At 46.7% G+C, this 144179-nt stretch overlaps 2 protein-coding genes across 3 annotated transcripts; both read left to right on the forward strand.

Moving 5' to 3' along the window:
* The first annotated feature begins 19638 nt into the window (after nucleotides 1–19638).
* Nucleotides 19639–21993, forward strand: LOC141086551 (eukaryotic translation initiation factor 1-like). Its single transcript, XM_073572693.1, has 4 exons — nucleotides 19639–19796; nucleotides 20633–20796; nucleotides 20900–21001; nucleotides 21365–21993. The coding sequence occupies exons 1-4, from the start codon at nucleotides 19766–19768 to the stop codon at nucleotides 21407–21409; spliced, it is 342 nt and encodes a 113-aa protein (XP_073428794.1). The 5' UTR covers nucleotides 19639–19765; the 3' UTR covers nucleotides 21410–21993.
* Nucleotides 21994–25831: 3838 nt separating this feature from the next.
* LOC141086552 (gastrin/cholecystokinin-like peptide) lies at nucleotides 25832–118942 on the forward strand. 2 transcript variants are annotated; one of them, XM_073572695.1, is made up of 3 exons: nucleotides 25832–26140; nucleotides 104553–104765; nucleotides 118698–118942. In XM_073572695.1, the coding sequence occupies exons 1-3, from the start codon at nucleotides 26077–26079 to the stop codon at nucleotides 118802–118804; spliced, it is 384 nt and encodes a 127-aa protein (XP_073428796.1). In that variant the 5' UTR covers nucleotides 25832–26076; the 3' UTR covers nucleotides 118805–118942. The 2 variants fall into 2 exon arrangements, with proteins under 2 accessions (XP_073428796.1, XP_073428795.1); XM_073572694.1 differs by lacking the exon at nucleotides 25832–26140 and adding an exon at nucleotides 99985–100126.
* Nucleotides 118943–144179: the final 25237 nt, after the last annotated feature.

Consider the following 144179-nt stretch of genomic DNA (forward strand, 5'->3'; position numbering starts at 1 on the left):
CTGCAACGGCCAAAACCCAGTGATCGTTGAGCTCGCGGAGACTCTTCACTTATCCCAGAAGGCACTGGGAATATGCAAATGATCTCCTCAAGACTCTTCCCCCTGTAGAGTCTCTGGTCAAAAGCTCTTGTCCACATGTCAGTTGTTAAGTGGACAATCCAAGTAGTGGTGCTGTTCCTGGACACATGATGGTACAAGGTGGAGATACCACACTGAGAGAAATAGTGGCGGCTGCGGACAGCGTACAGAGGGACCAAAGTCTGCACCTGTAGTAGGACAATTATTTTATTTTTTTCAAACCAACAAAATTTCACACAAACCAACTTCAGCAATGTACAGTCATGGCCAAAAGTTTAGAGAATGACACAAATATTATATTTTCACATGATCTGCTTCCCTCTGGTTTTTATCTGTGTTTGTCAGATGTTTTTATCACATACAGAAATATAATTGTAATCATATTATGAGTAACAAAAGGTTATATTGACAGTTAGAATGAGTTAATGCAGCAAGTCAATATTTGCAGTGTTGACCCTTCTTCTTCAGGACCTCAGCAATTCTCCCTGGCATGCTCTCAATCAACTTCTGGATCAAATCCTGACTGATAGCAGTCCATTCTTGCAAAATCAATGCTTTTATTTTGTCTGAATTTGAAGGTTTTTGTTTGTCCACCCGTCTCTTGATGATTGACCACAAGTTCTCAATGGGATTAAGATCTGGGGAGTTTCCAGGCCATGGTCCCAAAATCTCTATGTTTTGTTCCCTGAGCCATTTAGTTATCACCTTTGCTTTATGGCAAGGTGCTCCATCATGTTGAAAAAGGCATTGTTGATCGCCAAACTGCTCTTGGACGGTTGGGAGAAGTTGCTCTCGGAGGACATTCTGGTACCATTCTTTATTCATGGCTATGTTTTTAGGCAAGACTGAGAGAGAGCCCATTCCCTTGCCTGAGAAGCAACCCCACACATGAATGGTTTCAGGATGCTTGACAGCTGGCATGAGACAAGACTGGTGGTAGCGCTCACCTGGTCTTCTCTGAATAAGCCATTTTCCAGATGTCCCAAACAATCGAAAAGGGGATTCATCAGAGAAAATGACTTTACCCCAGTCCTCAGCAGTCCACTCCCTGTACCTCTTGCAGAATATCAGTCTGTCCATGATGTTTTTTCTGGAGACAAGTGGCTTGTTTGCTGCCCTCCTTGAGACCAGGCCTTGCTCCAAGAGTCTCTGCCTCACAGTGCGTGCAGATGCACTCACACCTGCCTGCTGCCATTCCTGAGCAAGCTCTGCACTGCTGGTAGCCCGATCCCGCAGCTGAAACATTTTTAACAGACGGTCCTGGCGCTTGCTGGTCTTTCTTGGGCGCCCTGGAGCCTTTTTGGCGACAAGGGAACCTCTCTCCTTGAAGTTCTTGATGATACGATAGATTGTTGACTGAGGTGCAATCTTTCTAGCTGCGATACTCTTCCGTTAGGCCATTTTTGTGCAGTGCAATGTTGACTGCATGTGTTTCTTTAGAGATTACCATGGTTAACAGAAGAGAAACAATGATGCCAAGCACCAGCCTCCTTTTAAAGTGTCCAGTGGTGTCATTCTTACTTAATCATGACAGATTGATCTCCAGCCCTGTCCTCATTAACACCCACACCTGTATTAATGGAGCAATCACTGAAACGATGTTAGCTGGTCCTTTTAAGGCAGGGCTGCAATGATGTTGAAATGTGTTTTGGGGATAAAGTTTATTTTCTAGGCAAATATTGACTTTGCAAGTAATTGCTGTTAAGCTGATCACTCTTTATAACATTCTGGAGTATATGCAAATTGCCATTAGAAGAAATGAAGCAGTAGACTTTGTTAAAATTAATATTTGTGTCATTCTCAAAACTTTTGGCCATGACTGTATATGACTAGTCAATTTGTAACTACATTTTTATACCTGTAGCAGGACAATTTACGTTTTTATTTCAAACCAACTAAATTTCTCACAAGGCAGGTTCTACAGTATATCTAACAATAATCAATTTTTGGAACAAAAATATTTTGAACTGTACCAGAGCATGTGGTTTTTAAAAACTTTAACCCACCGTACTTTTACACAAAGCACGTTAAACTGCATGGATGATGAATTGAATCCATGAAAAAATTTTGAACATAAATATTTTGAAAATGTAGTTGATGTACTCCTGCACTCAAATTCTTTGCTAAAAGTACAAAGCCAGGAAAAAAATATAAGGAGGGTAATACAGTAATTCTCTTTGGGTGTCGTCTTCTTTCCTCTGGAGGCTGGGGGGGGGGGGACTGCCTTCACCTGCTTCCTGGAGGCCGATTCCCTGGTGTCTTGGCTGTAAGTGACCCGGCTTCAGTTAGTCCCGGAACCCCCGACATGTAAGAATGGGCAACAACCCCCTGCGTCACCTGCACCATCGCCTGCTCCTGCACAGGAGGTGGGGAACCCCAAGGACAGTACGATAGCATGAGGAGCAGGTCATCAGCAAAGGCTGCTGCTATTTCTTCTGTGCCCTTTATTTTGGTACTATTACCTACTGTACAAAGTAGACTGGCGGAGATCGGCGAGCGCTCAACCAAAATGATCAGTTCTGAAAGAAATGAGATATTGGAGAAACCAGGCCTGCTTCGGATTAGAATATACATGCATGTATATACAATTATTTTATAATATTCAACCCAGTTATGCGTACTTCCAGCCTTTTCCTATGGCCCTTTGAAATCTTCCTCATTTCCCGCTGTTAGACCAATTTCTCTCTTTTGCCTCCTGCTGTTGACGCTGCTGCTCTACACAGAAAACCGCACGTGTGGAAATATGGAAATATCCACGTGTAACATAAACCATTAATTATTTTAATGAATTTACAATGACTGATTCATACGTGCAGGAATGACCAGATTGTTTCTGGAAATTGTTAGTTGTCTAAGTACTTATTCAGTTACCATATATGTAACAAGTACCCATGATAGATTCACATGTCTGGTTTTTTTGCATACCAAGCATTCGCAAAAAAAATCAACACATTTCTATGTTTGATCCGAGTAAAGGGTCAAAATTACCCATACAAGTCTCTAAGTCTATAAAAATCACTGACAGCGCACATTGTCATCCGTGTGCTACCCATGATTAGCACTGCCATGAATAGAAGCTTTACAATTTATTTTTTCACAGGAGAAAATCACTAATGACACACTGCTGGTAAAAACTAACACTATGATGAACACTGAAGAACATCAGACACAAAAACAGATCAGCGGTAACGAGCCAGCACCAGAGCGCACTGTTAGGACTCGATCACACGAGCGTATAACTGGGACGAGTGCTAGCTGATGTTTTATCGTACAGCACTCGGACCAATGCTTTACTATGGGGCAGAACAGGTCTGGGGGGGGGGGGGTTCTACAGACTGTGTGTCTTGCTGCAAGTGGCTCCACAAATCGGATAAGCTGCCAGCACCAATTTAAGTCTATGGGTGAGTATAAAACATCGGACTTCACTCGGAAGTCATCTGAATGAAGGCCAATTTACGCGGACACAGACAATGGAGAAGATGGAGAAACTTAAGTTCTTTGTTCTCTGTACCTGTGATCTGATTGGATCAGAGTTTGAGCAAAATGTGATTACCATAATTGATCCGATTCTCTCGGAGTAGAAATCACTTGGGTGGGGTGGCACTGGTCTACGCACGCAAGGTATAACACCACACATTGACAGTGCGCTCTGCTGCTGGCCCGTTACTGTTGATCTGAGCCTGCAACCGAAAGCGCGTTGTCGTGCACAGCGAGCAGGGACTAGCCTGGCCCCTGAAACAAGTATCACTGATGACACATTGTTCAGGGAGGGGGCAGAGGCCTTAGCAGTGTCTGCAGCCTCTGCCCCCTGATGATGCTTGTCTCAGTATCCCAGCATGCACTGGGATTCTCAAACAACGCCTCCCCAAAAAAGGAAGTATTACAAAAAGAGAAGCAGTTAGATAGTGTAGTTAGGGAAGGATAGGACATTTTTCAAGTGTATTAGAAAATAGTATAAATTATTTACAATTATTTATAAAAAAAAAAAAAAAAAAAAGCATTTTTAACATGTAATAGTAACAATGCATAAAAAAAATTCTATGACCCTTGTATCTGTGTAATCGTACTGACCCAAAGAATAAAGCCATCTTATCACTAATACCGCAGGGTGAACGGCATTAAAAAAATAATGCTTGAACTGCTGTTGATTGGCTCATTTTGCCTCCCTCCCAAAAAAATCATAAGTGTCAGTTCACATTTATCCTGCCCTCTATGCTGAGCACTTACATCAGGGTTTATGTGTAAATACCCAAAATGCATGATTCAGACAAAACCTCTGATGGAACCATTCGCAATAATGAGGCAGATGGAGTCACTTTGGGTTCTTTTCTGGGGGTGTCCATCATTTCAGCACACAAAAATGTGGTCGACCATAGTTATGTGCATGACTAAAATGGAAAGTCCAAAGAGACTCCATCTGCCTCATTATTGTGAGTGCTTCTGCTGGAGGTTTCACCCAAAATTTAGACAGAAATCCAATGTAAGTGCTCTGCTTAGAGCACAGGATAAATGTGACCCCAGCCTTACACTGAAAATGATCAAAAAATATCAACCACAAAATGTTACCATGAAAGACTTCAACATAGCCATAAAAAAATAATCCCCCACTCAGGTCCGTCATCTGTCAATGGATAAGTTGAGTATTTCCAGCAGCTTTTTCCATTGCAAAAACAGTGTATTGGCAGAAAAAAAGACTGTAAAATCCGTGCATTTTTGCCATATTTTGATTCCTTTTTCCTTGCATTTTTTTCTCCATTCATTTGGATGGGTGAAAAATGTTGAAAGAGTTGACATACTGCAGAGGGAAAAAACATTTTTTATGATTCTAATCTGCAAGGCGATAATAAGTATGAGATTTCAGAAATCCCATTCACTTTGTTGGTAATGTAAAATGCTGCGTTTTTTACACTGGGCAAATATGTGTGCACAAGCCCTACAACTGGCTGCTTAAATATAAGTTCCTTGTAACATGGAGGAGGGTACTGTGCTGTATTACACATAAAGTAGGCAACCATAGTATCCCCCACATAGTCTAACTCTCCGTACCCCTATACAGTGTTAGTGCCAGCCATGATCTGCTCAGCTCACAAATACCCCATCTCTCAGTGATAGTATCCTCCTCATGCTTACAAAAATGACAGTCTTTGTTGCCTACACAAGAACAGTACCACCCCTGACGAAGCCACAATTGGTGGCGACACGCATCGGGTTTCAGGACGCTCGGGCTCCACTCCACCTCTGATTTGCAACTAGTGCACAACTAATTTGAGGTTGAGCTCTGTCTTCCCTTTATGCGGCTATTTTTAGCCAGTACCATTCTATCTCAACATGCCTGGTGTAGGGATTCGCTCTGGTAGGCAATAGCTGGGCGGCAGTAACGAGGCAACACACAGGCATAAAGTCCAATTTCAGTGGTTTTAATGTCACTCAGTACCCAGCAGCTTAACAAAACATAAGGGAGATAAAACACATACTCCAGCTTGGAGAACCACTGGTCCCAGACTCACCCCTTGCACGGGACGGGCGTAACTAAGCGGCTGCCAGGTCCTGCGGCATCCACCAGGTGCCATTCCCAGGGTTCTTCCAAGTCTTGCTGCGATAGTCCTGCAGCACGGGAATCCTGTATACAAGTTTCAGGCTGAGTCCACACAAGTTCCTGTAGCTTCCAGAAACACTCACACTGTGGCAATCACCAACCTTCATTACATAGGGCCTAACCCCTCCCACCAGTGAGGTAGACATCACATGGGCTGATCACGTGACCCTGACATCATCGCAGGTCCCGTCTTTAAGGAAAAACCCAGCCAAACATTAATCTGTTAGGAGAAACATATCTTCCATCCAGTAAAACACCCTTTACTGTACCACATAACTCCCCCCTATGTTCAACCCTAGAGGGGTGGACACATGACATACAGTGAACTCTGGACATGGCATTTGCATTCCCCTGTAGTCTGCCTGCACAATGTTCTACTGAAAATTTAAAGTTTTGCAGGGACAGGAACCACCTGGTGACTCGGGCATTCCTCTCCTTAGCTTGACTCATCCACGTAAGAGGGGAATGATCGGTCACCAACCAAAATGTTCTCCCCAGCAAATAGTAGGGCAACGATTCCAGTGCCCACTTGATGGCCAGGCACGCTCTCTCCACAATACTGTACCGGGTTTCAGCTGGAGTAAGTTTCTGGCTTAGGAAGCTAACGGGATGCTCTTCCCCATTAACTTCCTGAGACAGCACGGCACCGAGGCCTATCTAAGAAGCATCAGTCTGCACTACGAACTCTTTTTTGAAATTTGGAGTGATCAGAACTGGTGTACCACACAGTACCCCTTTTAATTTTGTAAAGGCCTCCTCTAACTGATCATTTCAGTGGACCATCACAGATTTTTTCCCTTTTAAACAATCTGTTAAAGGCGCGGACAGGGTTGCAAAGTTGGGAATGAATCGCCTGTAATATCCCACCAAACCCAAAAAGGCCTTTACCTGCTTTGTTGTGAGGGGACGGGGCCAGTTCTGAATTGCCTCGACCTTGTTTACTTGGGGCTTGAGAACTCCCCTCCCAATGACATAACCCAAGTAGCGGGCTTCCTCCAACCCTATGAAACACTTCTTTGGGTTGGCAGTTAGCCCTGCTTGTCGCAGGGAGTCTACTACTGCCTGTACTTTTGCTAAGTGGCTTTCCCAATCGGTGCTGAACACAATAATATCATTTAGATAGGCTGAGGCATAGCGGCGATGGGGACGGATAACAATATCCATTAACCGCTGGAACGTAGCTGGAGCGCCATGCAACCCAAAGGGTAACACCTTATACTGGAACAGCCCCTCAGGTGTTATAAACGCTGTCTTTCCCTTCTCCACCTCTGTTAGGGGTACCTGCCAATAACCTTTTGTGAGGTCCAGAGTTGTAAAATACCGTGCTTGCCCAAAGCGCTCTATCAACTCGTCAACCCGGGGCATGGGGTAGGCGTCAAACTTTGAAATGTCATTGAGTTTTCTAAAATCATTACAGAACCTTAGAGACCCATCAGGCTTGGGTATTAGAACTATTGGGCTGGCCCACTCACTCTGAGACTCTTCTATGACCCCTAACTGTAGCATCATTTTTACCTCTTCCGAGATGGCTTGTCACCGGGCCTCAGGCACTCGATATGGCTTTAGTCGGACCTTGGCCTGTGGCTCTGTGACAATGTCATGCTGGATTAGGGAGGTGCGTCCAGGGAGCTCCGAAAAAACATCTGTAACTCCCGGACCTCCTGAACCTGCTTAGGAGACAAAAGTATCTGCAATTTTGACCGCGGGTTGGGCTCCTGCTTTAAGCAAATTAATATGGTAAACCTGTTGTGGCTTTCTCCGACCTGGTTGGTGTACCTTGTAGTCTACTGGTCCCACCTTCTCCATGATCTCGTAGGGTCCCTGCCACCTTGGCGAGAAATTTGCTATCTACGGTAGGCACAAGCACCAAAACTCGATCCCCAGGGCTAAAGGTTCTTACCCGAGCCTCCCAGTTATAGACCCGACTCTGTGACTGTTGTGCTGCCTCCATATGTTCCCGGACCAAAGGTAGGACTGTCTCCATTCTCTCTTGCATTTTTGCAACATGTTCTATCACTCTTTTGTGGGGAGTAGGTTGGTTCTCCCAGGCCTCTTTGGCTATATCTAGTAAGCCCCGTGGATGTCTGCCGTACAAAAGTTCAAAGGGCGAGAACCCCGTAGATGCCTGAGGTACCTCCCGCACTGCAAATAACAAATATGGCAATAACAGATCCCAGTCCTTCCCATCCTTGGAAACTGCCTTTTTTAACATGCTCTTCAGTGTCTTATTGAATCTTTCTACCAGACCATCTGTTTGGGGATGATAGACCGAGGTACGCAACTGTTTAACATTTAACAACCGGCAGAGTTCCTTCATAATTTTTGACATAAAGGGGGTTCCCAGGTCTGTTAAGATCTCTTGCGGAATTCCCACCCATGAAAACATACCCATGAGTTCCTTTGCTATAAGCTTAGCTGATGTGTGGCGCAGAGGAATGGCCTCAGGATATCGGGTAGCATAGTCTAGAACTACAATAATGTGTTGGTGTCCCCTTGCCGACTTATTGAGAGGCCCCACCAGGTCCATGGCCACTCTCTCGAAGGGTACCTCTATAATTGGCAAAGGCACCAAAGGGCTCCGAAAGTGAGGCTGGGGACTGGTTACCTGGCATACTGGACAGGAGCTACAGTACCGTTTAACTTCTTCATGAACCCCTGGCCAGTAAAATCGCTGCAGAATTCGGTCGAGGGTCTTCTTTTGGCCCAAATGTCCCCCCAAGTACATGCGCATGCACTAAATCTATTACCAGCCTTCGATATGTCTGAGGTACCAGTAACTGTTCTACCATTTCCCCACGTATTTTCTCCACTCGGTACAACAAATCCTGATTCAACTCAAAGCGTGGAAACACCGTATCTGCCCCAGGTTGTTGGGGTTCCCCATTGACAAACAGTACATTTTCTCTGGCCCTGGCTAAAGTGAGGTCTCGGAGTTGCGCTGTACCAAAATTATCACCTGATACATTCAAGTCTGACAACTCGGGTCCCAGCGGCAAGTCTTCCACCTCTCCAGCCAATACTTCTATGGGAGAACTCTCCCCCTCCTCCACCGAAGGGAAGGTTATTCCTACCGCCAGCACTTCTTCCTCCGGGCCACCAGGCTCATGCCCCCCTTCTGGAGAATGTAACCTGGTTGCTTCTGGTGCCGGCAGTTGCTCAGTGGACGGGACAACCGACGGCCACAGCACAGAAAACAACGGAAAGTCTGTTCCAATTATCACTTCATAATGTAAATTAGTCACCACCTCCACACTAGTGCGGTGGGATAGTCTTTTAAGTCTCCATGTATACACAACACCCCAATTTTCCGACCCGTATATTGGGGCCTTTCGGGGTGCCCACTGCACACATTGGTTTGGCATAATGGGACTGGCGGTACCAAAAATTGGTGTCCATGGGCTCAGTCAGGTGGGGGCAATCAGCTCTCATATGACCTGGTTCCTGGCACTGCCAGATTATTGGGCTCCTTACTTCCTCAGATAAGTCCTGAGCGGCCTTCCTGGGCTCCGCTCGCCGAACCAGGGGCGGGGACTTAGGGAACCTTCCGGTTACCTTTCGAGGGGTCCCTCCCTGTAACTCTTTGGTAGCCCCATACCTTTCAATGAGGTCTATCATCTGCATGGCATTAGTAGAGGATGCCTGACCGACCCATGTCTGGAGGGAGTGGGGAAAAGCCCTCCAAAATTTATCAGTCACAAAGCGGTCCAGCATGGCCGTGGGGGACAACACCTCAGGCTGCAACCACTTTTGTAACAGGTGCAACAGGTCGTAATACTGGGACCGGGCCGGCTTGGAGGGGGTAAACTCCCACTGGTGTACCCGCTGGGCCCGCACTAACACATTTACCCCAAGACGAGCCAGTATCTCACCCTTGACGACCGTGTAATCCGCCCTTTGCTCGGTGGGTAGGTCCTGATACGCCTTCAAAGGTCCTGGGGTCAGAAACGGAGCGAGGACATCCGCCCAATGGTCCCGGGGTAGCTTCTCTCTCTCAGCGACTCCTTTGAACATCTCCAGATATACCTCAACATCGTCCGATTTCTCCATCTTGGGAATCGCTATACGAACCGCTTTCCGGACCTCATTCCCCGGTCAGCTCCTTTGGTCTGCGCTGCCGTGATATGCTGTATCAACAGCTGATTGGTTTCCTGCTGCTGCAGTCTGCTGTCGCATGGCCTCCTGTTGCTGCTGCCGCATGGCCTCCTGTTGTTGCTGCATAGCCTGCTGCTGCTGTGTAGCCTGCTGCTGGTGTCGCATGGCCTCTATGAGCGTTTTTACCGTGGCCTCCATTTCTGGAAAGTTCCCCGCCTGGGTCTCTGCCACTCGTTTCACCCAGGACATAGGCTGGGGTGCAAATCAAAAATAACAACAGCCTGGCCTCACTGCTTGTGCCCGCATTCAGTCCACCAATTGTAGGGATTCGCTCTGGTAGGCAATAGCTGGGCGGCAGTAACGAGGCAACACACAGGCATAAAGTCCAATTTCAGTGATTTTAATGTCACTCAGTAACCAGCAGCTTAACAAAACATGAGGGAAAGAAAACACATACTCCAGCTTGGAGAACCACTGGTCCCAGACTCACCCCTTGCATGGGACGGGCGTAACTAAGCGGCTGCCAGGTCCTGCGGCATCCGCCAGGTGCCATTCCCAGGGTTCTTCCAAGTCTTGCTGCGATAGTCCTGCAGCACGGGAATCCTGTATACAAGTTTCAGGCTGAGTCCACACAAGTTCCTGTAGCTTCCAGAAACACTCACACTGTGGCAATCACCAACCTCCATTACATAGGGCCTAACCCCTCCCACCAGTGAGGTAGACACCACATGGGCTGATCACGTGACCCTGACATCATCGCAGGTCCCGTCTTTAAGGAAAAACCCGGCCAAACATTAATCTGCTGGGAGAAACATATCGTCCATCCAGTAAAACACCCTTTATTGTACCACACTGGTCAATCGTGACCAGGGAAGTATGTATACCTCTTTGGGATTTTACTAATATCATTGCATTAGTGTGCTATATAAGCAAGATATTGTTTGTGGGCTTTTGTGCATGTTTCTTCACAGGTAAACTATATTATATATTTTTTGATATATGGTCTAAACCATCTCTACCTGTGTGTAGAATACATGCTGTTTTAGTGCTGTTTAACTCATTTACTACCATTTGCCAACATATGTATTCATGGTATCTGCACTTATTTATGCTTATGAGTCAGTTTGTATGCAAAGCTTTTATATTGTGGTATGCTATCTGCAGTTGTGGCCAAAAGTATTGACACCCCTGCAATTTTGTCAGATAATACTCAGTTTCTTCCTGAAAATGATTGCAAACACAAATTCTTTGGTATTATTATCTTCATTTAATTTGTCTTAAATGAAAAAACACAAAAGAGAATGAAACAAAAAGCAAAACATTGATCATTTCACACAAAACTCCAAAAATGGGCCAGACAAAAGTATTGGCACCCTCAGCCTAATACTTGGTTGCACAACCTTTAGCCAAAATAACTGCGACCAACCGCTTCCGGTAACCATCAATGAGTTTCTTACAATGCTCTGCTGGAATTTTAGACCATTCTTCTTTGGCAAACTGCTCCAGGTCCCTGATATTTGAAGGGTGCCTTCTCCAAACTGCCATTTTTAGATCTCTCCACAGGTGTTCTATGGGATTCAGGTCTGGACTCATTGCTGGCCACCTTAGAAGTCTCCAGTGTTTTCTCTCAAACCATTTTCTAGTGCTTTTTGAAGTGTGTTTTGGGTCATTGTCCTGCTAAAAGACCCATGACCTCGGAGGGAGACCCAGCTTTCTCACACTGGGCCCTACATTATGCTGCAAAATTTGTTGGTAGTCTTCAGACTTCATAATGCCATGCACACGGTCAAGCAGTTCAGTGCCAGAGGCAGCAAAGCAACCCCAAAACATCAGGGAACCTCCGCCATGTTTGACTGTAGGGACCGTGTTCTTTTCTTTGACTGCCTCTTTTTCTCCTGTAAACTCTATGTTGATGCCTTTGCCCAAAAAGTTCTACTTTTGTCTCATCTGACCAGAGAACATTCTTCCAAAACATTTTAGGCTTTTTCAGGTAAGTTTTGGCAAACTCCAGCCTGGCTTTTTTATGTCTCGGGGTAAGAAGTGGGGTCTTCCTGGGTCTCCTACCATACAGTCCCTTTTCATTCAGACGCCGACGGATAGTACGGGTTGACACTGTTGTACCCTCGGACTGCAGGGCAGCTTGAACTTGTTTGGATGTTAGTCGAGGTTCTTTATCCAACATCCGCACAATCTTGCGTTGAAATCTCTTGTCAATTTTTCTTTTCCGTCCACATCTAGGGAGGTTAGCCACAGTGCCATGGGCTTTAAACTTCTTGATGACACTGCGCACGGTAAACACAGGAACATTCAGGTCTTTGGAGATGGACTTGTAGCCTTGAGATTGCTCATGCTTTCTCACAATTTGGTTTGTCAAGTCCTCAGACAGTTCTTTGGTCTTCTTTCTTTTCTCCATGCTCAATGTGGTACACACAAGGACACAGGACAGAGGTTGAGTCAACTTTAATCCATGTCAACTGGCTGCAAGTGTGATTTAGTTATTGCCAACACCTGTTAGGTGCCACAGGTAAGTTACAGGTGCTGTTAATTACACAAATTAGAGAAGCATCACATGATTTTTTGAACAGTGCCAATACTTTTGTCCACCCTCTTTTTTATGTTTGGTGTGGAATTATATCCAATTTGGCTTTAGGACAATTCTTTTTGTTTTTTCATTTAAGACAAATTAAATGAAGATAATAATACCAAAGAATTTGTGTTTGCAATCATTTTCAGGAAGAAACTGAGTATTATCTGACAGAATTGCAGGGGTGTCAATACTTTTGGCCACAACTGTACATACACATTTGGTTTTTCATTGAGGCATTTCATGTGGAGTGTGGAGCCATGAGGGTTTGGTTCCATTTTGAGCCTAGATTTTTATGTCACGTGTGACTAATTTTAATGTTTTTAACGATTGGGTGTTTGTTTTTTGTGTCTAAATAAAGATTGTTTTAATTTTTGCTAAATCCTATGTTGGGTGATCCCCAATGTGTGGCCTATTCCTTTCGTCTCTTTCTTTAATCGGAATCAATTTTATATAGGTCTGGTTGGATCCCCTTTTAAGGGCAGTTTCACACGTTCAGATAATTCTGGTACCGGAAAAAACGGTACCGGAGCCATCCGTGCCCGTGTGCATACGGAGGTCATCCGTGTGACATCCGTGTGCTATCCGTATGTCCGTGTGTACCATCAGTGTGCTGTCCGTATCCGTGTTTTTGAAAAATTATTTTCAATGTTAACCCTTTGACTTTTACAAACGCACACAGATCGCACACGGACAGCATCCGTGTGCGGTATGTGTTTACACGGACCCATTGATTTGTATGGGTCCGTGTGATCCGTGCTGTTGCACAAAAACGGACATGTCAGCGTGTTTTGCACACGGACACACGGTCCGTGAAAACACGCTGACATCTGCATAGACACATTCATGAGAATGTGTCTGCGTGTGTCAGTGTCTACGGTACGTGAGAAAACTCACCACACGTACCAGAGACACTGACGTGTGAAACTGCCCTAAGCCAGTGGTGCCCCCATGTGTGTAATTTTGAGTCTCTAACACCTATGATAATTAGTTTGCCAGTTGAGCCTAATTAAAGGAAACCTACTTATCAGGGTGTGTGCACACGCTGCAGATTCTGTTGCGGTTCCGCAGCGGATTTGGCCGCTGCGGATCCGCAGCAGTTTTTGCTGCGGTGTACAGTACCATAAAATCCTATGGATATTAAAAACCGCAGTGCAGACGGTACGGATTTTTCTGCGCAGTTTTCCTGCGGTTTCTAAACCGCAGAAAGAATTGACATGTCAATTCTTTCTGCAGATTCCGCTGCGGTTTGCCATCTCCTCCATTGTGGAGATGAAAAACCGCAGGGCAAAACCGCAGAGCAATCCGCAGGTAAAACCGCAGGTCTTTTGACCTGCAGATTTACCTGTGGATTTTACAAAATCCGCGTGGCCAAATCCGCACCCCAATCCGCAGCGTGGGCACGTACCCTTAATGTTAGGAGTCAGGTTCCTGCGTCTACTGTGCAGGAATCCAGACCCTTACATTCTGCGGTCTCTTGCTCTTTATCTACCGCAGAGGAGATTGCCTTGCAGCAAATCCCTCCAGGGGCTAAGTCCCTCTGTCCTCCTACTGATATGTCAACAAAGCAAGGGTAAATAGCAGCATCATTTGTACTATAACTAAATAGGATGCCTGTATTATGGAGTAAACAAGGGATCAGTTGTTGATATGCATAGCAAAGGGGATGTGGAAACCACAAATTACGACCAAAAGATCCATTAGAAAAACATCTTTATTAAGGAGTCACACAGAACGGGGCGAAATGGGGAGACACATACAAGGGAACAAAGTGCTACAGTGCAACGGACACGTGACCAGCCCTTAGCCAAAGTTTACAATATCAAATTCTACAAAATAAATTGATTCACATCATTCCTATAGCCTAAAGAGGCCTGGCAAGCCGATTATCTTCCTGTTATTACAATGTATTAATTTATGAATATTAATGGGCTACATTATATATGGGCAACCACAAATATTCAGGGCATATCCTCACCACTATAACAAGCCCAAACTATAAGTGCCCAATTGGGAAATAATACAATGACCATATATGAGGTCTAGTATCCACCATGTGTGTAACACATAATCCGCCCGCCAATACACTGGTGGACGGCACAAGGCAGAGGTAATTACCTGCAAAAGGAATGAATGAGAGGCCAGGGCAGTCAACGCGTCACCCCGACGCGCGTTTCGGAGAAAATCTCCTTCGTCAGGGGGCGTGTGTAATCTAAAACCAGTGAGTTTAAATATCGCCAAACCGGAAGTGCCCGTGACGCGGACCGGAAGTGACGCGGGTGCAGTCATGGAAACCGGGAACGCCGGATGGGCATAGCGTCATGCGATAGGGAGGGGCCCAGCAACCTGAGACACTCCCACCGCATAGAGACACCAGTACCATCCGACGCACCGGGAGATGACTCACGCGCGTGCAGTGTCAGCGCCACGTCAGATCCACCGTCACTAATCATGGAAGAGGAGGGGAGAGGAACCAAAATCAGACACAAATCAGGCTGATCAGATGTAGAATTACGTTACATATATTATGCCACCCCGCATCATATTAATGCAAAAACAAATCACAGCCACTTAAAAAGTCAGCTAATATAACATTATGCATAGTCCATGACATAATGTTATACTAGATGTTCACATATAACAATGAAAATCAATCTCCTAATTTCGAACCTTAATGCATAGAAATAATGTGTCAGTAAACAACATGTACATCCATGTACCTATATACCCGCACATAATTGTAAACAACAATGTATACAATGAAAAAATACCTGACGAAGATTTTCTCCGAAACGCGCGTCGGGGTGACGCGTTGACTGCCCAGGCCTCTCATTCATTCCTTTTGCAGGTAATTACCTCTGCCTTGTGCCGTCCACCAGTATGTTGGCGGGCGGATTATGTGTTACACACATGGTGGATACTAGACCTCATATATGGTCATTGTATTATTTCCCAATTGGGCACTTATAGTTTGGGCTTGTTATAGTGGTGAGGATATGCCCTGAATATTTGTGGTTGCCCATATATAATGTAGCCCATTAATATTCATAAATTAATACATTGTAATAACAGGAAGATAATCGGCTTGCCAGGCCTCTTTAGGCTATAGGAATGATGTGAATCAATTTATTTTGTAGAATTTGATATTGTAAATTTTGGCTAAGGGCTGGTCACGTGTCCGTTGCACTGTAGCACTTTGTTCCCTTGTATGTGTCTCCCGATTTCGCCCCGTTCTGTGTGATTCCTTAATAAAGATGTTTTTCTAATGGATCTTTTGGTCGTAATTTGTGGTTTCCACATCCCCTTTGCTTTGTCCTCTGTTGTGAGTTCATTTTCCCCTCCGTCACTGAGGCCTGGTGAACTCCCTATTCTAGTGACGGAAGGTAGTGAGCCTGATTATCAGACACCTGGGACTAATGAAGACGATTGGCTGAGTGGAGTCACTGACTGGATTTAAGGCAGCCTACGCCCTTTCTGCCCTGCGGGTGATTTCTCTGTGGACTCTTGGACACCAGTCTGATTCCTGCTCTCCTAAAGCTAAGTTTTCTGTTTTGCCTTTTTGCATCTAAGATTTGTTTTTCTTGCTTTTTGGATTCTGCCACTCCCTGCTGGAGTGTGCAGTGTTCTGTGAGCTCTGTCTTCTGAAGGTACCTGAGTGCTGATTTAGTTTTGGAAGCTTAGTTGCTTCAGGGCCATTTTTATATCAGCTTGTTGGCTTTTGTCTCTGATAGGGTTTTGGCAGATTGCAGACAGCAGCCTTCCTATCCGTTCCTATCTAGGTAGTTTTTGGGCCCCGTCTTTGCTCAGCCTGTCTTTCTGTCTGTGTAAGTGTTTTCATCTTGCTTCACCGTCATTATATGTGGGGGGCTGCCTATTGCTTTGGGGTCTGCTCTGGGGCAGTTAGATTTCCCCTTTCCTTCTTTAGGCCTATGTATCTCTCCGGCTGTGATTGAGGGGTCTAGGTCATCGTAGGAACCCCCCCACGGCTACTGCTAGTTGTGTTGATAGGTTCAGGGGTCTGCAATCTGATAGTTGCCAACTTCTCTGGTTTTCAGGACTTAGCTAGCATTTCTGTTTTTGCCTCCTACGGTGACTCAATCATAACAGTCCTCCTACTGAGCATGCTCATGAGACGGTTTCCCATTGGAGATCGGGAGTCATGTGCTCGGGTCTTGCTCCAGATCTCATTGGTCCATCTCGGAGATCTGGAAGCTTCTGGAAGGTCCCGGCTGCTATAAAAAGTGCGCATGACCGTTCGGCCATGCGCTAGTATAGACTATACTGCTATGTGTGAATGGTGACAGATGTATGATTCTGGTGACTGACTCATTATGAAACCTCTTCCCTCTGATATTACCCATGTGGTTAGGGAATTAGTTCAGTAGTCTGCGCCAGTCTGTGGCAAGCCTTAGGCCACTGTGCACACCGCACCTCTGCGCTAGCGTCCGACATAGCGCCTGCTTTGTAGCTGTGTTGTCCAGCGGCGGTGTGCTACACCGGGCTGCAGTTGCAGCCCTTCTTGGCGTTCGCAGTAGCGACACCGCACACACGGTAGGTCTAGACGGATGCAGCCCCTCTGTCTTAGTTCCTGCTCCTGTGACCTTATACCGTGTGTGCGTTTACCTGAGGCCTGTGACTCTAACAGGCTCAGCCTTTTGTATGTTTTTGTTGCGGCGCCTCTGTGTGTGAACAGAGCCCGCTCTGCGCACTTCAGGTGAAGTCTAACCCGTGCGCATTATATCACCATATTGCTCGTCTGCCATTACTCTGCAGCGGTTGTAACACCTACTGCATGGTGGACCCCGAGCGGCGAACGCACTTTATTATTATTTTAGTGCGTTCCGCCGTTCCTAACACTTAAGAAGGATGTTCCACATTATTAAGCAGCCACAGCTTTCAAGCATTATGGGAAAGAAAAAGGATCTGACAAAAATCATCAAATAGTGCAATGCCTTGGACAAGGTATGACAACATTTGATACTTCACAAAAAACTTAAGTGTGATTTGCGGCTGATACACATCACAGACGGGTTTGTGTAGATAAAGGCATAATGAGGAAGGTTTCTGCCAGACAAATTCATCAGCCTAAGAGAGCAGCTACTAAAATACCATTACAATGCAGCAAAGAAGTATTTGGAGCGGCTGGTGCCTTTGGAGTCCTTGAACCTCAAAGTGTGTGCCAAACACCCCATTACTAACCCCATAGTCAAAGAAATAAACACACACACAAAGTCCTTTAATTATAAATAGCTCTCCCTGACGATTACCCATTTCTTAGCAAAAAAATAATAATCCGCAGATTCCGCCGTAAATCCAAAATATAGACGGCCCATGACGACCCCTGATCTCAAGCAAGTCTCAGTGTGTTCTGTCGGCCATGGTGAGCAGTCACATTACTTATGTCACTGCTCATCACAGCCTCAGGATGTAGCAGAGTTGGGGATTGTCGTGGGACGTCCATATTATGAATTTACGGCAGACCCGGTGGATTTTTTTTTTTTTGGTTAATAAAAGGGTACATGAGGGTAATCATGAGGGGAGTGATTCGATGTTTGTATGTATGTTTATTTGTTTTGACAACTGGGTTAGTAATGGGGAGTATCTGACAGATGCCTCTCCATTACTAACCCCTAGGCTTGATGTCATCGGACATTACACTGCTAACATCAACCCCAAAACCATTACCCCGATTGCCACAGCACCAGGGCAAGGGAAGAGCCGTAGCTAAGCACCAGAATTGGCACATCTAATGGATTTGCCATTTTTGAGGCGGCTGAGGGTTTCTGCTATTAATATGGGAAGGTGTCATTATTCATTATTAATAGCCCGCAGCTGTCTGTTTAGCCTTTGACGGTTATTAAAAATAGGGAAGACCCAGTGTCATTTTTTTATGGGAGTGTTTCCCCTTTTCTAATAACCAATAAAGGATATGCAGACAGCAGTGAGCTGTTATTAATAGGCTTGGAAGCGCCACAGATATTGGCCTCTTCCCAAAGTAATAACCCCTGCTCACAGCTGTCTGCTTTCCCTCAGCTGGTTAGTAAAAATAGGGGAAGGGGGGCCCAAGCCATTGCTTTTCCATTTGTTTATTTGCTAAAAACAAGTGCAGAAAACTACACAACCAATGCACTGATTATATATCTCCCTGACATATTTCTATCTATATATCAATTCTATTCTGACGGTACAGACTGTGAGGCCCACGTAGTTTTTAGGTGCTGCGGATTTCTCCCTGTGGATTTTGTAAAATGATGCAGATGAGCACTGACGACTAGCCTAACATTGGTCAGAGTGCAATGCAATGTTTTCTCGCACTGCACTCGTCCGATTGCTACGCTAATGTGAGCGAGCCCTAAGGCTTTGTAGCTGTGCATAGACCTACTCTCCGGCCACATAGAGTTTCTTACTGACAACTTTCTTCCATGGTATAAAAAGCAGAAACGTGCCTTCAGGAGCAAAATCATCTTCATGCATTACACTGCACCATCTCATGCTGCAAAGAATACCTCGGAGTCATTGGCTGCTATGGACATAAATGGAGATAAACTCATGGTGTGGCCACCATCTTCCCCTGACCTCAACCCTATAGAGAACCTTTGGAGTATCATCAAGCAAAAGATCTGAGGCCGAGAGGTCGTACACATCAAAACAATAGATCTGGGAGGTTTTCTTGATATCCAAAATGCAAGAAAATCTAAGAAGAATAGCGTTTGCCTAATAATATGGCGTGCGGTGTGCTCAGTGCAGACTTTCAGCTACTGAGATAGGAGACGGCAGTTGGTGCTTATGAGATTCTATGTAGAGAAGGAGCTGTAGGCGACACAGACGTTCTGCTGCCAGACGCCCACTGTTCTGTCAGTTACATGTGCAGTGCTTGCCGCCGTACAGTGGGGGGCGCCACGGTTGTGTGCTTATACACGGTGCCAACCTCAGCAGTCAGGCAGGGGTATCTATAGGGTGCATTATTTAGGGAGAGTAACATCCTGCCTACTCTCTGCCAGACACTGATTTGCCACTTTTGTTCCGGGCATAATTTGTAGTTTTATTATAATAAAGATCATCTTTACTCTCTTTAGCGGTCGTTCATGTTACCCACCCTCATAGCCTCCGTCCTATTTTCACTGTGTTCCTTGCTATTGGCAACTGCTCATTACAGCACTAGGCAATGGCAAGCGTCACGGAGACAACCTCTGCCCTCTAGTAAAATGGCCGCTGCTGCGTCAGCCACGCCCAGCAACGCCACGTCACACAGAAGGTATTATGAAAACAGCGACAAGCATAGGCGGGGCTACGTGCTGACGTCACTGGGCAGTATAAAAGGCGCTGCCGCCGGTTTCCTGCGTACGTGTTACACAAGCTCCTCTGATAGCCGCAGCCTGCGCTCCGTTCTCACCGAGGAAATCTCATCTTATCGTATGTCCGCTATCCAGAACCTCCAATCCTTCGGTGAGTGGCCGTCTCTAATACGGTTGTGTGTTATTAGAGCCGGCGTGACTAACGGACGAGCGATACTGGTGTCCCGACGCGGTTCCCTGGGACTCGCCCGATATCGGCGAGTGACTGTAGCTGTAAAGTCCCATTATTACTGCCCTCTGGTGTCCGGCCTCTGCTAGACTAATACCGCTCTTCCATCCTTCCGAGTAGGACAGCTCCGCCGGTGCCTGGTCGTTAGTCTCGGGCTATAAGGCGGCGACAAGATGGCGGCCGTAGCCTGGGGAGCAGCTATGTCGCAGCTCCTTTATCTGCGTTTTGACGTCACGGGGCGTGGCCGCGCTGGGTACTTAATCTAGCCCCCGCCCCTTTCCTTTGTTTCCCTAAGGCATGACGTCATTTAAAGGGGACGTGCCTAATTCCGGAACTATTTCTCACGGACGCTAATTGCTTCTAGAGAGCAGGCACAGCGCACACATGGGCCTGTATAACACTGCGAGGCCGCAGCAGGACTGTCACAGGCAAAGCGACGGGTATTTACACAGCAGTGGTGGAACTGTCCATGAGTCGGGTGATGTCAGTCATGTCAATCAACTAGGGTGTCTGCAGATCCAGGAAGAAGCCACTGTGTACAGAGATGGCAGTGACCCATGTGAGCTGATCAGTGCTGGGAGATATTGGGTTGTCAGGCTACAGATCTTAAAGGGGATGTTCAGTATCCTAAGCGCTGGAGCTACGGCAATCCAGGATAAGTGCTGTTTGGCTTTGTCCTCAACCCCTTTAGGTAGCTGCCATGGTCAGTGAGAATACATGGCCCGTTCTTAGGATATGCTCGTATATTGTTCTTGCAGACCCCTTTGCTGATGCAAGTAAGGGTAATGACTGGCTCCCGGCGGGCACAGAGGATTCCATCCATATAAGGATTCAGCAGAGAAACGGCAGGAAGACCCTCACTACTGTCCAGGGGATAGCTGATGACTACGACAAGAAGAAACTAGTCAAGGCCTTTAAGAAGGTGAGTGTGTGTGCCAGCGAGGTGCATGACACGGGAGACGTGGCCTGGGCAGTGTGCTGGTGGCCCGGGTGGTGTGCTGATGGTGCGTCCTGCTCTCTTGCAGAAATTTGCTTGCAATGGTACTGTCGTCGAGCATCCAGAATACGGAGAGGTGATCCAGCTTCAGGGAGACCAGCGCAAGAATGCCTGTCAGTTCCTCGTCGAGGTGAGCGAACACTGGGCGGGTGTATGTAAGGGATCAATAATTGGGAGCCTCTTCCCTGTATTGCTCCAGGCTCACTCACTTGTGTGGGGGTTATGAAACGGTAGATCCAAATGCCCCATCTTCATTTCCTCTTGGAGGGAGCACCCACCTTCCAAAAAAAACAGCTGCCACCAGATGTCCATCTCCATGCAATGTGTATGGGCTAAAGGGGGTTTCAATACACACTGATGACCTGTCTGGGATTGGTGGTGGTCTGACACCCAGCATCTGGGGGTGAACTGTGGTGGGAGGTCTGTCACCCACCTCATATTCTGCTGTACTTGTAGTGACGTCTGCCTTCATGTGTCCTGATCCCTCTTCTAGGTTGGCCTTGCCAAAGACGACCAGCTGAAGGTCCATGGTTTTTAGTCTCTGGCTGCAGTGAAGGACTTGCATTTGCAATGAAGATGATGATCACGCCTCTCCCTTGTCACAAGTTTAAGACCTCAGCCTTGTGACTCGTCTCTTTCCATGGACTGTAACAATAAACTTGGGTAACTTGCACTGTCTGTGGGGCAGTCATATTTTGTATTTCTCCCGCCGGGGTTTCCTGTATCAGAGCAATGTCTCGCCCAGTGTGTCAGTTTCTGCCCCTTGGGGGTGTCATGGTGCTCCTGCATCACTGGGTCAGACCCACAAAACATCAGAGCGGGGAGGTGAGATGAGCTGCAGGAATGGGTTATTCAGGTCTGTCTCCTGGGATCGTGAAGCTGGACAAGATGTCTGACAGCAGCTCGGTGTGGTCTGCAGTGCTCATCGGTGAGATATGGAGGGCGCTGATGGCTTAAATTAATGACAAGGGACCTCATGTGGCTCCGCAGTGCAGGGGATGCACTGCTCATTACTGTTGTCGGCACTACATTGTAAAATGGCAGAAAACAAGCGACAAGTCCTGTTATTGTTTTTTTTATTGTATCTAATTTTCTTATTTAAATAAACCTAGTAATAAAAGACTCAGTGACTGATTACTGTATCAGAGTAAAGTAATGAACCATCCAGTCTAACGGGGATAGGGGTTGTAAACTTTAGTTATACCAGACACAGGTGCCAACATATTGGAACAGCACCAATCAGCCGGATTATTGGTTAATTATTGGCCTGGTAGGTATGTGCAGACACAATTGTTCGCCTCCTCATACATATATAATATTTTTTTTTTTTTTTTTTTTTTATAAAAAAAGTTTGCTGATAACTAGAGAAGTCCAGAATCAAACTCTCTACTACAGCTTTCTGTAAAGGTGAGGGAGGTAGGACTAGTCATCTCATTAAGACCAAACCATAACTACTACCGTGGGGGGGTACTCGTGCCAGAACTACTGCCGTGTGTTGCGTGGTGGGGCACTCATCTCGTATCGATCTATACTCTTACACAAGGTGTGGTAATAGCATGTCATGTGACAAATGTACAGCTATGGAAGCTTTATGGCTAGTGACCTTGTCATCTATATGATGACCCATCCAGTACATGGTAGCAATCCACTGGGAAGAGGTTTCTACTGCTGTTTAGCTGGGGGGGGGGGGGGGGGAAACAAGGAATCATCTGTGTGCAGGATAAGTGATCGGTGGGGTCTGATGTCATAGGCTGGTGCTGCAGTTCACATGCGCCACTCTTCCTAACAAGAAGGTGCTCTATTCTGATCTGTGTGGAATGGACCTGGAAAGCTGATGACTTCACATCAATTTCGATGTAAGTGAAGCTTGGGTCGGTGTGGGCGTCTAGCCAGCTAGTGTAGATTGTAGCAAGCAGAGCTTTGAACTTCATAGGAGTACTGTGTAGGCAGTGAATGGGGCCTTCATCAAGCCCCAGCTACCATGGTACCCCATCCCGTGCAATGTCGTATAGAGACCACTTATTCCGGGCTGGTCGACAAGGCTGTGGAGTCAGAGTTAGTTTTGGTCGGAGTCGGTAAAAATGTACGGACTCCAGCTTTAAAAAAAAATGTATTAATATTTCATAATTGAACTTTCATATGAATTTTATAAATGTTACTCAAATATATATGTTCTATCAAACTATGAACAACAGTGATAAGCAGTTCTGCTGGAGATAGAGACATTTCTTACTTCTTGTGTGTCACTGTTCTCCACTGCCCTTATCTAATCTTATACTTGGTTAACCTCATGCTGCCCCAACCCCCCTACTTACAATGTATGAAAGTGAAAATGTGTTGCAAATTCTTAGTAGTAAAGCTCCTCCTCTAGACTAGATCATACTAGGTGTGCGTCTTCCAAGCATCTCACAGCTGCCTGCTACTCAGAAGAGGAAGACTGTAAGAAGTATTATCCTTTCAACAAACTTTGCATCAATTAACTGTGAGTACATGAGGAATAATAACAGTATTACTGACCACTATATCAGTTGTACGATCTGGCAATAATTTTGTACAATTGTTTTTAGGAAAAACAATTGTCAATTGGATTGTGAATGCAGAATTAAAAACCTGAGAGTCAAAGAAGCATCATATTAAATCAGCTGTATTTGAACATTTCACCATCACTCAAGATAGAAAACATTGTCTGTCAGTGTATGACAAATGATCCAGACGAAAACATGCTGTGAAGCCAAGATGAGTGCATATTCAGGCAAAGATAAAAATGCTCCTACCAGAGCTTCTAATCTAAAGAGACATTTACAGCGCTTTCATCCAGAAGTACTGAAAGCAGTGGATGAGAAAGACTGCATCCAAACCAATGAACCAGTGCCCAGCTCTTCCAGCCAAACAAAGGAGCAGAGAACTTTGCAGCCATCAGTTGCAAGATATTTTGTCAGTGACAAAGTTACTGTGACAATGACAGTAGATACATTTAAAAAACAGATCATAGAGCTTGTGTAAAGGATAGTGTGCCTATTTCATTATTTTCACGACCAGCTTTTATGTGTCTGAATGGGGAAATGGCCCGCAAGCTTGGTGTTTCTCTGGAGAGAGAGAGTATTAGAAAATTAGTAATCGAAGAAGCTTTTAAACAAAAGGAAGAACTTAAAAAAACTCTCAAGGGACGCTTTCTGTTTCTTAAAATGGATGCCTGCACACGTCACAGAGTGAACTATTTTGCCATCAATGTCCGATTTGTTTGTGACAAAAATGAAATGGTTACCAAGACATTGGCAGTAAAAGACACCAAAGCTCATCACACCAGTGAGTTTCTCCAGGTCTTGGTGGAAAAGGTTCTGCAAGACTATGAACTTAAAAGAGCAAGTTCTTTCTGTCGTAACTGACAATGCTTCAAATATGATAAGTACTATTAAGCTAATGAATGAGAGTAATGATGGTGACCAGCAGCTAGAAGAACATTCTGGGTCCACAGACACAGAAATGTTTGAAATAGAGGAACACAGTATTGTAACTAAGGAGCAAACTGAAGTTGCTTCAGATGAACAGCAACATGATGGTTTAGATGATCTTGTTGAAACTGTGTCAATATGTTCTTTCATTCATCACATGCGCTGTGTTGTGCATACGCTACAGCTGGCTATAAGAGACAGTCTGCAAGAAGGACATGCTGCTGCACTGATTGGCAAGGTGAGAAAATTGGCTACTGTTGCCAGAACCCCTAAAGTTGACTTAATTTTGAAGAGACGTGCTGGAAAAGGGGCAATTATTGATCAAGCCACACGATGGGGCAGTACTTAATGATTCAGCGCTTGGTTGAACTGAAAACCTTTCTTGTAGACATGGCTAACCCTCAACTGACGCTAAATGAAAGTCCGTGGAATCAGGTGACTGAGCTGGAAAAATTGCTAGAGCACCCATTTACAGTGACTAAAAAATTACAAGCAGAGGACTTAACTCCAGGTATTTTCTTAAAGGAGTGGAAGAAACTGATGTTTCGCCTGTCCCAAAGAGGAGGGTTAATTGCAAGTGGCATTGCTACATCAATGAAACGGAGAGAGGAGCTACTATTACAAAATAACATTCTTTTGGCAGCTGTTTATGTAGACCCAATGCATCGGATTCTTCTAGATGATCAACAGCTAAGTAAAGGAAAAGAAGCTCTGTTTGAAATAGCAGTAAGGATGAAAGGGTTGCAGAACAGTCAGGAGGAACAAGAAGAATTTGGTCGTCCTGCCACATCTTCACCCTCATCATCAACTGATGAAGAATTTAATTTCGAAAAATATTTGGATCACAAGGACCGTGCAAAGCGTTCCCGCATAGAAGAAGAGTCATCCTCATCAAGGAACACAGCCAGTACATTTCAGCAGAATTTTTCATGTGCACTAAAAGAAATTGAGAAATTTGACCGTTCATGAAAAATAACAGTGCAACAAGCGATTCCTCTGTATCCTGACATTGTCAGAGATGTTGCCCGAGTGGTTACTGCTTTGCCACCAACACAAGTTAGTGTAGAGAGGTTGTTCTCTGCTCTCAAAATAATTAGATCAGATTTGAGGGCATCCATGAAGGAGGATCTGACAGAGGCAATACTTTTTCTGAGGACAAATTTATAGATTTCTTATTAACTGCATAAAAGTGTTTATTGCATATTTACTTACAGTTTAGAAAAGTTATTTGCTATATTCTAATTGTAAAATAATGTAGTTTTTGCTCTAAGTGGTCTGATTACTTATATGATGGTGAGAAACTGAATAAGCACGATGTTTAATATTTTACAACAGTAAATTTGTTGTGGCCATTTATGAAGGAGTCGGAGCCTGATAAAATCCAGGAGTCGGAGTTGCAACTGTGGCTTACCGACTCCACAGCCCTGCTGTTCGAGCTTGATATTGCCATCTGGTTACTAGCAGCGACCAGAGCGCCGCTCCCCTTATTGTTAGATTCAGATGCCAGCCGTAGAATGTGAGGCTCCGCTCCTGAGCCCCGTCCACAGACAGCAATCCTGTACAGTTATGGCATACTGAGCCATGTGAAGCAGCTCTCCAGCAGATTCTGTGTTTTAGTGACGGAGTGGCGCCAATAATCCAAGTTCCGCAACCCCAGTACTATTCTCTCCCACCACCGTCCTCTGCTCTTCCAGGCGCTGCTCCAGTCCTGCTCTGCCATCTTGTAACCACAGCTTCAGACTGACTAGAAGTAATGTCACCAGGGCAGACACCGGCATGTCGTCTATACCCTAAGACAATTGAAGCTTTCTTCACAGGTAAGCCCCTATTCATTAAAGGGAAGGTGCCGTGTTTTTTTCATAATGTAAAAAAGAAAATAGTATAAAACTATATTGTCCCCTAAACTTGACTCAGTGGTGTGTATGTTTTTTTTTTTTACTGTATTAATGCCGCCACTGGGGGCTGCCATCTTATCTTTCTGGCCGTGTGATACTGTCTGCTGAGCCGTGTATCTAATCCTATCCTGTGTGATACTGCTGAGCAGTGTATCTAATCCTATCCTGTGTGATACTGACTGCTGAGCCGTGTATCTAATCCTCTCCCGTGTGATACTGTCTGCTGAGCCGTGTATCTAATCCTATCCCGTGTGATACTGTCTGCTGAGCCGTGTATCTAATCCTCTCCCGTGTGATACTGTCTGCTGAGCCGTGTATCTAATCCTATCCCGTGTGATACTGTCTGCTGAGCCGTGTATCTAATCCTATCCCGTGTGATACTGTGCTGAGCTGTGTATCTAATCCTCTCCTGTGTGATACTGACTGCTGAGCCGTGTATCTAATCCTATCCTGTGTGATACTGACTGCTGAGCCGTGTATCTATTCCTATCCTGTGTGATACTGACTGCTGAGCCGTGTATCTATTCCTATCCTGTGTGATACTGACTGCTGAGCCGTGTATCTAATCCTCTCCTGTGTGATACTAACTGCTGAGCTGTGTATCTAATCATCTCATGTGATACTGACAGCTGAGCCGTGTATCTAATCCTATCCTGTGTGATACTGACTGCTGAGCTGTGTATCTAATCCTATCCCGTGTGATACTGACTGCTGAGCCGTGTATCTAATCCTCTCCCGTGTGATACTGTCTGCTGAGCCGTGTATCTAATCCTCTCCCGTGTGATACTGTCTGCTGAGCCGTGTATCTAATCCTCTCCCGTGTGATACTGTCTGCTGAGCCGTGTATCTAATCCTATCCCGTGTGATACTGTGCTGAGCTGTGTATCTAATCCTCTCCTGTGTGATACTGACTGCTGAGCCATGTATCTAATCCTATCCTGTGTGATACTGACTGCTGAGCCGTGTATCTATTCCTATCCTGTGTGATACTGACTGCTGAGCCGTGTATCTATTCCTATCCTGTGTGATACTGACTGCTGAGCCGTGTATCTAATCTGTGTGATACTAACTGCTGAGCTGTGTATCTAATCATCTCGTGATACTGACAGCTCAGCAGTGTATCTAATCCTATCCTGTGTGATACTGACTGCTGAGCTGTGTATCTAATCCTATCCCGTGTGATACTGTGCTGAGCCGTGTATCTAATCCTATCCCGTGTGATACTGTCTGCTGAGCCGTGTATGTAATCCTTTCTTGTGTGATACTGACTGCTGAGCCGTGTATCTAATCCTATCCCGTGTGATAATGCTCTGCTGAAATACTCTGTGCTGCTGTCACCCTGCTGGTTTTATGTGTGATCTATAAGGCAATATTATGTGTGCTCTATATGGTGGTATAATGTGTGATCTATACGGTGGTATAATGTGTGATCTATACAGTGGTATTATGTGTGAACACTATGTCAGTTATCTGAAGAAAGGGGACCCATTCTAGGGTGGTTCTGGCTGAGCACCTGCACACGGGTCAGGGATAATAGATGCAGTCAGGGGAGGGCTGGTGAGGCAGCTGAAGAGAGGGGCCTCATTTTTATCGTTACTGAATGGCTCCATTTCCCCCCATCCTGCTTCCCAGCGTCACCCCGGACTGCGCCTGTCGCCTCACTTTCACACATCGCCAGGACAGGATCTGAGGAGGGGAATGGGGTCTTTGCCTGCAAAGTCTGGGTCAGAACAGGCCATCAATCAGCAGAAATGTTTCCTGGATTTCTGTGGTGCTGTCACCCTGCTCCTCCCCCATATATCTCCCTCTGTGCCCCCCATAGACCAGCACAATGCTCTCCTGAAATACTCTGTGCTGCTGTCACCCTGCTCCTCCCCCATATATCTTCCTCTGTGCCCCCCATAGACCAGCACACTGCTCTCCTAAAATACTCTGTGCTACTGTCACCCTGCTCCCAGAATCCCCTGCTCCCAGAATCCTTGCTGCCTGCCATCCTCAGTGACCGAAGACCCCATTCCCCTCCTCAGATCCTGTCCTGGCGATGTGTGAAAGCGAGGCGACAGGGGCCTGATATATGGTGGAAGGAGCAGGGTGACAGCAGCACACAGTATTTCAGGAGTGCAGTGTGCTGGTCTATGGGGGGCGCCCTGTTCGGTGCCAGGGATTGTACATAGAGCGCTGTCTTTTATACACATGGACGGACCGTCTGCTCCACAGAAATCCAGGAAACATTTCTGCTGATTGGTGGCCTGTTCTGATCCAGACTTTACATGCAAAGACAGTCAGTAACTTTGCAGGCCCCATCAAAATGGCTGCTCACTGTGTTCCTAGATGTCATCCTCTCTTTTCCCTTAGCAAACACCCAGAAGGGGAGGAGAGGAGTGACATCACACCCATGTCAGCAGATTCCGCCCATAATTACTGCAGGGCAGTAATGTGAGCTAGTTGTACACTAGGTCTTTGTGCCAAATTTCAGTAGCTGCTCCCCCTAGTGTTAACAAGTGGAAATGACAAACTTTTTAAAATTATTTTTCATATTTTGCAAAATTAAAAACAAATGATAATATTTTTTAAGAAAATGTAAACATTAATTCTTTACATTTTTTCAATTGCTGAAAAAAATTTTTTTTGCTGGCACCTTCCCTTTAAGATGGGCATTTCGTATGCAAGTTTTAAGGGGGGTTGGCCACTACTTAGACATCCTCTACTCACTTGCTACCTTCCCCCTTATTACATACAAACCGCCTATACTCGGCTGCCGGCGTCTTTCCAGCTATGACTGCACCTGCTCTCCTGGGGCTTGCAGAGTAAGCCCTGCAGCCAATCAGCGGCTGCTTCTCTTGCACTTCCTTCGGACGAAAATGCTCTTCAGAGGAAGTCTGAGAACATCAGCAGCTCCCACTTCTTCTGGGAATCCGTTTTGTCCAAGGAAACTGAGTGAAGCGGCTGCTGATGGGCTTTAGGGCTCACATAGCATAAGAACATCATGCAAGCCCCAGGAGAGTAGGTGCGGTCACAGCTGGAAAGATGGCTTCTGAGGGCAGTTTGTATTTTAATTGGGGGAATATAAAAATAAGGGACAGTCCAAGTAGTGGAAAACCCTTTTAAAGAAGAAAGAACAGGAGTACAATGCACCTAATTCATTGAAGGGTTGCTTCACTACTTTTACTTTGATCTAGCCTAATGATATCAGATTGGTGGGGTTCGGACACCTGGCACCCCCTCCAATCAACTGCTCAGTACTGGTGGGGGCCGGATCTTGGCAGTTGCAGAGCAGCACAGCTCCATTATTCGTGTAGGACAGCACCGGCACTAAGAACAGATGATCGGTGGGGTGCCAGGGGATGAAAACCCACCAATCTGATAACGGTAGAAGTAGAGGAGCAAACCTCGTGAGAAGCGTGTGCATCTTAGCGACTGAGGCGCATCTTCAAACTGCAAACCACAAATGTTACTTATACCAGGGGCTGGAGTAGTTTATGGTGTAATTTACTTCACTTCAGTGGCGTAAAATATGAACCTGCAGGGTGGACTATACCACTTCTCACTCACTGCAAACATAGCATTCATACACTGCTCGTGTACCGCACACGGCCCTGACACACTGCTCGCGTACCGCACACGGCCCTGACACACTGCTCGCGTACCGCACACGGCCCTGACACACTGCTCGCGTACCGCACACGGCCCTGACACACTGCTCGCGTACCGCACACGGCCCTGACACACTGCTCGCGTACCGCACACGGCCCTGACACACTGCTCGCGTACCGCACACGGCCCTGACACACTGCTCGCGTACCGCACACGGCCCTGACACACTGCTCGCGTACCGCACACGGCCCTCACACACTGCTCGCGTACCGCACACGGCCCTCACACACTGCTCGCGTACCGCACACGGCCCTCACACACTGCTCGTGTACCGCACACGGCCCTCACACACTGCTCGTATACCGCACACGGCCCTCACACACTGCTCGTATACCGCACACGGCCCTCACACACTGCTCGTATACCGCACACGGCCCTCACACACTGCTCGTATACCGCACACGGCCCTCACACACTGCTCGTATACCGCACACGGCCCTCACACACTGCTCGTATACCGCACACGGCCCTCACACACTGCTCGTATACCGCTCACGGCCCTCACACACTGCTCGCATACCGCACACGGCCCACACACACTGCTCGCATACCGCACACGGCCCACACACACTGCTCGTATACGGCACACGGCCCTCACACACTGCTCACATATGGCACGTAGCACACACGCACTGCTCGTATACCGCACACGGCCCTCACACACTGCTCGTATACCGCACACGGCCCTCACACACTGCTCGTATACATACCGCACACGGCCCTCACACACTGCTCGTATACATACCGCACACGGCCCTCACACACTGCTCGTATACCGCACACGGCCCTCACACACTGCTCGTATACCGCACACGGCCCTCACACACTGCTCGTATACATACCGCACACGGCCCTCACACACTGCTCGTATACATACCGCACACGGCCCTCACACACTGCTCGTATACATACCGCACACGGCCCTCATACACTTCTCGTATACCGCACACGGCCCTCACACACTGCTCGTATACCGCACACGGCCCTCACACACTGCTTGTATACATACCGCACACGGCCCTCACACACTGCTCGTATACCGCACACGGCCCTCACACACTGCTCGTATACCGCTCACGGCCCTCACACACTGCTCGTATACATACCGCACAAGGCCCGCACAAACACTGCTCGTATACATACCGCACACGGCCCTCACACACTGCTCGTATACATACCGCACACGGCCCTCACACACTTCTCGTATACCGCACACGGCCCTCACACACTGCTCGTATACCGCACACGGCCCTCACACACTGCTTGTATACATACCGCACACGGCCCTCACACACTGCTCGTATACCGCACACGGCCCTCACACACTGCTCGTATACCGCACACGGCCCTCACACACTGCTCATATACATACCGCACACGGCTCTCACACACTGCTCGTATACCGCACACGGCCCTCACACACTGCTCGTATACATACCGCACACGGCCCTCACACACTGCTCGTATACCGCACACGGCCCTCACACACTGCTCGTATACCGCACACGGCCCTCAAACACTGCTCGTATACCGCACACGGCCCTCACACACTGCTCGCATACCGCACACGGCCCACACACACTGCTCGTATACCGCACACGACCCTCACACACTGCTCGTATACATACCGCACACGGCCCTCACACACTGCTCGTATACGGCACACAGCCCTCACACACTGGCTGTACACTGCTCACACACTGCTCGTATATGGTACGCAACATTTATACACTTGCTGTATACCACACACAGCTCACATATGGCACGTAGCACACACGCACTGCTCGTATACCGCACACAGCCCTCACACACTGCTCGTATACCGCACACGGCCCTCACACACTGCTCGTATACCGCACACGGCCCTCACACACTGCTCGTATACCGCACACGGCCCTCACACACTGCTCGTATACATACCGCACACGGCCCTCACACACTGCTCGTATACATACCGCACACGGCCCTCACACACTGCTCGTATACCGCACACGACCCTCACACACTGCTCGTATACATACCGCACACGGCCCTCACACACTGCTCGTATACCGCACACGGCCCTCACACACTGCTCGCATACCGCACACGGCCCACACACACTGCTCGTATACGGCACACGGCCCTCACACACTGGCTGTACACTGCTCACACACTGCTCGTATATGGTACGCAACATTTATACACTTGCTGTATACCACACACAGCTCACATATGGCACGTAGCACACACGCACTGCTCGTATACCGCACACAGCCCTCACACACTGCTCGTATACCGCACACGGCCCTCACACACTGCTCGTATACCGCACACGGCCCTCACACACTGCTCGTATACATACCGCACACGGCCCTCACACACTGCTCGTATACATACCGCACACGGCCCTCACACACTGCTCGTATACCGCACACGACCCTCACACACTGCTCGTATACATACCGCACACGGCCCTCACACACTGCTCGTATACCGCACACGGTCCTCACACACTGCTCGTATACCGCACACGGCCCTCACACACTGCTCGTATACCGCACACGGCCCTCACACACTGCTCGCATGCCGCACACGGCCCACACACACTGCTTGTATACGGCACACAGCCCTCACACACTGGCTGTACACTGCTCACACACTGCTCGTATATGGTACGCAACATTTATACACTTGCTGTATACCACACACAGCTCACATATGGCACGTAGCACACACGCACTGCTCGTATACCGCACACAGCCCTCACACACTGCTCGTATACCGCACACGGCCCTCACACACTGCTCGTATAACGCACACGGCCCTCACACACTGCTCGTATACCGCACACGGCCCTCACACACTGCTCGTATACATACCGCACACGGCCCTCACACACTGCTCGTATACCGCACACGGCCCTCACACACTGCTCGTATACCGCACACGACCCTCACACACTGCTCGTATACCGCACACGGCCCTCACACACTGCTCGTATACATACCGCACACGGCCCTCACACACTGCTCGTATACATACCGCACACGGCCCTCACACACTGCTCGTATACATACCGCACACGGCCCTCACACACTGCTCGTATACATACCGCACACGGCCCTCACACACTGCTCGTATACATACCGCACACGGCCCTCACACACTGCTCGTATACCGCACACGGCCCTCACACACTGCTCGTATACATACCGCACACGGCCCTCACACACTGCTCGTATACCGCACACGACCCTCACACACTGCTCGTATACATACCGCACACGGCCCTCACACACTGCTCGTATACCGCACACGGCCCTCACACACTGCTCGCATACCGCACACGGCCCACACACACTGCTCGTATACGGCACACGGCCCTCACACACTGGCTGTACACTGCTCACACACTGCTCGTATATGGTACGCAACATTTATACACTTGCTGTATACCACACACAGCTCACATATGGCACGTAGCACACACGCACTGCTCGTATACCGCACACAGCCCTCACACACTGCTCGTATACCGCACACGGCCCTCACACACTGCTCGTATACATACCGCACACGGCCCTCACACACTGCTCGTATACATACCGCACACGGCCCTCACACACTGCTCGTATACCGCACACGGCCCTCACACACTGCTCGTATACATACCGCACACGGCCCTCACACACTGCTCGTATACCGCACACGGTCCTCACACACTGCTCGTATACCGCACACGGCCCTCACACACTGCTCGTATACCGCACACGGCCCTCACACACTGCTCGCATGCCGCACACGGCCCACACACACTGCTTGTATACGGCACACAGCCCTCACACACTGGCTGTACACTGCTCACACACTGCTCGTATATGGTACGCAACATTTATACACTTGCTGTATACCACACACAGCTCACATATGGCACGTAGCACACACGCACTGCTCGTATACCGCACACAGCCCTCACACACTGCTCGTATACCGCACACGGCCCTCACACACTGCTCGTATAACGCACACGGCCCTCACACACTGCTCGTATACCGCACACGGCCCTCACACACTGCTCGTATACATACCGCACACGGCCCTCACACACTGCTCGTATACCGCACACGGCCCTCACACACTGCTCGTATACCGCACACGACCCTCACACACTGCTCGTATACCGCACACGACCCTCACACACTGCTCGTATACCGCACACGGCCCTCACACACTGCTCGTATACCGCACACGGCCCTCACACACTGCTCGCATGCCGCACACGGCCCACACACACTGCTTGTATACGGCACACAGCCCTCACACACTGGCTGTACACTGCTCACACACTGCTCGTATATGGTACGCAACATTTATACACTTGCTGTATACCACACACAGCTCACATATGGCACGTAGCACACACGCACTGCTCGTATACCGCACACAGCCCTCACACACTGCTCGTATACCGCACACGGCCCTCACACACTGCTCGTATAACGCACACGGCCCTCACACACTGCTCGTATACCGCACACGGCCCTCACACACTGCTCGTATACATACCGCACACGGCCCTCACACACTGCTCGTATACCGCACACGGCCCTCACACACTGCTCGTATACCGCACACGACCCTCACACACTGCTCGTATACCGCACACGACCCTCACACACTGCTCGTATACCGCACACGGCCCTCACACACTGCTCGTATACATACCGCACACGGCCCTCACACACTGCTCGTATACATACCGCACACGGCCCTCACACACTGCTCGTATACATACCGCACACGGCCCTCACACACTGCTCGTATACATACCGCACACGGCCCTCACACACTGCTCGTATACCGCACACGGCCCTCACACACTGCTCGTATACATACCGCACACGGCCCTCACACACTGCTCGTATACCGCACACGACCCTCACACACTGCTCGTATACATACCGCACACGGCCCTCACACACTGCTCGTATACCGCACACGGCCCTCACACACTGCTCGCATACCGCACACGGCCCACACACACTGCTCGTATACGGCACACGGCCCTCACACACTGGCTGTACACTGCTCACACACTGCTCGTATATGGTACGCAACATTTATACACTTGCTGTATACCACACACAGCTCACATATGGCACATAGCACACACGCACTGCTCGTATACCGCACACAGCCCTCACACACTGCTCGTATACCGCACACGGCCCTCACACACTGCTCGTATACATACCGCACACGGCCCTCACACACTGCTCGTATACATACCGCACACGGCCCTCACACACTGCTCGTATACCGCACACGGCCCTCACACACTGCTCGTATACATACCGCACACGGCCCTCACACACTGCTCGTATACCGCACACGGTCCTCACACACTGCTCGTATACCGCACACGGCCCTCACACACTGCTCGTATACCGCACACGGCCCTCACACACTGCTCGCATGCCGCACACGGCCCACACACACTGCTTGTATACGGCACACAGCCCTCACACACTGGCTGTACACTGCTCACACACTGCTCGTATATGGTACGCAACATTTATACACTTGCTGTATACCACACACAGCTCACATATGGCACGTAGCACACACGCACTGCTCGTATACCGCACACAGCCCTCACACACTGCTCGTATACCGCACACGGCCCTCACACACTGCTCGTATAACGCACACGGCCCTCACACACTGCTCGTATACCGCACACGGCCCTCACACACTGCTCGTATACATACCGCACACGGCCCTCACACACTGCTCGTATACCGCACACGGCCCTCACACACTGCTCGTATACCGCACACGACCCTCACACACTGCTCGTATACCGCACACGGCCCTCACACACTGCTCGTATACATACCGCACACGGCCCTCACACACTGCTCGTATACCGCACACGGCCCTCACACACTGCTCGTATACCGCACACGGCCCTCACACACTGCTCGTATACATACCGCACACGGCCCTCACACACTGCTCGTATACATACCGCACACGGCCCTCACACACTGCTCGTATACATACCGCACACGGCCCTCACACACTGCTCGTATACCGCACACGGCCCTCACACACTGCTCGTATACCGCACACGGCCCTCACACACTGCTCGTATACCGCACACGGCCCTCACACACTGCTCGTATACCGCACACGGCCCACACACACTGCTCGTATACCGCACACGGCCCTCACACACTGCTCGTATACTGCACACGGCCCACACACACTGCTCGTATACCGCACACGGCCCTCACACACTGCTCGTATACCGCACACGGCCCTCACACACTGCTCGTATACCGCACACGCCCCTCACACACTGCTCGTATACATACCGCACACGGCCCTCACACACTGCTCGTATACATACCGCACACGGCCCTCACACACTGCTCGTATACCGCACACGGCCCTCACACACTGCTCGTATACCGCAAACAGTCCTGATACACTGGCCGTACACCGCACATAGCCCTCACACACTGCTCGTATACCGCACACAGTCCTGATACACTGCTCGTATACCGCACATAGCCCTCACACACTGCTCGTATACCGCACACGGCCCTCACACACTGCTCGTATACCGCAAACAGTCCTGATACACTGGCCGTACACCGCACATAGCCCTCACACACTGCTCGTATACCGCACACAGTCCTGATACACTGCTCGTATACCGCACATAGCCCTCACACACTGCTAGTATACGGCACACAGCACTCACACACTGCTAGTATACGGCACACAGCACTCACATGCTGCTAGTATACGGCACACAGCACTCACACACTGCTAGTATACCGCACATAGCCCTCGTATACTGCACACAGTCCTGATTCAAATTCAAAGAAGCTTTATTGGCAGGACTAAATACACATTATAGTAGAAAAAGACAGCAGGATGGCACTTACTGTTCTCTTGAAATGATTCACTTTATTTCATATTGACAAAGCACAGGCAATGGCACGGGAGAGATGTAAATAGACGGACGACAGCCGTTTCGTGCACAATGCACTTCAACAGGTCCTATGCTCAGGCTCAAGGAAACACTAATTTATACCACATGTGTGAACAAAAGAAACTCCACCCTTTACCTGAACGTGTCTTGAAAAAAACCCTAAAATAAAAAATAAAATTAAAAACAAGCATAATTTACATACACCATATGCAATAAAACTAGCAGTCATAGCCGCTTCAGAGAAATACGGACATATAGTTCCAAGACACTAGAATTTAAACTACAAGAAGCGGCAGAAAGAGAAATAAACCTTTTTTGGACAAACAATTCCTTGCAATCATACAAGGACTGTGGCAGAGTACCTCGTGGGTTAAGAGTGTTCAAACCGATGGCACAGTTCCAGGACAATATAAGATTTTCTGAGGAATGGAATAAAATCTTGCTAAAATGTTCACAGGATCTTTTGAGTCTGGTTTTACGACAGAATATGCTTAATTATGAGCAAGTGAAAATGGATCTTAATAAAACTAAAAAAGAAGAGTTAAAAACAAGACTCACAGAACAGCAATGGTTAACCTTTAATAAGAAATTGGATAGCAAACTGGTGGTTTTACAGACGGAAATCAAGCAAAGAAAAAAAGATAAATTTATCCGGGATAAACATGATTTTGACACTAATCAAATTTTTTCATGGAACAAAAATAAAAATTTACAGTCAAATCCTCGTTTCAAGAGAAGAAATTTCAAAAGAGAGAACATAAAACCACGACACAACAAAAGGGATTACTTGACTACTGATTCAGACTCTAGCGCTAATGAGGACATTAATCCGCCTACATGTCCAGGTGATAGGAAAAATATCACAGAGTCTACACCATTCCCTTTAGACGCAGAATCCGCAGAGGAAGGTCCAAGCGGCAATTTACGAAAAAGGAAACAGGTGTCCTGGAAAACATAGAGGAGACTGATTCCATGCAAAATTTGGTCATCAATTTAACAGACCGTGCCTTAGATGTATTGTCTAAGGGTCTTAATTATTGCATTCCTCAGGACTTTAATATGGTTGATTTTCAAATAGATCTTTTCAAAGCACTGAGAAAAATCCATTTGCATAAATCTTTTCTTTATCGCCTCATTGGGGGACACAGATTACCATGGGTGTATGCTGCTGCTGCTAGGAGGCTAACACTATGCAAAAACAAGAAAATTGGCTCCTCCCCGGCAGTATACACCCACCGACAGATACCAAGTACCTCAGTTTGTGCTTAGTGTCTGTAGGAGGTGGACCGGGATCTTCTCAGATCCGAAGTTACTAATTCCTTTCTTTCCTTAGGTGTTTGTCGAACTTTTTAATCCTTTCTCGTTTGTTTTTCAGGTTCTCGGTCGGGAAACAGGGTGTAGTTATCACCCTGATTTCCCATACCAGGCAGCTGAGCGAGCAGTGTGGTGTCATCCACATCGCAACTCTCAGTACCGCAGGCAGGACTTTTCCCCTATCACCATTCAGTGCTATGGGCTGATGACGGGTGGCCGGTCCTTGCCAAAGCAACTCCTCACCCCTCTCCCGGGACAGGGCTGAGAGGAAGACGGCGGCAGCCAGTGAGCTATCCTTCGCTCCCAGCAAGAAAAAGCCATCTTCTGCATGACCCAGCGGCCTGTCTGCTCGCATGGCCCCTGCGGTCATCCTCTTCAGGGACGTCAGGTAAGAGTCTGATCGTTCCCTTCAGCCCTGCATTTCTCTGAGCACCATTTGAATTTCCCGCTCCTCCTTCTCCACTACAAGCCGCGCACCTCACGCTGCAGCTGCTCTCCCCTCTGTGCAGAGGCACACAGCGGTCCCACATGGGGCGGTCTCCTGAGTTATCTGCGGGGACTTTATTTTATCACAGGAGGGGTTTTCACAGCCTTGTGGCGCAGGCTCACCTCTATGTACCGGCGCCGTGGCCATTTCAGTTTACAGTTCCAGGCGGGGGAGGAAACCGCGTCACTTTCACTTTCTCTCCTCCCCGCTCTGGACGCGCTCTTTTCCTCACCCTGATCGCGCTTTTTTTGCGCCCATTCCACCCTATCACAGGACGCCTTTCCTTTTAGAGGCATCAATCTCTTTTATTACCGCGCCCCTCTGCTGCCATTGTCCAATCACGGCCTGGCGCCAAGCTCCGCCCACCGACTTCACTGCCAGTTTCCCGGATAGCCTCTAAAACGGTTCTATCCCTGCCAGATGGGGCATCGCTTAAAGATCCTACGGACAGGCAGATTGAATTTCTGGCTAAATCAATTTTTGAGGCATCCGGTGCCTCCCTTTGTCCTATTTTCGCATCCGCCTGGGTAGCGAAAGTCATATCCGCTTGGGCAGAAATTCTTTGCAGGGGAATCTTGGTGACAGCTCCTCAGGACGAGTTGCCAGATCTGGCAGATCAGATTAACCATGCAGGTAAATACATTTTGGCCGCCTCCTTGGACGCGGTCGGGTGCGTAGCAAGGGCTAATAGCAACATAGTAGCTATACGCCGAGTCCTTTGGCTAAAGTCATGGAATGCGGATACCACTTCAAAAAAGTCCCTTACTAATCTGCCATTCCTCGGTTCTAGGCTCTTTGGAGCCAAGCTGGACCAGCTAATCTCCGATGCCACTGGTGGTAAAAGCACTTCTCTTCCCCTGTCTCGACCAAAACTTTTTTTAATAGAAAGGGTTTTCGGCCGTTTAGGCCTTTTCGTCCCTTCTCTTCCACGGACAGATCTGCCCAGCAAGATCGCTCCTCTGCCACTAGAGAGCGAGAACAGAAAAAACCATCTTACAAGCCCACTCCCCGCTGGAGATCTAGAGGACAATACTCCAGGTCTTCAGACGCCAGTTCCGGCAGGTTTTCCTCCAAGTGATGGGTCACCCCCACCTGGAAGTTCTTCCAGGGTAGGAGGCAGACTTTCCTTTTTCGTGGATGCTTGGCTGTCTGTTGTCGACGACGCTTGGGTCAGAGAAATCGTCGCATCCGGATACAAGATCGAATTTGCTTCCCCCCTGAACAGATGTTTTTTCCTGTCTCGGCCTCCGAGATAGCGGTCCCAGATTCCGGGGTTCCTCCAGGCCATTTCCTCCCTTCTTACCGCCGGAGTGATTGTCCCCGTCCCCCCAAACAAACGGTTTACATGGTTCTACTCAAATCTCTTCGTAGTCCCGAAGAAAGACGGCTCCTTTCGTCCAATTCTGGACCTCAAATTGCTCAATCGCCACGTGAAGATTCTTCATTTCAAAATGGAGTCTCTTCGGTCGGTGATAGCCTCCATGGAACCCGGGGAATTCCTCTGCTCTGTGGACATACGGGACGCCTATCTGCACATTCCGGTTTGTGTTCAACATCAGAAATATCTTCGATTTGCGATTCAGGGAAATCTCTATCAGTTCATGGCTCTTCCCTTCGGCCTAGCTTCCGCTCCCCGTGTTTTCACAAAGGTGATGGCGACCGTCATGGCCATCCTTCGCTCCAGAGGGATCCTCATCATCCCTTATCTGGACAATCTTTTGATCAAGGGCTCGTCCCGTCAGGACTGCCTTCAGAGTCTTCAGATAACCCTGGACACTCTCTGCCACCTCGGTTGGCTAGTCAACAAGGAGAAGTCCATTCTGATCCCCACTCAGCGTCTGACCTTTCTGGGCATGGAATTCGACACGAATGTAGCCCAGGTTTTTCTTCCGAGGGAAAAATTTGCGGCTCTTTCCAAGGGCATCAGAATTCTCAAACGGCCAACTCCCATTCCCATTCGGTTCTGCATGAAGGTTCTGGGGAAGATGGTGGCTTCTATGGAAGCAGTGTCCTTTGCACAATTTCATCTTCGCCCCCTCCAGCTGTCTCTGGTTTCAGCCTGGGACAAGACCACGATGTCCTTGGAGCGTCCCATTCTCCTCGCTCTCAGAGTGAGGCAATCCCTCACTTGGTGGTCACTGCCAGCGTCAGTTCTCCAAGGGAGGTCCTTCCTTCCACCTCAGAGGCAAGTCATCACCACCGATGCCAGCCTTCTAGGATGGGGAGCCGTGTTCCATCAGAAAGCGGCCCAAGGGCGCTGGAATCCACAGGAAGCTCTTCTCCCTATCAGTCTTCTGGAGATCAGAGCAATCTTCCTTGCCCTTCTTCACTGGCAGCCTCTCCTCTCCGGCAAGCCGGTCTGTATTCAGTCGGACAACGCCACGGCTGTGGCATACATAAACTACCAGGGGGGCACGTGCAGCAAGCAAGTAATGTCAGAAGTGGCCAAGATACTCCGCTGGGCAGAACGTTACGTTCCGGCAATCTCCGCCGTTCACATTCCAGGGGTGGAAAATTGGGCAGCCGACTTTCTGAGTCGTCAAGGCCTAGCGTCAGGCGAATGGTCCCTTCATCCCACAGTCTTCAATCAGATATGCCACCGTTGGGGCACCCCGGACGTCGATCTCATGGCATCTCGGATGAACCACAAAGTTCCGCGTTTCGTAGCCAGGTCCAGGGACCCTCTATCCGTCGCATGCGATGCTCTTGTAATTCCGTGGTCCCAGTTCCAACTTCCTTATCTGTTTCCGCCTCTGGCCTTGATCCCACGAATGGTCAAAAAGATAAAATCGGAAGGAGTACCAGTGATTCTAGTCGCTCCAGATTGGCCAAGACGACCTTGGTACGTGGAACTGGTGAACATGCTCGAGGACGTTCCCTGGAAACTTCCAGTCCGTACAGATCTTCTCTCGCAAGGCTCCCTTTACCACAAGAATTCTCAGTCTCTGAGTTTACCGGCATGGCCATTGAGGCCGCGATCCTGAGAGAATCAGGTTTGTCCAACCAGGTGATTCAGACTATGATCAGAGCCATAAAACCAGCCTCTTCCCGTATTTACCATAGGTACTGGAAGGCTTTTTTCCGTTGGTGCGATGATAAAAAAGTCTTTCCAATGTCCTTCTCCATTTCATCTATACTTGGTTTTCTCCAGTCTGGCTTAGATGCGGGGCTGTCCCTCAGTACCCTCAAGGGCCAGGTCTCTGCTCTTTCTATCCTCTTCCAAAGAGAGCTCGCTTCCTTACCGCAGGTCAAAACCTTTCTCCAAGGGGTCGCCCATGTGGCTCCTCATTATTCGCCGATAGACCCGTGGGATCTCAATCTCGTCCTTAGCGCTCTCCAGAAGGCGCCGTTCGAGCCTATCCAGGACATTCCTTTGTCCCTTCTCTCGTGGAAGGTAACCTTTTTGATTGCCATTACATCCATCAGAAGAGTTTCTGAGTTGGCGGCCTTGTCATGTTGTTCCCCTTACCTGATTCTCCATCAGGATAAGGTCGTCCTCAGGCCCGTTCCTTCTTTTCTTTCAAAGGTGGTATCATCTTTCCACATCAATGAGGATATCGTTCTCCCATCTTTTTGTCCTGTTCCTTCTCACCCTCTTGAGAAGTCACTCCACAAACTAGACGTAGTTAGAGCCCTGCGTGTCTATCTCGCCAGGACCTCTTCTTTTCGTCAGTCCGATTCCTTGCTGGTCATCTCTGAAGGTCGCCGGAAAGGGCTTCCGGCATCCAAATCCACGATCGCTCGCTGGATTCGTTCTACCATTTGGAAGCGTACCGACTTCAGGAAAAACGGCCCCCTCCGGGAGTAAGAGCTCACTCCACCCGGGCTGTGGCGGCTTCGTGGGCAGTTCGTCACCAGGCTTCGGCCTTGCAAATTTGCAGGGCCGCAACCTGGTCGTCCTTGCACACCTTTGCGAGGTTCTACAGGGTTCATACCCAGGCCTCGTCTGATGCAGTTGTTGGTAGGAAGGTTCTGCAGGCGGCGGTGGCTCACCGGCCGACCTAAGCCTTTCTGGTTCTTTCGTTCCTTATTGCTATTCCCGCCCTTGGGACTGCTTTGGAACGTCCCATGGTAATCTGTGTCCCCCAATAAGGCGATAAAGAAAGATGGATTTTTTGTTCTTACCGTAAAATCTCTTTCTTGGAGCCTTCATTGGGGAACACAGCACCCTCCCTGTTTAAGTTGTACCGTGTTGGGCTTTGAGCTCCTTGTTGGGTTGGTACATATGTTTAAATGTTTAAAGTTCCGTGGTTTCTCCTACTGCTTTCTCACCAACTGAGGTACTTGGTATCTGTCATTGGGTGTATATTGCCAGGGAGGAGCCAATTTTCTTGTTTTTGCATAGTTTCAGCCTCCTAGCAGCAGCATACACCCATGGTAATCTGTGTCCCCCAATGAAGGCTCCAAGAAAGAGATTTTACGGTAAGAACCAAAAATCCATCTTTCATCTAATAATGCTTCCCCTGAAATCAGTAGTTATCCTGGAGAGATTCCATGCACCATGGGCCCTTTGGGGTTTATGGCTGGACATGGATCACTAGCAGATATTAGAGATGATGCATTAATTCTGATGGATATCGATCCCGTAACTCAGTCTAGTGTAACCACTTCTCATAGTTATGTTCCTTTTTTGAAGGGTGCAGTTCCTTATACATGCCTCCCATTTCCCCTGGAAATGCAATAGATGTGTTTGGAACAAAAGTAGTGAAGGATTTAGAGGCATTAATATATTCAAAACAGACCGCAAATTTAACTTGGGAAGAAAGACAGGCCATTAAAGAAATTCGGGGTTGGTCAGATGTAATCCTGCGTCCAGCGGATAAAGGAGGTAACGTAGTTCTACTCAATAAGGACAGTTATGTTGCTAAGGCGAATAGACAGTTATCCTTCAACTTACTGTGTCCTAGATAGTGATCCCACCAATAAATACAAAGAAGAATTGCGGTCTCTTTTAAGGCATCAGGTTGAGAATAATGTACTTTCAAAACGTAAGAAATTGTTTCCAGAATTTCCGAGAAAGCCTCATTGGTATCATATACCCAAAATACACAAGTCCATTAATAATCCTCCAGGCCGCCCTATAGTGTCTGGGATAGGGTCTCTCACGGAGCCCCTATCCCAGTACATAGACTGGCTTCTGCATCCTCTCCTCAAGGAGATTCCTTCGTACATAAAAGATTCGAAAGATTTTGTGACAGTTCTAAAAGAAATTGATTGGCAGGATAATTTCCGGATGGCATCCATAGATGTGGAAAATTTATACACCAGAATTCCACATAAGGGTGAAGTAGACAGAATCAGACAAGTGCTGTTAAGTTCTGATAGAGATCTGGGAACTATCAGTTTCATCACGGATGGTCTTGATTTCATTCTTACGCATAACGCGTTCCAATTTGATAATGTCTGGTATAGGCAGAGAGAGGGTACAGCGATGGGTACTCCCGTCGCATTTACCCTCGCTAACCTGTTTTGGGCAGTTTTGGAGGAGAAAGTAGTTTATGCGGTCACCAATCCCTTTTTGAAATATATAAAATTATTTATTCGCTATGTGGATGACATTTTCATTGTGTGGGATGGTATAAAAGAGGATTTCAATTTATTTGTGGAGTTTCTTAATTCACATAATAATATGAATATGAAGTTCACTTCGCAATTTGGAGGTTTGGAAATAGATTTTTTGGATGTCAGATTAAAGTTAGCTAATGGAGTTTTATACACAGAAATTTTTCGCAAATCCTAATCCACAAATTCCCTCTTACATTACAATAGTGCACACCCCCATTATGTAAAGAATTCTTTGCCTTATGGTCAATTTTTGAGACTAAAGAAATGTAATAGTCACAATGAAGGTTTTCAGAGACAAGCGAATGAATTGCGTAGCAGATTTAAAAAAAGAGGGTATCCTGATTCTGTTCTAGATTCCGCCTTACAGAGGGTTAATAGTGAACCAGTTATTACCGGGCAGACCAAAAAAGGAAAAGAGAAACGGTTTGTTTTTAGTTTTACATATAATTCTATGGATAGACACATTAGAACAGTCATTAGACAGAACTGGCATCTGCTGGAAAGTGACAGAGACCTTATAGATGTGGTCAGTAGGGGTCCCCTATTTGCGAGTAAAAGAAGTACTAACCTTCGAGATTTATTAGTCAAGAACAGATTCCAAAACAAACGAAATAATTGGTTGGAATCCAGTGCCCCAAAGGGAAATTATATATGTAAAAACCGTTCTTGGTGTCCATTTAAATTAAGTGGTAAATCTATAAAAATGGGACCTGTATTTCACGAAGTCACGGAATTCATTACTTGCAGGACCTCCATTGTTTTGCCCATGTGGTTTTTTCTACATTGGGAAAACTATCCGGCCCCTCTGTGTAAGAGTCAGGGAACATTTCAATTCCATCAGCACAGGAAAGGGTGTCCCTAGACTTATAGAACACATGAGGAAGGTACATGGGGGGGAATGCGGAAGCATTACGGTTTACTGGCATCGAAAGGGTCTCTACACCGCAGCATGGAGGGAGTCATAAAAAACATCTTTTCAAATAGAGGCTAAATGGATCCTCCGTACAAAAGCCACAGGTCCTTTGGGTCTAATTGAAAAAGTGGATATGTCCGTATTTCTCTGAAGCGGCTATGACTGCTAGTTTTATTGCATATGGTGTATGTAAGTTATGCTTGTTTTTAATTTTATTTTTTATTTTAGGGGTTTTTTTAAGACACGTTCAGGTAAAGGGTGGAGTTTTTTTGTTCACACATGTGGTATAAATTAGTGTTTCCTTGAGCCTGAGCATGGGACCTGATGAAGTGCATTGTGCACGAAACGGCTGTCGTCCGTCTTTTTACATCTCTCCCGTGCCGGTGCCTATGCTTTATTAATATGAAATAAAGTGAATCATTTCAAGAGAACGGTGAGTGCCATTCTGCTGTCTTTTTCTACTATGATATTTCATGTTTTTCTCATATGGATAGAGCACCCGTTCAATAAGGGTTACAGGTGTCACACTGATAGCGGTTACAAGCAGCCTTGCGGGCATTTCTTATCCAGGGACAGTGCCGGATGTTTCTTTCTTTCCTTGGATTGATATTTGCTAAATATATGTATTTGCTAAATACACATTAGTTCTGCCAAAGCAAGTGCACAATAGGGATAGGGACTGTAGGGATGTTGGTAGGGGCCCCAACAGTGGATGGGGGCAGATCCAGGGTGGGGGCCATAGAAGTCCATTGCATAGGAAAGGTGGATGGGGGCAGATCCAGGATGAGGGCAGTAAGAGCAATGGATGGTACACACTGGCTATGCACCGCTCAAAGCACTCACACACTGCTCGTATACGGCACACTTCTCGGATACGGCACACAGCAGTCACACACTGCTTGTATATGGAGCACAGTTATGATACACTGGCCGTACACCGCACACAGCACTCACACACTGCTCGTATACAGCACACAGCACTCACACTGCTCGTATACCGCACACAGCACTCACACACTGCTCGTATACCGCACACAGCACTCACACTGCTCGTATCCCGCACACAGCACTCACACACTGCTCGTATACCGCACACAGCACTCACACACTGCTCGTATACCGCACACAGCACTCACACTGCTCGTATACCGCACACAGCACTCACACTGCTCGTATACCGCACACAGCACTCACACTGCTCGTATACCGCACACAGCACTCACACTGCTCGTGTGCCACACACTGCACTGACACACTGCTCGTATATGGCACACAGCACTCACACACTGCTCGTATACTGCACACAGTCCTGACACACTGGCTATACACCGCTCAAAGCACTCATACACTGCTTGTATACGGCACACTTCCCGGATACGGCACACAGCAGTCACACACTGCTCATATATGGAACACTGTCCTGATACACTGGTCGTACACCGCACTCACACACTGCTCGTATACGGCACGCAGCAGTCACGCATTGCTCATATATGGAACACAGTCCTGATACACTGGCCCTACACAGTTCTCTCACACTGCTCGAATACTGCACACAGCCCTCACACACTGCTCGTATACGGCACACAGCCCTCACACACTGCTCGTATACGGCACCCAGCCCTCACACACTGCTCGTACACCGCACCCAGCCCTCACACACTGCTCGTACACCGCACACAGCACTCACACACTGGCCGTACACCGCACACAGTACTCACACAATGGCCATATACCGCACACAGCACTCACACACTGGCCGTATACCGCACACAGCACTCACATACTGGCCGTATACCGCACACAGCACTCACACACTGGCCGTATACCGCACACAGCACTCACACACTGGCCGTATACCACTCACAGCAATCACACACTGCTCGTACACCGCACACAGCACTCACACACTGCTCGTATACGGCACCTAGCCCTCACACACTGCTCGTATACGACACCCAGCCCTCACACACTGCTCGTACACCGCACACAGCACTCACACACTGGCCGTACACCGCACACAGTACTCACACACTGGCCGTATACCGCACACAGCACTCACACACTGGCCGTATACCGCACACAGCACTCACACACTGGCCGTATACCGCACACAGCACTCACACACTGGCCGTATACCGCACACAGCACTCACACACTGGCCGTATACCGCACACAGCACTCACACACTGGCCGTATACCGCACACAGCAATCACACACTGCTCGTACACCGCACACAGCACTCACACACTGCTCGTACACCACACACAGCACTCACACACTGCTCGTACACCACACACAGCACTCACACACTGCTCGTACACCGCACACAGCACTCACACTCTGCTCGTATACCGCACACAGCACTCACACACTGCTCATATACCGCACACAGCACTCATACCCAGGGCTGGCTCCAAGCTTTCGTGCTTCCCGGGCGAAAGAGTGTTAGTGGTCCCTTTTAACACATACCATGATTCGTGATGCACAGATACGGCAGAGTTATATAGGTAAAATACAATGCCAAAGATTTCACTTACTTCTTACATTACATGAGTGATATCTATTGTAAATTCTACAGTACCATACAGCTGAGGGGATTAAAGAAGTTGTCCACTAGTTGGACAACTTCTTCTCATACCCCTTGCTTGGCCACCATAAAATAATAAAGCTTATACTCTCCTCTCATGCTAGCACTGTTCCTGCGATAACGGCACTCGGTTTCCCGGGGCCCCCATGCTGCTGTTGTGATGCTGACGCCCACTGGCGCACTGTCCCCGCCTCCTGTCGAATTGAGCAGGATGAGGAAGTCCTAGATCAGCTGCAGCCTGGACTTCCTCTTCATGTTCGATTTGTCCAAAAGCAGAGACAGTGACGCCAGCGCTAATTGGTCACTTGTAAGAGCAACCGCACTTGAGCCCTGAGAGAGCTAGTGCCGACACCTTGGGAACGGTGAGTATAAGCTTTATTATTTTATGGGGGCCAACATTTTGATCAAGAAAGGATGACCTAGTAGTGGACAACCCCTTTAAGTTGATCTCGGGTCCACAGGTTTCAGGGTTTCAGTACCTGTAGTATTAGAGGTAAGTGGGATATTAATAAATGTAATCTGCCAGTAGAAACTGTCATCAGCAGTGTACCTGTTACAAAAGTCAATTTCCTCCTTTATAGTCTTCCGTACAGTATTATGGGCACCACATAGCCCTTCTTACAGTATTATGAGCACCACCTAGTGCTTCGTACACTATTATGGACACCACATAGTCCTCTATACAGTATAATGGGCACAATATAGAGCTCCATACAGTATCTATAATAATAAATGCGCTAAGCAGCTTCCGGGTTGTAACAACTTCCGTCCAGTTGTAACTGGTGACATCACCGCACACCTCTTGCCATGTTAACCCTCAACACACCACTCCTCCTCAACACACACCTCCTCAACACACACTCCTCTCACCTTTCACCATCTCCACTCACGTCCCCCCCTCTTTCACTCCACATACGACCCTTTCTCTCACTCCGTCTCTCATACTCACGCCGTCATCGCCGCTGCTCCACGATCCCCAACAACTTCTTCCGCCGGCGCCATCCTGGATCCAGACGTTGTCCACGCCGGCGACATGTTCTTGCGGCGATGCCATCTTGAGTATCGTGAAATCCCGCGATACTCAAGATGGCGTCGCCGCAAGAACATGTCGCCGGCGTGGACGACGTCATTTTGGATCCCGACATCGTCCTCGCGAGATTTCGCCGACGCCATTTTGGATCCCGACATCGTCCACGCCGGCGACATGTTCTTGCGGCGACACCATCTTGAGTATCGCGGGATTTCACGATACTCAAGATGGCGTCGCCGCAAGAACATGTCGCTGGCGTGGACAACGTCTGGATCCAGGATGGCGCTGGCGGAAGAAGATGTTGGGGATCGTGGAGCAGCGGCGATGATGGCGTGAGTATGAGAGACGGAGTGAGAGAAAGGGTCGTATGTGGAGTGAAAGAGGGGGGGACGTGAGTGGAGATGGTGAAAGGTGAGAGGAGTGTGTGTTGAGGAGGTGTGTGTGTTGAGGGTTAACATGGCCAGAGGTGTCATATACATGTAGAAAAGCTACTGACCAAAAAAGCAGGGATCACCAAAAAGAAATAATAATTTTTATTGGACAACCATTGACAACACAAATATAAAAACAGTTAAAAGTCATAACACATGACAGATCATACACAAGGCTCCTAATAAAGCCAAATAAGCATCCCCCATAGAACTAAGAAAATAGTTGGGCAATGAATACAAATAGCCTGAAGAGAGCAGTATATATATTAGAAGGTAATCAATAACAGTGATTCAAAATATACATGATTCAATACATACCACTAATAATAACCTGAAAATTATCCATGTATCAATAAGTGTGGACTCAAAACATGTCCAACAATACTGCTGCAGCAATATGAATAAAAATACAAGGACAGGTTAAGGTAAAGCCAAGGTGAATAAGAACAAGTCGTGCCATATGAAAAATAGACACACAAAACATGCTCTACAGAAGATACACAAATAAAATTGCCCAGAATGTCCTAATAACCCTCTTACATATGGGGGAGCTTGTGGAGTGCCCTGCTCGACGCGTGTCGCTACCGCAAGGTAGCTTCGTCAGGGGCTAGAGAGTGTGTGCAATGAAGGTCATATAAATACATACCATAATAAGCTTAATAAGTAGCAGCTGTGAGGTTTAATCTGATCGAGCGCAGTGTGTGAAAGCGCAAGGACGCGCGTCAGGCCAGGGCCGGATATGTAACCCGTGACTCTACACTCCTTCCGGGTACATGCAAGAAAGACGTGGTAACCTAAGCTGCGCATGTGCCAAAGGCGTGGTAGTTATAGCAACCAGAGGACGCTGATGTCGGCGATTATACAACAAAAAATAGTAATCAAGGGACGCACAAATCGGCGATACATAGCAGCTTAGGAAACTTTTATCTCAATTAGGTACATTATATGAGGGCGCGAAAGCGCATATCAAGTCAAGGCCAGATGTATGACCCACTCCTTGCAAATAAATACAGGAGATACGGTGGCACATACTGCGCATGTCCAAAGACATGATAATTATAGTAACCAAAAAACACCAATACCGGCAAATATGCACAAATAGTTAGTGATCATGGTGAACAGAAAAAATCGAAGAGGATCTAATGCAAATATTTAGATCCTGAATATTTAGAATTTGAGACAGTTCCCCATTGCTGCAGTACAAGTGGAAGTACCAATAATGCCGCATATTAATACCCTACATATAAAACGCACGCATAGAATGTAATAGCTGCATTAGTCCTAATCATATTAGTAGAAAAAGGATGAAGGGTGAGTAACGCGCCCTAAAATAGGGACAAAACTATAAACCGCAAGACATAATTGCTTAATTACGACGAGAGAGGCTTGCTCATCATAGTAACCAGACAACGCTGGTAACAGGAATGAGTGACCATGCTGAATACTCAAATCATAAATATGTAAGAAAACTCGCCGTTACTCCAATATAGAAAAGGATAACAGCAGTGGTGCTTGCCGATGTCAAGCACAGAAACGCATACATAGATTACAATTGCCACATTAGTTCTAAACATCTTATTTGGTAACGGCTAAATAACGAGCCCTAAAAATAGGGTCAAAGCTATGACCCACGATGCATAATTGTTTAATTGCAACAAAGGGAGCTTGTTCGTCATAGCAACTAGAAGACACTGATAATTGAAATGCATGACCATGCTGAATACTTAAATCATAGATATTTACGGCGAATCCCCATTACTAAGGTGAAGGAAGTGGAAATAACAAAAGTGCATGCCAATACCTTACACATGAACAAACACATGGATTACAGTCAGATTGAGATGTGCACACTAGTGGACATATTATTTCCCCAGTGAGTCAAATAACGGAATAAAACAGTATAGCTCCTGAATTGATCATACGTAATTCATGGTATGAATCACCCAGTCCTATTTAAGGAAAGGCTCCACATGAATAGCAAAGTCAAAAATACCATTTTATTATCATAATATATAAACAAAATAGCGCAAAGACACAGTCCAAAATTGGAAAAAAAAAAAAAAAATGGCCAGAGGTGTGTCACTATCCTCCCGATGCGATAGCATCGGGCCTTAATCTAGTAACAGTATAATGAGCCCCATATATTGATCCATTCGGGATATAACGGGCCCCATATATTGCTCCATTTAGTTTAAAGAGTGCCATATATTGCTCCATTCAGTATAACAGGCTCCATATATTTCTCCATTCAGTATAATGGGTCCCATATAGTGGTCAATACATTAGAAATAAATAAACAAATCCTCGCCTCTCCCCGCTGCTCCAGTCTTTGCAGTCTCCAGTCATCTGACTCCGCACTGCTCGGCACGGAAGTGGCGTTATCGCATTCTCTGTGCTGAGGTGTCATGGAGCTCAGATGCAAAGGGCGAATGATGGGAGTAGGAGTGTCAGGTGATGGCTCCATCTCCCATCATTGCTTTCAACTGTATCAGCATCCAGGATGTCAAAACATTTCAAAGTACGATATGGTGGGGAGCAAGTGCCAGTGTTGGCTCCGGCCCTCCGACTAAGGGGCCCCATAACACCTGTGTTGTCTGCCGCTATTGGCAGTACGCCACTGAGTGGGCCCCCCTGTTTGTCTAGGGCACCGGTACTGCGTATACTGTACTCAGCACTCACATACTGGCCGTATACTGTGCACAGCACTCACACACAGGCCATATAATAATAATAATCTTTATATAGCGCTAACATATTCTGCAGGGCTTTACAGTTTGCACACATTAACATCACTGTCCCTGATGGGGGCTCACAATCTAAATTCCCTATCAGTATGTCTTTGGAATGTGGGAGGAAACCGGAGTACCCGGAGGAAACCCACGCAAACATGGGGAGAACATACAAACTCCTTGCAGATGTTGTCCTTGGTGGGATTTGAACCCAGGACTCCAGCGCTGCAAGGCTTCAGTGCTATCTACTGAGTCACCGTGCACAGAACTCACACACAGGCCATATACCGTGCACAGAACTCACACACAGGCCATATACCGTGCACAGCACTCGCACACAGGCCATATACCATGCACAGCACTCGCACACAGGCCATATACCGTGCACAGCACACTAATGTCACTAATACATTAGACATACGAGGGGCGATCCAAAAGTAATGATAATCGGTTATTTCTATTGCACACAGAAATTAAAATAAAATGTTTTCTTCTCTCTTAGGCTACTTTCACACATCAGGTTTTCGGCGGATCCGGATCCGGCAAATGTTTCGTAAAACCGGATGTGACGGATCCGGTTTTCTGCCGGATCCGTCTTTTTCTTGACAGACAAAACCGGATCCGTCTCATCCGGTTCATCCGTTTTTCTATCCGTTTTTCGACGGATTACGCCGGATCCGGTTTTTAAAATTGACCCTTGTGGCCTTCCGAACGGGATTGGCTACTGGAAAACTATATATAGCATGTTCCTACAGCCCTTCTTTGACAGGTTGTAGAGGAGAAAGTGCAGGTTGGAGAGAAGAGCAAGTTACTGGCGAAGATGGATGTTGTCATTGGAAATATTTTGAAGAATTTGGCGGATTTTATAGCGGAGGCGAATCGTTTGAGGGTGATTGTTCTGGAGAAGGAGAGAGCGAGACAGCAGCGCATCAGGCATCGTAGACGACGTTTGTGGATCCACCCCATCACAGCCAAGAGAATGACGCGTGGGTCTATTCTACACTCTGCATGGACCTTCGACGAAACCCGGATAAATTTTTTGGATATGTTAGGATGAAAATGGAGAATTTTGATTACTTGGTGGAGCGCATTGCACACCTCATAAGAAAAGCGGACACCTATTGCCGCTTCTCTGTTTCACCCGCAGAGCGTCTGATGGTGACTTTAAGGTAAGCCACATTTATTGGATATGCTCGCATCAGAGCACACTTTCACTGCAATCTTGTTGGTGGTAGTTTTTTATCTCCAAGTGTTATAGGTCAGTTTTGGTATGTAATGCTGTGATTTAAAACTAATTTATTGTTTTTTAATTCCCCACAGATTTCTTGCAACTGGAGAATCCCTTTCGTCACTGCATTTCCAGTACAGACTCGGGATTTCCACCATATCTGGAATTGTGAAGTACACATGCCGTGCACTGTGGGACTCCTTGGCTGAAGAGTTTTTACCAGAGCCCACAACAGAGAGATGGATTGAAATTGCTGACAAGTTTCAACAGATATGTCAGTTTCCAAACTGCTTGGGCGCTGTGGACGGGAAACATATCCGCATTGTAAAGCCAGCTGGATCGGGATCGGAATATTTCAATTACAAGAAATATTTTTCAATTGTCCTCATGGCCATCGCTGACGCGGAATACAAATTTATTGCGGTTGATATTGGGGCCTATGGCCGCTCCAATGACTCTCAAGTTTTCAAACTGTCTGCCATGGGGCGTAAACTGTATGGAAACACCTTCCAGTTCCCACCACCTAGACCGCTGCCGCAAACATCTGGTCCACCTATGCCATTTGTCTGTGTAGGGGATGAAGCCTTCCAGCTGTCAGAACACCTTTTGAAACCGTACTCTAGCAGAGGATTGACAAGACCAAAACGCATTTTTAATTACCGCCTCACAAGAGCAAGAAGAATGGTTGAATGTACCTTTGGTATTCTGACAGCTAAATGGCGGGTCCTATTGCCTGCGATCAACCTCAAGACAGAAACTGTGGACGAGGTGATCAAAGCGTGCGTGGTACTCCACAATTTTGTTATCTGCAAGGAACCCATTTCCATTGAGGACACCTCTGAAGAAACCACCTTGCAAGATTACCATGACATTACCACTAGAAGTTCTGTGACGGTTTCAGTAATGAGGGACAATTTTGCACTATACTTTATGTCACCTCAAGGCAGAGTACACTGGCAGGATGACAGAGTGTGAAAGATTTGTGCCCAACCAAACTTGTGTACCTTCTGTACCAACAGTATATACCTTTGCCAACCAAAGTTGGCTATCTTGTCATGGTCTCTATTTTTAGCTTTAGGCCACAGGTGTGTACCTGGTTGTGTTTTATGCAAAGTATTTCACCTTTTAACAAAAGTTGTGTACATTGTTAGGAAATCACCAACAATAAACACAACTTTTTAGGTGAAATACTTTGCTTCAAACACAACCAGGAACACAACTGTGGCAAAAAGCTAAAATTTACCCACAGTTATATACCTAGTTTTGAATACCATTTCACCTTTTAAATACCCTGTATTTAACCTTTTTCGCCGCAGAAAGAAATGACAGACAACCAGTGTAAAATAATTTAACTTTTATTGAAAAATGTTTTTTTTAGTAAACTTTTTTAAAATTTTAATAAACTTGTTAAAGCTTTGAAACTATAAAACTGAAACCATAAAACTGGTCATTTTTATTTAAATACACACATTATAAATCTGTGTAGTGTGTGGTGGAAATACTGCTGTAGGGGCTGCGGGACACTTCGACACTGGGAGTGTGGAGAGAGGACTGGGATCGTGGTGGGGAAGGAACAGTTAGAGGTGAAGGTGTGGAAAAAACTACAGAATGGGTGGACATGTGGGAAGCAGAAGAGGTGGTGGGTGGTGGAGTGGAGGGTTGGGCAGGGACTGTAGGAGCAGATGATGTTGATGGCAAGTTGTATGGGGAAGGAGTTTGGTACGGGGCAGGTTGCTGGAAGTGGGGAGATGTCTGGTACGGGGCAGGTTGCTGGAAGTGGGGAGATGTCTGGTACGGGGCAGGTTGCTGGAAGTGGGGAGATGTCTGGTACGGGGCAGGTTGCTGGAAGTGGGGAGATGTCTGGTACTGGGGAGGTTGCTGGTACTGGGGAGGTTGCTGGTACTGGGGAGGTTGCTGGTACTGGGGAGGTTGCTGGTGCTGGGGAGGTTGCTGGTGCTGGGGAGGTTGCTGGTGCTGGGGAGGTTGCTGGTGCTGGGGAGGTGGATGGTGCTGGGGAGGTGGATGGTATGTAATAGGAGGGGGAGGATGGAAAGTGGCTGGAGGGGGTGTAGATGTAATAGGAGGGGGAGGATGGAAAGTGGCTGGAGGGGGTGTAGATGTAATAGGAGGGGGAGGATGGAAAGTGGCTGGAGGGGGTGCAGGTGGAGGAACTACTGTGGTGGGAGGAGGAGGTTGGGAGGTAACTTGCTGGAGAGCAGCGTGGCATGAATGCATTACATGCATCTGCTGGGCAGGAGAGAGCGTTTCCATGCGCTCCACAACAGACCTGAAAAAGGTGTGGTTTGGCGAAGATCTTTCTTCTGAATGCATGGTTTGCAGAAGTGTCTTCACCTCCAAAATGCTGGAGTTGATCTGCTGATAGCCTGCGGAGATTTGCTCTGACAAGACTTTTAGACAGTTCTGGAAAGATGCATTCAGATGCAAGAACTCTGGCGCATAAGTCTTTTCCTGACCCCTCTGCCGCCCAGTACCCGCAGGTGTACTAGAGGTGGCAGGGGCAGAAGGGTGGGGTAAAGGGAAAGCGATCTCCTCACCAGCAGCTTCATGTAATGTAGGCGGCCACGATGCTCCTGTGCTGGTGGATGGGACAGATGGGTCGAATGTGTGGGAAGGCTGGGAAGGTGCAGATGTACCGGGGCGGTCGAAGTGTCCCTCGGTGCCGGTCTCCTCAGGGATCGCCTCAGAAGGGTCCAATCGTGCAGGCTCCCGAGTGCTGCTCACCGTGCTGTGGAATAAAGAGAAAAAAAAACAATTAAAATACTGACATGGTATGGCCCTGGCTGGAAAAAAAAAATTTACATCTAACATTTTTTTTCACATGTGGTGTGTAATATTTACCTTCTAGTGACCATTGTTTCCCGGAGGAACGACAGGGCTTCTGCGTACTTGTACTTGCTCCTGCGTCCTCCAGATCCACTCGGGGCCCGCATCTCTTTATTGAACTCCTTCTTGAAACGATCCCTCACAGACCGCCACCGATTCACATCAGTGTTTCCCAAACTCCAGTCCTCATGGTCCCCAGGGGTCATGTTTTCAGGATTTCCATAGTAAATAGAAATCCTGAACACATGATCCGTGGGGACCACGAGGACTGGAGTTCGGGAAACACTGGTTTACATCAAGCAACCGGTACTGTATATACTTACGCTCTTTAATCTGGGCCCGAACATCGAGGTCCTCCCAGCGGCCCACAAGGAGCGAACAGATTTCCTCCCAGAGTCGTCGGGTAACGATAAGGTCAGCGTGGCGGCGGTCAGCCATATTCCAGAGCGGCTCCCTTTCTCTGACGAGATCGATGAGGTGGTCCACATCGAGTCCTCCATCCTCACCGTCAGAGTCGGGAGCACGCTGTGAAGGCTGTTAAAGAAAAAGACAAAAATAACATAATTAGCCTCCACAAAAGAAATGAAATAAAAAGTGCAAAAAAACAAAGCAAAAATATTTATACTTACACGCTGGTGACCGCCGCGTTGCTGTCGCCGACGACCCTGGGAGGCACTGCAAGGACCTCTTGGCCGAGCACCAGATTGGGAAGACTAGAGAAGAAAACAAAAAATGTTATGTCTTTGGATGTAGGCATTTGTTTGCTGTGTGTGGTCTGCAGAACATTGTTTTCTATGTGTTGTGTGTAGTGTGATGTTGTGTTTCTGCGTTTGATGCAAAAAACTTACCAATTGTGAGCCCACTCCAGGTGTCTGTCCACCCCTTCCTTCTTCTTCTGGGAGCTCCTCTTCATCTTGTGAATCCTGTTTTGAAATAAAAGGCAATGAATAGACATATATTACAGAGATGATGGATTTTGGAAATAAAAACTTACCGTCAAACGCTGACGATGCGAGGGAGGGCTCCCAGAAGATGATGTGCTGTCTTCCTGGTGGCCACACTCCATGCCTGTGGATGGTGTTCCAGCTGCTGCCATTGCTGCTGCTGCTGCTGCATCTATTGGGCGGCTGTTGAATAAAGAGAAACAAAGGGCCAATGAATATCTTGATATTCAATAGCCCTAGTTTGGAGGAATTGGGGATTTGATAATTACCGTCTCTCATCTGCTGCTGGCCTCCCCTCCTCAGCATGTTCCATTTGCTGCTCCATTTGGGGTGGTGGTGGTGCTGATGGTGCTGCAGTGGTCTCCTGCCTTCTCCTGCTTCGCTTGGTTGCTTTCTTGGGTGGCATGTTGGGTGTGGCTGTGGGTCCCACTGTCTTGCTTTTATATATGTCTTGTGGGCAGAGCTACTGAGCAAAAAAACCGGATCCGGCTTTCGCCGGATCAGGCGCATTGCGGCGCTCATAGGCTTTCATTGTGTGAAACGTGCCGGATCCGGCGTGTCCGGCTTTTTCGCCGGAGACAAAAAACGTTACAGTAGCCGTTTTTTCCAGACGCCGGATCGCGACACATTGCCGGATCCGGCGAAAACCGGATGAAACGCATGGCCATACGGCGCGATCCGGCGCAAATGCAAGTCAATGGGGGGGAAACCGGATCCGGCATTGCATATCGCCGGATCCGGTTTCTGTCAAAAGGGCCGGATCGCGCCTGACGGCGAAAACCTGATGTGTGAAAGAGGCCTTAGGTACCCACTAGTCCAGGAAAAAAAAAAATCACTTAAATAGGCCACGATTCCCGGGAGCTACATTCATTTGAATATGAACTGCCAAGGAGTGAACATCAAAATGGAAAAAAAACGAGCTCAGAGCTGTCATCAAATACCTCTGCTTGAAAAAAATGTCTACCAAATACATACACAGCGACTTGGTGGAAACATTGGGGGACTCTTCTCCTCCATATTCCATAGTTGCACGCTGGGACAAGGAATTTAAGCTGGGAAGAACATCGACGGAAGATGATCATCGCGAAGGACGCCCATCCATGTCCCTCAATGAAGAAAACATGAAAAAAGTTGAAGAAGTTGTGTTGGCAGATCGAAGAGTGACTATCAGGCATGTAGCTGAGGTCACAGGGATCTCATATGGCAGTATTCAAAGAATCCTTGCAAAAGAATTGCATATGAGAAAGGTCTACGTGCGTTGGGTGCCAAAAATGTTAACCGACAAGCAAAAGAAGAAACGAGTTGACATTTCAATAGCAAATTTCGAAAAGTTCCAAGCAGACAAGGAGAATTTTTTGTCACGTTTTTTGACCATGGATGAGACCTGGATCCACCACTTTGATCCCGAAACTAAACAACAATCGATGACATGGAAACGAGCCGACGAACCGACGCCAAAGAAATTCAAAGTGTCAAGCTCAGCAGGGAAGGTTATGGCGTCCGTTTTTTGGGACGCTGAAGGAATTATTATGGTGGACTATTTGGAGAAGGGAGCCACTATTACGGGCTCCTACTACGCAGAACAAATAAGAAGATTGCGGGAGGCTATCAAGGAGAAAAGGCGCTGCAAACTGCGGGCTGGAGCGCTGTTTCACCAAGATAACGCACCGGCTCACAAAGCTGCAGTTGCCATGGCTACCATTCAAGAAGCGGGCTTTGAACTGGTGGAACACCCCCCCTATTCACCAGATCTGGCTCCCAGTGACTTCTTTCTCTTTCCTCGGCTCAAGGAACACCTCCGGGGCAAGAAATTTGATGACAATAGCGACGTGATAACTGTTGGGGAGTTTTTTGAGGGTCAAGATCAAGAATTTTTTTCAAAGGGAATTCTAAGTTTAGAAAAGAGATGGACTAAATGTATAGACTTGTTAGGAGACTATGTAGAAAAATAATTTTTTTTGACTATATTCATTATGTTTATTAGTGATTATCATTACTTTTGGATCGCCCCTCGTATGATACACACATTGCTTACAATCAGTACACTTATACAATGGAATGCACTGAACACTCACTGTAAACATCAATGACACACAGCAGATCTCACACTTATCTGCTTTTTTTCATAGACTTCTGGTTCTTGTTTGATGGGTTCTGCAGTCCATGGGCAGCTCAGGTTGAGAGTCTGCTGGCTCCAGCTTATCCATGCCCGTTTGCGCTATGCTGGCTCCAACTAAGGGTCTCCTCAGTCTGTTGCTGCCCCTGTGCCCTCTGTAACTTCAGGTACAGAACATGTTCCCTGACTGAGGCTCCTCCTCATGTTCAGGGCTGCTACTAGGAATTTCAGGGCCCCATACTGGCAAAATTTTCGGGGCCCTCTTGAGACTCCTCCCAGGCTCCACCCCAGCCCCGCCTCAACCACTCAAACTGTCCACAGCCAAAAGATTTCTTAAGCAGCCACCACGACAAGGTAGACTCTTTTGGCCGGGCCCTACTCTACTGTAACCTAATAAACATTTGTTAAAATATCCAATACAATTTAGGTAAATTTTTATTTTTTCCAATTTTTAAAATGACCAATAATATCACATACAGGGGACAAATACCACTGCACCATGACTAGACACCATATTACCACCACATAGTGACCAAATAATTGCACATACAAGGAACAAATACCACCACACCATGTCCAGACCACATATTACCACCACATAGTAACCAAATAATAGCACATACAAGAAACAAATACCAACACACCATGACCAGACCACATATTACCACCACATAGTAACCAAATAATAGCACATACAAGGAACAAACACCACCACACCATGGCCAGACCACATATTACCACCACATAGTGACTGAATACTACAATACTGATCAGTAATAAAAAAAAACCACATTACTAATGTCACCATAAATGCCATTATACACAGGAGATCTGTACTTAGTATGCAGTGTCTGTGTACAGGTAATACAGTGATCACCGGTGACATTATACACAGGAGCTCTGTATATAGTGTATAATGTAAAGGTAATACAGTGATCACTGGTGACATTGTACACAGGACTGCTATATATAGTATACAGTGTATAGTGTCAGTGTATAGGTAACACACTGACTCACCAGTGACGTCTCTAGGTGAAGTCCTTCATCTTCGCTTTTAATCTTCATCTAACACAGATCCCCAGTCACTTCTTCCAGCCAGGGCTCGTCTCTGCAGGAAATAAGTTATCTAGAGCACCGCTTGCAGAACACATTACTTATTTTTTTCCCAAATTCTAAACTACACCAGATGAAGAAAAAAAGGTGAAAGTGTCCCTCTGTACAGTAACAGAACCGCCCACCCATTTAAATCAGTATCCTCAAAAAATAAAATACATCACTGCAGTAATATTATCCCTTAATTAGCCCCTATAATAATAATATCCCCCATCCTGCCCCCCCCCCGTGTGTCTCATTCCTGGCTCCAGCCATATGTTCTCCTATCCTGCCCCCATGTGATGTCCCATCCTGCCCCATATGATTTCCCCATCCTGCCCCATCTGCCCGATGATCCTGCCCCATATGTCTCCATCATATCCATCATGCCCCATGATCCTACACCATCTGTCTCCATCCTGCCCCATGATCCTGCCCCATCTGTCCCCTGATCCTGCCCCATCTGTCCCCTGATCCTGCCCCATCTGTCCCCTGATCCTGCCCCATCTGTCCCATGATCCTGCCCCATCTGTCTCCATCATATCCATCCTGCCCCTTGATCCTACGACATCTGCCCCATGATCCTGCCCCATCTGTCTCCACCGTATCCATCTTTCCACCTGTGTCTCCCATCTTTCCCCCTATATCTCCCATCGTTACCCCCCGTGTCTCCCATCGTTACCCCCCGTGTCTACCATCTTTCCCCCCCGTGTCTCCCATCTTTCCCCCCCGTGTTGCCCATCTTTCCCCCCCGTGTCGCCCATCTTTCCCCCGTGTCGCACATCTTTCCCCCCCGTGTCTCGAAATCTTTCCCCCCGTGTCTCCCATATTTGCCCCCGTGTTTCCCATCTTTCCCCTCATGTCTCCCATCCTACTCCCTTGTCTCCATTCTGGCCCCTTGTCTCCAATTCTGGCCCCTTGTCTCCAATTCTGCCCCCTTGTCTCCATTCTGCCCCCTTGTCTCCATTCTGCCCCCTTGTCTCCATTCTGCCCCCGTGTCTCCATTCTGCCCCCAGTGTTTCCAATTCTGCTCCATGTCTCCCATTCTGCCCCTTATCTCCATTTTGCCCCGGGCAGGATGGAGACATATTTTCCATGTGTCTCCATCCTACCGGTGAAACATTGTACGGCTTGCTGCTTTCAATAAGAAGAAAAAAAAACTTTCTCCTTACCTGGCCACGCTCCTGCAGCGATGATCTCTCCCGGCGTTTCAAGCGCGCACTTGCCGGCAAATGGCAATGATGTCATATGCCGGCGACGTGTGCGCTGACATCACTGCCAGCCTCCGATTGGCTGGCGGCTTTAACTATTGCCGTGTGGGACCGCACAGGCCCGCAAGGCAATAGAGTAACTGAACCTGCGTCTCGGATGCAGATTCAGTTATTGCACCTGCAGAATTCTGCTGCTGGGGCCCAATCAGCAGAAGAGAAGGGGCCTGATGCAGGCCCCATATGCCAGTCAGGGCAGTATTGCCTTATGGCAGCCCTGCTCTTTTTAAGAGACTGCTGGCAGCGTAAACTAGAAGAGCTCAAGGACTACAGCAAAAAGAAAGACGAGCACTGATTGGCCAATGTTCGGCTAATCAGAGCTTGCTTTACCTATGTCTTATTACTAGGGGCAAGGAACTTACATTAGTGACACCACTCCAGCAGTGAAATAAAAAAACACGAGTGGTTCTATAAGAATTACATTATTGGGTCAACCGTGTTCAGGATAGGAGTAGCAACTGTCCTTCCAAAAGTTAGAAGGTCTCTGTGATCTATAAGTAGATTACAAATCCTAATAAAGTATGAAAAAAATTGGGTTTGCTTTTGCTTTAATAAGGACTGTCCTTATCTATATAACTTTTTAGAGTAAAACAGTCACCTGTTATAGACCCCTCCATGAGCGTGATTGGAGAGACAAGCCGGTCCATGCATTACACTGTATTTCAATTTGCTCTATGCAGCAACCGAGTGCTCTCTTATCAGTCCTCCAATGTTACCTTTACAGGCAGGACACAATGCTTCATCTTATTGATATCCAAGACAGACCCATCATGGATCATAATATAATAGCTCCTAATAACTGCATCCCAGGGGAGCATATGATGTTAACCATGCCATCCCCCTCATCCTGACATTTACTTATGCTCCATTACTGCCCAATGTGTGATGATAATGTGTTTGTAGAGTCTGTGTCCTAAGAACATTGACCTCACATTTCCATCTAAAATTGAGCTAGAGCAATCTTTGCATGCAGGGCTAACCAGGTCTAGGCCGGCCTATAGGCTCGGTACTGATACAGTATCATGTTCTGTTTCTATGGAGTGTGGTCTCCTGTACATTATCTTTGGTGGGCCCAGTGAATCACAACTCTACATGTATTATTAGTCTACACAGGTTGTATAATGGATCAATGTACAACAAATATGTTATTGTTATCTAGGAACTTACCTATCATTCTATAAGTTTCCACACCCAGTTAGATGGAGTCACGCTTCATCAGCCATGATGCACTGGAATGGGTCCAAATGGCCATCTAAAGTCATAGCCATTAAAAATTGAAATACAGCACAAATCTATGTTTACCACCCTCCTTTAACTGATCCGAAGTATGGCTTCAAAAGAGATTTTGCTATAGGTCCACAGGTTGTTCTGCAGAAACACAGTTTTCACGAATGAGGTCCGATATGCGTTATGCTATACCAGGGGTGCACAACATTTTTTGGTCCAGGCGCCACTTTGCCATACTGAACCAATCCCAAGGTCTGCAAAAGAAATGTAAAGGGGTAATTACATGAATACAACACCAGAACCACAGTTAGTTTATTAATACATCACCACAACCAAGTTTTGAATATTTAAGAAGGATTTGGAGGGTTACTCTTAAACAAAAATCAGTGTGAACACACACGTTAAATTATACTAAGTTTTTGGAGCAAAAACGCACCAAATCCTCATAATCTCTACATTTTGAGGATTTTTGAGTTTTAACAGACAGATAAAGTTCCGATCCTGCAGCACAGTTACCTCTATCACAGGGTTGTTCTCCACGCTGCAAACACGCCCTCAGATACACCACAGGTCACGATTCTGTCCAAATGTTAGAAACTTTTAATGAACATGAGGTAACATGAGAAAAATAAAGTAATGCTTCCTGCGCTTTCCCTGCGTCTTTAACGGGGTATACAGCATCAACGGCTCCCATCCAGATTTTGAGGAACCAACAGTCCATCTGCAGTCACTCCCACAGAGCCAGGTCCCGTCCACACTGCCCGGCAGTCCTTGGCAGCTAAGATCCTCCCTGGACCGGGGAACCCTCTTTTCCTGGCAGTGAAACACGTCTTGCCTTGGGCAAGCCTGCCCGAACTCTCCTGCAGAAGCAGGCTCTTCCTGTCCAGTCAGCCTGCTGGACCAGCCCCTCTTTTTAACACCTTCTATCTGTAATCTCAACATATGCAACTGATAACATATTCAATACAGTTTGCACAATACAAGAACATACATACAAACATACACAGCACATTACATGGGCAAAACATTAATACATGGGTGAACCATCAGGGTACCGCATGGGACACGTGCCCAACATATAGGAGGGAGAAGGCAGCCAAGGGTCCCCGCCAGCTCCTTACACTGTGCCCCTAAGTAAATATTTGCCTCTCATTGTGTTTCCTGCACCAAATATCCCCCCATACTGCCCCTCCCCATAATGTCTACCTTCACAGCATCTGTCCATAATATACCCCCTCACAGCCTCCCTCTATAATACCCCATCACAGCACCCTCTATAATACACCCCCACACTACCCCTCTCCATGATATACTGCCACAATGCCCCTCTCCATAAAATACCCACAGCCACTCTCCATAATAAACCCCCCACATTGCCCCTTTCCATAATATCGGCCCAATATTATGCCCCCTTTCACATTATGCCAATTGCCCTATAATGTTCTGCATTGCCTCGTAATGTATCTCACAATGTCCTAAATTGCATCATAATATACCCCATTAATGTCCTCCTTTGCCCCTTTATGTGACCTCCAGTAAATCCAACCCTTTCAGTCCCCGGCCCCATCATCCAAAATGAAAGCACATTCTTCAGCTCCTCCATTGAGCAGTTACCAGTGCCCGATATCCAGTCAGGCTGTGTGGCTGCGGCATCCGCAGCTGTCCTCATCACGCTGCTGCGCTTCGTGGCTGGGACTGACACATGCTGCTCTGCCTCAGTCCCAGCGCTGCCGTGTTCAAATTTATTTGTGTCTGAAAAATTAAAGTACGTTTGGATACAGGAACAAAGGAGCTGCATCTCCTGGACAGCTGTGTGTACTGCACAACATCTCTTGCTGGGCTGTATGTTGTGCAGGCCTGTTCTATGCAAAGCATACAATGGAATAGGGTCTGGTTTTGTAGCTCACAAGCCCCATCCTTGGCCCCTTTGTGGTATTTATGTCCCCCATCCTGGGTTCCTTCCTGGTATATATGTCCCCCATCTGTTATTTTTGCCCCCCCCCCATCCTAGGCCCCTTCCTGGTATATATGCCCCCATTCTAGGTTACTTACTGGTATATATGTTCACCATCCCAGGCCCCTTTCTGGATTATATGTCCCCCATCCTGGGTCCCTTCCTGGTAAATATGACTCCCATCCCTGTTCTTTGACGCATAAAAAAAAAATTTTTTCCCCTCCACTGCTCCCATGACTTGCGATATCCTTTTCTATAGCCAGGCAGCTGACATCAGTGTGCCTGCTTTGAATGATGTATGACGTCACTGCCATGCACCGCCTGCCGACGTCAGCTGCCAGCCTATGAATGGCCGGCGACGTGTATTGCAGTGCAGGGACACAGCGGGTCTCTGCGCTGCAATACATTTCAGTCGTATGTGCGCCTTTGAACAGTCAGACTTTCATTAATGCTGTTTGTGGTTCAGGCTGCATAAATCTGATGACAGATTCCCTTTAATCGGCACAATATGCCTATCACCGTGCGTTGTGCCAGCAATAGTGCTCCCCAAAACAGTAACAAACACAAATGCCCCATATAAAGCTAGCCACAACCTGTTCCCACCTGGAATACTAAAGCGAGTGCACCTTACAATTATGTACGAAAGACTGAGGCCCAGTTCAAGAGCAGTTTTCAACTCCCGTATATCACCCATTCTGCCATATGGGACTGAACTGGTAACTATTTGTGATCCCTTAACAGGAAGAACACAATGGTTTATCTTTAACATCGTGTCCAGGACCCATCATTTATAGTAAAATAATAGCCCTAATAACCTTATGTATAGCGTCAACCATGTCCTCCTGCACATCCTCACATTTACTTCAGCCTAATTACTCCCCTATAATCTGATATCAATGTGTTTGTACAACTGAATCTGATGAGAGATGGATTGTAGATGTAGCGAAGGTGACATTATTGATCTTCACACAAGACTCACCAGCTGAAAGACATTGTACTGATGGCAGTCATACCTACTAGAAAGAAGTAGGAGGATGGTTGAACAACTGTTGAACGTCAAGGCCACCAACGCTGCCAATATCAAAAGTCTAATGTGTATGGGGTGTCCACCCTGACAAATAGTGTGGTGAGAAAAGAATCTGACCAAACCTGGGTGACAGTCTAATGTAAAAGAGGCCCCTGAGTCTCCTTCGACATCGTGTGATCCATCATGTCCAATTTGAGATTGCTGATCATTTTGGTCAGCAATAAGCTGATGTCAAAGATGTCTGGCAGCAGCTTTCTCATGAAGAACACAGGAGTGCTGCTGGGCAAGATAACTGCTGGCTGAAACATTGTTCCACTCCACCATCTGCCATCTATTGTGTATGGGGGGACTTTAGGAAACACAGTAGCACTCAACTAAGTGTTTCTGCCTATGGGGAAGTCAAGGAACATCTGACAGCCATCTAATGTGTATGGAGGCCTTCATGCTGGTGGTTACACATTTTAATTTATAGTCCATATTGGCCATACAGTTTAGACCATACATGCTTAATTACACCAGTTGAAGGGCAAATCATATGTCTGTGAACATTTTGACAGATTTTTTTGTGGACAAGAGACTAAATTAAAATACAGTCCCCTTCATTTAAGGCAATGCTGGTCTGTTGTGATAAGCTAAAATGACCATTTGTTAATAAAGGGGTGGTCTGAAACTAACATTTATTTTAATCCTAAATGTCTGTCTATTTAGTGTAATAATGACATTTTTTTTCTAATATGCTTTAGTTAAAAAGTCTCCATAATTTCCTCACTACACTATCTGGTGCTTTATTTTTTACTCTACTTCCTGTTTGATGATGCTTCATTCGAGGACTACAAGTGTGTCCTGGGATACTCAAACGAGACGCCATCAGGGGGAAAAGGCTGCAGTCAGGGCCATAACCTCTGCCCCCGCCCTGAAATGAAGCCTCATCAGTGATGTCCATTTCCGGGGCTGGGCTAGTCCCTACTCTATTGCGCATGCCTCGGTGGTCAATTCAGATGAATGCTCAGTAGGATGTTCTCACAGTGAAATAATCTTTTTAATGCACAGTGAGACAGCTCTCCCTCTCTGACTCTGATAAGTGACAAGCCAGAAAGAGTGCACCCTGTTATTGTGCATTGTATGGAGAATACCTGGAGAGCAGGGACCAGCCCCACCCTGCAAGTGAAGTCATATTAACCTGCTGTCAACCCTGTAGAACCAACACAGACTCCGCTTGTGGTTTGCATTAGCACCGAACGTGAACATTCTTCTGTCACAGGACCATTAAGGCCTGTGATTGGTGCAGCGGTCAGGTGACTAGATTCTCAGGGGTGAGAACAGTTGAGTACGGTTCACTTTGTTATTTTCACCTTATCTATGATCCTAATAACATTTTTGTTTAGCACTCACATATTAAGAGTATGTGCACACGTTGCGGATTCTGCTGCGGATCCACAGCGGATTTGGCCCTGCGGAACCGCAGCAGTTCTGCAGGCAGTGTACAGTATAATGTTATTCTATGGGTTTTAGAATCCGCAGGTGAATCCGCAGCGTGTGCACATACCCTAAAGCTTTATTTAAGGGCCCATGGCAAGATTTAGCCCTTAGAATCTTAGTCCAACTTTTTGAAAACTGAGTGCGAATAGCTATAATCAATCCCATCAGCAATTGTTTAATCGGTTTAGACTAGCTGACCAGAATTATATGCACCCAGAATGATCATTAATACGAATGTTCTGTGCCCATGGAATATCATTTTACAGGCAATATATCTCTTGTTCAAACAGTTGTAACAAGTATGTTGTACCAAATGCTCGTTCCTGAATATCTGCTCATCTAAATGATCCCTTATTGGGAATTCCTACTTACCAACTCTCCTGGAATGTTGGGGATACTGCCGGTAAAAAATGGGTGATACTTCTTACTCTCAGGAGAGATAACAAATCTCTTGCAAATATCACTTCACTCCTTGGGTTAGTAGTTGACAGATGTGTGTCTCCAAGATGACAGTATATTTTCACATGGGGTAAAGGGACGTCTTGGACTTCCTTAGGCTCCAGCGATCCATAAGACTGGAACTTTTGGAGAAGCTATAGTAATATGTTCAACATGAGTGATAGGCTATGACTTAAGAACGCTTATTACATCACCTAAAGAGAAAAAATAATATAGCCAAAGCCACCACACTACCTTCCAAAAACCCAATTAAATTTCTTCTATTACTTTTTGTGTAAGTAAGAGACAAGAAGAGCTCAGATTGGTTTGCTCGTTCTCTATTTTCCAAAGTAGTAGTGGTTGAAAGACCTACCTCATGTTTACTTCACTTAGAGATATTTCACCATCCAGAGCTGGGGCAGTTGAAGAGACACCAGACAACATACTGCATTCTCCTTTACTCAAAAATTGCATCTTTCCCTAAAGGCATGAGTGTTCCAATCCACAATATGGAGAAGTGTAGGTTCTTGTAAGTTAGGTGGAGTCATATCTAAGTGCGTGGTCCATTCTTCTATGGTAGATATTTTCATTTTTATTTTTTTTTACACAGACACTTGATCCCAACATTAGATATCACTGAGTTTTACGTTTTCCTCATCTTCTATCTGAAATTCAAGATATCATACAACCACTTGAGGTAAGGTTATTCCGGTTCAGTAATTAGTAAGTCATTCTTGAGTCTTATTATGGTCTGCTAGATAGCAGCAAAACTCCACTCTATGAATGAGGAGCGGAGGAATGGATGACGTTATTCCAGATTAGCGGTAAATCGGACAATGATCTCCTCGCCAGAGCACAAGCGGATCCCATTATCTTTGGAATGTACTTCATAAAGCTTGTAAAATCTCATTATGTCCCATGCACCAATCTGTTTCATCACCTGTGGCCTTGCTTCTGAGCACCAGCTACATCTCATCGCTCCTTACAAATAAACATCCAGTCTTTACTTACTATAACTGACATTTAACCCTTCATCATCTGCAATGTCGTGAAAGGTATCCAATATTTAGTCAAGTTGGCATGAAAAAAAGCTATAGGTGGTATGAGATAGTGTGTAGGGAACGTCAATTTCTCTAACAAGGTTTATGGTCTCACAAAATCTAAAGGTACTTACACACATTGGCCACCGCTGAGCATTGCATCGGAGATTGCATCTGAATCCTTGAAAAATTAGATTCTAACCACCCCTACCACACACACAAGTGTTCCTCCTGCTGGGACGTTCCGCGATCAGCTGTAATCTGTGGGGAAACCTGGCAAAAAGAATTCAATTTTCCTGCTGGATCCCAAAAGGGGAAAAGAAGCATTCAACATTTTTCATGATTGATCGTCTTTGCAATGCAGGACATGATGGGCTCAGCAGAACCAGGTAATACCTTTGGAACTTTCCACTTTAGGTAAGAGATGAGGATCATGAACACAAGATCTCCCTCCTGCCCCCCCCCCCCCCCCCCCGTCTTGCTCTATGCATTTCTTCTTGCGTAGAGCAATACAGGGAGGGGGGAGCGGTTGAATAATCCCCGCCCATCGGACGGACCGTGGCAGTTTACATACATCTGAACCGATATTAAAAAGGTATTTATGCATGAAAGGTGCGGGGTCAGGGGGAAGCCAAAGTACGAAGAGAATCCTTATGTGACACACAAATGAATGATATCATTATATGATATCTCAAAAAAAGGGGTGACAGATTCCTTTTAAGAAGCCTCTTTCGGTTTTCTAGTGTTGACGGAAAACTATGAATTAAGAAAGCTTATCAAGATTATCTGAGAATCCAGTCTCAAATCTGTTTGGAGTTGGTTGGTAAAGATGGCCCAATTCAACTCTGAGGTTAACAAGATGGAAGAATGCTGAGCTTTTACATATGTACTGGTATCTCCGAAAAGTTTTGTTTTTTGGAGAGACATATTGTATGGTGCTGTATGTTGTGATTCAATTTTTTTAATTATTCATTACATTTTCTACTTTATTTATCAAATCCACTTTGAAAGATTTTCTATTACATCTGCTGTTGGCCAGGGTGATAGCTGAACACTAGAAATCTCCTAAAAAGGGGACATTTTGAACAGGTATTAGTTTAACTAAGAAAATTTATGAGTATGAGGAGATATCCAAGCCCAATTGTATTCATTTTTATTTTCGCACCTGATTACATGTTTCTGGGTGGTTGGGACCAGGGCGTATTTTTTCTGTCCTTCTAATGTTTTTTTGTTTGCATTACATTATATTGTATAATAAAAAGAAAAACAGGATGGAAAGGTGGCACCATATTTAGGACGGTTTCACACTTACAACATTCAGAGTCCATGTACAGACTGCAATGTTCGGAACAGCTGTGGGTCTTCTAATCCAAACTCCACATCTTACTTGCCTTTGAGGCTGATGAGTTCGGGTCAGAGGACCTGAGGCAAGTCCGTAGATTGAGGTTGGTACTCAAACTGTAAATGTCGGAAGTGTGACATACAACCCTTGATGGAAACCACGAGTTTTCATCTTCCTGCTGAATACCCAAGCATTCCAATAATATAGGCAAATTGCCTTCATCTTAGATGAATACCAACCCCCTTTGTGACCCCCTCAGTGCCGAGCTCTAGCATGAGGTATGCAAGATATGCATGCTTTTGTTGTAGTGACCTAAATGGAGACCCTGGTGGAATTCACTTAAGAAGCATACTTCTACTTGTTAATTATCTTTATAGAAGTACTTGCTAATATAGCACCTTTCACAAGGAGATGAAAAGGGTATATGTTGTATTTCCAAGAACAGTAAGGCTTTAATGTTACCCAAAACGTATTTTTTACTATAAGCCTTATGTGCAGCCAGAATGAACACTTGTGAGAAGGATATGGACATGAAGTACATGTTTGCTGCAGGTGGCAGAGCAATTTTGAAAATTATAGCTCGTGTATATTGAGTGACCGAGCAATTTTCCCAGTCTAGGCTTACTGTTCTCATTGATGGTCGCTACGCAGAGACAACTTGACACAGAACGTAATCATTTAGGATAGTAGACAAGAGTGCAGACCTGTGAAACAGGAAGCCTTGAAAACAGACATAAAAGGGTCAAACTGGGCAAGTTATTACCAATCCACATGATCGGTAAGAAATTGATAACTGGGGATCTAACCACTGGGACCCCAACTGATCCCAATAATGTGGCTCTGTACAGAGGTTGTCATTATGTAGGAGGGAGAATCCCGACTGTGTAACCGGACCGGAACCAAGGGGACTGTTACCAAGGTTCCTAGGGAGACTTTCTGGGGCACATAATTAGAGAACGGACCAGAGACAGTTCTAGAAGGAGTGGGGGCGGAGCAGGTATAAAAGGAGCAGAGAACGCTAGCAGGGGGCTCTCGACAGAGCGGGAGAGAAGGAGCAGGAAGCCTAGGTGGCGCCACAGCCAGAAGGAGTGCGCGACGACCAGAGAGATTGAAGGGGGATTCACCACGGCCAGGGAGGAGACAGCACCGAGCAGCCCAGCAGAGGGACGGCGACCGAACGACCGTACTCCTGCTCCCGTCACTCCAGCCCACGGTTGTGGCCTGCCAGCCGCCACCCGTGGCCGCCACTGCCCGACTCCAGCCTGCAGTTGCGGCCTGCCTGCCGCCACCTGCAGCTGCTGCTGCCCGACTCCAGCCCATGGTTGTGGCCTGCCTGCCACCACCCACAGCCGCCGCTGCCCGACTCCAGCCCGCGGTTATGGCCTGCTCGCTGCCACCCGCTGCGTCCAACTCCAGCCCGTGGTTGCGGCCTGCCTGCTGCCACCCACGGCCGCCGCTGCCCGACCCCAGCCTGCGGCTGCGGCGTACACACCCTGGACCCGGCCATCGCCATCCCGCCTCCGCCGGGAGGTGCAACGCAGAGGAACTCTTCAGGGGCCTGTTGCACCCTCACTCCACCTGGGCATAGGAACGCCAGAAGCTTACGTCAACTCCTCGTCAGCTGGGCCCAGCGGCTGAGAAGCTGAATAGACACCGACCACCACTCTGCCGGACGTCAGAGGAGGATAAGTGACATGTTGTAGTTGGTCAATCATAGTTCCTGGACCCGTAGTCGGCCATACTGTGAGCTCATAGTTACTGGTTCCGACCGGGTAGTTATTATCGTGTTACCTGTGTATTATTGTTCTGATCCCTGCGAGGACAACTGTTGTTAGCTCGCTGGTTACTCGAGATAGCCCCTACATATATATATGTAGGTTACATTCTAAGCTCACTCCGGCACCCGTCTCATCACTGCATCCCACGTACCTGCGATTACTACATTTGGCGTAGTTGGTAGGATGCAGTCTACTGTGGACCAAGAGGACGATGGCGGCCCCCGGTCCAGTTTATCCTTAGGGGCTATGCTGAGTATCCTGCCCAGGTTCTCTGGCAGCAATACTATGCTGTGGAGCTGGACGGAACGGATGCGAGGGCTATTTAGGATGCATCCGATGACCCCTGACCTAGAGGTGAAAGGTCCGGAGCACTGAAGTCTCCATGAGCGCCATTGGAGAGCCCCAATGGATGGAAGAAATGAAAGAAGAGCTGAAGAGCATTAGGGGCGAATTGGCCAAAGTGAAAAGGGGCCGTGACCATGAGTGGTCAGCCTGGGCCAGGCCCGGCACCCTGGGGCCCTCATAATCCTAGGGGCGGTTACTCTCTGCAGCCTCGGGAATGCTTTGGATGTGGCGAACTGGGCCACTTTGCCCGAGAGTGCCCTCGGCGTGGGAGATACCCACCCCGGCAGTCATTAAACTAAAGGGCTCTGAGCTGGGGTGACGCAGCTCGGAGCCAGAACCCACAACACGGGGTGGTGGAAGTCCCGAAGATCTGATTGCAAAGTGTCCATTGATATGGGCAGAGTTCGAAGGACGTGCAGTGCGCTGTTTGGTGGATACGGGGTCGCAAGTTACGACCATGCCGGAGACCTATTTTCGGCAACACTTTCCCGAGGCTGTGAGGCCCCAGTGGGAGTCCGTGATAAAGCTACTAGCTGCTAACCAGCTACCAGTCCCTGTCGTCGGAGTAGCCTGGATGCAAATTTCATTGTGCTGCAAACAACTCTGCCGCTGAGGTGTGATTCTGACCTAGGGAGACACAAGCGAAAGACACCCTGTCACCCTAGGTATGAACATATTGAGGGAGTTTGGCAGTCTACTCCTTAGCGAGCCTACACAAGAGACCTTGAAACAATGGGGCTCCCGCACTCCCCAAGGGCAGGTCTTCCAACAGCTGGTGCAGGGGGCGCGGGTCCTACAGAACTGCCAAGAGGGAAAGGGGCTGGGAAGAGTGAACGCGCCGGTGGCCCCTCAGCTCATGCTGCCGCCAGGGCAGACAGTGGTAACCCTGCCCGTCCGGGCCCATGTACCTCTGGAGGGAGTAGAGGTGCAGGTGGAGCCGAACTTCTCGGAACGCCTACCCCCAGGAATCCTAGTGGCCCACACCTTGGCCACCGTGAGGAAGGGGACAGTCCTTGTGCGCTATGTCAACCTAGAGTATCAAGATGTCCTAAAACCACGCGCCAAAATGGTGAAACTGGTGAAACCTCTAAAGGAAGTGCTTCCAACCCCGGCGTTACAGCTAAAAGTGAAGGCGGGCGACTCATGGGCGGTGACTATACGTTCCATCCAAACCGCCGGGTCCTCGCCCAAAGAGAAGGGCCGAGACATCCTAGAAAAATGCGAGCAGAACTCTCTGACCTAACCTCGGCCCAAATACACCAAGTAGAAGCACTCCTGGGCCAGTACCGAGAGGTATTCGCCAATCATGAAGACGACTTCGGGTGCACCACGGCCATCACGCACGGCATTCCCACCGAGGGAACGGCCCCTATCAGGGAGCGATACCGACAGATTCCTCCGCAGCTATACCAAGAGGTGAAAACACTACTGGGCCAAATGCTGGGGAAAGGGGTTATCCGGGAAAGCCAGAGTCTTTGGGCGGCCCCCATTGTGTTGGTCCGAAAGAAAGACGGCACCTTGCAGTTCTACGTGGATTACTGAAAGTTGAACACCTGTTCCATCAAAGACTGCCCCGTATAGAGGAGTCCCTATCAGCCCTGGGGAAGGCGATGTACTTTTCTACCCTGTATCTGGCCAGCGAGTACTGGCAGGTGCCAATGTCGGAAGGAGACCGCGCCAAGACCGCGTTCATCTTGCCCATGGGACTGTTCGAATTTAATCGCATGCCGTTCAGGCTAGCCAACACCCCCGGAACCTTCCAACGGCTAATGGAGCGATGTCTGGGAGATCTCAACTTTGAGGCCACTTTGATATACCTGGATGACATCATCATCTACGCTGCCACGTTTGAAGACCACTTGCAGCGGTTGGGGCAGGTGCTCGGTCGGCTGCAAAAGTACGGGTTGAAGGTAAAACCCCAGAAATGCCACCTGTTCCATACGCAGATCGAATACCTAGGGCATACTGTCTCCTCCGAGGGCGTTAGACCATCTATGGAGAAGGTCGCCGCAATACAGAGGTGGTCTACTCCCGAGACAGTAAAAGATGTACGCGCCTTTCTGGGGTTGGCCGGATATTACCGTCGCTTTGTAAAAAACTTTGCCTGCCGGGCTCGAGCCCTGCAGGACCTACTGAAGGGGGCCCCTGCTGGGGCCAATAGTTGGAAGATGCAGTGGCGGGAACCCCAGGAAGAGGCCTTCCAAGATCTCAAAACTGTGCTCTCGGAAGCCCCAGTGTTGGCCTACGTGAATCTCTCGCAGCCATTCATACTGCACACAGACGGGAGCTTACACGGGCTGGGAGCTGTATTGTCACAAGTCCAAGGCAGCGGGGAAAGAGTGATTGCTTACGGTAGCCGATTGCTCCACGACTCCGAACGCAATCCCGACAATTACAACTCCTTTAAGCTCAAGCTTATCGCGGTCGTGTGGGCCATGATGGAGCGGTTCGCGAAGTACCTGGCAGGTTCATAGGTAGAGGTACGGACTGACAACAACACACTGGCCCACCTCGACAATGCCAAATTGGGGGCCCTAGAACAACGGTGGGTGGCCCGGATGGCCAAATTCAAATATAAGATCATCTACAAATGGGGAGCGGAGAATGTACATGCCGATGGCCTCTCTAGGATTCGACTTATGGCCCCCGGGCAAAGCCGGGACGAAGAACTGGAAGGAGAAGAGACGCTGTTCTCTCTTGCCCCCCGCCGGAATCACAGCCGTAACCTGAGAGCGATCACATACAGGACCCACTAGGGGCATGTTAGAACAATCCCAGGATGAATGGATCCAACAGCAGCAAGAAGATGGAGAGATTGGCCCCCTGCGTCAATGGATTTCTACGAGACAGCTACCCAAAGATGCCCAAAGAAAGAAATTGACTCAAGACACTCTGCTAATGCTACGCCAGTGGGAGAAACTAGTAATCAAAGGGGGACTATTGTACCAAAAGGCAGTGCTGTGCACAGCACCAACGACAGCCTGGCAGGTGGTAATACTGGGAGCCCGGCTCACTGAACTTGCTCACGAGGCTCACGAAAAAGGGGCTCATTTTGGTGCACAAAAGACTTTCCAGTGGTTACAACAAATAGCCTGCCATCCCCGTTTACAAGCCGAAGTGGAAGGAGTTTGCCGTGCATGCTGCCTTGTGTGAGCTAACTAAACCACCTGAGCAACAGGCTCCCGTACATACAATAGTGACAACGGTACCCCTCGAACTCCTGATGATTGACTATTTAACCATCGGTCCCGCTCACCAGGGATACGAGCATTGTCTAGTCATGATGGACCATTTTACAAAATTTGCCGTGGTGACCCCTACTCGGGATCAAACAGCGGAATCGACCGCCTTCGCGATCTGTAAGAACTTTATCCAAGTATACGGCTGCCCCCAGCGGATCCATTTAGACCAAGGGGCGTGCTTCCTGGGAAAAGTAATGGAAGAACTACATCGCTTATACGGCATCAATAAATCCCGAACCACAGCATACCATCCTCAAGGGAATGGGGCCTGCGAGCGATTTAGCTGGACATTAATCCAAATGCTACATACCCTGGAGGACGACCGAAAAGCCCGCTGGCCTGAATACATCCCCGAACTGGTCTGGGCATATAACAACCGGGTACACCGAGTCACCAGCTATACCCCGTATTCGCTACTGTTCGGCCGGGAAGGCAAAGGGATCACCGAGGTGGAGTTGATTCCGCAGGAGGAACAACCATGGACAGGAGTCTCCTGGGTCCGGAATCACCGGTATCGGCTACAAACCCTGCACCGGATCGTCCATACAATACTTCAGGACTTGGAACATCCGGGGAAGACCCTGTTCCAACCCACCGAATTCCAGGCAGGAGAACGTGTACTCGTACGAGATCAGCACCCCCAAAACAAATTGTGACACCGCTGGGAAGAAAATCCCTACCGAGTACTGCGACGAGTAGGCCCAGATGGACCAGTGTACGAAATACAATCTGAAAAAGAGTGAGATCACCCCGCCAGAACAGTACATCGCAATATGTTGCGACCCTGTACATCCACAGACCCGGAATGACCCGAGGCCCCTCCTCAGGCCCCAGAACCCCCTCCAGCAATATGGAATGAGGACGACCTTCCGGCAGTACAAACGGACACTTCAAAAACCAATACCCCAACAACCCTAGTCAATCCACCATCTTCCTCCATCCTTGAAGACTCCACCACAGTCGAACCACGATGCTCCGAGTGGTCCACAGCTGGCAAACCCCCTGAACGCTATGAACAGGGCCTGTTCGTGTGGTAGAAAAGACTTTTACATCAAGAGGCAGTGCCAGACCCCTCCAAGCCCTCACCCAAGGACTGGCGAGCATACAGGATGGGGGAGTGTAGGAGGGAGAGTCCCCACGGTGTAACTGGACCGGAAACAAGGGGACTGTTACCAAGGTTCCTAGGGAGACTGTTTCTGGGGGACATAATTAGAGGACGGACCAGAGACAGTTCTAGAAGGAGTGGGGGCGGAGCAGGTATAAAAGGAGCAGAGAATGCCAGCAAGGGGCACTCGACAGAGCGGGAGAGAAAGAGCAGGAAGCCTAGGTGGCGCCAGAGTCAGAAGGAGTGAGCGATGACCAGAGAGATTGAAGGGGGACTCACCACAGTCAGGGAGGAGACAGCACCGAGCAGCCCAGCAGAGGGACAGCGACCGAACGACTGTACTCCCGCTCCTGTCACTCGAGCCCGCGGTTGCGGCCTGCCTGCCACCACCCACGGCCGCCACTGCCAGACTCCAGCCCGCGGTTGCGGCCCGCCTCCGCCACCCACGGCTGCCGCTGCCCAACTCCAACCCATGGTTGCGGCCTACCAGCCGCCACCCACGGCCGCCGCTGCCCGACTCCAGCCCGCGGTTGCGGCCTACATGCCCAGGGCCCCGGCCATCGCCATCCCGCCTTCGTCGGGAGGCACAACGCAGAGGAACTCTTCAGGGGACTGTTATGCCCTCGCTCCACTTAGGCGTAGGAACGCCAGATGCTTACGTCAACTCCTCGTTGGCTGGGCCCAGCGGCTGAGATGCTGAATAGACACCGACCACCACTCTGCCGTCGTCAGAGGAGGATAAGTGACACATTGTAGTTGGTCAATCGTAGTTCCTGGACCCGTAGTCGGTCATACCGCGGCCTCATAGTTACCGGTTCCGACCGGGTAGTTATTATTGTGTTACATGTGTATTATTGTTCTGATCCCTGCGAGGACAACTGTTGTTAGCTTGCTGGTTACTCGAGATAGCCCATGTATATATATATATATATATATATATATATATATATATATATATATATATATATATATGTTACATTCTAAGCTCACTCCGACTCCCGTCTCGTCACTGCATCCCGCGTACCTGCGATTACTACATTTAGACGGTGATGGAGTAGAGGCATGTTTGCACGCCTACCGCCACATTATAGTGGAGAATTTTACAGTCCTATTTTCAGCTATCAGACCCCTAGTGATCAGTAAGTTCTAATATCCTCTATGTGAATAAAATATGAATATTATACACTCCTCAACATTGAAATTGCAACACAAAGAAGGCAAAGTCATGGAATTATAAAAAGCACAAGATAAATAGAAATAAACATGTAAATGATGAAAAAATAGAAACAATAATTTTAAAACATCTTGATTTTTTCAGTACTTGGCATGTTAGCAGTGAGATAATTAATAGTTGTCTGAGGAATACTGGCTGGCAGCTCCTTTTATAATTTGCCACCCAATGACGTCCCACATGTGCTGGTTGATACACAAGTCTGGAGACACTGCAGGCCGCAGCAGTACATTTAGACCATGCAAGCTGCTCGTATTAGTGCAAGCGACATGTGGCCTGGTGTGTCCTAAAACATCTCCTAAGAAATTGCCGTACCATTTGTGACATTACCGTTCTAGACAGCCAGTCACTGAGCTCAGCATTGCATCCCTTCAACCTCAGCACCATCACTGATCTCAGTAAGTGCCTAGAGTGGTGAGGTGCGGTGCTGACGTGATGTCACTGCTCTAGTCACAACTGCAGCAGCAAGAAGCGCTGGTTCCAGGAAGGGTAAGTATCTGATGAATCTGTTATTTTATGTACTTTACACACTTTGGGAACTGCTTTGCTAAAGAAGGACATTCCCATCCTACTATGATATTGATTGATTATTCTGCTGAGGACGTTTCAGGACCATAGGTGGACATCTCCATCGTACTATTGATGAATTATCCTGAGGGTATTTCAGGACTGCAGTAAAGCAACATTATCTAGAATCTCATGATCACACATGGTAGAAGTAGTCTGGTCTCTAGCATCATCAGCCTTTACTACACAATGCACATTGCATCATGGGCATACCCAGGATCAAAACTAGGGGGGGACAAGCCATGGTCATTCAGGTTGTAAAATTTTAGAACGAAAAAGGTGAATGAAATGAAAATTTTAAGAAAATTATATGTAATTCTGGCAGTGCTTTATTAGTTATTACAATTATTTGCTTGCAAAAAAATTTAGATTTTTATTCTAATTACATGTCTTTTACTAATATCATTTTTCTTGGGTTTGATGAAAACTTGTTCAAAACTTTTGTTTCAATCCAGTCCTGATATTCCATGAAGAATTTCCGATGGACGCTCATCAAACACAACCCAGTCAGTCTGTCCTCTCCCATTGTACTTCTGAGCCAGGTCTGAGCCTTCGAAGGGTACTGATACTACTGAAAGATCGTTCAAAAGTAGCTGTGGTGGACCGGAAAGCACTTAAAATGAAGAGTGCGTGCCTTGTTGCAGGGAAAAAAAATGTTAGCCTCCTCCAAAAGTTCTACCATTTCAATGTACTTTAATTTCTCTTCTGCTAAATTCTTATTTTTCTACAGATTATACCACAAATCTATTTCTGCAGAGATATCACCCAACCCATAAAACTCCATGAAAGACTTTGCATTTTTTCCCAAATCTTTTGAAGCCATTTTTAGCATGTATAAAGGATGAAGATAGGATAAGGCAAAATCAGGTGTATTTTCCTGTGTGAGTCTAACATTCAAACACAAAGTTAGGGAGTCAAGATAAGGGATGATCAAGAACCGTCTCCAGTATTCAATTGCTGTCTCAGATGGTGGATTACTTCTATGTATTTGCTTTTGAGCAATTCGTGGTACTGATAACTCAACCCCGACTTTCTCCGCGATATCATGTTCGATAATTCTTTCTTTGACAACTTCACCACATAATCTTATAATCTCATTTTGAATTTTTGGTGAAGCATAGACTGCATTGTTTCAACATCTCTCTGACTCTTTAGCTTCTCATCACCACAGTCAATTGTCAAATTTAAAAGGTCAAAAAAAACTCCCTCATCTCCTTCCTTTCCTCTAAGTGGCAAATCATGAGTTCCACAAAATATGATACAAGAAATAATTGATGACAATATTTGTTTGTTTTTTCAATCATCTTCTGGTGACCACTTTGCAACTGGACGTCAACTGGAAAATTTTCAAGGAAAGCTTTTGCATCAGCTGTTGAAGTTTTGGGGTAGTGACTGCCGACGTGCTTTCTAAAATCTTCATGTATATCTGTAAACCTCATGGCTTTACCATGAATGACCCCAAAACTCCTTTAACTGTACTAATAGCAGGAGGAAACAAAACACAGTGCATACAAAGAGCACCTTTCAAATGACTTGAGTACACCAACCAAGGAGTATATTGATCTATCCAGCAGTGGTTAAATTTTCTTTTCAAATGGCTGGCATCAGAACCAAAATCGTAATTTGATGGTGGAACCCAGGGATTTGTATGCAATTCCTTCTTTTTTTCTGGTGGTAATTTAAGGGCATGTCCAACATACTGTAATGACCAATGTCATTTTCATGGAAGCTATCGTATTCTTCAATTGTTTTAGAAGTCCCAGTCCCGGGGACAGCTATGTGTACAGGTGAAGAATTACTAGACCCTTGTTCCATAATTGACTCCGAATCCAATGGTTCAGTCATTTTAGTTTCATCACCATCATTGCTTCCACTTCCCCTACTGTCATCTTGATCGTTTTTCCGTTTGAGAGGTTTTCTGACTGAAAATCATAGAAATTAACATAGTACAGTTTGCTGGTGATTTATCTTTCATACATGGTAAAAAAATATCGCGCGGATAGTGGATTTACACCTTTATCGACTACCATGGAACTTAACCCCCCTATTTACAAAGAAAGATAGACTCAGCATTTGTGAATTCGACATTTGCAAGGTTTTCCTGAAACGTAACCCTCGTGAATGTTGAGGGTTTACTGTACAGATAAAATATACATTTTCTAGCCCTTAACTCAAAACCTTCACATTTTGAGATGTTACGTTATTTTACAATGGGTACGATTTTAGTATAAAATTAAGTAAAGTTGGCCAATGTATGTTTATATTATAGACCAGTGATGAGCGAGTGGTGTAATATTCACACTTGCTATACTTGTAACGAGTGCTTTTTAATATTTACATAGTCATCCGAATAGCAAGTACAATGTAAGTCAATGAGTGATTGGCTCCGCCCACACACAGCCGGCCATAAACTGAGTCTTTCCCGGACAGGGCAGGAGGGGAGCCTTTTTCACATTTCTACTATATAAAACACCTTGCAGTGCCCCCCAGAGAGAGCCTAAGGCTGGAGTCAGACTTGCGAGAAACTCGGACGAGTCTCGCATGTCAATATCCGGCACTGCCGCCGGCACTCAGATCGGAGCGTGCAGCTGTATGTATTTCTAGTGCCGGCGGCAGTGTCGGGTATTGACATACGAGACTTGGCTGAGTTTCTCGCAAGTCTGAGCTCGGCCTAACATTCAATCTGCCCTCACTGAGGTGCCAGCTCACTTTATGTAGTGAAGGGAGCTGTCAATTTGAGTCAGATCGATAATGATCGACACATCACTCTCGAGCACCAGCGTTACTCGCCGACTAACGAGTATCGCGAATACCGTACTATTCATGCGAATAGCGAATAGTAACGATTACATTCGCTCATCACTATTATAGACCTATTGGAAAACATGAGATTTCTGGTTAAATGTCGCTAGGCTGGGTTGCTTCCTTTCAATTTCATTTTCTACAGAAAGTACTTAACTTACCTTTTTGGAACCAGTTTCTTATATCCATTTAGGCAGCCTCGATGTCTTCTAAATGTAAATAAGAAGGTAAACTAATAAATTATAACTGGAATAAATTTAAATGATTAGCTGTTTCAAAGAAACAGGTGCGCCCACATGTTGCGTATTTCTGCATTTACATAGCGCTATTTAGTGCTGCGTAAATGCAGTGAAACGCAGCTCCGTAATGCATCACAGCAAAATCAATGGCTTTTACTGAAATCCTTTCACATGGTCTATCTTTTTGCAGATGCGCTTTCCTAGCAGCTCCAGCAGTCTCCCAAGCTTGTGTGCTGGTGCCGAACTGCAGGACTCGGGGGCACTCAGTGATGATGTCATCACTGACTCCAGTCCCCGCTGTGCTGATCTGCAGTGCAGAGTGGCTGGCAGACACTGAGGCTGGGATTAAAGCTCCTACTAGCGGCTGCGGGTGCCCTCCGCCCGGCCGATGCATCATGCCGCCCTGGCGCCCTGCCCTCTGCTTACCGCAGGCGCTGCTTGAGGCAACCGTTACTGTTACCTACTCAGACAGGTGGCGGTCGGTGGTCTCATCATGATTGGTGCGCGCCCCTGCTTCTAGGGGAGGGGCAGCTGCCCCGTCCCTCGGTGGGTACGCCAATGCATTGCAAATTAAAGGGAACATGTCAGCAGGATTGTGCACAGTAACCTACATACACTGTCAGGTCAGCACCGTTATACTGATTTTTTTTATGTATGTACAGATATTCATTATGCAAACTAGGGGGCAGGTCACTGAGATATCAGTGACCTGTCAGCAATCTGCATTATGATTAGCTAACCAGAGCACTCATACACCAACGCCTCCTTAGGGCATGAGAGTCTCATTAACACAAAACTGAAAATAAAGATTCCAAAACAAGCATAAGACAGATTTCATCACCAGGTATCATTTTATTCCGTATAACGGTGCTGACCTGACACTGTCTGTAGGTTACTATGCACAATCCTGCTGACAGGTTCCCTTTTAGGAAGATATGAATACCACAAAATTGGCCAGATGTACAATCAAGAGCATTTCTCTCCAGGGCCGCAGCTATAATGAGGCGAGTTGAGCCAGCTGCTCAAACGGCAGGCAGCAAGGGGCGGCATTATGCGCTCCTCTACCCGCAGCACCTACAATTTAGCCCCTGCACACTGGTGCTGAGGTCATGCAAGTCGGCTTGTTGTAATTGATGCGGTCACAGGAGGGAAGGAGTCAGGGCCCCCTGATCATGAGACCCCTGACTCCTCCCCTTCAGGTCCTGTGCGCATCAGTCCTTGTTTTATGCAGGACTCTGCAGTGCTGGTTGTCATCGTCCTGGATGAGGGAAGTTTATTTATGGGGTCAGGGGGGGTTTACAGGGTGGATGTAGCAGAGCCGTGTGTGTATGGAGCGGAGCAGTGTGTGTACGAGGTGTATGGAGCAGAGCCACGAGTGTGTGAGGTGTACGGAGCGGAGCCGCGAGTGTACGAGGTATACGGGGCGGAGCCGCGTGTGTACGAGGTGTACAGAGCGGAGCCGTGTGTGTACGAGGTGTACGGAGTGGAGCCGTGTGTGTGTACGAGGTGTACGGAGCGGAGCCGCGTGTGTACGGAGCGGAGCCGCGTGTGTACGAGGTGTACGGAGCTGAGCCATGTGTGTGTATGGAGCGGAGCCGCGAGTGTGTGAGGTATACGGAGCGAAGCCGCGTGTGTGCGAGGTGTACAGAGCGGAGCCGTGTGTGTATATGAGGTGTACGGAGCAGAGCCGCGAGTGTGGGAGGTGCACGGAGCAGAGCTGCACGTGTACGAGGTGAAAGGAGTAGAGCCGCACGTGTACGAGGTGTACGGAGCGGAGCCGCACGTGTACGAGGTGTACGGAGCGGAGCCGCACGTGTACGAGGTGTACGGAGCGGAGCCGCACGTGTACGAGGTGTACGGAGCGGAGCCGCACGTGTACGAGGTGTACGGAGCGGAGCCGCACGTGTACGAGGTGTATGGAGCGGAGCCGTGTGTGTATGAGGTGTATGGAGCGGAGCCGTGTGTGTATGAGGTGTACGGAGCGGAGCCGCGTGTGTACGAGGTGTACGGAGCTGAGCCATGTGTGTGTATGGAGGGGAGCCGCGAATGTGTGAGGTATACGGAGCGGAGCCGTGTGTGTATATGAGGTGTACGGAGCGGAGCCGCGAGTGTGGGAGGTGCACGGAGCAGAGCTGCACATGTACGAGGTGAAAGGAGTAGAGCCGCACGTGTACGAGGTGAAAGGAGTAGAGCCGCACGTGTACGAGGTGTACGGAGCGGAGCTGTGTGTGTACGAGGTGTACGGAGCTGAGCCATGTGTGTGTATGGAGCGGAGCCGCGAATGTGTGAGGTATACAGAGCGGAGCCGCATGTGTGCGAGGTGTACGGAGCGGAGCCGTGTGTGTATATGAGGTGTACGGAGCGGAGCCGCGAGTGTGGGAGGTGCACGGAGCAGAGCTGCACGTGTACGAGGTGAAAGGAGTAGAGCCGCACGTGTACGAGGTGTACGGAGCGGAGCCGTGTGTGTACGAGGTGTACGGAGCGGAGCCGTGTGTGTGTACGAGGTGTACGGAGCGGAGCTGTGTGTGTACGAGGTGTACGGAGCTGAGCCATGTGTGTGTATGGAGCGGAGCCGCGTGTGTACGAGGTGTACGGAGCGGAGCCGCGAGTGTGGGAGGTGCACGGAGCAGAGCTGCACGTGTACGAGGTGAAAGGAGTAGAGCCGCATGTGTACGAGGTGAAAGGAGTAGAGCCGCACGTGTATGAGGTGTACGGAGCGGAGCCGTGTGTGTACGAGGTGTGTGGAGCCGCGAGTGTGTGAGCTGTACGGAGCGGAGCTGTGTGTACATGGAGTGGAGCCGTGTGTGTGTACGAGGTGTACGGAGCAGAGCCGCGAGTGTGTGAGGTGTACTGAGCGGAGCCGCGTGTGTGCGAGGTGTACGGAGCGGAGCCGCGTGTGTGCGAGGTGTACGGAGCGGAGCCGCGTGTGTGCGAGGTGTACGGAGCGGAGCCGCATGTGTACGAGGTGTACGGAACGGATCTGCGCATGTGCGAGGTGCATGGAGCATTGCCGCACGTGTACGAGGTGTACGAAGCAGAGATGTTTACAGAGCGGCGCAGCGCATGTGCGAGGTGTACAGAGCGGAGCCGCGAGTGTACGAGGTGTACGGAGCGGAGCCGTGTGTGTGTACGAGGTGTACGGAGCGGAGCTGTGTGTGTACGAGGTGTACGGAGCTGAGCCATGTGCGTCTATGGAGCGGAGCCGCGTGTGTACGAGGTGTACGGAGCGGAGCCGCGAGTGTGGGAGGTGCACGGAGCAGAGCTGCACGTGTACGAGGTGAAAGGAGTAGAGCCGCATGTGTACGAGGTGAAAGGAGTAGAGCCGCACGTGTATGAGGTGTACGGAGCGGAGCCGTGTGTGTACGAGGTGTGTGGAGCCGCGAGTGTGTGAGCTGTACAGAGCGGAGCTGTGTGTACATGGAGTGGAGCCGTGTGTGTGTACGAGGTGTACGGAGCAGAGCCGCGAGTGTGGGAGGTGCACGGAGCAGAGCTGCACATGTACGAGGTGAAAGGAGTAGAGCCGCACGTGTACGAGGTGAAAGGAGTAGAGCCGCACGTGTACGAGGTGTACGGAGCGGAGCTGTGTGTGTACGAGGTGTACGGAGCTGAGCCATGTGTGTGTATGGAGCGGAGCCGCGAATGTGTGAGGTATACAGAGCGGAGCCGCATGTGTGCGAGGTGTACGGAGCGGAGCCGTGTGTGTATATGAGGTGTACGGAGCGGAGCCGCGAGTGTGGGAGGTGCACGGAGCAGAGCTGCACGTGTACGAGGTGAAAGGAGTAGAGCCGCACGTGTACGAGGTGTACGGAGCGGAGCCGTGTGTGTACGAGGTGTACGGAGCGGAGCCGTGTGTGTACGAGGTGTACGGAGCGGAGCCGTGTGTGTGTACGAGGTGTACGGAGCGGAGCTGTGTGTGTACGAGGTGTACGGAGCTGAGCCATGTGTGTGTATGGAGCGGAGCCGCGTGTGTACGAGGTGTACGGAGCGGAGCCGCGAGTGTGGGAGGTGCACGGAGCAGAGCTGCACGTGTACGAGGTGAAAGGAGTAGAGCCGCATGTGTACGAGGTGAAAGGAGTAGAGCCGCACGTGTATGAGGTGTACGGAGCGGAGCCGTGTGTGTACGAGGTGTGTGGAGCCGCGAGTGTGTGAGCTGTACGGAGCGGAGCTGTGTGTACATGGAGTGGAGCCGTGTGTGTGTACGAGGTGTACGGAGCAGAGCCGCGAGTGTGGGAGGTGTACTGAGCGGAGCCGCGTGTGTGCGAGGTGTACGGAGCGGAGCCGCGTGTGTGCGAGGTGTACGGAGCGGAGCCGCGTGTGTGCGAGGTGTACGGAGCGGAGCCGCGTGTGTACGAGGTGTACGGAGCGGAGCCGCATGTGTACGAGGTGTACGGAACGGATCTGCGCATGTGCGAGGTGCATGGAGCATTGCCGCACGTGTACGAGGTGTACGAAGCAGAGATGTTTACAGAGCGGCGCAGCGCATGTGCGAGGTGTACAGAGCGGAGCCGCGAGTGTACGAGGTGTACGGAGCGGAGCCGTGTGTGTGTACGAGGTGTACGGAGCGGAGCTGTGTGTGTACGAGGTGTACGGAGCTGAGCCATGTGCGTGTATGGAGCGGAGCCGCGTGTGTACGAGGTGTACGGAGCGGAGCCGCGAGTGTGGGAGGTGCACGGAGCAGAGCTGCACGTGTACGAGGTGAAAGGAGTAGAGCCGCATGTGTACGAGGTGAAAGGAGTAGAGCCGCACGTGTATGAGGTGTACGGAGCGGAGCCGTGTGTGTACGAGGTGTGTGGAGCCGCGAGTGTGTGAGCTGTACAGAGCGGAGCTGTGTGTACATGGAGTGGAGCCGTGTGTGTGTACGAGGTGTACGGAGCAGAGCCGCGAGTGTGTGAGGTGTACGGAGCGGAGCCGCGTGTGTGCGAGGTGTACGGAGCGGAGCCGCGTGTGTGCGAGGTGTACGGAGCGGAGCCGCGTGTGTGCGAGGTGTACGGAGCGGAGCCGCGTGTGTGCGAGGTGTACGGAGCGGAGCCGCATGTGTACGAGGTGTACGGAACGGATCTGCGCATGTGCGAGGTGCATGGAGTATTGCCGCACGTGTACGAGGTGTACGAAGCAGAGATGTTTACAGAGCGGCGCAGCGCATGTGCGAGGTGTACAGAGCGGAGCCGCGAGTGTGTGATGTGTACCGAGCGGAGCCATGTGTGTGCGAGGTGTACGGAGCGGAGCCACGTGTGTACGAGGTGTAAGGAGTAAAGCTGCACGTGTACGGAGCAGAGCCGCACATGTACAAGGTGTACGGAGCAGAGTCGCACGTGTGTGTATGGAGTGGAGTCGCGTGTGTGCGAGGTGTATGGAGCAAAGCCACATGTGTACAAGGTTTACGGAGTGGAGCCATTTGTGTACAAGGTTTACAGAGTGTGGCCACGTGTGTATAAGGTGTACGGATCAGAGCCGCATGTGTACGAGGTGTACGGAGCGGAGCTGTGTGTGTACGAGGTGTACGGAGCTGAGCCATGTGTGTGTATGGAGCGGAGCCGCGTGTGTACGAGGTGTACGGAGCGGAGCCGCGAGTGTGGGAGGTGCACGGAGCAGAGCTGCACGTGTACGAGGTGAAAGGAGTAGAGCCGCATGTGTACGAGGTGAAAGGAGTAGAGCCGCACGTGTATGAGGTGTACGGAGCGGAGCCGTGTGTGTACGAGGTGTGTGGAGCCGCGAGTGTGTGAGCTGTACGGAGCGGAGCTGTGTGTACATGGAGTGGAGCCGTGTGTGTGTACGAGGTGTACGGAGCAGAGCCGCGAGTGTGTGAGGTGTACGGAGCGGAGCCGCGTGTGTGCGAGGTGTACGGAGCGGAGCCGCGTGTGTGCGAGGTGTACGGAGCGGAGCCGCGTGTGTGCGAGGTGTACGGAGCGGAGCCGCGTGTGTGCGAGGTGTACGGAGCGGAGCCGCGTGTGTGCGAGGTGTACGGAGCGGAGCCGCGTGTGTGCGAGGTGTACGGAGCGGAGCCGCATGTGTACGAGGTGTACGGAACGGATCTGCGCATGTGCGAGGTGCATGGAGCATTGCCGCACGTGTACGAGGTGTACGAAGCAGAGATGTTTACAGAGCGGCGCAGCGCATGTGCGAGGTGTACAGAGCGGAGCCGCGAGTGTACGAGGTGTACGGAGCGGAGCCGTGTGTGTGTACGAGGTGTACGGAGCGGAGCTGTGTGTGTACGAGGTGTACGGAGCTGAGCCATGTGCGTGTATGGAGCGGAGCCGCGTGTGTACGAGGTGTACGGAGCGGAGCCGCGAGTGTGGGAGGTGCACGGAGCAGAGCTGCACGTGTACGAGGTGAAAGGAGTAGAGCCGCATGTGTACGAGGTGAAAGGAGTAGAGCCGCACGTGTATGAGGTGTACGGAGCGGAGCCGTGTGTGTACGAGGTGTGTGGAGCCGCGAGTGTGTGAGCTGTACAGAGCGGAGCTGTGTGTACATGGAGTGGAGCCGTGTGTGTGTACGAGGTGTACGGAGCAGAGCCGCGAGTGTGTGAGGTGTACGGAGCGGAGCCGCGTGTGTGCGAGGTGTACGGAGCGGAGCCGCGTGTGTGCGAGGTGTACGGAGCGGAGCCGCGTGTGTGCGAGGTGTACGGAGCGGAGCCGCGTGTGTACGAGGTGTACGGAGCGGAGCCGCATGTGTACGAGGTGTACGGAACGGATCTGCGCATGTGCGAGGTGCATGGAGTATTGCCGCACGTGTACGAGGTGTACGAAGCAGAGATGTTTACAGAGCGGCGCAGCGCATGTGCGAGGTGTACAGAGCGGAGCCGCGAGTGTGTGATGTGTACCGAGCGGAGCCATGTGTGTGCGAGGTGTACGGAGCGGAGCCACGTGTGTACGAGGTGTAAGGAGTAAAGCTGCACGTGTACGGAGCAGAGCCGCACATGTACAAGGTGTACGGAGCAGAGTCGCACGTGTGTGTATGGAGTGGAGTCGCGTGTGTGCGAGGTGTATGGAGCAAAGCCACATGTGTACAAGGTTTACGGAGTGGAGCCATTTGTGTACAAGGTTTACAGAGTGTGGCCACGTGTGTATAAGGTGTACGGATCAGAGCCGCATGTGTACGAGGTTTACGGAGTGGAGCCATGTGTGTGCGCGAGGTGTACAGAACGGAGCCATGTGTGTACGAGGCATAAAAAGCGGAACCATGTGTATGATGTATGCGGAGCCATATGTGTACAAGGTGTATGGAGGGGAGCATTCATACCTCCCAGTGGGACAGTCACGATTTTGAGGTGTATGAGGTGTACGGAGCGGAGCCGTGTGTGTACGAGGTGTGTGGAGCCGCGAGTGTGTGAGCTGTACAGAGCGGAGCTGTGTGTACATGGAGTGGAGCCGTGTGTGTGTACGAGGTGTACGGAGCAGAGCCGCGTGTGTGTGAGGTGTACGGAGCGGAGCCGCGTGTGTGCGAGGTGTACGGAGCGGAGCCGCGTGTGTGCGAGGTGTACGGAGCGGAGCCGCGTGTGTGCGAGGTGTACGGAGCGGAGCCGCGTGTGTACGAGGTGTACGGAGCGGAGCCGCGTGTGTACGAGCTGTACGGAGCGGAGCCGCATGTGTACGAGGTGTACGGAACGGATCTGCGCATGTGCGAGGTGCATGGAGCATTGCCGCACGTGTACGAGGTGTACGAAGCAGAGATGTTTACAGAGCGGCGCAGCGCATGTGCGAGGTGTACAGAGCGGAGCCGCGAGTGTGTGATGTGTACCGAGCGGAGCCATGTGTGTGCGAGGTGTACGGAGCGGAGCCACGTGTGTACGAGGTGTAAGGAGTAAAGCTGCACGTGTACGGAGCAGAGCCGCACATGTACAAGGTGTACGGAGCAGAGTCGCACGTGTGTGTATGGAGTGGAGTCGCGTGTGTGCGAGGTGTATGGAGCAAAGCCACATGTGTACAAGGTTTACGGAGTGGAGCCATTTGTGTACAAGGTTTACAGAGTGTGGCCACGTGTGTATAAGGTGTACGGATCAGAGCCGCATGTGTACGAGGTTTACGGAGTGGAGCCATGTGTGTGCGCGAGGTGTACAGAACGGAGCCATGTGTGTACGAGGCATAAAAAGCGGAACCATGTGTATGATGTATGCGGAGCCATATGTGTACAAGGTGTATGGAGGGGAGCATTCATACCTCCCAGTGGGACAGTCACGATTTTGAGAGAGATTCTGCCCCACTGCCCCGGCTGGGAGCTTACTTTTCTCGCGGACACAGGAGTACACGGCGGAGCCCCAGGGAGCACTTTAAAATTTGCACGTGACGGTCCACCGGAAGTGACGTGCTAGAAGCTGACCAGAAATGAGGTAATTTCAGGATGAGATTGTGACGGAACCATGGAGGCACTTCAGGGAATGCTTTAGATCCATTATCGTGTCCTCCTCCAACAGCGCGGACAGCAGGATCGCCATGTGAGCGGATCATGATATGTCCTGCATCGGGAGGCTCAGGTGGGCACTACAGTGGGAGCCGGGCTGCTATAGTATCTTTATAGAATCTTTCTTTCTCTCTCTGTTTCTTTATCTCTCTAATCTTTCTTTTTTTCTTTCTCGCTCTCTCTGTTCTTTCCTTCTCTCTGTTTCTTTCCTTCTTTCTTTCTTTCTCTGTTCTTTCATTCCACTCTTTCTTTCTCTCCCTTCTTTCTTTCCCCACTTTCTTTCTCTCTCTATTCTTTCTTTCTCTCTCTGTTTTCTTTTTTCTCTCTGTTCTTTCTTTCTTTTCCTCAGTACCAGTCAGTGTGCCCACAGTACCAGTAGAATAAGAGGGGTAGGAAACTAGGTGGCACTGATCACATTGAGCCTCTCACACTTTTTACTGGTGTATAATCATATGCCCTCAGCACTCCCATAAAGAGGGCCAGCCCCAGACAACAGGGTACAAACAAATCACTATTACTATCAGTCCAAGTGGACAACTATATAGGTAAAGTTAATGATGTCCCTATGCCAAGCACTGCGGAGGATCAGAATACCATGATGAGATCAGAAAAGCGGGGTTTAATTATATGGGGCCCATTACACTGTATGAAGTAATATATGGTGCCCATTATGCTGTATGAAGTAATATATGGGGTCCATTATACTGTATGAAGTAATATATGGTGCCCATTATACTGAATGAAGTAATATATGGTGCCCATTATACTGTATGAAGTAATATATGGTGCCCATTATACTGTATGAAGTAATATATGGTGCCCATTATACTGTATGAAGTAATATATGGTGCCCATTATACTATATGCAGTAATATATGGGGCTCATAATACTGTATGAAGTAATATATGGGTCCCATTATACTGTATGCAGTAATATATGGTGCCCATTATGCTGTATGAAGTAATATATGGTGTCCATTATGCTGTATGAAGTAATATATGGTGTCCATTATGCTGTATGAAGTAATATATGGGGCCCATTATACTGTACTAGCTGAAGAGCCCGGTGTTGCCTGGACATAGTAACCAACTGTGGTTAGTTATAACAAATTATAATGATTATATTGCACATAAAAACATTTCACATCATATATTCAACACTACAGATTTGCAACACAAATTAACTAAACGATTACCCAAGTATTGATAGTATTTTATTTTCAACTCTAACCCTATCCTGTGTGATAATGTCTGCTGAGCTGTGTACCTAATCCTATCCTGTGTGATACTTTTTGCTGAGCTGTGTATCTAATCCTGTCGTATGTTAATGACTGCTCAGCCGTGTATCTAATCCTATCCTGTGTGATACTGACTGCTGAGCAGTGTATCTAATCCTATCCTGTGTGATACTGACTGCTGAGCAGTGTATCTAATCCTATCCTGTGTGATACCATCTGCTGAGCCGTGAATCTAACCCTATCCTGTGTGATACTGACTACTGAACCGTGTACCTAATCCTATCATGTGTGTTACTGACTGCTCAGCCGTGTATCTAATATTATTCTGTGTGATACTGTGTGCTGAGCAATGTATCCAATCCTATCCTGTGTGATACTGACTGCTAAGCCGTGTATCTAATCCTATCCTGTGTGATACTGACTGCTGAGCCGTGTATTTAATCCTATTCTGTGTGATACTGTCTGTTGAGCTGTCTAACTAAAGGTACCGTTACACTAAGCGATACACCAGCGATCCCGACAACGATATGGATCGCTGGTGCATCGCTAAGTGGTCGCTAGTGAGCTGCCACACAGGCAGATCTCACCAGCGACATAGCAGCGGTCGGGGATAGTTACTTATCTGTCAGACGCGGCGATGAAGACGTCCTCCCGCCCGTGTCCACGCGTTGCTCGTCGGCGCCACAGGAAGTCCAGCAGGAAGCTGACGACGAGAAACGGTCCTGGACGTTCTCGCGTGATCAGCGATAACCAGCGGGGGAGCCGGTCGCAGGTAAGTATCAGACATAGCGATATCGCTAGCGATATCTCTGCTGCATCACAAAACCTGTGACGTTTCAGCGATATTGCTAGCGATCTCGCTGTGTGTAATGGGGGCTTAATATTATTATGTGTGATATTGTGTGCTGAGCTGTGTATCTAATCCTATCCTGTGTGATACTGTCTGCTGAGCCATGTATCTATTCCTATCCTGTGTGATACTGTCTGCTGAGCTGTGTATCTAATCCTGTCCTGTGTGATACTGACTGCTGAGCCGTGTATCTAATCCTATCCTGTGTGATACTGGGCTCCCCCTGCAGTCTGTGTCAGAGGGTGGTCTGTGTTGGCACGGTAATAAATACTGTTATTTCCAGCTTTACAGAAGGACGATAACACCATAGAAATGATAAGATTAAAAAGGCAAAATTGTTTGGCGAATTGGAACGCGCGGGGTTAAAATTTCGCCTCACAACATAGACTATGACGCTATCGGAGTCTAGATGTGTGACTGTGCAAAATTTTGTGGCTGTAGCTGCGACGGTGCACATGCCAATCCCGGACATACACACATACATACATACAAACATACACACACACATTCAGCTTTATATATTAGATGAAGTAATATATGGTGCCCATTATACTGTATGAAGTCATATATGGCGCCCATTATACTGTATGAAGTAATATATGGTGCCCATTATGCTGTACGAAGTAATACATGGTGCCCATTATGCTGTATGCAGTAATATATGATGCCCATTATGCTGTACGAAGTAATATATGGTGCCCATTATGCTGTATGAAGTAATATACGGGGCCCATTATACTGTATGAAGTAATATATGGTGCCCATTATGCTGTATGAAGTAATATATGGTGCCCATTAAGCTGTACAAAGTAATATATGGTGCCCATTATGCTGTATGAAGTAATATATGGGCCCATTATACTGTATGAAGTAATATATGGGGCCCATTATACTGTATGAAGTAATAAATGGGGCCCATTATGCTGTATGAAGTAATATATGGTGCCCATTATGCTGTACAAAGTAATATATGGGGCCCATTATACTGTATGAAGTAATATATGGGGACCATTATACAGTATGAAGTAATATATGGGGCCCATTATACTGTATGAAGTAATATATGGGGCACATTATACAGTATGAAGTAATATATGGGGCCCATTATACTGTATGAAGTAATATATGGTGCCAATTATACTGTATGAAGTAATATATGGTGCCCATTATACTGTATGAAGTAATATATGGTGCCCATTATACTGTATGAAGTAATATATGGGGCCCATTATACTGTATGAAGTAATATATGGGGCCCATTATACTGTATGAAGTAATATATGGGCCCATTATACTGTATGAAGTAATATATGGGGCCCATTATACTGTATGGAGCATTATGTGGGGATAGGGGATGACTTTCTGTTTGTTGTGGATCTCACCGCTGGGACCCCCATGATCCTGGGAAACGTAGCTTTGAAGAGCACCATGTAAATGGAGCTGTGGTCAATCATACGCACTGTGGTGCCATTCACATGTGGCTCTTCAAATAACTCCTTAAAGAGAGTGATGAGGGGACGACAAAGTATAGCAAAAATTCACTTATCGGGGTGATGAGTGCTATAGTTTGTGGGCTGGTGGGATTTGTGTGGCAGGGCTGCTTTTTTGTCCCAGTTTGGCCCTGTGCCAGGCCTACCATTGCCATTAATGGCCCTTGTTCTGGATACCTCTGTGTTGTTCTTGTATGTGCGTGTGATTTACTTTGTGTGCGGGGGGGGGGCGTCATTTTTTTTGTTGTTCGCCTCAGGCAGCGGAGAGGCTAGGTTCACCCCTGTTTCTCTCAGCAGGCTACAACCTAGAAAGGAAGTAGCTATATACCCTGCTAACGGACCAAATATCAGAAAGATCAGGTTCCTGATACACATGAGTCAAAAACAGGAAATGCCAAAGTGTTCTGGAAATGACAAATGATATTAAAAAGTAGCAAATTAAGTAATGGTATAAAAATGGAAAGTTTATGAGTAGAAGAAGGTGCAGAAATTTCAAGTGCAGAATGTTTAGCTGTCACGTGATGCAGAGGAGGTGATGATCATTAATGGACAGTAAGCACTGTCTCAAATCTTTCATGTACCGTATACTGTATATGTAAAACGAGTCCTATCAAAGTCTAAAGGCCCTTTACATTTAGCGATGCACCAGCGATCCGACCCAGTCAGGATCGCTGGTGCATCGCTAAATGATCGCTAGTGAGCTGTCACACAGGCAGACCTCACAGCGATGCAGCAGCGACAATACTCACCTTTCACACACAGCGATCCTGACGTCCTCCCGCCTGCCTCTACGCGTCGCTCGTCGTCACAGCAGGAAGCCCAGCAGGAAGCTGACGACGAGAAATGGAGCCAGACATTCTCGCGCGATCAGCGATGGACAGTGGGGGAGCCGGTCGGAGGTAAGTATCACACATAGCGATATCGCTAGCACGTCACAAAATCGGTGACGTTATAGCGATATCGCTAGCGATATCGCTATGTGTAAAACCCCCTTAATTTGCAGGTAGGAAGTATCATATTTTAGCATATTTACCAACTCCAAGCTGTATACACTTGAATGCTTATTGGATGAAGCAAATCATGTGGTGTATTTGTGCAATGAGGGAGGGTGTGTCCTAAGGATACAACACCCTTTATCAAGGTGTGCAGAATTATTAGACAGCTTGTTTTCCTCTGTCAAAATGGCCATAAAAGGGATTTAATTGACTGAGAAGTCAAAATTTGTTACTAGTGTTACAGAAGGATGCAGCACTCTTGAAATCGCTAAGATATTGGGATGTGATTACGGAACCATCAAAAGTTTTTTTGCAAATAGTCAACAGGGTCACAATAAACGTGTTGAGGAAAAAAAAAAGGCATACATTATCTGCCAAAGATTTGCTAAGAATCAATCGTTAGTCGACCAGAAATCCGTTATCCTCCAGTGCTGTCATATTCCAGAACTGCAACCTGGCCAAAGTAAGTCAGGCTTAAACCCCACCACCAATGAACAAAACAGAAACGTGAAAACGTCAAAACTGGACCAAAAAATATCTGAAGACAGATTTTTCAAAGGTTTTATGGACTGATGAGATGGATCTGTGGTGGAATTTGTATTAGGCACAGACCTCCACTTTGACTCAGACACCAGCAAAGTGGATGTGGGGCACTGCTACAGGCTAATATTAAAGATGAGCTTTTTGAAACTCTTTCATGTTGAAGACGGACTCAAAATAAACTCCCAAACCTAGAGCCAGTTTTTAGAAGACACTTTCTCCATGTAGTGGTACAGCAATAAGTCTGTATCTTTCAAGAAAACCATGAATATTATGCAGGCCAAAGCTCAAATCCAGCATCGAAATCTCCACTGCTTGGCTGACAGTACAGGCCTTAATGATGAAAGAATAATGACATGGCCCCTTCATCACCTGACCTAAACCCCATAGAGAACTTGTGGACCCTTCTTAAGAGGTTTGAGGTGAAGGAAAACAGTATACCTCAATGAACAATGTCTTGGAGGCTGTGGTGTTGCTGCTCAAAAAGTTTTTCGACAACAGATTAAGCAATTGACAGCATCCACAGATGAAGCTTGGCATATTATTCTCACTTTAACAGATGAAAGAAAAACAACATTTCATTTAAATGTATAATCACGGCCGAAAGTGTGGGCAACCTTGAAATTGTTCCAGAAAATTAAGAATTTCTCCCAGAAAATTATTGCAATTGCATATATTTTGCTATACACATGTTTTTTTTCCTTTGTGTCTATTGTAACAACACAAAAAAGCAGAGGCAAATTGGACATCATTTCACACAAAACCACCAAAATAGGCTGAACAAAATTGTTGTCATATTTCTTAAAATGTGGGTAAACAACTTAGTTTCATGCATGTGATGCTTGTGCAAACTCACGTGTGGCAAGTAACAGATCTGGGTAATATGAAAATCACACCAGAAACCACATAAAGAGTTGTCTATGTGTGCCACATTAAGCATAGAGAACAGAAAGAGGAAAAGAGAATTGTCTGAGGACTTGAGAACCAAAATTGTTGAACAATATCAACAATCTCAAGGCTAAAAGTTTATCTCTAGAGATCTTAATGTTCCTTTGTCCCCGGTGTGCAACATAATCAAGAAGTTTACAACCCATGGCACTTTAACTAGTCTCCCTGGACGTGGTTAGCAGAGAAAAATTGTTAAAAGGTTGCAACGCAGGATAGTCTGGATGGTGGATAATCAGTCTCAATCAAGTTCCAAAGATTCAAGCTGTCCTGCAGGCTTAGGGTGCATCAGTTTCAGCACGAACTATCTGTCAACATTTGAATGAAATGAAACGCTATGTCAGGAGATCCAGGAGGACCTCAATGCTGACACAAAGACATAAAATCTAGATAGCAATTTGCCAAAATGAACGTGAGTAAAAAAAGCCTTCTGAGAAAGCGTCTTGTGGACAGATGAGACAGAGATAGAGATAGAGCTTTTTGGTAAAGCACATCATTCTACTGTTTACCAAAAACAGAATGAGGCCTACAAAGAAAAGAACACAATACCTATAGTCAAATATGGTGGAGGTTCAAAGATGCTTTGGGGTCGTTTTCTTTCCTCTGCCACTCAATGCCTTGACCGTGTGCAATGCATTATGAAATCTCAAGATTAGCAAAGGATTTTTGGTTCCAATGTAGTGCTCAGTGTCAGAAAGCTGGGTTTGCGTCCTAAGTCATGAGTCTGCCAGCAGGACAATAACTCCAAACATGCATCAATAAGCACACAGAATTGGATGAAAACAAAATGCTGGAGAGTTCTGAAGTGACCATCAATGAGTCTGGATCTAAATCCCATTGAACATCTACGGAGAGATCTTAAAATTGCTCTTGGGAGAAGGCGCCCTTAAAATTTGAGACCTGGAGCAGTTTTCAAAAGAAGAGCAGTCCAAAATTCCAGTTGAGAGATATAAGAAGCTTGTTGATAGTTATAGGAAGTGATTGCAGTTATTTATTCCAAAGAGTGTGCAACCAAATATTAAGTTGAGGGTGCCACCTACAGTATTTTGTCTGACCCGTTTTGGGGGTCTTGTGTGAAATTATGTCCAATTTGCCTTTTTCTCTGTTTTTTGCTGTTGTTCCAATACATACAAAGGAAATAAACATGTTGTCACACTCGGACACAGGTAAGTCCGGCAGATGACACAGCATACACCGACGACGGGATGGAAACGGGGAGTGGAAGGCCCTAAATATAGGGAGCAAGGTATTGGACACCTCCTGTCTAGAGATGAGCAAATTTGTTTGGTTTTTGTCCTCAAATCTGATTTTGACATATTCGAGACATATTCTAGCACTATTAATGCAGAATGTTTGTCTTATGATTGGTTCCGGACATATCTGGCAATTTCTACTCCAATTGACTCTAATGACGTTCGGCTGTGTTCGACGAATATTGTAAGAACAAAATTTGATTCTGATCTTATTCAGAACTGAATCCGAACAAATTCGCTCATCTCTACTCCTGACACCAATCTGTGCCTGTCCCTAAACTCCCCTAATGCCTTATGCGGGTCCTTCCCCACGCCGCCATCATGTGCTTAGTCCCTGATTGTCTTCTGAATGTACCCTAGCTAGTGCACTAACAAGCAAGTATGTTAACCTCACCACTGCACATGGTAAAACACAGGGGAAGAGAAATACAGGACAAAGAAAAAGGGACAAAATACTCGGCTTCAGGCTCTGCTGCCGAGCTCCACAGCATCATAGAAACAGCACCAGGAATCTTAACTCCCACAGCAGCAGTAACACCACTGACACAAGAGAGCTCCTCACTCCAGGCAGGTCTGCATAGAATAACTCTATTACCCACTATCAGCTGATGAGTCATGTGACTATTTAAAAGAAGGTGGGAGTGGTTACCCACCAACCAGCAAGATAATGACCAGCTGCCAGCAAGATAATGACAATAACTCTTGCTGGACCAAAACGAAAAAACATTTAAATTACAACAGAACCAGAGTTGCTACGATCTCATAATAAATTATGACACTTGTGTATAAGTAAACATTTGTGATTGCAATGATTTTCTGGAATAAATAGTTCCTTTTTTGAAACAATTTCAAGGGTGCCAACACATTTGTCCATGACTGTATAATAATTATGCACACAGATATTCTCCTAAGAAAGACAAAACCTCACTTTTATTTTCTTGAGGCTATGTACCCACGTTGCAGAAATTTCCGGAACATTTCCGCACTCCTGCCGAGGGTAAAACGCATGCGAATTCGCATGCGTCTTTTCCGTGGAAAACAAGCGCTTCGCTTGGAATGTGATAGGTAGGATTAAAACAATAAAAAAAAAAAAAAATGTGTTATTCTCACCTTCCGACGATCTGCTCTGCGGCTGTAATGCTTTGCGCGAAGGACCTGAGATGACGTCACACTCACGAGAGTGCGACGTTATCGCGGTCATTCACGCAAAGCATTACTGGGACCAGAAGATGCCGGGAGCGTGGTGAGAGGCGGGAAGGACTCCGGGGGCCGCCGGAGGGTGAGTATATCACTATTTTTTATTTTTATTCTATTTTTTCCAAGATTATGGTACCCAGGGCCTGTTCAAGAGTCTCCTCTCCTCCAGGCCCTGGGTACCATCCGCACATGATCCGCTTACTTTGCGTATGGTGGGCATAGCCACATGCGGAAAGTAAGCGGATCAATGCATTCCTTTGGGTGCGGAATCACCGCGATTCCGCAAAAAGAATGGGCATGCTGCGGATTTTTCCGCTATGCGATTCCACAGCGGAAAAATCCGCAGCATTAGCACAGCATTGCGGAATCCCATAGGATTGCATGGGATGCGTTTTTTTACGGTGATTCCGTAGTGGAAAAATGCCGCGAAAATGCAAAAAAAAAACGCAACGTGTGCACACAGCCTTAATATTCATGTTTCAGGATCATTAACCTTTTGGATTGACTGACAGCACTGTAGTTGATCAATAAAATGAATTATCAAACATACAAATTGCTTAATAATTCTGCACACAGTGCACACAGAATCAGACAGTGAATACTTTTGTGAGCAGTTTTGCAGGATGCAGTGAGGCAGCAGAGGCAGAGCAAGGGTTAAAGGATTTAATTAACAGGGGAATACTGCACGCAGGAAGATAAAGCAATTTAAATGTGGGAACAGGTGGTTAAACGCAGGGTATATGATGGGGAAAATAGCAGTAACTATAACAACAGAAGTTCTTTTAGCTGACTTATCGTGCAGGTCAGTTCTTGGGTCGTGGATGTTGCTGAACCAAAGATGGCGGGCGCGATGCTGATCCGTTGAAGGCCTATGGATAACGAGGATCCGTCTTCTGGCAGCAGCGGTTGGCTTCCGGTACCTTCTGCTGAGCCTTTAGTCCATATAGGATATAGATCTCGACACTCTCCGGGTTTAACGTAGACCGGTGGATCAAGGCACAGCTTATGGTCCCACACTGAGTCTCTCTGAGGTAATGCGTGCGCAGTACTCACAAGCCCAGAGCGTTAGGCACCTTTCTTCAAGGTGACCTGCGGGCGCAGGTCTGCTCTGTGACCGGGCTCGAGGGCCAGAGCACTCACCTCCCTGTCGCGCACTGTCTGTTCCCGCCAAAACTAAGTATTACCGCGCGCACTATGGCTGCAGCTGCTTAGCCCCACCCCCTACTCCTGGATGTGTCCGTTTGTCCGGTCTCATTAGCTTTCCCCTGGACAACAGAGGAGAGCCCCGACAGTTCTGGACTCGACACAGAACAGGTACCCGTGGTCCGATCCTTCTTCTTACACTTTGACCCACCAAAAGAAACTGTTCTGGGTGGCTGCTGTGCTCGGCTGGAACTTTCGGGTCCATTCAACTATCTTCAAGTAATCTGGTGAGACAGTCCAGCTTTGTCTTTATGAACGTCTAAGTATAGAAGTATTTTGATGATACCCACTGCCTGGTGGGCCAAAACCTTGTAAATATATTTCAAGTCAGACCTGGGCTACAGACCAACGATGTACGATTGCATACAACATTAAGCACCAGAAAGCTTTGGAAGATATTAGATTTTTTTTCTAAAAATCTTCCATGACATTAGAGAACTTTATATTTATAGAAGGTCCATTTCCAGATAGATGAGCATTTTCCACGAATGTGAACCGCTCTGCTGTGTGACAAGAAACGTCATTACGATCATTTCCTTGGCTATATTTGCCCATCTTTCATTATGTTGAGTGATCCTCTTGACAAATAGTTAATCTTCATCAATCCTAGGGCAGTGTGTACATTGACATCATGAGCAGAAGTGGCAGAAAATAAGGAGGGTTGGAAAGTGAGTGATGGATACAGATGGGAGGGAACATCCCACATTGCCCTCAATAAAAAGGTGCTCACAACCTGCAGAAAGCCAGAGACATCTCCTGCACTACCGTCCAGGCTCCGATACAAGATCAGGTGAGTTACACATGATAGCAGAGGGCAATGAAGGAAGGGACAGGCTATGTTACTCAACTTATTTTAATAATACCAAGAAGGGTCAATTTTCTCAGTTTGCAAGAAAAATGCAGTGGAGAGAAAATGAGAAAATAGCGTACAAATAGGATGACCCTATTAGAGAAGGATGATAAAAAATTGGTACTGCTCACTTATCGGGTTGTGCGGTAATCACTATTAATAAGATACCAGTTGCTGTTGTCTCATGGTTGGGGGGATCCTGGAGAAAAAATTCAACATTGGGCATAAAAACACTTACAAATTAAGCTGCGCAACTGGCATGAAGTTTCTTGCTGCAAAAAAATGTAGCGAAGGGTTATTTTTTTCATTTGCTTTTATTGGAACAATTTTGAAACATATCAAACGTCAGAAACAATAAAATATACATATAGCAATGTTAAAAGAAGAATGTTTCTCTTCTCACACAAACTATCTCACATCTTTATTTTTGTCTGGTTTGTATATTAATTGAAAAATGAGTCGTATAATTAGATAATCCTTCCATCCAATCTAATATAATGGTATGAAAAATTGTCACCTTTTCATATAGCGTCTTATAAATGAGGATAATGTTGGAGGTAGGACCTCCATCTCCTACCATACGGCAGGAAGTATTCTTATGCGGACCTTGCCACCATCATTTGACCCTTACATGATCATTATATAACGGCGGGCATCCCTTCCCAGCTTTCAAAAAAAGTCTGACCCTGATTTCTTGTGGAAGAAAGAGTCTAACCAATCCATTTATAATAGATAAGAGATTTTTCCCTGAAATAATTTTAAAAGTGATGGTTGTACCTGAAGTCAGGTGTGTAAAATAGATTTTTCTCCTGCGGACAGCACAGAATGTACCAATTTTCTCACCCCCTCATGTAATGGTATGTTTCTGGGTCTAGATAATCAAAGATAGCAAATAGTGGTTCTTGTGGTTCAAAATTTGTTAAATGTATTAGTGTTGAATCAAAAGGTTTGGATACTTGGGTTATCCCATAGGCAATGATAAAAATGTGCATTGCAGTTTGGCTTTTAAAACAATTATTTGTTGTGTATGGTCCCATTTTATATCCCTTTTAGGGAGTTAAATATGATCCGTAACATAATTTGAGCCTCATTTCTAGATACCTGGATTATGGGAGATTTTGCAGTGTCTGAACTAGATCATTCAATATGTTTGAACATGTTAATTTTGGGTCATCTAAATTCCACTTTGCCATTGGGGAGAGGGGTTCTTTTATTACGCGTTTCGACACCGTTTGGGCGTCTATTTCAAGTAAAAAAAAAACCTGACAGGTAAAACATTCAGACACATAGAGGTATTTAAAGCCTGAAATGGGTGCTAAGTAACACATGGAATTCCCGTTAAGGAGTTGAAACACAAATTAAAAAGAGAGGGAGGAGATTGGGATGGTGCTGTGTGAAGAAACTTGATAGTGATGTTGGAAAAAACATAGAAATGGAGATATGTATGAAAAACAGTATGTACTCGAAGAGAAAGTGGAGGAGGAAAAAAGAAAGAAATAGCTGGAAAACCATGGTTTGGGCTATATTGTGTGCATGCGTATAAGTGCAAGAGATGTAAGTGTTTTTTGTGAGAACAAACGAATTTCCGTGGAACTCATGGATGGAAGGGTCGTGAGAATAGACCCTTCAGATGTGTATGGATGTGGAAATGCAAGGGAAGCTGTCCACTAGTGTTCAAAGTGAGGGAAAGGGTGTTAGAAGAGAAGCAAGTGAACGGACCATAGGGAAGATGATGGAAAAGGAAAAATAAAAGAGAATGAAAATGTGAAAAAATTGACTAAAGTAGAATTTTGTGAAGTCGGTAGTTTTATAAAATGCTGTGCAGAATAAGTCACCAATATAAGATTTCAATAAATTAGAGAGAAATGTAACTACTGAAAGTTTTTTCCTAAGATGCCATATAGAAAATGAAAGAGAGAGGTGGGAAAGTGATTGAGAAGAAATAGGAAATATTGAAATGAGAGAGGGTGTTGGAAGCATTTTAGTTTTTTAAAAAAGTGGTGAAGAATTACATAACAATGCCTGGAAATGAAAAAATAGGAAAAGATTTAATGAATAAAAAAAAGTTTTTTTTCCAATTACAAATGTGAAATGAGGGAAATATAAGAACAAAAATTGGAAGGTTGAAGGAAACATGAAAGGAAGAAAAGTCCCAAGATATAGATTTGTGAGCAGTCTTGTTCTTTAAAATGTGGTGAAGAATAAGTTGAGAATGATATGATTGAGTATAGGAGGAAGGAATGTTATGAATAAAAGTTTTTCCCCAGGAGGGAATGGAAAAATGGTAAGATATGGCATTTGAGCTTTTTTTTACAGACAAGTAATAAAAGCTAATTTTTATAGGTTCTGTTTTTTCCTTTTGGTTCTAAGATATGGGGTTTGAATGAAGGATGGTGTACCAGAAAGGATAAACTGCAAAGTCCGAAAGAGATAGGTGAACTTAGAAAGAGTGCTGGATGAAACGTAAAAAAGAGAACAATAAGCAGGTTTAGATTTCGTAAGATAGGTGAGAAAGGTGCGAGAACATTTAAAGTGTGAGTTAGCAATGGGAGAGAACTCCAACAATTCATTTTAAAAACAAGATAAAGTAAGCTTAAAATTGCGGATTTACAATAGATCAGCGGTAAACCTGCTAAATGTGGGAATGTAGAATATAAAGGGGATACGAGTGATTAAAGGGATGAAGAGGAAAAAATATACAAAAATTCACAAGTTACACAAAAAATGACAGAATAAATACAGTAACAATAATTTCGATGTAAAAGAATATTGTAAGAACAATATAAGGTGTTTATAGTTAAACATATGAATACATAATAGAGCATTCTCATAGAATGTATATAATAGACAAACGTCACAAAAGAATTTTAAGAAAATATAGCAAAAAAGGGACAAAGGTATAGTAAAATGTTATAAGTCCTGTGGGTTTCTAGTCAGCTAGTTGTTAGGTTGGTAAACATGGCTATTATGAGTCCTTGATGTAGTTCATGGTACTATTAATGTAAAAATATAAAGAACATAGAGAGAGTTCACTGACCAACAATTAGTTATCTCAAATAGATGCAGGGTCTATTCTCCCCGAACCTTCTATCCACGATTTCTCCAAAAATGTGCTTACTGGGTCAAAAAAAGCTCACAAACGCACAATATTCCCCTACCTTAGTTGTCCAGCTAGAACTTTCATTCATCAGCACTTTCACCCTTCCTATCTCTTTATCCACTCCGCCAATTCCGCCTCTACTACATACTTCCCCCTTCTTTCTCTCCCGAACCTTTTTCTCCTCGTCTGATACTTTCCTAGTTATTGATCCTAACTTTACAGATAGTAACATAGTAACATAGTTATTAAGGTTGAAGGAAGACTTTAAGTTCATCTAGTTCAACCCATATCCTATCCTAACCTGCCCTAACATGTTGATCACTCCGTGGCTCCTGCTGTCAGCGCCGCTTGCTTTCTCCCTTCATTTTGCTTCTTCTGTCCCAGATCGATTTCTGTGATTGTCTTATTTCCTCACCATTTTTTATATTTTATTTGGTTCTTCTTTTCTCATTCAAGTACACATGTTTATTCATACATATCTCCATCTCTATATTCTTTCAAACATCACCATGTATGGTCAGACAGCTCCATCTTGGCGTTGGCGCTGTGTGTCAGTATGTTTTAACTATCGCTTTTTTTTTACTTGAAAAAGATGCCAGAATGGCATCGAAATGCGTGGTGAAATGAAAGAACCCTTCTCTACATTTTTTTCTTTTCAGCCATGCGGTCTATTTCTAATGTTTTATCCCTTCTGGTGAATTTTCTCAGTTTGGAGCAATATTTTCTATTAATGGTTAGTCCTGAGCACAAGTCCCACATCAGTCAAAGCCACCTGAATGGGGTCTCTAAAAAGGTAATAAAACTCAGTTATCCATTAACTATTGTGGTCCCTGAATGGGAGATCCTTGGTCTACAAGTATTTAGAAGAAGGTATCTTATAGGTTTGCTTCCTTTAATATCTATTAAATGTCAATTATTACATAGCTTGAAAAAAGACCTAGGTCCATGAATTTCAACCTTTCTCCACCAATTATAAATTTTTTTCACTAAATTATCTATAACCCACCTTTTAATTGCATAATCGAACACTGGGAATCCCTTTAACAATTCTAGAACCAACAAACTGATAATTGCACTAGATATATGGAATGAGTAGGAATAAGTTGGTCCTGCAGGTCAACCTGATACTTATGTAGGGTCATGCTTCTGGGACATTTTTATATAAAGAGGTATTAATTGTATCTATTTATTGTGCTTGATCCATACACTTTTATGTGCACCAGGTGGCAGCAAAAGCCACAATGATCTGATGTTCTTGTATTTCAGAAATGGACAGAAGAGTTTGTGTTACTATTCTGTTAGCCGTACTGGCGACGGCTGCCCTTTGTAGACCAATGGCAGAACAGCAATCAGCAAGGTATGGCCCACAGAAGAAGGTCCCCTTTCCTTCTGAAGTCAGCAGACGGGACCTCCTTGCATCCCTGTCCCATGAACAGAAGCAGCTGATGATGTCACAACTTCTCCCGCAGCTCTTAGCAGGTAAATGATCGACAGACGGGACAAAACACCCATTCCCTTACCCAATATTCACAGTGCTCCTCTTAATGAATTAGGCTCATGAAATCTTCTCCAATCAGGGGCTGTAGGACATTTTTTTTTATAAATAATGAGGAGTTTGTTGGCTGCACTTGATCACGCCCCCTACTGGTTAAGTTCTGCCCAATTTTCAAAAAGTCTGTGCTGGCAAAACCGCCGCTGCACTTTGTGATGCTTTAGACAGTTTTACACCTGAATCCTAGAAAAAAAATGCTTAAAGAAAATGTGTTAGAAGGTTTTTGCCACTTAACCTGAGAGCAGCATTTGACGTAGTCTATAGTGACATGTGTTTAGGATCATTATCTAATATGTCATCTTTAACTTCAGGTCTTTTAGAGATCATTTCATCTTCAACTTGCCTAACTGTTCACAGTAACAGGAATTTTGACCAGAGGTGCCCAAACTTTTACATTCCACTGTACTGTAGTGTTCTTTTGTTAGACATAAATGCAATGATGGCTGATGGAGCATGGGAAAGCTTCTTCTCTGATGAAAGGAGCTGATGGACTGGTCTTCTGGTCACCGGCTGCTCCATCAGCAGTCATTTTACATCTAACAAGAGAGGATTATGTAATAAGAGATGGTGTTATATAAAATAGGAAACTATGTAATTAAGGACAGCGCTATATATAACAAGAACGTAGACTGTATACAGGGCAGGGACGGACTGGGACTGAAATTCAGATGTGGCATCTGTGGTCACACAGCCCCATGCAGTCCCAGATGGGCATACCCATTACTAACAATTACCTTCCTGGAGGAAATCAAGATTTACTACAAGACGGATATTTCTAATAATACCAATTATACTGCTATGTAAGATTGATTAATAATAATAATAATAATAATACTACCGCAATAACAATATTGCTATATAACAGATACACACCACCAGACTATAGCCAAATATAAACCGCATATACCGTAGAGTTAATACCACCATACTGGTAGTTAAAGGGGTTATCCAGGCTTGGCGTTAAAGGGAACCTGTCACAAGTTTTTTAATGTGTGAACCAATGCCACCACCTTTCTGAGCCTATGCTACCAAAATACCTTTTTATTTTCCCTAAGCGCTCTATGTAAATGCCTTTATTCCGGTCAGATGGGCATCATTTCTCGTCTGTGTCGCCTCTTTGCCATCCTCCGGCTTTGATTGATGCGGTTGATGTGCCCAGTGTCACCTACATAGCCGAAAGAGATCTCGCGCCTTCGCATTAGCATCGCCGGCTAGTGTAGGCACACATAGCTCACATAGCTCTGTCCTACTGCATAATTGGGCATATGCCAGGAACGGCGCCTTTTTACCAGAACCAGTTAGTCAGAATTAAGTTTCCCGGGCGCATGCGCAGTTATGTTTTATGCTCTGCCCGCAGTAGGGCAGAGAACAGTGCGCTTCTACTAGCCGGTGATGCTAATGCGCAGGAGCGAGATCTCTTTCAGCTATGTGGATACGCTGGACCCGTCATCCACATCAATCTAAGCCAGAGGCCAACTTTTGGGGGCAAAGAGGCGGCACAGTCAGAAAGAAATGACGCCCATCAGACTGTATAAAAGGCATTTACATAGCGCGTAGGACAAAATAAAAAGGTATTTTTGGTGGTATATGGGGGAGTAAGGGGATGATGGACACTTTTAAGAAAATAGAAGTGACAATTAATAAATAATTAAAACATATTGTTTATTTCCATATAATGCTAAAAAAAAAAAAAACTTTAAAAAAATTTCAGGAATAGGTACTGGAAAGAATTAGAAGGCAAGAAGACACACATACGGCAAATGTTATATCAAATGGCTACAAAATATGGCGGTATACAAGAAGTGAATTTTTAGTTTGCTTTACAAAAAAATCATTCAATATCCACAAATGTTATTGCTGTGAATAGCCACAAGATGGCGATATATCCCAGAAAAACAAAGTGCTTGTGCTTTTCTAAAACAAACATAGGGTATACATACAAATGATCATTCTAAATTGAGAGACCTGAGTAGTCTCGAAAGCTTGCAATGTGTTACCATCTTTTCAGTTAGCCATTAAAAGGTATCAACTACTGAGGACTCTCAATCCTAAATATTCTTCATTCTAAATACATGAATTTATGCTTATAAACTTTCCTGCTAAAGTCAACATGGTCATGGCATCTTAATATATGTAACACTCTTACACCGTATTATGCCTATGTACTATATATATGCAGCAAAAATAAGTCTCTGGCAAAATACAAAAATGATTTGCTGATAAACAATTAATATACCTGTTTCGGGTAACTGTTGTGTAAAAAAATGTAAAGAAGTAATGGAGTTCCTGCCTCCGGCCCCGAAGAGCGTTTCGCCCTGCTTCTTCAGGGGCATAATATGATGTATGAGAGTTACATTAATTACAATTAAGTAATGCAGTACAGGCGCTCAGAAAGGTGATGGCATTAGTTCAAACACTAAAAATTGGTGACAGATTCCCTTTAATGTGACGTCTGACATCTGAATCCTTACTGCACACTGTCAGGGTATTTGGTGCTGGCGATTTCCACAACTTCAGCCACATTCCGACAAAACGTACACACCGTTACCAGTATACCTCTATGCGCATCCTGGGGGACACATACGGTTCCCCATACATGATTCCCCTCACTACCTCACAGTGTACAATGTCGGAGCGCTGCCTCGGACAGCACACAGACCCACTGAGAGTGTCCTATTCTGATCCTCAAAATCAGATCAGCTATGGATATGCTCGGAGTCTCACAGATCTCAATCTCGGATCTTTGATGTTCACAGATGTGTAAATGGATATATGAAACTCTAGGTCCATGTGCCATCCGGTAAAAAAACTGGCAGAACACAGACATGTCAATTGAAAGTGAGAATGCAGTCTCAATGAGGTTGTTTTACAGCAGTATTAAGTCATAGAACATAGATAGAGAATAAATACTTACATCCAGTGATTTACTGCTGATGTCTCGTCTGATTAAAGCCATTTCTGTTGTTTATTCTCCATCTTGTCAGACCTTCATGTTGACATTTTCTAGCCAGGACTTGACTTGTCTCATCATACTGATCACAGCAGCCCTGAAAAACAAATTCACATAAATTGCATATATTCTTTTATCTCCTGAATAAAAAAATCTTCCACACTGTGCCCCTGAATATAAATATCTGCCCCACTATTAATATACTATTAGCCACGCACCATTCAAAATATAAATTAATAAGCCAGCATTGTGCCCCCCATCAACTATGATTCCGCCACCCAATAAATATAAATTAATCAGTCTCTTTACACGCATGTTAAAAACACGACAAAAACTCTTGCTTTTCCTGCCAACACATCAGACTTTGCAGTAGAATTTGAATTTGGAGGTTGGGAGCAGATGCTATTAGATATTTAGAAAAATTTGGACCAGGACTCCCACCTGTTCATCAGATGTATGGGTCCTTGTAGCGTACTGGGATAATGTCCGCAATCCTGGTATAATGTCCCCCATCATGTGCCTCTTCCTGGTATAATGTTCCCCATCATTAGCCCCTTCCTGGTATAATGTCCCCTATCCGAAGCCCCTTCCTTTTATACTGTCCCCCATCCTGGTATAATGTGACCCATCCTAGGCCCCTTCCTGCTTTAATGTCTCCTATCCTGGGCCCCATCCTAGTATAATGTATCACATCCTGTGCCCCTTCCACTGCAGCTGTATGTCCTCCCCTGGTAGAGACAGAGACCCTGTTTCCAGCGATGTGTCCCTTACTAGGATGCTTGCTATAGGTTTTATAAAATCACTGTTTCATCAGCAGGAGATTATTAATAGAAGACCAGTAACTCTGCTGCCATGTCTGCCTACATATTCATGAGCTCTGTATAACCTCGCCCCCCACCACTGATTGGCAGCTCTCTGCCTATGCACAGTGTACATAGAAAGCTGCCAATCAGTGCTGTGAGAGAGGAAATAAAGAGGTTTATCAAAACTGTAGCAAGCAGCCCAGTAAGTGACACATCGCTGACATCAGGGTCTGTACCCTTATATTATGCTGTTCTCAGATAGTGTATTGCCAAGTGTTTAACACTTAGGCCGGAGTCAAACTATCATAGAATATGGTCGAGTGCTATGCAAGAAAACATCACATAGCACTTGGCCCAGTGTTAACCTATGGGGCAGCTCACATCAAGAGCAACGTTAAGTGCCAGAATTGACACATCTTAGCGATGCACCTTTTCTGCGGTGGCTGACAAGTGATGTTTATAGCCTGGGTGTGGCCAATATCCATTGCCCCTTCCTAGGCTATTAATATCAGCCCGCAGCTGTCTGCCTAGCCTTTGCTGGTTATTAATTATAGGGGGAACCTATATCATTTTTGTTTAGGTTCCCCCATTTTAATAGCCAGTAAAAGCTCAGTATACAGCTGTGAGCTGATATTAATGGCCTGGCAAGCTCCATGGGTATTACCCCCTTCCCAGGCTATAAACATTGGCCCCCAGCTATAGGCCTTCCCTCTGCTGGTTAAGAAAAGTATGTGGGAGCCCATGCCATTTTTTTCAGAAAAATAATCTTTTATTAATTAAATACATGTACAGTAAGTTGCACACATGCTGTACTAATTGTATTTATATATATATACTGTATATATTCGTGTATAAGTTGAGTTTTTCAGCACTTTTTTTGTGCTGAAAACGCCCCCTCGGCTTATACCTGAGTCAATTGTCCAGATAGCCGGCAGGGGAGGGGGAGCGGCAAAGCAGCGGGTCACAGGAGGCAGAAGCCGGCGGCTGCGGCTGTAACTGTGCCCGCTGCTAAAAAGAAGAGAATATTCATTTCTCTTATAGCTTCACATAGTGACAACCACTGGCTTCCAGAAGACCTCCTACTCACCCACCAGCGTGCCCTCGCAGCATCTCGGTAGTCTTGGCGCCTTCGCAGCATCTCAATGGTTTCGGCTTCCAGCAGCTCTTCCGGCGCTATCATGCGGCGCCGCTCATTAAGGTAATGAATATGCATGTGTCTCCGCTTCCATAGGCGCAGAGCGCATATTTATAACCTTAATCAGCGGCGCCACATGATCACGCCGGAAGAGCTGCTGGAATCCGAAACCATCTAGATGCTGCGAAGGCGCCGGGACCACCGAGATGCTTTGAGGGCACGCTGGAGGGTGAGTATTATAGGGGATAAGGAGCCATGCATACCAGGATAGGATGGGGCAGCTATGCATAGCAGGGCAGGGACCAGAGAGCCATGTATAGCAGAAAAAGTACCGGGGAGCCATGCATACATTGACAGGGACTGAGGAGCCATGCATACAATGACAGGGATCGGGGAGCCATGCATACCATGACAGCGATGGGGGAGCCATGCATACCATGACAGCGATGGGGGAGCCATGCATACCAGGACAGGGACGGGGGAGCCATGCTTACCAGGACAGGGATGAGGGGACAATGCATGCCCGGCTTATACTCGAGTCAATAAGCTTACCCAGTTTTCTGTGGCAAAATTAGGTGCCTCGGCTTATACTCAAGTATATACGGTATATACATACGTGTGTGTGTGTTTTGAAGAATATTTCCTTTGAAAACGATGTGTATATGACAGAGAAGTGCTCTATGTAAAAGCTCATGTTAAAATCGCATTGCAATCGCACAGCATTCAGATTTAAATCGGGTGCTATGTGTGAAAAATCGGATTGTGCTGTCATGACACTTGCATTACACTCATGCGACTCTCAGCAGTAAGAATTGGACCGATTTTTATACATTTAGTGTTACACCAGCCTAAGGTTCAGATACGGCTTTAAACAAGGCTATTACTTGCGATATAATGCAATTTTATTTCAAAGTACAAAATTAAATAGTATGATTGCGCACACTTTTGTATATTTTAACATACAAAGGTTAAGTACATACACACATGGTCAAAATTGTTGGCACCCCTCAAGTGGTGACAGAAAAACCCACAATGGTGACAGAAATAACTTGAATCTGACAAAAGTAATAATAAATAAAAAATCTATGAAAATGAACAGATGAAAGTCAGACATTGCTTTTCAACCATGCTTCCACAGAATTTAAAAAAAAATAAAACTCATGAAATAGGCCTGGACAGAAATGATGGTCCCCCTGAAAATAATGTGACAAAAGGGCCATGTTAAATCATGGTGTGTCCACTAATTAGCATCACAGGTGTCTACAATTTTGGAATCAGTGAGTGACCTCTATAGAGGGCTACAGATACTCACTGTGCTGTTTGCTGACATGGTGTGTACCACACTCAATTTGGACCAGAGGAAGCGAAGGAAAGAGTTGTCTCAGGAGATTAGAAAGAAAATTATAGAAAAACATGTTAAAGGTAAAAGTTATAAGACCATCTCCAAGCAGCTTGATGTTCCTGTGACTACAGTTGCACATATTATTCTGAAATATAAGATCCATGGAACTGTAGCCATCCTCCATGGACGTGGCACAGGAGGAAAATTGATGCCAAATCAAAGAGATGGATAATATGAATGGTAAAAAAGAGCCCAGAAAAACCTACACAGATTAAAGGTGAACTTCAAGCTCAAGGAACATCAATGTCAGATCGCACCATACATGGTTGTATGAGCCAAAGTTCATGTAAGATGAACACGGAAGACACAATTGTTGAAAAAAAATATAAAAAAGCAAGAGTGGAATTTGCAAAACTACATGTTGACAAGCCACAAAGCTTATGGGAGAATGTCCTATGGACAGATGAGACAAAAATGGAACTTTTTGGCAAGGCATATCAGCTCTATGATCACAGACAGAAAAATGAAGCATATCAAGAAAAAAACACTGTCCCTACTGTGAAACATGGAGGAGGCTCTGTTATGTTCTGGGGCTGCTTTACTGCATCTGGCACAGGGTATCTAGAATCTGTGCAAAGTGTAATGTAATCTCAAGACTATCAAGGGGATTCTAGAGAGAAATGTGCTGCCCAGTATCAGAAAGCTTGGTCTCAGTTGCAGGTCAATGGTGTTGCAACAGGATAATGACCCAAAACACACAGTTAAAAACACCCAAGAATGGCTAAGAGGAAAACTTTGGACTATTCTGAAGTGGCCTTCTATCAGCCCTGACCTAAATCCTATTGAGCATCTTTGGAAAGAGCTGAAACATGCCATCTGGAAAAGGCAACCTTCAAACACGAGACAACTGGAGCAGTTTGCTCTTGAGGAGTGGGCCAAAATATCTGTCGAGAGGTGCAGAAGTCTCATTGACAGTTACAGGAATCATTTGATTGCCTCAAAAAGTTTGGGCAACAAAATATTAAGTTAAGGGTACCATCATTTCTGTCCAGGCCTATTTCATAAGTTTTATTTTTTATTTAATTCTGTGGAAGCATGGGTGAAAAGCAATGTCTGACTTTCATTTGTTCATTTTCATAGATTTTTGATATATTATTACTTTTGTCAGATTCAAGTTATTTCTGTCACCATTGTGGGTTTTTCTGTCATCACACGAGAGGTACCAACAATTTTGACCACATGTGTATACTCACATCATCACCAAGGAGCTTTTTAAACATCATTCGCCTGGAATATCAGAGAGGCAACCACCAAGACAGAGAACCCCTCGAAAATTCACAACACTGCATGGACGACCCCACTTAGGCTAGGTTCACACTAGCGTTACCAAGCACAGCGCAGGGCCGCCACTAAGCTCTGCCCCCTGCCGCGCCCCCTCCGGTCAGCTCCTCCTCTGGATGCATGACGCTGTATGCGACCAGCGTACCCTACATTTAGCGTTGGGTACGCTGGCTGTGCACTGGTATAGTTTTTCCGGCGCATGCGCCCTTTTTTGCACTGCGCCGACGTGCTCCAAACGCACTCTGTTGCATTTTTGTGCGCTCGGCGCAGCGCAAAAAGGGCGCATGCACCGGCAAAACCATACCAGTGCACAGCCAGCGTATCCAATGCTAAATATAGGGTAAACTGGTCGCATGCAGCGTCATGTGCCCAGAGGAGGAGCTGACCAGAGGGGGCATGGCCATGGGTGGAGCTTAGTGGGGGCCCTGCGCTGCGCTTGGTAAGGCTAGTGTGAAACTAGCCTAACTCAGGTGTCACAACACTGTACACGTATAATTACAGGTACACAACTTTCTGTTTCTGTCTTAGTCATGTTTCTCTGGCTTTATATAGTGATTTGCACTATGTGTAAGTCTGGTTCACCCTTGCTCTCTAGTGGCCAGCCTTTGGGATAAGTCGAATAAGAGATACAGGTAAACATCAGACAATGGGGCAATAAGCCCACACAATTCAAAAGTTCCCAAGGATAATATATAGTCCACAGCAGACCGAGGTTAAATAAATCTCAATGTTTTACAATAACAAACCTCAAACATAGGACTATTTGTGAGGTAAAAACCTTTAGACGATGGGAGTAAACAGTTCTCAAGATTTAGTCACTATGAACATTGTCTGTCTGTATATGTATGACCAGTGATGCCGCTCTGTCATCTGTCTGTATATGTATGACCAGTGATGCCGCTCTGTCATCTGTCTGTATATGTATGACTAGTAATGCCGCTCTATCATCTGTCTGTATATGTATGACCAGTAATGCCGCTCTGTCATCTGTCTGTATATGTATGACCAGTAATGCCGCTCTGTCATCTGTCTGTATATGTATGACCAGTAATGCCGCTCTATCATCTGTCTGTATATGTATGACCAGTAATGCCGCTCTGTCATCTGTCTGTATATGTATGACCAGTAATGCCGCTCTTTCATCTGTCTGTATATGTATGACCAGTAATGCCGCTCTGTCATCTGTCTGTATATGTATGACCAGTAATGCCGCTCTGTCATCTGTCTGTATATGTATGACCAGTAATGCCGTTCTGTTATCTGTCTGTATATGTATGACTAGTAATGCCGCTCTGTCATCTGTCTGTATATGTATGACCAGTAATGCCGCTCTGTCATCTGTCTGTATATGTATGACCAGTAATGCCGCTCTTTCATCTGTCTGTATATGTATGACCAGTAATGCCGCTCTGTCATCTGTCTGTATATGTATGACCAGTAATGCCGCTCTGTCATCTGTCTGTATATGTATGACCAGTAATGCCGTTCTGTTATCTGTCTGTATATGTATGACTAGTAATGCCGCTCTGTCATCTGTCTGTATATGTATGACCAGTAATGCCGCTCTGTCATCTGTCTGTATATGTATGACTAGTAATGCCGCTCTGTCATCTGTCTGTATATGTATGACCAGTAATGCCGCTCTGTCATCTGTCTGTATATGTATGACCAGTAATGCCGCTCTGTCATCTGTCTGTATATGTATGACCAGTAATGCCGCTCTATCATCTGTCTGTATATGTATGACCAGTAATGCCGCTCTGTCATGTGTCTGTATATGTATGACCAGTAATGCCGCTCTGTCATCTGTCTGTATGTGTATGACCAGTGATGCCGCTCTGTCATCTGTCTGTATATGTATGACCAGTAATGCCGCTCTGTCATCTGTCTGTATATGTATGACTAGTAATGCCGCTCTATCATCTGTCTGTATATGTATGACCAGTAATGCCGCTCTGTCATCTGTCTGTATATGTATGACCAGTAATGCCGCTCTGTCATCTGTCTGTATATGTATGACCAGTGATGCCGCTCTGTCATCTGTCTGTATATGTATGACCAGTGATGCCGCTCTGTCATCTGTCTGTATATGTATGACCAGTAATGCCGCTCTGTCATCTGTCTGTATATGTATGACCAGTAATGCCGCTCTATCATCTGTCTGTATATGTATGACCAGTGATGCCGCTCTGTCATCTGTCTGTATATGTATGACCAGTAATGCCGCTCTGTCATCTGTCTGTATATGTATGACCAGTAATGCCGCTCTGTCATCTGTCTGTATATGTATGACCAGTGATGCCGCTCTGTCATCTGTCTGTATATGTATGACCAGTGATGCCGCTCTGTCATCTGTCTGTATATGTATGACCAGTAATGCCGCTCTGTCATCTGTCTGTATATGTATGACCAGTAATGCCGCTCTGTCATCTGTCTGTATATGTATGACCAGTAATGCCGTTCTGTTATCTGTCTGTATATGTATGACTAGTAATGCCGCTCTGTCATCTGTCTGTATATGTATGACCAGTAATGCCGCTCTGTCATCTGTCTGTATATGTATGACTAGTAATGCCGCTCTGTCATCTGTCTGTATATGTATGACTAGTAATGCCGCTCTGTCATCTGTCTGTATATGTATGACCAGTAATGCCGCTCTGTCATCTGTCTGTATATGTATGACCAGTAATGCCGCTCTATCATCTGTCTGTATATGTATGACCAGTAATGCCGCTCTGTCATGTGTCTGTATATGTATGACCAGTAATGCCGCTCTGTCATCTGTCTGTATGTGTATGACCAGTGATGCCGCTCTGTCATCTGTCTGTATATGTATGACCAGTAATGCCGCTCTGTCATCTGTCTGTATATGTATGACTAGTAATGCCGCTCTATCATCTGTCTGTATATGTATGACCAGTAATGCCGCTCTGTCATCTGTCTGTATATGTATGACCAGTAATGCCGCTCTATCATCTGTCTGTATATGTATGACCAGTGATGCCGCTCTGTCATCTGTCTGTATATGTATGACCAGTGATGCCGCTCTGTCATCTGTCTGTATATGTATGACCAGTAATGCCGCTCTGTCATCTGTCTGTATATGTATGACCAGTAATGCCGCTCTATCATCTGTCTGTATATGTATGACCAGTGATGCCGCTCTGTCATCTGTCTGTATATGTATGACCAGTGATGCCGCTCTGTCATCTGTCTGTATATGTATGACCAGTAATGCCGCTCTGTCATCTGTCTGTATATGTATGACCAGTAATGCCGCTCTGTCATGTGTCTGTATATGTATGACCAGTGATGCCGCTCTGTCATCTGTCTGTATATGTATGACCAGTAATGCCGCTCTATCATCTGTCTGTATATGTATGACCAGTAATGCCGCTCTGTCATGTGTCTGTATATGTATGACCAGTAATGCCGCTCTGTCATCTGTCTGTATATGTATGACCAGTGATGCCGCTCTGTCATCTGTCTGTATATGTATGACCAGTAATGCCGCTCTGTCATCTGTCTGTATATGTATGACCAGTAATGCCGCTCTATCATCTGTCTGTATATGTATGACCAGTAATGCCGCTCTGTCATGTGTCTGTATATGTATGACCAGTAATGCCGCTCTATCATCTGTCTGTATATGTATGACCAGTAATGCCGCTCTGTCATGTGTCTGTATATGTATGACCAGTAATGCCGCTCTGTCATCTGTCTGTATATGTATGACCAGTGATGCCGCTCTGTCATCTGTCTGTATATGTATGACCAGTAATGCCGCTCTGTCATCTGTCTGTATATGTATGACCAGTAATGCCGCTCTGTCATCTGTCTGTATATGTATGACCAGTAATGCCGCTCTGTCATCTGTCTGTATATGTATGACCAGTAATGCCGCTCTGTCATCTGTCTGTATATGTATGACCAGTAATGCCGCTCTGTCATCTGTCTGTATATGTATGACCAGTGATGTCGCTCTGTCATCTGTCTGTATATGTATGACCAGTAATGCCGCTCTGTCATCTGTCTGTATATGTATGACCAGTAATGCCGCTCTGTCATCTGTCTGTATATGTATGACCAGTAATGCCGCTCTGTCATCTGTCTGTATATGTATGACCAGTAATGCCGCTCTGTCATCTGTCTGTATATGTATGACCAGTAATGCCGCTCTATCATCTGTCTGTATATGTATGACCAGTAATGCCGCTCTGTCATCTGTCTGTATATGTATGACCAGTAATGCCGCTCTGTCATCTGTCTGTATATGTATGACCAGTAATGCCGCTCTGTCATCTGTCTGTATATGTATGACCAGTAATGCCGCTCTGTCATCTGTCTGTATATGTATGACCAGTAATGTCGCTCTGTGCTGGTTTGAATGCATTCTATATATTTCAATATGGACTCAAAATAGCCATTTTTATGTTCACACTACAGATAGGGTAGCAGCAAGCAAGTGACATATTCCCTTTAATGACTCAGGACCAGAATCTCTAGGAACAGATGTGCCAAGTGACCCGGATTCACATGATATTACAGCAAGGAGGCTTAGTGACATGCATGTGACAGTAGGAAATCTAGTGTCAGGAGGAGCAGCATAAGATGTGTGTGAAAGTAGGAACGCTAGTAACTAGAGGAACAGCATAAGATGTGTAAGACACCGGGAGCTCTAATGTCGACATACTAGATTTTTCTGGGAGGTACCCATTTTTAAGGACCCCTAAGGCTATGTGCCCACGTTGTGTTTTTTATGCTTTTCTGCCGCAGCGGAAACGCTTAAAAAACACTAATAAAACGCACCCCCATGCAATCTTATGCTATTCCGCAGTTACTGTGCCCATGCTGCGGATTTTACAGCTGCGGAATCACATAGCGGTAAAACCCGCAGCATGTTCATTATTTCTGCGGAATCGTGGCGACTTTACACATGTGGCTATACCCACCATGCGTAAAGTGAGCGCTTCATGTGCGGATGGTACCCAGGGTCATCAATAGTAAAAAGTTGGTCACACTTGTCAAGCACTATGCTTGTGTGTGACCAACCTGTCAATCACTTTTCCAAGCGATGCTTCAAATTGATTGGAAAAGCGCAAGCATTCTGAAAGCTAAAAACGCTTGCAAAACACTTGTCTTTTGCGGGAAAATGCATGCGAATTCCGCATGCGTTTTACCCGCGGCGGGGAGTTGCGGAAATGCTGCGGACATTTCCGCAGCATTTCTGCAACGTGGGCACTTAGCCTAAAGGCCCCGTCACACTAAGCGACTTACCAGCGATCCCGACACCGATATGAAGGTGTCAGGATCGCTGGTAAGTCGCTATGTGATCGCTGGTGAGCTGTCACACAGACAGCTTCACCAGCGATCAGCACAGCGATGCCGCGCGCCCGGCATCGCTGGCCATCCTGTAAAAAATAGAATCAAAATAAAAAATATAGTTATTCTCACCTTCCGACGTCCCGTTTAGCCATCCTGCCTCTCTCCACGCTCCGGTCCCAGTGATCCTTTGCATGAATGACCGCGAGATGTCACGGTCTCGAGGGATAACAAAGTCTCGCGGTCATTCGTGCAAAGGCTTACTGGGACCGGAGCGTGGAGAGAGGCAGGATGGCTGAACGGGACATCGGAAGGTGAGAATAACTATATTTTTTATTTTTTTTATTATTTTTTACACCCGATCGCTGGTCTCCCGCCTGTCACACACAGCGATGCGTGCTGGCCAGCGGGAGACCAGCGAACAAAGAAATGTCCAGAGGTTTCTTCCAGCGATCAGCGATACCGGCAGGGGGGCCGCTCGCTGATCGCTGTCACACACAGCGATCTCGCTGGTGAGATCGCTGTTACGTCACAAAAGTTGTGACTCAGCAGCGATCTCGCTACCGAGATTGCTTAGTGAGACGGGGCCTTAAGAGTTTAACCTAGTTACTGTTGCGGTGCACTTGATCTGTGACTGCATACCCAGATAAGGAACACAGCTGTAAATTCTAGATTTCTTTTTCAAAGTATTTTTTTTAAAAGGCTCTCCCAGGTTGACATGTCTGAGGATGCATAGTTAATGGGCCAGTGTACTTAGACGCCATAAGCCTATAACTGTATCCTTAGGAGGATTTCCGAGACTCATTTTCATTGTCAAAAAACACGTGTGGTTGTGTTTTGGAAATAATGTTATACCGGTAAAACACATTTATTTTACATGTAAAATCTGCATGGCCAAGAGCCACTGCAAAACCCATGGTACCGGCTTTTGATTCAGGTCCTAACCTTATTGACTTTACTCCCTAGAAATGTCTAATGCTGAAGGCCACCTCCACTCCATGCATGACCGGGACTACGCTGGCTGGATGGACTTTGGGCGCAGAAGTGCAGAAGATCAGGTCCTAGGATCTTAAGCCCACAGTGTTGTGAAAGCCACTATAGGGGGAGCTGTATTATTTAAGTATTGATATACTGTTCTGATTTCTGATGAGATGTGCATGGTAATGTGGGAAAGCGGAAAAAAAATAAAAATAAAGAGAGGTTGGAATAAATTCCTTGTTCATGTCCATTTTTCAACCCGATGTTCTTTTACCACATTATTTTATACTCTGCAGTGGGTGTGATGTGTATGATCTAGAAAGACTCTCTTATTCCTGGAAAATGCCACAGCTCTGCTCACACTGGTGTCATGGCCTACAGAAGATCATGATGAATCTGACTCCACAATAGATCCGTCATGTAAAGTGCGAGTGGAGTGCCCGCCAGGGCCGTGGGGTACTCGGTACCGGGTCGCTTCTTAAAGGGGCAGTGTCACAGTGGCGGTGACCCGGTCCGTGGCCCTGAGCATCTAATAAAAGGGGACATTTACAAGGGAATAAAGAGTTTGTAATAATGTTTATAATAAAGTGTTTGTGACGCCACCTGTGGTGTCTGATCAGAGGTGACCAGCGCTGCAGGGCAGATCCTTTGGGACTGATGGTGATGCAGCAGAGTTAGTATAGCTCTCCACAGGCAGAGCTTTTGTCCCAGGGCAGTTGTGTTAGTGAAGATGATATATTTGAGGATGATAGATGTAGCAGAGTTGGATAGGTGATGCGGGAATAACTAGAGGACACAACAGAGTGAAGTTTCCTTTACCTTTTAGGTACAGTCCAGGGCTCAGGTTACAGATGGTTCTGGAGGCAGTCAGCCTGAAAGCAATTTTGGAATCTCCTTATTCAGGTGGGTTGTCAGGCCTCCTCTCTAGCGCTATTCTCTGAGCTACTTGCTGCTGTGGACTCTAATCAAGTTCCTATCTGTGTCTGCTACTTAGGTAGAACTCCACTTGCTATTCTCTGAGCTACTTGCTGCTGTGGATTCTAATCAAGTTCCTATCTGTGTCTGCTACTTAGGTAGAACTCCACTTGCATGACAGGCAGCTGTAGCCTACTTCAGGTATCTCTCCTATATGGCGTCTCCGGCTCACACGTGCCGCTATGTCGTCGAGTCTCAGTTGGGGACAGAGGATCTGCAGCCTCCGGTCCACAGTATTCTGCTGTGGGACCTTTAGTACCCACACAGCCTTGGACTCCGGTGTCCGGGCTCTGGCACTCAAGCCTGGAGATGAGCTCGGCTATCGCTCCTGTCCCCAGCGTCTCTGCACGTCCTCTCTTCACCCTGCTCAAGCATTAACTACCTCTAACTTCCTCCTCCTGACCAGAAAGAGCAGCTCCCCTGAAGTCAGGTTTAGAGCTCCCTCTGCTGGCCTGTAGCAGGAACTGTATTGTATGCTGGAACTACCTGATAAAGAGATCCCTTCCTTGCTTCCAGGCATGACATCACTCCCCCCGGGAGGGAGGTAAGGGCACTGTGGCAACCAAACTCCTGGGTTGCCACATTCCCCCCTTAGTACAATTCAGTATTCCTGAACTGAGGAAATATACAAGAGAAATAAAGCATAACTTTTTACAGGTTTTAACAACAAATATCTAAATTCAGCAAAGTCCTGAAATGGGGTGTCCTTTTCACCCTGACAAAGTACAATATGAGGGAACCCGTCTCAAACCCTCAACGTAGTCCTTGGGGGGGCTACAAAGCATGGCTGGTCTCCCTTTTGGACCACATCTTCAGCCACGCCAGACGATTTTTGTTCTCTGGTCGTTAGTGCTAACTATTTAGAAGCATTGTCCTGGTCACTACGAGTCCAGTGACCCAATCGTCCATAAGAATGCTCAAAAGTTCTTACAGTAGTCTCTGTAGGCTCATATGCTTGGTAGTTGAAGTTATAAACATTATTAACTTATTTACATTTCCTATGTATACAGTCTACTTATATGCAGAACCTCATAGGGGGTAGGCCTTTGGTAGTACGCATAGACCTATGTAGCACTGGTTTTGGTGGTGACCTTATCGGATTTACTGTGCTAACTACCACTGGTGTAGTGCGCTCTCTACTGAGTACGCTATGGGTGACTCTACGTAGCACGGGTATACCTGATTTTCTAGGACCACTTCTGCTCACTGTGGGCACGGCAGATTCCCTGCTGGCAGGGTGAGGATAGTCTTGCTCCACTGCTGGTTTGGCATCTGCTGCTTGAGCTCGTTGATTTTCAGATTGGTCTTGAGCCACATCTCTTTCTGGCACTACCAGTTGTGGAAAGGTCAAAACGGGCACTACTATGGCCTGAGTCACTCTAGTCCAATTTGAAGGGAACTCGCCGAGTACAGTGCTGATCTTTTCTTCTTCTTCTTTTACTGGCTGAAGAATGTCCTTATCTCCAATCTTTTCCTTCAGTTGGCCAGGGCATGATTTTAAGTGATCCCTTGACACTGACGTGGAGTTTTCTCCTCCATCTTTGCTGATGAGGCACACCTTGGTGTTATAAACGTCTGAAGGCATGATGGTATATGGTTCAGCTTCCCACTGATCATCAAGTTTGTGTACTCCTCTCTTTCTTTTGAGTACCTGTTCTCCAGGCGACAAGGGAACTGCAAGAGCGTGCTGATTGTAGCTTCTTTCTTGCTTCTGTCTTGCTTGGGCTAGACTCTTCTCTACGCAATCATGCACTTTGTGGTACTGCTGCTGCCTCTCTGTCAGGACTCCCATGTCCAAGTCAATGGGTAACTTGCCAGGTCTTGCTCTCAGCAAGTAGGCTGGAGTACAGTTGGTGGAATTTACAGGGATATGATTGTACAGATCTACCAGATCCAGCAACTTCTCTGGCCACAGGTTTCTCTCTTCCAAGGGCAAGGTCTTGAATAGGTCAATTACCACTTGGTTCATTTTCTCACACATGCCATTTGTCTGTGGATGGTACGGCGTCATCCTGATCTTCTTGCAGCCGTACAGGTTACAGAACTCCTGGAACACTTCTGCTTCAAAGGCTGGGCCTTGGTCTGTTAGCACTCGTTCAGGGTAACCGTGCGGTCGACAAAAGTGTTGTTGAAATGCTTTGGCCACGGTCTTTGCTGTTTGGTCCTTGACAGGCACGATTACCAGGAATCTTGAGTAATGGTCAACAATGGTGAGGGCGTAGACATAGCCTGAACGACTTGGGACCAGCATCACATAGTCTAAGGTCACCAACTCAAGTGGCTGCTTGGTGATTATTGGCTGTAGTGGGGCTCGCTGGCTGTTACGGTCCTTCCTGCGCAGGTTGCATGGTCCACACTCTCGGCACCAATCTTCAATGACTTTCCTCATACCAGCCCAGTAGAATCTCTCTCGAAGTAGGGCCTCCAACTTCTTACATCCGAAGTGTCCTGCTCCATCGTGGTATGCTTCCAAGACCATTGACGCATCTCGCTTCGGGACTACCACCTGCCAGACCAGTTCGTGAGTTCGGGCATTGACACTTCTCTGCCACAGCTTTCCCTCGTAGATGAATAGCCTGCCCCTTTCCTTCCACAACTGTTGAGTCTCTTGTGGAGCATCTGGACCGGGGCGCAAGTCAGCCTGCGTCTGTAACTCCTTCACTAGACAGACTGCTGGGTCGCTATCCTGCGTCTCTGCCCACTCATGGTGGGTAAATGGGTTTAGTGTGGCCTCTTTCACGACGTAGCACTTGCCTGTCACCCCTTGGGCCCGTTGGGCAGCAACCGGCCAGTGGAAGGCTGGTAACTCCATTTCTTTTTTTTTTTTTTAATTCGTTTAACTCCATTTTTTTGAGTGCTTCCGGTTCTTCTCTCGATTTGATCAATTATGAGTGCCTTATGGTGCATTTCTTTTCCTACTTCGTGAGACTATTGTTTTGGTCCTATGAATGCTGTATTTTGGTCTCATGACATTTGACTTTTTGTGTAGACGTTTTTTGAGCTATTTTTTGTGGACATTTATTCCACGGTCTGTCTATTTTTTGCAGCATAAGCACTTTTTACTACAAGATAAGGTATGATAGCTGCATGAATAAGAATTTTTCACTCCAAAATAAGTGTACCCCATAGTGATCTTTACTACGAGATAAGTTTACAGCACTTGTGCACTTTTTTCATTAAAAGACTTATTCAAGTCTCCCCACTAGGGAATTCTTTTTCTTTTTCGGGTGTATATTTACTGTATGTTTGTGTTTTTTCTGTGTATCATTCTGTGTTGTTTAGGGTGTTTTAGGGTTATCTATGGCCACCGACATTGAGAGGGGGCGCTACATCGTCAACAACTAGGGTGCCAACCTCCACAGTCAGGAAGGGACGTATTAGGGCCCACTAGGGTAAGCTTAGCTGCCCCTGATATTTTGATTATATTTATTCTGTGATTTATTGCTCTAGACCCTATAAGTTGGGATTGTCATCTGTTTTTAATCATTGAAGTAAAAGTAAATTTTTAGGGGTCATAATTATTGTGCTATATAGATGTGTTTTTTGATTTTTTTTATCCCAATACTTCTTCTGAGGTTTTTGGGGTTTAGTTTCCAAAATGGGGTCACTTATGTGGGGTTTCCACTGTTTAGGTACATCAGGGGTTCTCCAAACGCGACATGGCGTCCGCTCTCGATTCCAGCCATATGTCATGAAAAAATATTCTCAGAATCAGCAGGATCCGTTGAAGCTTTCCAGAATTATAAGCACATAAAGGGACAGTGGTCTGATTTCCAAATTAAGGCCTGGTCTTTAACCTACAAAATGGCTTGGTCGTTAAGGGGTTAAAGCTCAGGCAACAATAAAGTTGACCACCTGAATGACTAGCGATATCACCTCACTAAGCTGCTCACCACACATCTGAGCACAAAGCGCCTCCTGATGTAGGATGCTGTGAAAACTCTTGATAGGTCTCTTTTCATGTTCACGAGGAAGCGTTACGAATCCTTTGGTTTTCCACAACATGCACAGAGCACCATCAGTACACACCGAAATAAGTTTATCCATTGGTAGATTTTTTTTTTTTAGCAAGCTCAGTGAAAGACTTGAATAAATCCTCCCCTCTTGTCCCTTTCAAAGGCAAAACAGCCAGACTTTCCTCACATAGTGTGTCACCGACAGCATACCTACCTTGCAATCATGCTGAACTGGGATAAATGGCTTAAGTCTGTTGACTCATCCAAAGCGAGAGAAAAGAATGGTGCTGCATTTATGTCCTTCACTTGTGTTCCTCAATTTTATTTGCCATCATGATGGTACGATTGTGAACAATTCTTGCCGACAGAGGCATGTCTTTTATTCATTTTATTATCTTGTCTTTATCTGAAAAGTCGTCAAAAAGTTCATTGGCAACATCAAGCATGAATGTTTTGGCGTACTCACCATCTGTGAATGGCTTTCCGTTTCTCACAATTGCTAAAGAACTAGCAAAGCTAGCCGAATTCCAGTCACCTTGTTGGGTCCAAACACGGAGTTGCTGCTGACTAGCTTGCACTCTGCACAGTGGCTCTTGACATGCTTTCTTCCTGCTGTCCCCTGCAGGATATTTCGATGCAAATGTAGTATGGCGTGTGTCAAAGTGCCACTTTATATTTGACCGTTTCATCAATGAAATTTTATCATTGTGTAAGGGGGTGAAGCACCGAAGGAGCCAAGGGGGAGTTGCCTTCCCAGCTCCGTGCCCGGAACCATTGAGCAGGGCGTTAGGTTCCCCGGGGGATGCTTTAGGGGACCGGACTGAAGCCAGGTACAGGAAGGGGGCAGGACTGGGAGCGGGAAAACTGTGCGCGCTTTCTGCAGAGCAGCGCAGAGACCAGAGGAGAGAGGACGCTGACGCAGGAGGAGAGAGGAAATGGTTACAGCCGCAGCAGTCAGAGAGACCGCGGACACAAGCAGTGGTCAGTGAGTACGAGAAGCCTGTCACTGCACTGCCAGGAAGGCTGCTGACTCCCCTCCTTGATGAGACTTTGCCTGACAGAGAGACTGCATATCTCAACCAGACGCTTCCACGCAGAGAGACCGGGTTATGTGCTGAGACGCTCCCTTGTGACCGAGGGGCGTTCAGTGACGGAACAGTGACCTGCAAAGAGAGACTGTGTAAGGCAGAGCCCCTGACCTCGATGGGAGAACACTGCTGTCGCATAAGCGAGAAGGACTTGGAGCACAGGTGGATATCATCCACCTCATACCCCTTTGGCTCCTGCGTTAACCCCTCATACCCCAGCTGGACTACATCGAGGACCCCAGAGACAGAGGAATGCAAGCACCGCTGGTGCCTCGGTGCCAACGTTGGACAAGAGTGAACCCTACAAGCAAGACCCCTGAGAACTGATAAGTTTGTCTCTTAGGAAAATAACTTTTCTACTGTTTGAACCCCATATATGTCTCTTTGCTGTTGATATAATCTGTTAATATCATATCCATTTTCATACTGTTTTACCAGTATTATCCCCTGTAAATAAACCTTCCCCTTTTACTGTTGGTCTGCCTGCTCTGTGGTGACATATACCTCTCCTACACGTTATTACTTTTGCATATTAGACACACTGCAGAACCTGCTCTCTCCACAAAGGCGAATTCCTCTGTCCATTCATGCTGAAAACTACAATACTCCTCATCTTTTTTCTTTTAGCCATCTTCTTCAATAAAATGGTATCTGCAATTACCATCCAGGTAAGGTGGGAACTCCCTGCCACACTCCAACACCTGCATTCCACACACAGGATAGTTCAGCAGGGACACCTAGCAGTTTCAGGCTGGGGGTTAGCAGAGCACCCTTCGTGGAACCCTGCTTCGTAACACGAGATGTGCTGGGAGGTGGGTGGAGTTAGTATAAAAAGACTGGGAAAGATAAAATTACAGGTCAGTCTCCCAGAGGGGAGTCGAGGTCAGTCCTTTAGGGGGCCGCCAGAGAGAGTTAGGACAGGCTGACAGAACGTCAGTCGGGACGGAAGCCACTCAGAGAGGAGTGAGGGTCCCTGGAAGAAAAGAGAGAGACGTAGAACTGTAACCTGCATTTCCATAAGAGAGAGAAAGACAAGTACGGAATGAAGTGGAAGGAGAACAGAGAGGAGGAGTGGGTTGGATAGGAACCCTGCCTATAGGTTCTCAGCGCACGGCCGGGGCCCGGTCCCCGAGGTTGTATGGATACTTATGGTTCTGCAGAAGACACCGGTGGAGTAGTTGGCTGTAAATGCACTACTCCCATCCAAGACTTGGGACACAACAGCGAAACGGATAGAGAGCCGGGACTCAGGAGAAGGGAGTCCCCGAAGCAGGCTACAGCTGTCTGTCATACAAGTGAGAGAGTTGTTAGGAACATCTGACAGGAGGAACCTCAGAGAACCACGGTGCTGGAGTTCTTCACACCAATAGGCACTATAGAGGAGTCGTTCAGCAAAGGCACATGTTGGAGGGGTGCTGGCGGGGAGAGCCCTATCTTGCCTGGAGGTCGGCTGGGCCTCTGTCCCGGAGGACACGGTACCGAAGCGGGCACCTGTGTGCACTACGAACTGTGAGTACTGTGAGTAAAGCTTTGAAACTGCAAGCCCTGGTGTCCTCCATTCATTCCCGCATCAGCACCGCCACATTGGGGGTATCAACATCTACACCATTCGGTGCACTCACTCCTCCATCGCACCTATACACTGCCCTGGGACTACAGCTCCACCTGTGGGGAGCTACACCATCTTAGCTGCATTACACCATCAGTCTCAGTAGATCTGCAAGCAGCGTTGGCTACCATCTTACTTGCCAAATACCACGGGTGGCGTCACGAACTTTATATTACCACCAAACACAACCGCCATTGATATTGGGGCCCAGGGCCACGGACCGGGTCACCGCTGCTGTGACACATCATCCCCCTGGTACCGAGTACCCCATAGCCCTGGGTGAAGCCAGCGGGGGCGACCCACTTGCACCCTGACAGGGCCATTAAACACCTGCTGAGCCACATTGAGCTTGTACAAGACTGTGACCCATATTACCATCAGCCACTGTGGGCCCGCTTGATTGAGACTGTCAGGAGAGTTGTGCAAGAGTCACGTCGGGCCTAGACAGTACCGTGGCCCGTAACCTTGTAGACATCGACAGTATATGGACTAGGGGCAGTGGAAGATACCGGAGACCGACCACTGTTACCAGAAGCAGGGGTATTGTTTGCTTGCTGGACCCCGTTAATAAGGACATCGCGTCGGCCGTTGCCGGTGCCATCGAGTTCACAGCAGGAGCTGCAGTTTAAGGACTGTCTTACATCTGTGCTAACGAACTGCCGTTTTCAGAACTATTGTTAAATCCTTTGCCTTAATGTACCGTTGGTCTCCCCTGTCTAACCCTTTATCTCCCGACATCCTTTTCCATTTATGCTATTTAACTCTTTACCGCCCTGCGTGGAGTATTCCCCTGTAAATAAACTTGTTAACCCTTGCTCTGCATGCGTACCGTCACTGCATACAGCGTTCCTGCTTGTTACCTTACATAAGGACCAAACTTATCTTACGCATTTTCGGAAATCAGCTGTTTCCTTCATTATTTTATTATTATTTCCCTCATTATATTATTTTTTTTGTTAAAGATTTGTCTGAGAGCCAGATGCAGCCATCAAAAGGGCCACATCTGGCTCCTGAGCCATAGGCTCCCTATCCCTGGTGTAGAGGGACGAAAAAAAACGCAGTTGTGAAATCAATTGCTGTAAAACATCTATAAGTTGCTGGTATTTGTGACAGTATGGTATGAGGGTTTGGAACAATTTGGGGTCACACTCTGTCACAGCGTTAATAGCTGTCAAATCATGAACCATTCTGTAAATAACAAATAGCATTTTTCCTAGGTGTTCTGCCTGGATGTATTCTCTTATATGCAGAGGCAGATATACCACTGGTGCAGCTGCATCGCGGGGCCCAGAGGTGCAGGGAGGCCCTTACAGGGCGTCTAATAATGAAGTTAAGGCTAGTTTCACATTTGTGCTTTTGAGCGCAGCGACGGCCTGCGCACGGCCGCCGCTAAGCCCCGCCCCCTGCCGCGCCTCCACCGGTAGCTCCGCCTACCGGCGCATGACGCTGCATGCTTCCTGTGTCCCCCATCTTTATCACTGGGGGCGCAGGCCGTGTGTAGTATGCGTTTGGCGGCACATGCGTCCTTTTCACGGTGTGCCGACCAGCGCCAAACACAACCTGCTGCAGTTTGGTTGCCAGGCCGTCGCTGCGCTCAAAAGCGCAAATGTGAAACTAGCCTAATCTGGCCTGTTTCTCCGGGGAGGCCATGGCCAGATTTCTCTCTTGTGCAGAGGGCAAGGAGCTATCCCTGCAGCTCCGCTGCCCACAGAAATGTGCAGAAAAGTGAGTGGTGGTGGTGTTTGTTTTTTAACAATACACTAGGGGATAGAGGAGGGGGAGGGCAATGATGAAGGTGGTTTGGTAGAGCAATGATGGAGGTAGTGGAGAGGACAATGATGGAAGTGATGGAGAGGGCAATGATGGGGTGGTGGGACAGAACAATGATTGGGGTGAGGGAGAAGGCAAGAATGTAGGTGGGGAAGAGGAGAATGATGGAGGTGGGGAGGACAAAGATGGAAGTGGGGGAGAACAATAATGGAGGTGGGGGAGAGGACAATGATGGAGGTCTGGGAGAGGACAATGATGGAGATGTGGGAGAGGACAATGATGGAGGTGTGGGAGAGACAATAATGGAGGTGTAGGGGAGGACAATGATGGAGATGGGGAGAAGACAATGATTGAGGGTGGGGGAGAGGACAATGATGGGATACCGAGGAGGACAATGATGGAGGTGAGTGACAGTACAATGAGGGATGTGGGGGATTGAGTGGGTGAGAGATCAATGATAGGATGCGGGGGTAGAACAATGATAGAGGTGAGGGAGAGTACAATGAGGGATGTCAGGGATTATGATGCAATCAAAATTTATTGGGGAATGGGAGAGGAGAAGTTAAGGTGCATAGAACACTTTGTAATGAATTGAAAGGTGAGAGAAGGTGTGATCATGAGGTGTCGGAGGATGTTAAGTACCTTATAATGTCTTTTCCAACCCTCAAATTCATTATGCTGCTATCAAGGACTTATAATGAACCATGAGGGGACACTATGTGCACACTCTCAGGATTTGCAGGAAAAAATTCTGCTGAATATCCTAATGTGTTGTCTGGAAGAAAGTTGAGTAAAATACATTTATTTTTTGCAACATTTTTGACATGCTTTTGTTTTGTATTTTCCTCTACTCATTAATATGGGTGAAATACTATAGCACAGTCACTTAGTATATAGTGTACTCACTTATTTTGTATAGCACAGTCCGTTAGTATATAGTGTACTCACATATTATGTATAGTGCCATCCTTAGTTACATAGTCTCCTCTTTTATTATGCATAACACTGTCCCTTATTACATACCATTCTCTCTAGTTATATATGGTATTGTCTTTTTTATAGCTTCTTCTGCTGTTATGTACAGCAATGTCACAAACATAGTATATTCTTGTTATTTTTGTTTTTCACAGTGCCCTCTTTTATTACAGTACCCTCTCTTGTTAGATATAAAACGACTGCTGATGGAGAAGCTTCTGACCAGAAGACTAGTCTATCAACCTCCTCCATTAGAAAAGAAGCTTTCCCATGCTCCATCAGCTGTCACTGCATTATATATTTAACAGGAGAGGATAACATGTAATAAAGAACAGGGTGCTATATAATCTGATATAGAAGGTTTAGGTTCTAAACTTAACAAGAGAGGGCACTGTGTAATAAAGGATGGCAATATACATAATAAAGGACACTATGTAAGATATACTGTATGTATGTATGTGTGTGTATATATATATATATATATATATATATATATGAAGTATATAATGCACTACTCAAAAAAATAAAGGGAACACTAAAATACCACATCCTAGATGTCTCTGAATGAAATATTCCAGTTGCAAATTTATATTCATTGTATAGTGGAATGTGTTCAGAACAATAAAACATAACAATTATCAATGTAAATCAAAATGAATATCCCATGGAGGTCTGGATTTGGAATGATACTCAAAATCAAAGTAGAAAATCAGAGTACAGGCTGATCCAACTTCAGTGAAAATGCCTCATGACAAGGAAAAGATCCTCAGTAGTGTGTGTGGCCTCCACGTGCATGTATGACCTCCCTACAACTCCTGGGCATGCTCCTGATGAGTCGGCGGATGTTGTCATGAGGGATCTCCTCCCAGACCTGGACTAAAGCATCCGCCAACTCCTGGACAGTCTGTATTGCAACGTGATATTGGTGGATGGAGCAAGACATGATATCCTAGATTTGCTCAATCAGATACAGGTCTGGGAAACAGGTGGGCCAGTCCATAGCTTCAAAGCCTTCATCTTGCAGGAACTGTTGACACACTCCAGCCACATGAGGTCTGTCATTGTCCTGCATTAGGAGGAACCCAGGGCCAACCACACCAGCATATGGAGGATCTCATCTCGGTACCTAATGGCAGTCAGGCTACATCTGGCGAGCACACGAAGGGCTGTGCGGCTCTCCAAAGAAATGCCTCCCCACACCATTACTGACCCACTGCCAAACTGGTCATGCTGAAAGATGTTGCAAGCAGCAGATCGCTCTCCATGGCGTCTCCAGACTCTGTCATGTTTGTCACATGTGTTCAGTGTGAACCTGCTTTCATATGTGAAGATCACAGGGTGCTAGTGGCGAGTTTCCGAATCCTGGTGTTCTGTGATAAATGTCAAGCGTCCTGCACGTGTGGTGGGCTGTGAGCACAACCCCATCTGTGGACGTCGGTCACGTAGACCATCCTCATGGAGTTGGTCTCTAACCGTTTGTGCAGACACTTGCACATTTGTGGCCGGCTGGAGGTCATTTTGCAGGGTTCTGGCAGTGCTCCTCCTGTTCCTCCTTGCAGAAAGGCAGAGGTAGCGGTCCTACTGCTGGATTGTTGCCCTCCTACGGCCCCCTCCACGTCTCCTGGTGTACTGGTCTGTCTCCTGGTAGCGCCTCCAGCCTCTGGACACTACACTGACACAGCAAACCTTCTTGCTACAGTTCGCATTGATGTGCCCTCCTGGATGAGCTGCACTACCTGAGCCACTTGTGTGGGTTGTAGAGTCCGTCTCATGCTACTACGAGTGTGAAAGCACAACCAACATTCAAAAGTGACCAAAACATAAGCCAGAAAGTATTGGTACTGAGATGTGGTCTGTGGTCCCCACCTGCAGAACCACTCCTTTATTGAGTGTGTCTTGATAATTGACAATAATTTCCATCTGCTGTCTATTCCATTTGCACAACAGCATGTGAAATGGATTGTCAATCAGTGTTGCTTCCTAAGTGGACAGTTTGACTTCACAGAAGTTTGTTCTACTTGGAGTTATATTCTGTTGTTTAAGCATTCCCCATTTTTGAGCAGTGTATATATGTCCAACGTAAAAAAGAAGAGGCAGCACTCACCATACCGGTCCGGTCTTGATTCTTTATTCAAGGCAGATTAAAGCATAGTGCCGGGGAGAAGAGTAGGAGACGACAGGACTATGGCCGTTTCACGCTGCAAACGCTTTCACGGGTCCTTTCCTTCACCAGTCACTATATATATATATATATACCAAAAAGGAGGGGGGCCCAGGCACATTTTTTCTTGCACAGGGGCCCCAAGCTGTCAGTGTCCTCCCCTGCTGGTCAGGGCAGTTGAATATGCTGGCCTTAAAGGGTCTGTCTGGTCTAAAGGGATACTGTTTTAAACATAATAGATAGATACCTATTTTAATTTAATCATGACTGGGGCAGGGTGGTGGAGGGAGGGGATGGGGAGCTGATCCACATCAGTTTTTCCCTTTGCTCACACTGTGTCTGGCACCTAATGTTTTTACATATCCTCAAACAATCTAGCATCAGGTGTTCTCAAAGCTTTTGCATATAGACATTATTCCTCCAAGTTTGCTTAATTGTTTGTCTGAGAAGTGACTTGTGACTGTAATACCCTCAGGAGTATATTGTATGGTAGCCTGGATAACATTCAACGAATCTGCCCCCAGCAAATTAATAGGAGTATTTTCACTAACCATAAGTTTTCTTAGCACATCTTGGCTATTTAGCAATTTCAATTTCATCCACTTAGTTAGGGGTACTTCAGTCACCAGCCCCACTACCCCCATACAATATCGTAACTAATCATGTCTGGCTTTATCAAGTCCCTGTGCACCACAGTCAAGGCTGACCCAGTGTTAATAAAAAAAATTCTGCCCCTACTCTCCCCTGATATTGTTTTGGTCAAAGTCAAGGTCAGACTAGATCGTGAGGTGATAAAAACAGAATGCAGATTTGTCATTGGGTTGCCAACTAGCTACAGCAAGGGGAGTGTAAAAATCAGTCTGCTCCTTTTTTGTTTTTGTGCAGTATCTGGAGTAATATCTATTCCATACCTCCCAACTTTTGAAGAAGGGAAAGAGGGATAAAGCGGAAAGAAAGAACAGAGAGAAAGAAAGAAAGAAACAGAGAGAGAGAAAGAAAGAAAGAAAGAAAAAAAGAAAGAAAGAACAGATAGAAAGAAAGAGGGGACAGAAAAAAACAGAGAGGGAGAGAAAAAGAGGGAAAAAAAGAAAGAACAGAGCGAGAGAAAGAAAGAAAGACAGATGGAAAAAAGAAAGAACAGAGAAAGAGAAAGAAAGAGAAAGAAAGAACAGAGAGAGAAAGAACAGAGAGAAAGAAAGAACAGAGAGAGAAAGATAGGAAAGAAAGAAAGAAAGAACAGAGAGAACGAAAGAGGGGAATAAAGAGAACAGAGAAAGAAAGAAAACAGAGAGAGAGAGAAAGAAAGAACAGAGAGAAAGAAAGAAACAGAGAGAGAAAGAACAGATAGAAAGAAAGAGGGGACAGAAAAAAAAACAGAGAGAGAAAAAAAGAAAGAGGGGAAAGAAAGAAAAAACAGAGGGAGATAGAAAGAAAAAATGGGAAAGAAAGAAAGATGGGAAAAAAGAAAGAACAGAGAAAGAGAAAGAAAGAGAAAGAAAGAACAGAGAGAGAAAGAGCAGAGAGAAAGAGAGGAAAGAAAGAAAGAACAGAGAGAGAAAGAAAGAACAGAGAGAAAGAAACAAGGGAAATAAAGAGAACAGAGAGAGAAAGAAAGAAAACAGAGAGAGAGAAAGAAAGAACAGAGAGAAAGAAAAAAAGAAAGCTTAACGAGAGAGAGAGAAAGAGGGGAAAGAAAGAAAGAAAACAGAGCAAAAGAAATAACAGAGAGAGAAAGGAAGAGAAGAAAGAAAGAACAGCGAGAGAAAGAACAGCGAGAGAAAGAAAGAGGAAAGAAAGAACAGAGAGAAAGAAAAATGAAAGATTAGAGAAAGAAAGAACAGAGAAAGAAAGAACAGAGAGAAAGAAACAAGGGAAATAAAGAGAACAGAGAGAGAAAGAAAGAAAACAGAGAGAGAAAGAAAGAACAGAGAGAAAGAAAAAAAGAAAGCTTAGCGAGAGAGAGAGAAAGAGGGGAAAGAAAGAAAGAAAACAGAGCGAAAGAAATAACAGAGAGAGAAAGGAAGAGAAGAAAGAAAGAACAGAGAGAAAGAAAGTACAGCGAGAGAAAGAAAGAGGAAAAAACAGAGAGAAAGAAAAAAGAAAGATTAGAGAAAGAAAGAACAGAGAGAGAAAGAAAGAAAGATTAGAGAGGGAAAGAAAGAACAGAGAGAGAAATAAACAGAGAGAGAAAGAAAGAAAGATTCTATAAAGATACTATAGCAGCCTGGCTCCCATTGTGATGCCCACCTGAGCCTCCCGGTGCAGGACATATCATGATCCGCTCACATGGCCGGCATCCCCGATTCCAAGGCGATCCCGCTGTCCACGCTGTCGGATGAGGACACGATGATGGATCTGAAGCATTCCCTGAAGTGCCTCCATGGTTCCGTCACAATCTCCTCCCGAAATTACTTCATTTCCGGTCAGCTTCTAGCACGTCACTTCCGGTGGAACGTCACATGCAAATTTTCAAAGTGCTCCTCGGGGCTCTGCTGTGTATTCCTGTGTCCACGGGAAAAGTAAGCTTCCGGCCGGGACAGTGGGGTAGACTTTCAAAATCAGGACTATCCCGCTGGATCCGGGACGGTTGGGAGGTATGAATGCTCCCCACCATACACCTTGTACACGCATGGCTCCGCACACCACATACACACACGGTTCCGCTTTGTATGCCTCGTACACACACGGCTCCACTCCTTACACCTCGCGCACACATGGCTCCACTCCGTAAACCTTGTACACAAGCGGCTCTGCTCCATAAACCTCGTACACATGCGGCTCCACTCCGTACGCCCCGTACACACACGGCTCTGCTCCATACACTTCGTACACACAGGACTCCGTTTCATATGCCCCATATATACGCAGATCCGCTCCGTACACCCTGTACACACGTGGCTCCGCTCCGTACACACTGTACACATGCGGCTCTGCCCCGTACATCCCATACACATGTGGCTCTGCACACTGTACACATGCGGCTCTGCTCCGAACACCCCGTACACACGCGGCTCCGCTCCCTACACACGTGGCTCTACTCTGTGCACCACTCCATAAATACACGGCTCAGCTACGAACACACGCGGCTCCGCTCCGTACACCTCGTGCACACACATCTCTGTTCAGTACACCTCATACACACACGGCTCCGCTCCGTACACCTTGCGCACAAATGGCTCCACTCACTACACACATGGCTCCACTCCGTAAATCTTGTATACATGCGGCTCTGCTCCATAAACCTCGTACACATGCGGCTCCACTCCGTACACCCCGTACACACACGGCTCTGCTCTGTACACTTCGTACACACAGGGCTCCGTTTCATACGCCCCATACACACGTGGCTCTGCTCCGTACACCCCATACACACACGGCTCTGCACCGCTCCATAAACACACCCTGCTCAGCTCCGTGCACCTCGTACACACACAGCTCCGCACCGCACACCTCGAACACACGTGGCTCCGCTCCGCACACCTCGTACACATGCAGCTTCGCTCCACACACCTCGTACACACGCAGCTCTGCTCCGCACACCTCGTAACTTGCGGCTCCTCTCCGTACACCTAGTACACACACTGCTACACTCCGTACACCATGTACACTTCTCCGCTCCGTACACCTTGTACACATCTCCACTCCATACACCACCTACACACGCACTCCGCTCCGTACACCTCGTACACACGGCTCCGCTCCGTACACCTCGTACACACACGGCTCCTCTCCATACACATTGTACACACATGGCTCCGCTCACCTCGTACACACATGGCTCCGCTCTGTACACCTCGTACACATGCGGCTCTGCTCCGTACACCTCGTACACACATGGCTCCATTCTGTACACCTCATACACACACGGCTCCGCTCCGTACACATTGTACACACACGGCTCCACTCCGTACACCTCATACACACATGACTCCGCTCCATACACATTGTACACACATGGCTCCTCTCCGTACACCTCGTACACACACTTGGCTCTGCTCCGTACACATTGTACACACACGGCTCTGCTCCGTACACCTCATACACACACGGCTTGGCTCCATACACATTGTACACACACGGCTCCGCTCCGTACACCTTGTACACACACAGCTCCGCTCCGTACACCTTGTACACACACGGCTCCGCTCCGTAAACCTCGTACACACATGGCTCTGCTCCATACACATTGTACACACATGGCTCCTCTCCGTACACCTCGTACACACACGTCTCCGCTCCATACACTTTGTACACACACGGCTCCGCTCCATACACACATGGCTCTGCTACATGCACCCTGTAAACCCCTCCTGACCCCACACAACCTTACCTTCATCCAGCACCATGACAACCAGCACAGACAGCAGCGTCCTGCATACACTGAGGCCCCTGATCATGTGAGCCCTGACTCATCCCCTTCCTGTGACCTCATCCCAGGTCTGTGCAGTGTGTGCACACAGAACAGCCATCGCGCGCTCCTGAATGCGCGCCCTTCCCCTGCCTCAGGGAGTGAGACATGTGGTGCACTGCGGGCCGCAGATGCCTGCCTCAGGGGCCGCTTACGGCCCGCGGGTCGCGTGTTTGAGACCTCTGCTCTATACTCTCGTTTTTTTGCTCAGGAGTATAGACCACTCTGAATGTTTCAGCGTAGCTAAATCTCTCAGCAAGTCACAATATATTTCTCCAGACCACACAGACTGCTCATTCATTAAGTGCATTTGATCCTTTGTCAAGTCCGTATGCACCTTAATTATGTGTCCCAGCATGTCACCTGTCTTTGCAGTCACCAAACTCTCTAGGTCTGCCCAAGTGCACTTATACATCCTCTATTATCTGTATTCGTCTGTACAAGTGTAGACCTTGGTTCTTGGGATCCAGTAAAGTGTTTCAACACAGGACCACAATCAGAGCATTACTGCCACTGGCTTCCTGCATGGCAACAGTTAAAGGCGATATCCGGGACTTTTAAAAAAATAAAATAAAAAGAAATAATAAGCACTTGAAATAAATCACTCTGTAATGACTCTATATATGAGATTAAATAGTAACATAGTAACATAGTTATTAAGGTTGAAGGGAGACATTAAGTCCATCTAGTTCAACCCATATCCTATCCTAACTTGCCCTAACATGTTCACTTTTTGTATTGAAGAACTGAAATAAGCTAATTTTTTGATGATATTCTAATTTTGTGAGAAGAACCTGTAGAAGGCAGAGAGTGTGATCTTTACATCGTATAAGTGACAAGAATGTGGTGTATACGTCATATTGGAGGCTGAGAGGGCAGTGTATATAGCATATTGGAGACCAAGAATGCGATGTATACATCATATTGAAGGCCTGGAGTGCAGGATATACATTGTAATGGAGATAGAGAGTGCAGTGTACAGTTGTGCTCAAAAGTTTACATACCCCAGCAGAATTTTTGCTTTCTTGGCCTTCTTTCAGAGAATATGAATAATAGCACCAAAACTTTTTCTCCACTCATGGTTAGTGGTTGGGTGAAGCCATTTATTGTCAAAAGACTGTTTTCTCTTTTTAAATCATAATGACAAACCAAAACATCCAAATGACCCCGATCAAAAGTTCACATACCCTGGTGATTTTGGCCTGATAACATGCACAGAAGTTGACACAAATGGATTTGAATAGCTACTAAAGGTAACATCCTCACCTGTAACCTGTTTGCTTGTAATCAGTGTGTGTGCATAAAAGCTGAGTGAGTTTCTGGGATCCAGACAGCCTCTGGCATCTTTCATCCGGTCACTGACGTTTCTGGATTGTGAGTTATGGGGAAAGCAAAAGTATTGTCAACTCATCTACGGGAAAAGGTAGATAAACTGTATTATATAGGAAAGGGAAATAAAAATATATCCAAGGAATCGATAATGCCAGTCAGCAGCGTTCAAACTGTGAAATGGAAAATCAAGGGCTCTGTAAAAACAAAACCACGGTTAGGTAGACCAACAAAAATTTCGTCCACAACTGTCAAGAAAATTGTTCAGAATGCAAAGAAAAACCCACAAATAACATCAGCTGAAATACTGGACTCTCTATTGATGCACAATAAGGAGGTACTTGAAGAAAAATGAGCTGCGTGGTCGAGTTGCCAGAAGAAAGCCATTACTACGCATATGCCACAAAGTATCTCACCTACAATACGCAAAACCGCACAGAGACAAGCTTCAAAACTTCTGGAACAAGGTAATTTGGAGTGATGAGGCCAAAATTGAACTTTTTAGCCACAACCATAAACGCTACATTTGGAGAGAGGTCAACAAGGCCTATGATGAAAGGAACACCATTCCTACTGTAAAACACGGAGGTGGATCGCTGATGTTTTGGGGATGTGTGAGCTAGAAATGCACAGGAAACTTGGACAAAGTTGAAGGAAAGATGAATGTAGCATGTTATCAGCAAATACTGGAGGCAAATTTGCAATCGTCAGCTCGGAAGCTGCGCATGGGACGTACTTGGACGTTCCAACATGACAACAATCCGAAACACAAGGCCAAGTCAACCTGTCATTGGCTACAAGTTAACTAGAGGAGGAAGACCTGTGAAGACTCAGACGTCAAGGTTAGATTTCAGAAAGGCAGATTTTAAGTGATTCAGAAAGAGAATTGGAGGGATCCAATGGCTGGATATCCTTAAAGACAAAAATGTCCAGGAAGGATAGGAAATCTTGAAAAATGAAATTCTCAAAGCACAATTGTTAACAATTCCGAAAAGAGGGAAGAATAGGAAGCATTTAAGGAAGCCAGGATGGATGAACACAGAACTTAAGCACATGTTAAAAAGGAAGAAAAAAATGTTTATAAAATGGAAAGAGGGAGGCATATCTAAAGAAGAATATAATGCTGTCTGCAGAACCTGCAGGGCACAAATCAGATTACTAAAGCTGACAATGAATTGAGGCTTGCAAAAGATGTCAAAAGCAATAATAAAGGATTTTGGGGATATGTCAAAAGTAAAAGAAAAGTCAAAGATGCTATAGGATTTTTACAGGATGAAAATGATGAAATGGTAAGACAGGATGTTGAGAAGGCCGAACTTTTAAATTCCTATTTTGCATCTGTTTTCTCTCAGAAAGGAAATGTAACATCAACTGTTCTTCACTGTCCTATTAAGGGAATAGAAGAATCCAGGATATCTATAAACAGAAATATAGTGAGGAAACACTTAGCTAACCTAAATGAATTCAAGTCTCCAGGTCCAGATGAATTACACCCGAGTACTGAAGGAGATAGAAGAAATTTTTGAACCCCTCTCCATAATCTTTGAAAATTCTTGGAGAACAGGAGAAGTACCAGAAGACTGGAGAAGAGCAAATGTTGTTCCTATCTTCAAAAAGGGGAAGAAGGTGGACCCAGGCAACTATAGGCCGGTGAGTCTGACTTCAATACCAGGAAAGATCTTGGAACAAATTATTAAACAACATGTATGTCAGTACCTGTATAAGAATGAAGTGATTAAACAGAGTCAGCATGGGTTTGTAACTAATAAGTCATGTCAGACTAACTTAATTTCCTTCTATGACGAAATCACTGATTGGGTGGATCAAGGAAATGCTGTAGATATAGTATATCTTGACTTCAGGAAAGCATTTGACAAAGTATCTCATACAATCCTTATTGAAAAAATGACTAAGTATGGAATGGACAAGGCTACTGTTAGGTGGATTCATAACTGGCTTAGTGATCGGACCCAAAGAGTGGTCGTAAATGACTGCACATCCAGTTGGAAGAATGTCTCAAGTGGGGTACCACAGGGCTCTGTCCTCGGCCCTATATTGTTCAACATCTTTATCAACGATTTAGATGAAGGAATTGAGGGTAAACTGATTAAATTTGCTGATGACACAAAGCTAGGAGGGATAGCTAATACTAGAGAAGAGAGAGAGAGAGGATTCAAAAAGATATAAATAAACTGGAGAAGTGGGCAGCAACTAACAGAATGGTTTTTAACAGGGAAAAATGCAAAGTACTACATCTGGGCAATAAAAATGAAAAAAGCATATACAGAATGGGAGGAATAGGGCTAAGCAACAGCACATGTGAAAAAGACTTGGGTATACTAATAGATCACAGACTGAATATGAGTCAACAGTGTGATGCAGCAGCAAAAAAGGCAAATGCAATTCTAGGGTGTATTAATAGAAGCATACAGTCTAGATCACGTGAAGTCATTATTTCCCTCTACTCCTCTTTGGTCAGACCTCATCTGGAATATTGTGTCCAGTTTTGGGCACCACATTTTAAAAAAGACATCAACAAACTGGAGCAAGTTCAGAAAAGAGCGACCAGAATGGTGACCGGTCTGCAAACCCTGTCTTATGAGGAAAGGTTGCAGGATTTGGGAATGTTTAGTTTGCAAAAGAGAAGACTGAGAGGAGACTTAATAGCTGTCTACAAATATCTAAAGGGCTGTCACATTGTAGAAGGATCAACTTTATTCTCATTTGCACAAGGAAAGACTAGAAGCAATGGGATGAAACTGAATGGGAGGAGACACAGATTAGATATTAGAAAAAACTTTTTGACAGTTAGAGTGATCAATGAGTGGAACAAGCTGCCATGAGAAGTGGTGAGTTGTCCTTCAATGGAAGTCTTCAAAAAGAGGCTGGACAGACATCTGACTGGGATGATTTAGCGAATCCTGCTTTGAGCAGGGGGGTTGGACCAAATGGCCCAGGAGGTCCCTTCCAACTCTACGATTCTTTGATTCTATGATTAAAGTGAAGGTTCTATAGTGGCCATCTCAGTCTCATGACCAAAATATCATTGAGCCACTCTGGGGAGATCACAAGCGTGCAGTTCATGCTGTACAGATCAGGAATTTACAGGAACTGGAGGCTTTTTGCCAAGAAGAGTGGGCAGCTTTAATATATGAGAAAATTAAGAACCTCATCCACAACTACCACAAAAGACTTCAAGCTGACATTGATGTATGAGAAAGCAATATACGGTATTAAGAAATGGGGTATGTGAACTTTTGAACAGGGTCATTTGGATGTTTTGGTTTGTCATTATGATTTAAAAAGAGAAAACACAGTAGTTTGATAACAAATGGCTTCACCCAACCGCTAACCATGAGAGAAGAAAAAGTTTTGGTATTATTCAAATTCTCTGAAAAAGGCCAAGAAAGAAAAAATTCTGCCGAGGTATGTAAATTTTGAGCACAACTGTATATTAGAGGGCACCACTAATCAATATGGGCAAGAGGGCTCACCATGGGCTTGAAAAGAGACGAAACAACAAACCAAAAGAAAAGATCATGCCCACATGCAAAGGAACACCTCAAATGCATAACAAATGTAATACGTTATTAACAGGTATCAAAGTTGCATAAAGAGAAAAACACACACAGAAATTTAAAAACATTTAAAAATACTTACAAGAAGACCTATATGAGTCATGCCTTGATATAGAGGCAATGACAACCCACACAAAGAATTCCCCAAAGCAACAAGCAAATACAAGATGGCCCCCAAAAGACTGCTGTACATATAATGTAGTATACACTTGAACCACCATGAAAAAATCCTATAGGGCTACAAGATATACACAGTACCATATGGGCCCAAGAAACCATATAATGGTGCATGAGGAACAAAAGCCCAAAATTCAGGCTCCTCACTGAGGCACCGCAAACATATTTAAACCGGTGAGGCACATAGGATAAAGGAACAAATAGTAGTTATCAAGCCCATTCCTGGGATGAAGTACACTCACACCGAGACATATATGGATCCTGAGATTCAAAATGGAGCCATAGGAGCAAGGAGAGGAGAGAGTTTGGGATGGGTTCCCATGCATATTGCCACACAAACTGTGGCTTCCTCAGGGAAAAGATAGCATGCTGTGTCTAATGTCCATGAGATATTTATGCACACATTCTAAGTAATTAATGATTCATCTGTGAAAGAGGAGACTGATGGAGCGCATGGAGAGGCATGGTCACAGCCATCTTGTCCATGTCCACGTGGGGTCATCATCAATAAAGTTAAGTGAAGAAAGTATTGTGCATGCGTCAGGAATAGTCGAATGCGCATGTGCCTTTTACTCACAAGGTCAGCATCAGAGAAACCAATAATATCTATATCGCGCATGTGTCAGACGGATTTAAAGGCACAAGCGCAGTTACGACATAAGATTAAGCGGTACCACATATGCGCAAGCGCGCTGATAACCAGCGGTATCGTCACTACTTATATATGAAAACACCCAGGTGCGCAGGCGCAGCCGGGACCAATAGCCTAAGATGTCACCACATGAAAACTATGAACCCAAGTCACGCACGCGTACTGGCATATGAGAGCGCAGTTTGGGCATAGACAGGGATAGTACCACACAAACATTGCAAACTACAATCGCGCATGTGCGCCAGTATCCAACAGTGTCCAACAGCGTACTAGCATATGAGAGCGCTTTTTTGGCATAAAGAGGGATAGTATCACACTACAATCGCGCATGCGAGCCAGTATCTAAACAGAAAGCAAAGTCCACACCATGCATATGGAAGGTTGTTCAAGGACGCATGCACAATGAAGGCTTATAGTTAGAACATTACTAAACAGTATTAAAGTTTTTACATGAATACTGGCACCTAAGCGATCAAAAAGCAGGCAAAGGGGGAAAAAGGGGGGAGGGAAGGGGGGTGGATAATCCATTTTGCATGTGTTGGGCCATTGGGTACTGTTACACCCGGTCCACGTCCTGGCGCTGCGCCCAGGTCTGCCACAGTTACACCTGGCCCCCGTCCTGGCGCTGCATCCAGGCCTGCCGCTGCTCTCTGTTCTGGGCACTCACCTCAAGCCTCTCATGCTGCTGCTCAGCGTTCTGTCCTCCCTCCTGCCTCCTCCTCCTGGCGTCCTGTGAGGAGATCTGTAGCTAAGGCTATTAGGGCACGCCCGCCCGCTCTCTTGCCTTCATAAAGGGGCGGCGTGCATTATTCAAAAAGTGCAATTAACCAATGGCAGCGCACTGGCTGCTATTTCTGGCCTCTCCTCCATAAGGAGAGCACCGGAGCAACGAGTATCTATCATTGCTACATCCGGTTCTCATGCTAACCTGTCTGCGCTGCATCTGCAGTCTCTGTGCATTGTCTAATGCTCTCTGTCTCCACAGCATATCAGTATCCTGTGTTACCTGGCTATATCTGCAACCATCTGGGCCTAAGCCATCCCGTTCCGCCAACAGCCATCCGAGTCCAAGGACTGTGTGAAGGTCACTGGAACCGACTCCTTACCAACTACCCGGATCCAGGACCCAGCTCATTACGGACTCTGCTGTAACTTTTGTTATCCCTTTTGGTCCCGCTGGGACAGCTGCCACGTGTTCGGGGTCTAACTGGAGGTAGCACCTGTGTCCTCCGGGTATTCCATTCTGGCCCTGCCTGAGAGGCTTTACTAGGGTACCCGGGGCTCACTAGTCACGCCCCCTTCGGAGCCCCCCGGACCGTGGTCCTGAGGTTCCACTTAAAAATAAAAACGAATGTGAACTTCACCATCTCTGCCTCCGCTTCCATTCGTTACAGATTGCTCCCGCCATGGAATCCGCTGGACCCCAGAGGCCTCCGACGTTGGAGTTGTGCCAAAAGGTGACCCGTTTAAGAGATCAACAGGATAAGATCACAACGTATCTACGTAACCTGTCCACCCGCATGGATTCTCTGCAGAACCCGGCTGCTCCTGATTCACCTAGCAACACCCAGGTACCTGCTGTCATGACAAGCAAGGGCCCCCACCTGGTGGCTCCTACCCGCTTCCATGGTGATCCCACTCAGTGTCAGGGTTTTCTCAATCAGTGTACCCTACACTTCGAAATCTTGGGGCATATGTTCGCTTCTGACTGTGCCAAAGTGGGCTTCATTATGTCACATCTAGCAGGAGAGGCTCTCGCCTGGCTGAATCCGTTATGGGAGAGAAGAGACCCGCTGGTTAATGATTTTCAATCTTTCCTAGAAACTTTTCACAGGACCTTTGATGAACCTGGCCGGGTCACGTCGACCGCTTCTGCCCTGCTTCGCTTACGCCAAGGAACCCTCACAGTGGCTCAGTATGATGTTCAGTTCCGCACCCTCTCGTCTGAGATATCCTGGAACAATGAGGTCTTGCTGGCCACCTTCTGGGAGGGCCTATCTGGAAAAATTAAGGATGAGCTGGCGGGACGGGACAGGCCTACCATCTTGGATGACCTGATATCCTTGGCGACCCGGATTGACATGCGTTTTCAGGAGCGTTCCATGGAGATTAAGCATGACAGGAGGTCCTACCACCTGGACTCTAATTCTTCCAAGACGTCTACCTCATCCTCTTCTCCCGAAGCTATGGAGGTAGATCGAGTAAGTCTGGCCAGCCGCCGCCAGGAGGCGCGTCACAAAGACGGAAGCTGTCTGTACTGTGGTAGTTCCGAACACCTGATCCGCTCCTATCCAAAGAAGTCGGAAAACTCCTGTGCCTAGGCTAGGAGAGGCCACCCTAGGTAGAGAACGTTCCTCTCCTTCATTGCAGATCTCAGTCTCCGTGACCTGCGGAGCAATAAAATTTTCTGGACTCTGTCTGTTGGACTCCGGAGCCGCCGGAAGCTTTATCCAGCATACGCTTGTGGATCGCTACCACTTACCAGATCAGGCTCTTCCCAATCCGTTGCCGGTAACTGCTGACGATGGCCAGCCTCTGACCGAACCCGTCTAGTTCCAGATTGAGCCAGTGGAACTCCGGGTAGGTCTTATGCATTCTGAAAGAATCTGTTTTTATGTGTACCCTGGTTTGTCTCACCCCTTGCTTCTAGATTTGCCTTGGTTTCAGAAACATGAACCAGTCCTTAATTGGAGAACAGGCGAAATTATACATTGGCGAGATTCCTGCTCGGACAGTTGTTTCACCCCCGGTCCAACCTGCTACCCTGCCTGGATTACCATCCGCTTACTGAT

The sequence above is a fragment of the Dendrobates tinctorius genome, unplaced genomic scaffold (assembly GCF_039654945.1).
Source record: "Dendrobates tinctorius isolate UK_male_01 unplaced genomic scaffold, ASM3965494v1 ptg000032l, whole genome shotgun sequence".
Lineage (NCBI taxonomy): Eukaryota > Metazoa > Chordata > Amphibia > Anura > Dendrobatidae > Dendrobates > Dendrobates tinctorius.

Bases quoted from the DNA above. Each gene is read 5' to 3' on its own strand.
- LOC141086551 (XM_073572693.1), top strand. From the start codon at position 19,766: ATGTCCGCTATCCAGAACCTCCAATCCTTCG. The intron at 20,797-20,899 runs GTGAGTGTGTGT...GCTCTCTTGCAG, and splicing joins TAGTCAAGGCCTTTAAGAAG to AAATTTGCTTGCAATGGTAC. The intron at 21,002-21,364 runs GTGAGCGAACAC...TCCCTCTTCTAG, and splicing joins CCTGTCAGTTCCTCGTCGAG to GTTGGCCTTGCCAAAGACGA.
- LOC141086552 (XM_073572694.1), top strand. From the start codon at position 100,012: ATGGATACAGATGGGAGGGAACATCCCACATTGCCCTCAATAAAAAGG. The intron at 100,127-104,552 runs GTGAGTTACACA...CTTGTATTTCAG, and splicing joins AGGCTCCGATACAAGATCAG to AAATGGACAGAAGAGTTTGT. The intron at 104,766-118,697 runs GTAAATGATCGA...TTTACTCCCTAG, and splicing joins TCTCCCGCAGCTCTTAGCAG to AAATGTCTAATGCTGAAGGC.